The sequence below is a fragment of the Notolepis coatsorum genome (genome assembly GCF_963971535.1).
Source record: "Notolepis coatsorum genome assembly, chromosome: 18".
Taxonomy (NCBI): Eukaryota; Metazoa; Chordata; class Actinopteri; order Aulopiformes; family Paralepididae; genus Notolepis; species Notolepis coatsorum.
In genome coordinates this window covers 74,786,800-74,930,978 of record NC_140182.1, presented here as the reverse complement: position 1 = coordinate 74,930,978, position 144,179 = coordinate 74,786,800, and the positions used below count along the sequence as shown (strand labels likewise).

General features: G+C 42.9%; 3 protein-coding genes across 3 annotated transcripts in view; 1 reads left to right on the top strand and 2 right to left on the bottom strand.

The window, feature by feature from the left end:
- Window positions 1–5,050, top strand: part of sephs1 (selenophosphate synthetase 1) — a 43,718-nt gene extending 38,668 nt beyond the window's left edge. Inside the window, exon 10 of the mRNA XM_084335609.1 lies at window positions 2,850–5,050. Within this exon, the coding sequence (XP_084191735.1) occupies window positions 2,850–3,064 (215 nt within the window). The 3' untranslated portion in view covers window positions 3,065–5,050. The remainder of the gene's footprint in view (window positions 1–2,849) is intronic.
- Window positions 5,051–6,186: 1,136 nt separating this feature from the next.
- Window positions 6,187–38,275, bottom strand: cpt1b (carnitine palmitoyltransferase 1B (muscle)). The gene is made up of 19 exons (XM_084334344.1): window positions 38,120–38,275; window positions 33,846–34,004; window positions 33,044–33,183; window positions 32,373–32,544; window positions 31,313–31,414; window positions 30,049–30,186; window positions 29,292–29,369; window positions 26,626–26,733; window positions 24,905–24,989; window positions 23,419–23,614; window positions 22,108–22,293; window positions 21,707–21,812; window positions 18,742–18,858; window positions 18,099–18,263; window positions 17,108–17,242; window positions 13,918–14,070; window positions 11,645–11,758; window positions 7,313–7,405; window positions 6,187–6,639 (listed from the first exon to the last, which is right to left on the bottom strand). The coding sequence occupies exons 2-19, from the start codon at window positions 33,984–33,986 to the stop codon at window positions 6,523–6,525; spliced, it is 2,346 nt and encodes a 781-aa protein (XP_084190470.1). The 5' UTR covers window positions 33,987–34,004; window positions 38,120–38,275; the 3' UTR covers window positions 6,187–6,522.
- A 24,922-nt stretch (window positions 38,276–63,197) lies between these two features.
- Window positions 63,198–124,370, bottom strand: chkb (choline kinase beta). The gene is made up of 11 exons (XM_084334406.1): window positions 123,648–124,370; window positions 122,809–122,917; window positions 121,605–121,718; window positions 120,389–120,522; window positions 116,164–116,268; window positions 88,132–88,190; window positions 81,065–81,152; window positions 80,573–80,681; window positions 77,348–77,454; window positions 65,212–65,293; window positions 63,198–64,437 (listed from the first exon to the last, which is right to left on the bottom strand). The coding sequence occupies exons 1-11, from the start codon at window positions 124,175–124,177 to the stop codon at window positions 64,381–64,383; spliced, it is 1,494 nt and encodes a 497-aa protein (XP_084190532.1). The 5' UTR covers window positions 124,178–124,370; the 3' UTR covers window positions 63,198–64,380.
- Between the last annotated feature and the right edge of the window lie 19,809 nt (window positions 124,371–144,179).

The window sequence follows — 144,179 nt, the reverse complement described above, 5'->3', positions numbered from 1 at the left end:
ATACTAAAAAGCTATTTATAATTTTTGGCTAGTAAAAAATCTGCCCGGCTGGTACTTTTAAAAATCTACAAGCCAAATGGCTGGTAAGTCAAAAAGTTAAGTTTGTTCCCTGGATGCCACGCAGTTGAGCATCGTTTGTACTTACCACGCCAAGCTCTAAGTGATAGGAATAAGTGGCAGTGTTTGCAGGGCTATAATTATATTCTAGCCCATTTGACATCGACTATCTATAGTTCAATATGTGTTAAAGAAATAATTTTTTCATCCATACATTCCCATTTTATACCGTGGTGAATGAGTATAGTTTTAGAGTAATCCTGTCTAATCCCATAAAACTACGCTATGCAGCAATACATTTCTCGCCTGTACACGCTACTATTTCTAAATCAAATCTATATTATTGGTATTATGTTTGATCGTGAATGCATGAAAGGGTGGGGGGGGGGGTCGTTTTTTTATGCTTCGATCGTCACCAACGGCATACGTTGTGGAGTAACGTTACACACATGTTGTGATCGAGTTGAAGTCATGGTCGGATCACAGCAGGATTGATATCATTTAGCCCTTACCTTCACTAGGATGTACCCCAAAAAGAATATTCCAATTATCTGATCGCGAGTCCCAGTATTGGTGTCGATCGTGTCGCCAACATAATCCGCCACACATCATGCATCGGGAGCATTTCACGCTTCTCAATCCGATCGGGACAACCGCTCCACTTGCCTGACAAAGAAAAGTCCGACCGGAGACACTTTTTTTTTTTTCTTTTTTTTTGTCTTTTTCCCCCTCCATTTTTTCCTCCGATTTTCTCCCATCCCAATGTTAGTCGTATGCCCCAATCCCCTTCCTGGTCGCTGCGCACTTCAGCGTTTCCGTTAGCCGGTAATTACCGGTATTTTACCGGCAAAATCTGTTTAAGTCCGACATATTTTATCTCTCCGGTCTTAATGTCCGGTGAAAATAATTCCCTGAGTCTAAGCACAATTTGATTATTTGAATTGTATTAAAATAGGCTAAAATTAAATAGCCTATGCGATGAACGAAACGATCATTACATTTGTTTCCTCGTTGCTTCTAATGTGCGGACTTTTCTGAAGCTGTAGAGCCGCAGTACCAGCAGTACAATTCAATATTCCAGCAGTACTCCAATTCAGCCATTTTCAGCCAATGTTGGGTGGGGGGCGCTGTTGTGCGGTTCCCAGAAAAGAGCCAATAACAGCTGAACAGCTTCTCTGCAGCGCCATACTCTTTGCAAATAAGTCGTTGCGAGGTGGAGAGAGTCGTCACGCAAACCACGATAATGTTGCCGTCTCTCTGCTTTCTCAGTTCTTCGCTTGATATAATTAATACAAATGTCCAATATAACGGAATTCGTTAGCTCATAAAAATGTGATTATAACAGACTGCTGTTTAGTGTCGGACCGACTGCGTATCGGTCTATTTTATTTCAAGTCAGCAGCAGCACGGAGTATCGAGGGACTTATTTTATTTGGAATATATTAATGACTGTATACGTGAAGTTGAACATTATGATATGTGTGACGTGTCTGATACAACGAGGTGAAGCGATGTCGACTCGAGATTCATTTGGGGGTGTGTGTGACAGAGCTGCTGCAGCGGGATGCTGGTAGCGTATCGCACTAACTTGAGAGGCGAGAGATAGTAATTTGATTCTGCAAATCAATTTCTCATTCTTCGCTTGATGTAATTAATACACATGTCCAATTATAACGGAATTCGTTAGCTCATAAAAATGTGATTATAATAGACTGCTGTTTAAAACTCTGACCGGAATATCTCGAATATGTCCGGTGATAGAAATCTTGCAGGACACTCAGACCGGCACGAATATGTTCTAACGGAAACGCTGGCGCACTTACCCCCCACAGTCAGATCATCTGGGAGAGTGGAGGCTATCACGTGCTTCCTCCGACACACGTCCAGCCAATCAACCGCTTCTTTTCACCTGGCAGCGCGGATCCTCCCTGAGAGGGCGTAGCGTGTGGAAGGATCACACTATCCCACTCAGGTCCTATCGGCGCTTAGCAGGCGCCCCGACCGAACTGTAGGAGTCGCTGTTTACAACGACCCGGACCCACCCCGCCAGCTTCTCCCACCCTCTAATACAGCCAATTGTATTAGTGTGAGCGGCCAGCCAAGCTGGTGACAACCCCGGAGCTGTGAGCTGGATTCGAACAGGCGAATCCAGCTCACAGCTCCGGGGTTGGTGACGAACGCAATCTCCGCTACGCCACCTAACCGCCCTCCGACCGGAGACTTTTGATCGACACACAGGCCAAGATATAATGTTTCAAAGGGTGCTCAATACTGCCACCTGGGTGGATGCAGCCGGTATTGCACTTTGGCATTCTCAGGATGATTCCCCATGTTAACCCACCCAGAGTCCGTGTGCCTGTAATGAATGGAAATATCGATATATCGATATCTCGGGTCTGGCGCCGAATGTGTTAAGGTCCCCTGAGTTTGCTCGGAACAGGTTTATCTGCATTTTGCTATGATGCCCCCTAGCTCATGGAATGAACTCCAACAGTCCTTAAAGCTTGAGATTCTCGCCTCTGTTGCAGAGTTTAAAACCTTTGATCTCCAACCTTTATCAATCAAGTTGTATGTGTTTTAATTGATTTGTTATCCTTGCTTTTTGCCTCATCTTGTTGTCTTATTGTTATGATTTTATATGCTTTATTTTTTGCTAATTTCTGTATGGAACTGTACACTCGACGTGACTGTAAACGAGGGAAACCTCTGTTGCCTTTCGAGTTTAAATAAAGGTTTGAAATGAAAAATGAAAACCCCTCACTGACCCGTCTCTCCGCCCGTTCTGTCCACAGGGGGCCTGCTCATATGTCTGCCCCGTGAACAAGCCGCCCGCTTCTGTGCCGAGATCAAAGCACCAAAATACGGCGAGGGCTACCAGGCGTGGATCATCGGCATAGTGGAGAAGGGAAACCGCACCGCCCGCATCATCGACAAGCCCAGAATCATAGAGGTGGCCCCGCAGGCTTCCACCCAGAATGTCAACCCAACCCCCGGTGCAACGTCTTAATCGCCCCCCCCTCCCCCGCAGCCGCACCAGAGCGGAACTCAAGAGTTCCGTCTTCTTTTTTGGGACACGTAATCTAGAAAACCATCCTAGAGAGAGAGAGAGAGTTTCAACAACATGTACAGTACACAAACCGTATGTATACAGAAAGGACTGGGTTGGTGTGCATCCCAATGAAAAGCTGCCCCAGGACAGTGGCCTTCGAGGGCAGACGGACTCAAATCTATACATCTATCGAAACTATTGGCAAGAAGAGGAAGAAGAAGAGGAAGAAAAAAAGAAAGGAAAAATCAAAAGTAAAAATATCCATTTGCCTTTTGTGTCTGATGTATTCTGTTCTGTTAACTGAAATTGCGCTTGATCATGATGGCAGCCTCTGCCCGTAAGAATAAGATGATGATGATGATGATGATGATGATGATGAAGATAAACTGACACAGTTGATTCATTTTGAATCTTAGCAGGTCCGGTGTCTATTTGCCTCTTTGGCTCTTTTTAAAAGTTGCTGTCATCAAGCACGTGGTTTATGTGATGACGTTTCTGTTTGTCCCTTTCACTCTGTACAGTTCTATGCCTAGTTTTAGTTATTTGTTGTAACCGATGCCTTGAGAGACTTTTGACGAGTGTGAACAGAATGGGCTGCTTTTTTACTTTTCAGTTTTTGTATCGCCACACACCCACCTAAATAAATCATTTAAATAGAAACATGTTCCTTCCTGCCCACTGATTTGGGAGCTCTGAATTAATCGTTTAAATTAAAGAATGTTCCTTCCTGCCCACTGATTTGGGAGCTCTGAATTAATTGTTTGAATAGAACGATTTTCCTTCCTGCCCACTGATTTGGGAGTTCTGAATGAATCATTTGAATAGAAAGATTTTACTTCCTGCTCACTGATTTGGGAGCTCTGAATGAATCATTTGAATAGAAGAATGTTCCTTCCTGCCGACTGTTTTGGGAGCTTGGAATTAATCATTTAAATGGGAGAATGTTTCTTCCTGCCCACTGATTTGGGAGCTCTGAATTAATCATTTGAATAGAAAAACTTCCCTTCCTGCCCACTGATTTGGGAGCTCTGAATAAATCATTTAAACTGAAAAATGTCCCTTCCTGCCCACTGATTTGGGAGCGCTGAATAAATCATTTAAACTGAAAAGTTTTCCTTCCTGCCCATTGATTTGGGAGCTCTGAATGAATCATTTAAACAGAAAAATGTTCCTTCCTGCCCACTGATATAGGAGCTCTGAATTAATAATTTAAATAGAAAAAGGTTCTTTACTGCCCACTGATTTGGGAGCTCTGAATGAATCATTTAAATAGAAAAATATTCCTTTGTGCCCACTGATTTGGGAGCTCTGAATTAATCATTTAAATAGAAAAAGGTTCTTTCCTGCCCACTAAATCAAATCAAATGTGACACAGCTTGTACTGTGTACTGGCGCTCCAGAAATGTACCAGGTGGTTTCCCATAGAGCATCATTTAAGATAACTTAAATGTGACAATGCACAATAACAGAAGGCTTCCATCCACTGTTAGCACCTGTGCTCACAAAACCATCGTGTCAGTCACAGTTCAAGCAGGTGGCATGTATCACATTTGATTTCTACGTTCCCCTCGAGGCTCGCCTGAAGGAGTTCCGCCCTTGTGATGATTCCAGAGGATGTAGCCTACCTGTTGATATATGATTTATTGTTACGAAGCTTCAGACTGATGAGAGCCCAAAATATCACTTTTGTTATCACCGTGGCTGGGATGACAAACATAATTTATCTTCATGGAGCCACGTGTAATGGCCTTTGTCAATGTCTAGATGGATGGAAATAAAAGTGGTTTCTCACGGTGAAGGAGACATTCTTTTTGTTCGCTATGTTTGTATTGGGGGCCTGACCGGTGTATCAGGCACTGATCTTTTAGTTTTGGCCTCAAATCAGTATTGTTTCATATCCACAGATTTGTCATTGGTACATACAGATTAGCTAAATCCCTTCTATAAATAAATGTGGTAATTTGTGAAAAGAGTGTAGTTGTCTAAAGACGATTAATACCATAACTACTGGTTATCTCATTTCTTATTTGAAAGCTACAGTATATATACAGGAGCACAATACAGGAAATATCCTTTTTTAAATATTGGCAGTTATTGTTATCAGTAATCTGTCATTTTGTCCAAATATTGTGATCGGTATCAGTGCCAATAATTGGTCTGGCCCTAGTTTCTAAAGAAGATTAATACCATAACTACTGGTTATCTCATTTCTTATTTGAAAGCTACAGTAGGAGCACAATACAGGAAATATCCTTTTTAAATAGTCTTGGCAGTTATCAGTAATCTGTCATTTTGTCCTCCAAATATTGTGATCGGTATCAGTGCCAATAATCGGTCTGGCCCTAGTTTTTACTACGTGTAATACGGTAATTACTATGATTGTTTGGGTCAGTGTTTAATTATGACTGATGGTAAACATCCTGCCTTCTCCTGTGTGTGTGCAGGTGGTTGAAAGTAGTTTTCATTCTTCAGAATGATCAACACATTTTTAATATGAACAGCAAATTCAAAAATACATACATGTAACAGGATTGAGACATATACAGAACAGTCCTGAACACTTCAAATAGTGATATTTACAAGTTTACATATGCACATATGGACAAGGACCTCCGAAGGGTTTGCACAGGGGAACAGTTGTATCACTACTCTGTGATAAAAAAAAAACATTGACAACAGTTAGAAACAATGTAACCGTTTACGGAGTTTCTGAAATAAATACTTAAAACAATTCCGTTATAAATGTGTCTTCCTTCTATCAAAATGGACAGACAGCCCAATTCTTAAGGGTTCGGCCTACAGAAAAGTACTTGCGTCTATAACTTCAAGCTATTTTATAATAATTATTTATAATATAAAAATGTTATGTTATAATTATTATTATATATAAATACAAATATTACATTTTATTATATATAATCAAATGTAATATTTGTATTTATATATATTATAATAATAATAATGTATACAGTTGCATCTCAATAAATTGTAATATTGAGGAAATATATTGGTTGCCTCCCTGCCACGCTGCATTGATTGATGCAAAAGGAGCCCCAACCAAGTATTGAGTGCATATACTTTTCAGTAGGCCGACATTTCTGTAATATATATATATATATCTTTTTATTGGTCTTATGTAATAAAATGTTCTCAGATACAGAATTTTGGGTTTGCCATAATCATCAAAATTTAAAGAAATAAAGGCTTAAATATTTCACTCTGAATCTATATAATATATGATTTTCACTTTTTGAATTGAATGACTGAAATAAAAAAAAATGTTCCTCGATATTCGAATTTATTGAGATGCACCTAGTCATATAAACGTTCTGCTCGTCGTATAAATTATATATTATTATTAATGATGATAAAGCTGCGAGGAGAGGGCGATCTAGCCCTCCGTCCTGAAGGCCACGTCACGCCTCCTTCTTGTTGTTCTCCGGTTGTCTCTTCTTGTCGTTATTACCAGGTTTAAAAAGTGCTTGGATATCCAGCATGGCTTTCCGAATGTTCTGACCAAAACGGAATGAGTCCTGAGTGAGAGAGAGAGAGAGAGAGAGAGAGAGAGAGAGAGAGAGAGAGAGAGAGAGAGAGAGAGAGAGAGAGAGAGTCTTTGAAAACATGGCAAATAACTCAAAACTCCCATACTGGGAGAAATACAACAATGTGCAAACACAGCAGCAACATTTGTGAGCTGCTGTGACAAGAAAAGGACATCCAAAGGAATACAACCACCATAAAGACTGTCAATCACACAAAAATCCCTTCTGTACTGTACCGATTTCTTCTGATTTCTGTTTGACTGTTTTGCTTTGTTTGTTTTAACACTGGCTTTGGCAATGTAAACATATGTTTCCCATGTCAATAAAGCCCCTTTGAATTTAATTGAGAGAGAGAGAGAGAGAGAGAGAGAGAGAGAGAGAGAGAGAGAGAGAGAGAGAGAGAGAGAGAGAGAGAGAGAGAGAGAGAGAGAGAGAGAGAGAGAGAGAGAGAGAGAGAGAGAGAGAGAGAGAGAGAGAGAGAGAGAGAGAGAGAGAGAGAGAGAAATGTTGAGAGGGAGAGAAATGTTGAGAGGGAGAGTAGAGAGAGATTGAGAGAGAGAGAAGAGAGAGAGAGAAATAGACAAACAGAGGGGGAATGTTGAGTTTATGAATACATAATAAAAAGCTACGTTCATGTGCAGTCCTGACTTTAGTTTTTTCTTACAGTCTTGGAGCTGGAGAACTTGCTAGAGATGTGGAATGTGATGAGGTTCTCTCCGACGATGATATAAGACACGCCATACCCATCGTCGGCCACCTGGGGGCAGAGGAGAGCCGCCGTTATTATAGACCACTGCACTTCTGTTATTGATTGATTGAAAACTTTATTAACAGATTGCAGAATGGGTACAATACAGTACAGCTCAATACTAACAACTGCTAAGAGGATGAAGACCAGAAAAAGACTTTCGTCTTGTTTATATAAGGGTCCTCCATTTTCAATTCATCAAGACATTTAAGACATACAAATATACAGTACTGTGTAAGAAAAAGAGATCACAAAAAAAATAATATATACATCCGAAGGGGAAGAAACTGTACATTGGAGGGGGTTGGGTGGGTGGGGGCTGGATTTGGACATTTACCGGGGCCAGTTTCTAATTGCAGCCACCCGTAGGTGCTCTTTGAGAGCGGTTTTAAAGGATTCACATTCCTTTACGGCTGTGAGTAGGGCGTTCCACATTATTGTGGCATAATTGTGAAACGTGTTTAGTCCCTTGTTTGAGCCGAATCTGGGTTGAACGTGATTTGTGGAACTCCCTCTGGTGTTGTGGTCGTGGACTTCACTGACCTTATTTCTTATTTATAGTGGTGTAGTGTATCTTGTAGACCAGGCCCATTGCAAGTTGCTGTACTCTGTCATCCTAGGTTGTCAAAGTGGGCAGGGGTAAGGTGGGTTTTGGGAGTAAGGCCAAGCAGTAGCCTGACCAGTTTGTTTTGTGATGTTTGTAGCCTTGTTTTTAGGGCCTTTGGGGTGCTTTGGTACCATGAGGTGCAAGCATAGTCGTAGTACCCTTGAATGAGTGCTCCTGTTAGAATGAATGAATGAATGAAAACTTTATTTAACAGATTGCAGAATGGGTACAATACAGTACGGCTCAATACATACAATTGTTAAGGGGATGCAGACCTGAGAAAGACGTTTGTCTTGTTTCCATCACGGTCCCCCATTTTCAATTCATATAGACATTTATGACATACACAACATACATGACATTTATGGCATAGGGACATATAGGTATTTAGTACTGATACATTTGTGACATAAACGGTATTCCAATATACAGTACTGTTACCCCTAGATCCTGACAGAGTATATACATATGATGGGGAGGGGACTGTACATTAGGGGGGGGGGTGGGTGGGTGGGAGAGAAATATACATACGGCGGGGAGGGAATATATACATGCGGTGGGGAGGAGACTGTCTATTAGGAGGTGGTGGGGGTTTTGGGCATTTACGGTGGCCAGTTTCGAATTGCAGCCTCCCGTAGGTGCTCTTTAAGAGCGGTTTTGAATGTGGGCAGGGATTCACATTCCTTTACAGCTTTGGGTAGGGCGTTCCACATTGTTGTGGCATAATTGCGAAACGTGTTTAGTCCCTTGTTTGAGCCGAATCTGGGTTTAACATGATTTGTTGAGCTTCCTCTGGTGTAGTGGTTGTGGTATTCACTGACCTTTGGGAAGTATTTTGACATGTACATGGGCACTCCGGTCGTATAATGTATCTTGTAGACCAGGCCCATTGCAAGTTGCTGTACTCTGTCGTCTACTCTAAGCCATCCTAGGTTGTCAAAGTGGGCAGGGGTGAGGTGGGTTCTGGGGTTCAGGTCAAGTAGTAGTCTGACCAGTTTGTTTTGTGATGTTTGTAATTTTGTTTTAAGCGCCTTTGAGGTGCTTTGGTACCATGAGGTGCACGCATAGTCATAGTACCCTTGAATGAGTGCTCCTGCCAGAGTCTTCAGGGTATTCTTGTTTACCAGAGAGGAGATCCGGTACAGGAATCTAGTTCGTTGGTTGACTTTTTTTATTACATTGGATGCCATTTTGTCACAGGAAAGATTTGCCTCTAGGATGGAACCCAGGTAGGTAATTTCGTCTTTCCTTGTGACAATATTGTCACCCACTGTAACTGAGAAGCCGTCGGTCTTGTTGAGTTTGTTATTTGAACCGAAGAGAATGGACTCTGTTTTGCCCATGTGTAATGATAGTTTGTTATCAGCGAGCCATATGCAGATTTTGCCTAGTTCCGAGCTGAGGGTTTTTTCAACCTGCAACTTGTTCTTGTCAGAGACCAGCAGGGCTGAGTCGTCCGCAAACAGGAACAAGTTGCAGTCACAGGCTGACGACATGTAATTTGCATAAATTAGGAAGAGTAGCGGTCCTAGTATGCTTCCTTGTGGAACACCACAGCTCACTGTGAGGGGGGGGGGATAGAGTACCGTTTACCTCTACCATCTGTTCTCTCCCCTCCAGGTAGGATTGCATCCAGCTCACTGATAAGCTATCAAAACCAATTGCTTTTAGCTTGTCCATTAGAATGGAGTGATTGACAGTGTCGAAGGCCTTTTGTAGGTCCAGCATGACCATGCTGCAGTATTTGCCCGCGTCCACCTCTTGTTTGATGTGGTCGTACAAATAGAGGAGGCATGTGTCAGTGGAGTGGGACGTTCTGAAACCAGATTGGAATTCGTAGATTCGATTTTTTTCCGCCAGGTACTTTTCGACCTGTTCGTAGACTATTTTCTCCATGACTTTCGAGATGGAGGTAAGAATAGAAACAGGGCGGTAGTTGCCTGGGTCTAATTTGCTGCCCTTTTTGTGCAGAGGGGTCACTCTCGCAATTTTGAAGTCCTTGGGGACGTGCCCCTGTTTTATAGAGAGGTTTATTATGTGTGTGATGACTGGGGTGATGGCGGCTGCTGCGTCTGAGGAATTTGGAGGGGATGTTGTCATGGCCAGTGGCCTTGTTAGGTTGGAGGGCGCTCAATTTTTTGAGTACCTCATCGGTTGTTACCATTTCAAGTTTGAAGTCGTCTTTGTGGACCCCTAGGTTTTTGTAGTATGCTACTATGTGTTCTACCCCATAATGCCCTGAGTGGGAGGGTAGTTTGTTTACCAGTGTTGTGGCTATGTTTGTGAAGAAGATGTTTAAGTAATTGGCTACATCCAGCTTGTCTGTGATGAGCGTGTTGTCCGTCTTTATGTTTATGTTTGAGAATCTGGTTTTAAGTTTTTTACTGCAGCCTAGTTGATTATTGAGTAATTTCCAAAGTTCGCAGGGTTTGTTTTTGTTTTCCTCAGTTTTGTCGTTGATGAAATTTCTTTTTGCGGTTCTGATCATGGTGTTTACGTCATTTCTTAGTCTGTTTCTTTGAATTTTTAGTTCAACCACGTGGGCTTGGAGTTCACTGTTTGAGCTTTTGGAAAGCTTTGTCTGACTTTTATGAAGTTCAGAGCATTTTTTGTCTCTGGTTTTCATAGCGGCCAGTATTTCAGTGTGCATCCATGGCTCAGCGCGATTTTTAACCCTGGTGGTTCTTATGGGTGCCATGTTGTTGAGTATTGCTGTGAATTTGGTTTTGAATCCAAGCCATGTTTCTTCAACCTGTGTACCACTGAGTTCATCTGACCAGTCCAAGCTCCCCAGTTCTAGGTTAAAGGCCTCTCTAGAGTAAGTTTTGAGGTCTCTAGATGTGACTGTTTTGTGACAGCCGGCCTTCTGTTTTAGCTTTTTGCGGGTACAGAAAATCATATAATGATCACTTAACCCGCATGCTATCACCCCTTTATTGGAGATCATTGACTTGTCAGAGGTCAAAATGAGGTCAATGGTGGTTTGTGTCGAATCACATACCCTTGTGGGTTGGGTGATTAGCTGGCTGAAACCGTGCAGATCAGAAAATCTACTGAAGGCCTTGAAGACGCCTAGAGACGTCAAGGTATTCTTATTTACCAGAGAGGAGATCCGGTACAAAAATCTTGTTCGTTGGTTCACTTCTTTTAGTACATTGCTTGCCATTTTGTCACAGGAAAGATTTCCCTCTAGGATGGAACCCAGGTATGTAATTTCATCTTTCCTTGTGACAATATTGTCACCCACTGTAACTGAGAAGCCGTTGGCCTTGCTGAGTTTGATATTTGATCCAAAGAGAATGGATTCCGTAATATCCGTTTTACCATGTGCAGTCCTGACTTTAGTTTTTTCTTATTCTTGGAGCTTGTGAGGGGGAGGGGGAAGGGGGGGGAAGAGACCACGCGGGATAACATAAATGAATGTAGCCGTAGCTACAACCACTTACATCGAGGCTCTAATCAACATTACTTCACACGCTCTCCCCCCGCTCTCTCCCATGAGCTCAACATACCGGAAGTGTCGTGGTGGTATATTGTACTACACTTTCCCGGATACAGACGAGGGTGCTATAGGAATAGTTTGTCACATCAAGGTAGTCTCTCCCTCTGCTCTCTCACCGAGCGTAAAGCGGTAAACTCACCGGACCGAACCCCCCGCCGGCGCCGACGTATTTGGGGAACTTGTTGATGTCGACCAGGTTGAGTTGCTGCTGAGGAGTCTGGCTGGTGGACAACCTCCAGGGCTCTGACAGAACCTGGAGACACAGGAAGAGGATGAGAGCAGGGGGATGAATGAATAGAGAAAAGCAGAGGACGAAAGGTAAAGAGGACAACAATTGTTTTCTGGTTTCCCTGGTTTTCGGGGTCTCGGGAGTGTCATTGAGGCGTGGTGCTCTGGTTCCCTGGGATGCTGGATTCGGGGTTCTCGTGGGCTGGGAGCCGTGGCTGTCGGGGCTGAGGGCTTGGGATGCTCCGCTTTATGTGTGGTGGGCCTGTGATCTATGGGGGTCCTGTTTTTTGGGTTGGATAGCCGGGGTGGGTGGACGCTCTCGTGTTGTTCTGGTCTGCTGAGCTTCACCTGGATATAGATGTGTATATATAAAAAAAAATATATATATATATTTTTTTTTATATATTTAATTTATTATTACAACTAATTGATTAATTTAATTGTCTCGTCATTATTGTTGTTACTGTCCTGTGATGTCTTGTTTCATGTGAAAAAAATAAAAGTTTGATCACAAAAAAAAAATACATTGAAGTACCTAGCTGAACTTCTCCATGGTCGCACCGCAGTTAGAGCACCGAGGTCAGCGAATTAGGTACTTCTACAGTAGATGTCCCAAGGTCTAAGCCAGGGGTCGGCAACCTGCGGCTTTTAAAAAAAAAAAAATCTTATTTTGGAGATCGATGTCATACTGTGACACTGAAATGAAAAAATATTTCATCAACTAAAATATTTAGTCAACAAAAATATTTCATCAACTAAAATATACAGTACGCCTCTCCCTGCCATCTGCAAGTGGCTAATCTTGAGTTTCCGACCGCCCAGTAAGCTAACCATGGATAAATCCAAAAAAAAAAGGAAAGTCTGAGGAAAATAGAGGGTTTAATTCAGCGTGGACAGATTAATTAGCTTTCACGACTAACGATGCAGGCTTACCTGTATGCCTGATATGTGGTGCGAAATTTGCGAACAACGAAAAATTTACTTTTTATTTTATAGATTTTCCACAAATAAGGGAAGGACTCAAATAGAGCTGCATACTTCAGGGTTTTATTTCAAAGTAGGTCTACAGATGCCAGTGTTTTTTCTCCTTTTCTGTGTTTTATTTCAAAGTAGGTCTACACATGGTAGTCTTTTTTCAAAGTGGACTACTTTTTATTTTATAAATGTTCCACAAATAAGGGAAGGACTCAAATATACCTGAATAGTTCAGGGTTTTATTTCAAAGTCGCTACAGACACCAGTGTTTTGTCTCCTCTTGTGTTTTATTTAAAAATAGGTCTACACAGCCAGTCTTTTTTCTCCTCTTCATAAGAGTTTGAGGTTTTCCTTTGTTATAACAGGTAAAAACAGCAATAAAAAGTCAACATTTGTCTTTTTGTTGCTTTATAATTCCATTAATGCAACAAACTGTGTGCTATAAGTATAAAGTATAATAAATCGCAAATTACTTTGGGTATGCAATTGTCAGGCATTTTATGCTAAATGTGGGGTATGCTTGGGGATATATAAAACGTTATACATTGTTATCTTCATTTTAAGGCTAAATAGGTTGTGCGGCTCCCTGATCATTTTATTTTGTGGGAGGGAGGGAAAGTGGCTCTTTTGATAGTAAAGGTTGCTGACCCCTGGTCTAGGGCTAAAGAAAAGACTAAAGGCAACCAAGCTTTTTTTTTTGTTAAGCCATACATCCCTGGTCCTGTTAACTTGTGACTATTTAGTGTATTTATTGTATTGACTTGTGCATTTTATATTGTATTTTGAATTTGTCTGTTTCTCTGTACTGTGAAACACTTTGGTGCAACTTCTGTTCGTTATAAATGTGCTTCATGAATAAAAGTGACCTTGACCAAAGACAGAATTCTGCGTACACACTGTACACAGTGTGAAATTAAAGGGGGGAAAACAATAACCGTCTTACTGTCTTCTACTATCATGCACTCTTTCACTAAATAATCTCCCTTGCCTATATTACTACTATACTAATATGTCTCTACTAGTATGCACTCAACACTGCAGCAAGTTTCAACACTGTTTGATGAACATTGTTACTCAGCTGAAACTAAGAGTTGTACCCTTCCTGCTGACCTGTTGTACAGAACCTATAAGTCGCTCTGGATAAAAGCGTCAGCTAAATGACTAAATGTAAATAAGTATGTCACACACAGACACAGTCGATGAGCTGACCTGTTCGAGGAATGGTGAGTCGACTCCCAAGTATTTGGACATAATGTAGAGACAGAAGAGGTGACGGTCGATGCCTCCCCCAGTCATCGCCAGGCGGTACATGTTCTGGTGCTTATCTGCTGCGTTCCGGAACAGGCAGAGTTTCTGGGCAGTCTGATGGCAATAATAAATAACAGCAGGTCGATAATCGTATCCTTCCTTCGACCGGCAATACAGCCTCACGACCACACGTACTACGCAGCTCCTTCACATTAAAGGTGCTTTTGCTGTATTTTCTTTGTTAATAAAATAAGTGGTCTACATGTTAGAGTAATAGCTCTACACTCCGACATCCATCACTGGTATAGAGTGTTTGGTCAGTAACATGGGAGTAGTCCCTCCACTCTGCAGTAAACACAAAATTCATTTTCTGGAATCCCGTTCCCACTCAGGAGAAAGAGCTCCACACTGCAGAAATGGTCTGACAAAAATAAGAAATACAAGTTAGTATATTATACTTAGTTATAAGCAAATATGAGCTTGAAACTGGTAAAATTACCAAGCAAATTTGGCTGGGTAAGATTTCTTGAAATAAAAAGATATCTAGGGTTCTCTCTCCCGATAGGATAAAGTGGGAAGGGATACCAGAACATTTATTTTGTTACGGACCAAATACTCTATATCAATGAAAATCTATTTAAACCAAATTAAATACAAAAAAAAAGAAAAAAAACACTTACAGCGCCTTTAACCAGAATCACAATCACTTGTATTCACAAGGCACAAGGAATTTGACTAGGTCTAGTTTGTTCCGATACGTCACACGACACGTTACAGACTGGCACGCAAAGGCTACAAGCTACAGGATCTCATAGGAATTGCAGTAGACATACGTACATATAGACAATCATAAACTCTCCCAATACAATACGGGATAAGGGATACCATATGATAAATTCCAACTCTCATACTATGATTAACGCCATTTGTTGGTAGGATATAATTTGGTTGCGTGAGTTTAGGAGTAAAGTGAGAGTCCAGTCTTATATATTCGAATTTCATATGGATGGCAGGCTGTTCTTGTGAGTCAGATCACCTCTTCAGGTTCAGAGTCCAGGGTGTTGATATTGACAAAGCCAGGTCTGGGTCGTGGTCACCTCGTTCCAAGGGGACAGTGTCATGTGACATGTTGGCAGAGTGTCAAGCATAGTTTTATTGCCTAACAGGACGCAATGCTGAAATATCCAACGCATGACCGGCTCGACGACCAGAACCTGCAGATTCTTCCTGAGCGACGTGGGAAGGATCCGCCCCTTCCTGACAAAAGAAGCCACCCAACTCCTCGTCCAATCAACAGTCATGTCTCACCTCCACTATTGCAATGCACTGCTAGCTGGTTTACCGGCTCACGCCACCAAGGGGCTTAGACTCATACAGAACGTCTGATCTCCAACCTACCAAATGTCACCCCACTTCTCAGAGAGCTGCACTGGCTTCCCATTGCCACACAAATCCACTTCCTGACCTGACATTCTTGACCTGACATTCCATGCAACGAGGGGTCAATGGTCTCTAACTACACACCCTCAACACCCCTACACTCTGCATCTTCTGAGATCCACTCTTTTTCGGGCACCTGGGGGGGTCATGAAACCCGCCCAATATTTCTCGGTCAATTAAAAACACACTTGTTCAATCAATATCTGAATTTAAAAATAATTCTATTTTCTTTATTACTATGCTACTAAGTCTATACTACTATCTACAATGTACTATGCCTATACTACTACCTACTATGCTAATATGTCTATACAACTATGCACTCGAAGTGAAGCACTCAAATTTGGCACCGCTAGATGATCAATACCACCTACCCTTAGCCGCCAGAATTGTACCATTCCTGCTGACTTGTTGTACATAAGTTACAAGTCACCTTGGATAAAGTGTGAGCTAAATGTAAATGCTCAAAATCTGATTGCTGTAGAATCATTGTAGACCGTCTGCTCTCACTGAGGGATCCCTACCTGTTGTGGCTACATGTAGGCTGTCAAAATTAGCTGCGAGGGGCTAAACAGAGGTGTATATAACACTGACGTGCATCGTAAAATAAGTCCAGAATAAACGTTTCAACTATTTATTCTTTCACTTAATGAAACACGTAAATATAAACTGGTACCAGCGCTGTTGCAATACTGTTGCACTGTTGTGATCTTGCGGTTAATATATATATATATATATATACGCTCCCTGAGCGTCCCCCCTCTCCTTAAAATGTCAACACCAGTGAAAAAGTGAATGAAATCGCATATGAATACTACCATTGATGCCAAAACCCCAGTGAACACACCCACCACCTAAAGTGACAGTACAACTAACAATACAACACCATAGTAATAATAATAACTAATAATACCCCCCCCCCCCCCCCCCCCAAGGACTTTGGACTACTTAAAATAGACTCCCCCTTCCATCTGATGGACACATACTATGTACCTGTACTACTATTATTTATTATTTATATACATACAGAACTGCTCCACATGGTTTTTAATATATCATGCTTTAAGTACTGTAGTTTTAATGTAGTTGGTGTTTTTTTATATAGTGGTATTTTTATTGTAGTTTTAACGATTTTTTTTATATATAGTAGTGAGTGTCTATGTATTGTGACTGTATGTTTGTCTTTTAACCACTGCACAAATGAAGTTCCGAAAGGAAAATAAAGTAATTTGAAGTTTGAAGTTGAAACCATAGAGAATACTGAAACTTACATATATGGCTCCTACAACTAACAATACAACACCATGAACCATAGAGAATACTGAAACTTACATATATGGCTCCTACAACTAACAATACAACACCATGAACCATAGAGAATACTGAAACTTACATATATGGCTCCTACAACTAACAATACAACACCATGAACCATAGAGAATATTGAAACTTACATATATGGCTCATACAACTACCCGTGTAGAAGTAGTTGGTGGTGATGCTGTGCTCCTCTAACCTTTGATTGTGTGTGTGTGTGTGTGTGTGTGTGCGTGTGTGTGTTCGTGTGTGTGTGTTCGTGTGTGTGTGTGTGTGTGTGTGTGTGTGTGTGTATTCGTGTTCGTGTGTGTGTGTGTGTGTGTGTGTGTGTGTGTGTGTGTGTGTGTGTGTGTGTGTGTGTGTGTGTGTGTGTGTGTGTGTATGTACTGCTCACTGTAGCTTCCTCGTCCTCCATGGCTCTCACAAAGGCGACAGCCTCAGAGGTGCAGGAGCGCACCGTCTCTGTACGACCCTCCCGGAACATGCGAGTCATCGACGACTCGTAAGTCAGACAGAACACTCCCTGGTCCTATAAAGCAAGCAGATTCACACTTGTTTGGTTATCATATAACATACAATACGCTGTATATTGAAACATACAAAAGCCATGAACAGATGGTCATTTCAGAGGTGCTCATTAATGAAAATTATGCAAAGAAATATTCATTCATATTATGAAATGGTTGTTTCACTAAGTTCACACATTTCAAGCATCAGTGATGTAACGTTCAGAATGAATGCTTTTGTTCCGGGAAATACGCTAGCCTGTGTGACGGATCATACTGGGTCTGCGTTGTGTTGATGTTAAATGAGAATGTCCCGAGGGGGAGTCGAACAGGGGGCTCCTGCGTCCGCGGGCGACGACACAGGCCGCTGCACTAAGAAGTGAATTCACTCCTAACTACCGTACCTATGCGTCTGTTAACCCTGTTATGGGGAAGTGAGTTTAATTTACCAGCCCGCACTGCCACAGTCACTCGTCAACACACCTGTTTCCGTGACTGTGGACATACCCACGAGCTTCCCCGTTACACCTGGTCCACTAGCATTAGCTGTTAGCAATGACAGCAACCAGCTAAATGGTAAATGGTGCATTTATATAGTGATTTTATCCAAAGCGCTTTACAATTTTGTTCCTCACATTCACCCATTCACTCACACAATCACACACCAATGACAGGTGCCAACCTGCTCATCGGGAGCAGTTAGGGGTTAAGTAGTGTGTTGCTCAAGGACACTTCGACACGCTGCCGGGAGGAGCCGAAATCAAACCGAGAACCTTTCCGATTACTAGACAATTACTACTCTACCTCCTGAGCCACTGTCGTCCCCAATCCTGTTGTGCTTCCTGTGAGAGGACAGTGGGTGGTGGCCGGCAGTCTTACCCTGAACTGAGCCAGCTGCAGAGCCATCTGAATGAAGGCGTCGGGGCTGGACCTGCACGTCTTGATCAAGCCCTTCCCAAACTCATTGAACAGACAGCCATGAAAGTCCACGTCATCTGCTATCTGTTTGGCGAATCTGTATGAGCTCTCAATGGTCTCCTGGCACTAAGACAGGAAAAAACAAGATTTTCATGAGCAACCATGGCACCGTTAATATGTTCCATTCAGTTAAAGGAGCTGTAAGCGGTATTCCTTTGTTAAAATAAGTGGTCTACTTGTTAAAATAGCTCCACATTCCAACAGTCATCACTGATATAGAGTGTCTGGTCAGTAACATGGGTCTCCCAGTCCCTCCACTCTGCAGTAAACACAAAATAAATTTCCTGGTATTCCTTCCCACTGGTAGATTACCGGTATTTTACTTGTTTCAAGTACATATTTGTTTTTAATTCTTATTTTTGTCCGAGTTCTCTATCCTGATTGGATCAAGTGAGAACAGAATACCAGTCAATTTATTTTCTGTTAACTGTCGATCTTACTGACCAGACGCTCTATATCAGTGATGACTGTCAAGAGTCACTTATTTTAACAAGCAAAATCATCTACGATGGCACCAGAGAGGTAAGTGTAATACATGCATTACCTCCTTAGGGATCTGCCACTGTAGTCTGGTGGGGTGAGGGAGGCCCTTGTTGACGTCGCCTTTGCAATGACCCTCTTCTGTGTAGCCCAGCTGGAAGCAGTCTGTCGCCAAGACATACTGCAGGAAACAGACAGCAGTACAGCAAGTGAATCATACTGACATACTAAACTTTGGTATTATCATAGGCGGCGGGTGAGCTGGACATTAGGGTAGGCTATAGATGGGATGGGACTCCAAACTCTAACCTTAACCAACTTCGAAAGAGTCTCCTAAGCTTAACCAGTGATAAACTAGGCGTTAGGTCGTTTCCTATTTCTTTTTTGCTTGCACGCAAACGGTGCTGTCTAGGTTCTGATTTCATACAATACACACACCCACTAGGCTACTACAGCGAGCCCCACTCATTTCATATAATGCAAATTAATTGTTCAAATCAAGACATCCAATATGATTAACCATCGTCTTACCTTAATGCAACAAAAAAAAATGCAACGTTTCGCGCATCAATGATCTTTTCTGCTTTAAGTTTGTCTGTGAGATCACTTTCAATGTGAAGCTGCTTTGAAAACAATGTACATAGTAGCTCTAAAAAGTTTCCACGATTTGATTAACTCTGACTCAGTCTCATCATGCCCTCGTAGAGCAAGCCCTTGGCCTCAGGTGATCCGTGTTATGCCCAGGCGGCATGTAACTTGGAATGGAGTTCCAGGTCTTGGCAGCTCTCACGGAGAGGGCTGATTTGCTAAATGTACTTGTCCTTAATGGAACAGCCAAGTCACCCGGTACAACAGTTCTGGTGAACCTGGAGGTGAAAAATCGGAAAGTGGGGGTGGCGCTAGACCATGGAGGATTTTGAAGACTAGACTGGCATCGGTTAGTTTGATGATGCGGCGTGATTGGTTACTGTTGAAGTTAGATGTTATGTATGATTGCAAGTAACTGAGTAACTGTCTAACTGTGTATAACTGTTTCCACAAGAGGGCGCTATAGGCGGAGCTGCTAATGCTGCCGCCAGGTATAGAGGTATAAAATTAGATGTCGACTCCCCCTCTGTCTCTTCCACCGTCGCTCTCATAGGAGAAGGACTCTCATGTACTGCTGTGTACCAATGTGAAATAAACCACGCCGTTTAATGGCTAAAGATAGAAGCCATGCCTCATGAACATATTATTGTCGCCCCATAGCTGACTGTCACCACACCACACCTACTGCCATTGACACCACACAATATCGTAGCCTAGGCTGCCTATAATAATGCGCAGACTGGGGCTGCTGGTTTGAGTCGGCATAGCATCGCCTGGCCTTACATACCCGCCGCCTATGAGTATTATCCAGGCGTTTAGTCTTTTAACTCATTCGGGGCCATCCGCATAATATTACGTGTTTGCCCGACAACCGTTGGGTGCCAGCCACGTAATATTACGTTTTTGGTTAATTTTTCTTTTTTTCTCCGATATTAATATCCTATTCACTGTCACAGAGCTGTATTTTGGCTGGAGAAGGCATATTGGGAGTCCGAAGGTGCAGTACCGACCAGATCTTGGTAGTGGCGCTGTCTCAAGAATGCAGTAACCCCTGTTGGAGACCAGGTGTCACACTGTTTACGCTCCAAGCTGACTTTTCTGTTTGTCTGAAGCGAGGACTTCACTCGATCGCATGGAATACTCTTTGAGATGCCGAATTCATTATGCAGTAAAGGATTTATGGCATGGGCCAATGGACATATGATCTACCAGATGACTATCAAATAATTGGAAAATTATTTTTGGAATCCAACCGGCCAAAGGTAAGAGCAATTTGACGTCAATTTCAGCTTGATCGTGCAAGGATTTAATAGCCATACCCCAGATCAGCCTATGTTGTGGTACTAATGAATGCCGTTATTGGCAATCAATTAATCAGAGCGACTTCCCCCGCCCCCCCCCTTTTCATGCATTCATGACGGAACATAATACATAAAACATAATACCGATCATATGCATTTGGATTTTGAACTCTAGCGTGTGTAGGGACAAAACGCCAATGGATTTAACGTTATTAGCTTAGCGCCTTATAAATAGCCTTGCAGGAATGATCCCAGATCATTCCGATATAACACTAATATTCACCACGGTATAAAACGGGAATGTATTGATGGAAAAAATATTTCTTTATGGCATATTGAACGGAAGGTTCGTACTGTCAATTGACAATGATATTGGATACATAGCTATAATATAAAATATAGATTTTGCTCTACAAACAACGTGACACACAGTGAAAAGTTGTAATGGAAAGCTGGCCTAACTACAGTGTGGGCCAGTCTAATAGCTGGCACTGATTGCATTAATAGACAACTGGAAAAACACAAACAGTCTATTATTGTCACTGTTACACATTTGTGCTGTATTTGAGTTCCAAAATCACATTGTACCATTTCTTCTTTAGTTTTCACAACTACATGTCCTATGATGAGTTATTATTTATTTTGACATACTTCCCACATGTGTCCTATGATGAGTTATTATTTATTTTGACATACCTCCCACATGTGTCCTATGATGAGTTATTATTTATTTTGACATACCTCCCACATGTGTCCTATGATGAGTTATTATTTATTTTGACATACCTCCCACATGTGTCCTATGATGAGTTATTATTTAGTTTGACATACCTCCCACGTGTCCTATGATGAGTTATTATTTATTTTGACATACCTCCCACATGTGTCCTATGATGAGTTATTATTTAGTTTGACATACCTCCCACATGTCCTATGATGAGTTATTATTTAGTTTGACATACCTCCCACGTGTCCTATGATGAGTTATTATTTATTTTGACATACCTCCCACATGTGTCCTATGATGAGTTATTATTTATTTTGACATACCTCCCACATGTGTCCTATGATGAGTTATTATTTATTTTGACATACCTCCCACATGTGTCCTATGATGAGTTATTATTTATTTTGACATACCTCCCACATGTGTCCTATGATGGGTGCATCAGCCCAGGAGTGCTCTGTGTTCACACCCATCTTGCCATTTGGATAAGAGATTAGGTTGAAAGACTTGTCAAACCACCTAAAAGAGGGAAAAATTAAGTATAATTTAAATGGTAAATGGACTGCATTTATATAGCGCCTTTATCCAAAGCGCTTCACAACTTATGCCCCACATTCACCCACACCGATGGCGGAGGCAACCATGGGAGCAGTTAGGGGTTAAGTGTCTTGCTCAAGGACACTTCGACATGTTGCCGGGAGGAGCCGGAATCGAACCATGAACTTTCTGATTACCAGACAACAAAGGCTTTGGTACAATAGCACAGACCCAACAACTGAGTAATTCGTCGTCTCGCCTGTCGGTCCTACAGTACCTGTCGTAGCTCTTCCCGTGCAGCAGGGACTTGGCGTAGCTGTCCAGTGAGCGCGTCCTCGCGGCGTCATACCCCTGCACCTCGTCGTCCAGCGCCAGGAAGAAGGCGGCAGACTCAACAGCGTCCAGAGAAGCTCTGTTCACTCCCTGGCTGAAATACTTTATACGAGCCCGAGCCCACGGAACCCTAGACAGGGAGAGAACACATGAAACACTTCCTCGTCCGTCCGTCCGTCCGTCCGTCCGTCTGTCTGTGTTTATGTACTAGGGTTGAGGGCAAGTTATTACATTATCCAGTTTTATTACATTTTAAAGTCCTTCTAAAGGAAAAACGTTATTACATTTTGAAAGGTTATTAGATTACATTTCCTGGTGTTATTACATTTTAAAGTCTTTCTAGAGGAAAAGGTTATTACATTTCTTTTTTATTATTACATTTTGAAAAAGTATTACATTTTGAAAAGTTATTACATTTCCCAGTGTTACAAGGTGTAACAGAGTACATATATTGACATTACAGTAATCTGACTTGATCTTTAATCTGTTACACAGTAACAAGATAGTAAAACACATATAAAGTATAAAACCTAGATTGCAGTTACTTTTGAGAAAGATAAGTGATGTACTTTGGATTACTAAGGAACAGATGTGAAGGGAAAAGGCCTTTTAGACTATAACCTCAATCTAACATGGCCAGTCTTTAAACGGGAATCAAATCTTAATTTAATTATTCTATGGACTTTGGAGGCAAGGTAATCCAGAAGAAACAGAAGGTAATCACTTTACATTACAGTTTTAATATTTAGTAACATATATTTTGAAATAAGGTTGGGGTTAGGGTGACATACCTTGTGTTATTTCAACACGTCTAATTAGTTTTAGGTTTAGCAAAGAATTCACTCAGTCCTCCTAATATACTCCACATTGCAAACCGTTTAACGCATGTTTTGCTGTTAGCTAGCATTAGCGCTAACATCAGCTACCAAAAATGTGATCTAATGTCAGCTACTAAAATTGTTGCAGCTAACTAGCACTTGCCGTTTATAGTTTATAGTGTACGCCAGCATGTTGACATGACGTCAGATAACTGCATCTCGGAAAAGTCGGCGTCGAGAGATTGTGTCCTAGTTTCCTACAATTCCTTTGAGGGGCGTTCCATTGCATTTTTCAAACTAGGAGGTTGGATTTTTCCTAGTTTCAACTTTAATGGAATGCACCATAGACACTAGACACTTTGCATTGTGGGATAGATTGACCCCCAAGGTTGGGAGGAAACCTGGGGTGAATGTATTTGCATAACGTGCACGTATACCTGTTTCCCGCTGTCAGGGCAGCCAGTTTGAGTTCTCCAGGCTGCGGCTCTGTGGTATCGTTGAGGATCCTCTGGAACTGCGTCTCCAGCTCGCTGGGCAGGAGGTGGCGCCCCCCGGTGTACAGCCACAGCTGGAAGAAGCGGCCCTTGTGGTAGACCACCAGGTGCTTACGGTCCGACAGGTGCTGCACTATATCTGTGGCCGTGGAGAGGTAGAGAGGAGGAGGAGAGGACAGAGAGAGGTGGAGAGGAGGAGAGGACAGAGAGAGGTGGAGGAGGATAGGACAGAGAGAGGTAAAGAGGAGGATAGGACAGAGAGAGGTAGAGAGGAGGAGGGGATGGGACAGAGAGGAGGAGGAGAGGACAGAGAGAGGTAGTGAGGAGGAGGAGAGGGTAGAGAGGAGGAGGAGAGGACAGAGAGAAGGAGAGGACAGAGATGTTAAGGAGAGGACAGAGAGAGGTAGAGAGGACAGAGAGAGGTAGTGAGGAGGAGGAGAGAGGTAGAGAGGAGGAGAGGACAGATAGAGGTAGAGAGGAGGAGAGGACAGAGAGGAAGAGAGTGAGTGAGTGACTCAGTGACATTGCTGGTTATAGAGGCGTTTCACATCTACAAAAGACAGAGAATCCTAAGTCAACTAGGAAGCAGCCCAAACACACACACATACACTCAAATGCACACACACACACACACACAGGAGGGTGGGGGCGCAGGCAGGGAGGGTTGAACGGGCAAGAGACGGTGTGGCCACTAAGTCGGCAAGGTGGGTCGCTGAGGTGCCCCTTCCTACCCGTGTAGGTCAGGGCCAGGTGACGCGCGCCAGGGGGCACGTTAGCCCGCCAGGAATGGTATGTGCGCTCGGGAGCCCGGGGGTTCAAGGCAGCTCGGCTGTAACCCTAAACCAGAATAGACGTTTACCCTTTGAGTGCCTGATAGGCCAAGGGGGGGGGGGGGGGGGGGGGGGGTACGTGGACAAATAAACACTAAGGTAGGTGGCGGTGTCTTGCATAGTCCCTGGAGGCCACCAACACACTCTGCACCTGTCCCCCTGTTTGTGTGTGTGTGTGTGTGTGTGTGTGTGTGTGTGTGTGTGTGTGTGTGTGTGTGTGTGGTTGTGTCTTTATGCTTCCTTCCTTCTGCGAAACAGCCCTCTTGTGGTCACCCATACCCTCCTCTCCACATCTCAGGACACACACACACACACACACACACACACACACACACACACACACACACACACACACACACACACACACACACACACACACACACACACACACACACACACACACACACACACACACACACACACACACACACACACACACACACACACACACACACACACACACACACACACACACACACACACACACACACACACACACACACACACACACACACACACACACACACACACACACAGGAATGACCTAAAACACAGCCCTTACACAGGGTCACACACTATACACTCATGCGTGTGTTCACCTGTCTCAACCCCAGGGACGCGTGTCGTGTTGAACATCCTCTCCATCTGATAGGAGCACATGGGAACGATCCCTAAAGCCCTCAGCTGAGGGAGGAAAACAACATCTAAATCAAGACAAAATGACAAGATGAATCAGCATTGACCCTAATTCACACAGCCATTTTACTCTTAGGTCATGCTCAGGCTGCCGTGTCAAGCTAAATGGATGCCGTGTGAATATGGTCAATAATAGGGATGGGCATCGATTTTTTTTTTTATCTAATAGTTTATGGGAATAATAATATCACTTCGTCTCAAAAATACATGTTCCTTTGTTTTTACCGGCAACTACACTGTGAAGTGTATTGAGAGGGGACCCTATTAACTGTTACACCACTGTATTGAGAGGGGACCCTATTAACTGTTACACCGCTGTATTGAGAGGGGAATCTATTAACTTTTACACCGCTGTATTGAGAGGGGAATCTATTAACTTTTACACAGCTGTATTGAGAGGGGAATCTATTAACTTTTACACCGCTGTATTGAGAGGGGAATCTATTAACTTTTACACCGCTGTATTGAGAGGGGAATTTATTAACTTTTACACCGCTGTATTGAGAGGGGACTCTGTTACACTGCGGAACGGCATGCTGGGTACAGCTCGCTAGCTAGCCAGGTAGCATAACAGTCTCTTAGCAGCTGGGAGAACAGACTAGAAAGATGAAGAAAGAGAGACTGGAGGTGTTACATGGTAGCAACGTTTTGTACGTTTGCCATGTTGTTTCACTAAGTTCACACATTTCAAGCATCAGTGATGTAACATTTAGAATGAATGGTTTTGCTCCTGGAAATACGCTAGCCTGGTCCGCTAGCATTAGCTGTTAGGAATGCCAGCAGCCAGCTAGCTCGCTGCTTGGATTATCTAAGGTTTGCTATTAAGTAAAAACAAAACCATACATTAACGTGCAAGTTCAGACATTTCAAGCATCAACGATTTAAATCTCGGAATTAATCATTAATATTCCCAGAAATAACATTAGCCCACTGCGACTCGCAAATATCTATAAAAAGCAGCCAGCTAGCTTGCCTGTTGTCACATGCGCATAAATAGTTAATCATTATGTTAACGTGGGGGGGGGGGGGGGCTTGCCCATCCCTAGTCAATCCCAAAAATCCCAAAGAATACCTACGGGAGACTGCAATTCGAAACTGGCCCCTACAAATGTCCTAACCCAGTTGTACAGTAAGTTACCAAGTATGGCTTTGTCAGTATTCCAATGTACAGTGTACAGTGTCCCCTACCCAACCCCCCCACCTCCAATGTACAGTCGCCCCCCCCCCTCCCCACCCCACCCACCCAACCCCACCCCACCTACCCAACCTCCTCCAATGTACAGTTTCTACGTCAAATGTATATACACTCTTTTCTGGACACTTTTTGTATCACAAACAGTACTGTATTTGCAAATCTGGTATGTCATAAATGTATAGATGTAGCAGTACTGTCTATCTGTATGTCGTGTATGTCATATATGTTATGATGAATTGAAAATGGGGGACCCTGATGTAAACAAGACGAAAGTCTTTCTCTGGTCTGCATCCCCTTAACAATTGTATGTATTGAGCTGTACTGTATTGTACATATTCTGCAATCTGTTAATAAAGTTTTCAATCAATCAATCATAGGAGATGAAGGGACAGTGGGAAGATGAAGGGAGGACAGAAGAGAAGGCGTTACCGGTTCCTGCTCTCCTCGTTCCAGCTTGCGTCTGTACTGCAGCATGGCATGAACCACGTTGCCTGCCCGCGCCGCCTGCCTGTGTGTCGGGGTCACGTACAGAAGGTCCTACACAGAGAGTAGGGACAACACACACACACACACACACACACACACGATTAGATTAAAATGTATTGTCATCATCATACAGCACAACAGAAATAAGTTTGGTATCCAACCAGAGTGCAAATGTAACAATAAAGTGCAATAGTAATATACAGGAGATTAAGCTGGGTATAAAATATATAAATGAGTACTACTGAGTATAGTGCTAATCATATCAGATGTATGTACAGAGTTGTAGTGTTAATATGTACAGTGATACAGGTATAAAGACACTATGGTAGTAAGTCATACTGGCCAGCAGCGTAACTAGTTAGAGTAGATAAGGGATATGTACAGATATAGACATAGTATCTACAGATATGTAAAAAAGGATTTATGCAGGTTTGTACAGACAGATGTGGATATATATATATATATACGGTAAGAATGAGTATATACAGTATATACAGCATTATTATACATGCTATCATACAGAGCTATATGGGTTATATGCAGGTGTATATATAAATATAGAACATGACATCATACATACATCATACATCATAAATCAAACACAACTTGAATAATGTTCAGAAATAGCAGTCATAATTTCCTGTTATATCTTCATCTAGATGTGAGGCATGTTTTAATGGACGGGTTTCTTGTTTGTAAACACTATGTGCTCCAGCCAAGGAACAATACCCACTGAATCACGAGGCTCTCCGTGGAAACCATGACACTCCCCTGACTAAAAGACGTTTCAAACAAAAACCAAATCAGCATGGCTGTGAGTGTGAGTCTTTTTACATATCTAGCTTTGGCATCGATTGATTGTTGAGATCGCTAGCATGGCTAACAAATGCAAATATATTGTAGTCTGCCCTGTTGTTCTGACCAGGATTACGTTCCTTTTTGCCCCCTTGATGTGCGCACACTGAGTCTGACGTGGACGAGAAACCTGTGTATGAAATAGGTAGACGATGCAGAGGATTGAATGGATTGAATTTATTTTTATTATATGTATATATATAATACAATTATAATACTATAATACTCAGAAGAAGCTTATATCCCCAGGCCATCAGGCTGCTCAACGAACAATAAACACTATGCAACAACCATCAAATGCACACAGCACACACATACTCACTTTAAACAAACAACACACTGCAGCACCCACTCTCCACACTTTAGATCACCTAAACACACTTTATATTTATTGGTAAACAGGGGTGCAGTGCTGGGCATACGCGGTCAAACGACGTTTGGGCTTCGTCACTGAGGCTGAGGCAGAATTGCGCGCATCCTATTATTATGCAAAGTCTAGGTGATAAGTGCCGGCCGGCACTTATCACCTAGACTGTGTGTGTGTGTGTGTGTGTGTGTGTGTGTGTGTGTGTGTGTGTGTGTGTGTGTGTGTGTGTGTGTGTGTGTGTGTGTGTGTGTGTGTGTGTGTGTGTGTGTGTGTGTGTGTGTGTGTGTGTGTGTGTGTGTGTGTGTGTGTGTGTGTGTGTGTGTGTGTGTGTGTGTGTGTGTGTGTGTGTGTGTGTGCGCGCGCGTGCGTGTGGAGTGTTGGGCGTGTGTTATGTGACAAAAGACCGCCTGTCTCGTCCCCAGCTCCGACTCATGAAAGAGGAGAGATACATGTATGCGCGTGTGCGTGCGGGAGCTTGGCCGTGGCCCATATTACGACTGCACCACTGTTGGTAAAGGATTTGCACTACAACTCGTACACCTTACTGTAAATTGTACCTAAATTGTACCTCATCCCATTTCTGCTTTGCACTATATAGTATTGTATATTAGTATATTGCATAGTATATTGTATATTGTATGGTAACTCAGTTACTTCTAGTCTGCATCGAACATTGTACATATGTTGTCTATACTGAACACTGGGACCTCTATTTTTACTTCTTTTTACATGCTACTTTATTTTATTTCATACTTATCTTGTCTAGCACAGTCTCTGGAGCGTAACAGTAAGAAGCATTTTGTATAAAAGTATTCTGTACTTCTGTATGACAACTATTAAAGAAACTTGAAACTTGAGTCAAATGTATTATTCTAATTATGTCATATAATAAATATACAGTATTTAATCTAATATAAATTGGGAGATTTATATAGTCTTTGAATATATATGTAAAATTGCATCATTATTTCATAAGAAAACTTTCATGGAAGGACCCCCATGTCCCCCGCTCTAATATTGCTTCCATAACCCCGAGAGCCTCAACATTACATTAGCTGAGGATCATGGGTTTATGTGACCCAGACTGTGAAGTATTACTCAACATCCACCAAATTAATACATATTTCCAGAGTGATAACAGGAAGCATGTCCAGCAAATAAAGACCAGATTTATTATGATAATGCATTTGTAGAGCATGTGTCTATGATGCTTCACTGGATTTGCCTAAATAAAACAAAATGCTATGCATTATGCAATCTGTCATTTTTTACACAGATTTTTCATTGTTGAAATGCATTCTGGTCCATACATTGTTTGTGTTACCAATATGACAAAAAACACAACGTGTTATAGTGTTATCTCAACAATACAAAGAGTTTCTCTTACCATGACATAGAAGTTACTGTTGACCATGATAGGACTCCTGCCTCTGAGGTAGATAAACTCCTCCCACCAGTCGCTTACCTATAGGACAGGCAACACAATGGACCAATCTCAAACCATCTTTTCTTGATCCTCCAATCATAATTGTTGCTTCCTAACAGCCCACGCCCTCTTTTCTTGATCCTAACAGTTGTGATTGGAGGATCAACGAAAGAGGGCGGGGTCTGAGATAGATCAATTGGCATCATTCTGCTGGATATGAATCTTAAAGGTGCTATAAATAACATCTATCCAATCAGGTGCATTCCACATGGGGAAATGGGAAGTAGGGAGGGGATACGTGCATGCAACATGTAAACAACAACATTAATTTTGGACCAGCCAATCTTTTTGAAAATAATAATGTTTTGGAGGGAAAAGCAATACTTTTATTCTAAAAGCTCTGTGGGTGTATTATGATTACTCTACATACAAATGTTATCTATAGCACCTTTCATTTGGAACCAGTTACTCTTTAACCCTTTCACTACCAAAGGGTTAACCCTTTCACTGCGACAATACAGAAGGTTAACCCTTTCACTGCTACACAGCAAAGGGTTAACCCTTTCACAACCACACTACAGAAGGTTAACCTTTCACTACCACACTACAGACGGTTAACCCTTTCACTACCACACTACAGACGGTTAACCGTCTGTAGTGTGGTAGTGAAAGGGTTAACCGTCTGTAGTGTGGTAGTGAAAGGGTTAAGAATACTTACGTAATTTGCAGCCCACCAGGACTTGAGAATGAGGTACCTCTGGAGTTGGGGGGCTCTGGAATCTTTGAAGTCATTGGCCAAGATCTCCATCCGATTGTACTTCTCGTCGTCAAGCAGAGGACGGACCGACTCGAGATACTGCAGGGAGAGAAAGGGAGTGAGTGTTCAGCACAGAGGTGTTTGTCACACATACAGCAGTATGACGGCACACTGAACAATGCTGCTGACAGGGCAGCATACAAGATAATGTCATCTTACACCTTCTTCCTGAGTGGTCCTGTGTAGGTCGATGGGTAGAGAATTGCACTGTATAACGGTTTTATGTCTTTATGATTTACCTACTGTCTTTTGTAATGGTTATTATATTATAGTTAAATTGGAATTGTGGAACCTATCTCAGAGTACAGACTGAACTTGGCATTTTTTTACATTTAGTCATTTAGCTGAAGCTTTTATCCAAAGCGACTTATAAGTTCTGTACAACAAGTCAGCAGGAAGGGTACAACTCTGGCAGCTAAGGGTCAGTAAGATTTGTCAAACAGTGTTGAACTTAAGTGCTACAGTCTTGAGTGCAGGCTCCTCCCATTTGCTTGCACCCCACAGTTTGAGAATCACTGGTTTAGCCACTGTGTGTGTTTGTGAGGAGAGAGAGAGAGAGAGAGAGAGAGAGAGAGAGAGAGAGAGAGAGAGAGAGAGAGAGAGAGAGAGAGAGAGAGAGAGAGAGAGAGAGAGAGAGAGAGAGAGAGAGAGAGAGAGAGCAGAGTGCATACTAGTAAAAGATAGTACCAAGGTTCGTATTTAAACCTTTTATTTTCTTGGAATGATCTTCAGTTCACAGTCACACAAAAAAATCAATACTCCACTATCCTATAGACCGTTAGAAAACACGATTACAAATTTCCCCGCTTCAGTTTTTAATTGAGATCTTTCTTCGTTTTTTCCTTCATCTGTGTTTTTGTTGAGTTTATTCAACGTTTAATTATCTGCTTTTCTTTTCCTTTATTATATAATCTTTTAACCTGTTGATCGTAAACATTGACAACATTGCAAATGAGGGTAACCTCAATGTATTTTCAAGAGTAAATAAAGGTTTGAATGAATAGCGTGTCACATACTGTATGTTATTATGCGAATTGTCCTTTATTTACATTGACATGAAAACCCTTCGAGGGTTGTGTAACCCTTCGAGGGTCCACTGCGGACACCCACACTAAAAATGTACACAGTCAAAGTGTCTCTACTTCTACGTCCTCTCCAGCCTCACCCGGTGTATGGTGTCCTCCACGCTGGGCACGCGGAGTCTGGGCAAGGAGGCCTGGAAGCTGTAGAGGAGTGGCCTGCGTCCGGAGAACATCTTCACCAGGCACTGAGGACAAACAAACACCAAATGGTAAATGGACTGCAATTATACAGTATAGCAGCTTTTATTTATCCAAAGCACTTCACAATTTGTTCTTCACATTTGACCCATTCACTCACACACCGACGGCGGAGGCAACCATGCAAGGTGCCAACCTGCTCATTGGGAGCAGTTAGGGGGTTAAGTGTCTTGCTCAAGGACACTTCGACATACTGCCGGGAGGAGCAGGAATCAAACCGGGAACCTCCGGATTACCAGACGACTGTTCTACCTCCTGACCACTGTTGCCCCACCAAAAATGTGTCTATAATAATTATCCTTAAAGGTAATCATCTCTGTGTGTTAGGGTCTAGTTTAGTTTAGTGTATTTACTGAAGTTTAATTAATTCAACAGATTGCATGCATGTAAAAAACTAAGGAAAGTACATTCTTATGACTAAGGCTACATTCAGACTGCAGACCAAAGTGACCCAAAATCATCAATTTTGCTCATACAGTATGTGATTCAGATCTTTTTTTTTTCATGGCAGTGTGAACAGCAGAAATCACATGGAATCTGATCTTTTCAATTCTGATTTGGGCCACTTTCATATGTGGACCTAAAACAGACACAAGTCCGATTTTCTTTCCAATGCGACCTCAGTCATGCGACTTGCAGTGTGAACAAAGCCATAAAGAAGTCAAATGATTTGTTTCCATGGTGATCCATGCGGTATAAAAAAAAAGGCAGAAAGGTTCAACGGGTGTCATGGCAATGGACACCAACAATAACAAGACAAACAGACCACACATACACAGTACGTTCTATGTCTTACACGGACATTGTGGACTGAAGATTGCAAATCAAGACACAGGAAGTTAGGTGGCAGATAGATGATTGATACAAACAGACAGATAGTCAGACAGGCAGGTTTGCTTGCAGACAGACAAATGGACGGACGGACAAACAGACAGAGCGACATACCAGCCACACTTTGGTAGAAGAGCTCATCTTTCCATGGGATTCAAAGATCCATCCGTGGTAGGAGAGCAGGGCCTTGAGGATGTACCTCAGGAGGTAGATGAGGAAGAGCCACAGCCCGGTGGCAAACAGGATAGCACTGAACACGGTCCTGGTCTGCACCGACATGCAGTCTCTGCTCAGAGAGGAGGGTGTGACACTAAATTACATTAACAATCAACACATCCACAGCAACAACGCACAGACGGGCGACAAATGAAAGGAAAAACCGACACAATTTGGGCTAGATCCACAAAGAATGGATTGCACGGAGCAAGTTGCACCCTTACTTAAAATTCATTATGAATTGAAAATGGGGGACCCTGATGTAAACAAGACGAAAGTCTTTCTCTGGTCTGCATGCCCTTAACAATTGTGTGTATTGAGCCGTACTGTATTGTACCCCTTCTGCAATCTGTTAATAAAATTTTCATTCAATCAATCACCGTGCAGATTGATTGATTGAATTTCATTCGGAGCTGATCTGGCGGTCTGTATGGTCTACATGTCATTAACTATGCATTTTGCCTGGAAAATATGAGGAATTCTGTGGAATCTGTATGTATATATAAATAAAAAGTATAATATCAAATGAGATGAAGGTACTATTATACTATATATAAGAGCTTTCTGACCTTTGAGGTAAGTTTTCCTTGATGCGGTCGATCATGCCCAGCGAGGGGTCTATCCGACTGTACAAGGTGCTCATTATGGCGATCACGACTATGATCCAGCTGGAGGGACTGGCAGGGTAGACTCCAGCTAGCACGCCGTTCTGAGGAGGAGGAGAAACGCTGAATAAGGTGAGTCGGCAACTCGGCACTGAGCCACTGTGACATGCAGCATGCAGAAACCTAGAAACACCAACGCAGCGTGTTTTGAACAGATCGTATACCACTTAAAAGAATGTCACGCCATATTCATTGAGCATAAGGTTCCGGAGGCCCGTTTCAAGATCAAACTATCTCATCTTATATTAATAATCCCCCTCATGTACATTTACAGGAGAATGTAAAGCGGGCCTTGGACATAAACTGAAACATGCCTCTCAGGAAATGTTCTCTCTCTCTCATTATATTCTAATCTACCTCACCCAGAATCAGGAAGCCAATGAAAATTGTGATTTAGGCACATTTGCACATAATAATAATAATAATAATGGATTGGATTTATATAGCGCTCTTCTCTGACTGACTGTTGCTCTGACTCAGAGCGCTTCACAGAGTCCATTATTCGTTCATACACAGTCATACCGGTGGTGGTAAGCTACAATTGCAGCCAGAGCTGCCCTGAGGCAGACTCACGGAAGCGTGGCGAATAATCAACGCCTACGGCCCCTCCGACCACCACCACATAAGGTGGGAAGCTACTATTAGCTAAGGCCACCACCACCACCATGTCATTGAGGTTGCGTTGTTACATGTTGTCTTACTGTACCTTGAACTGTATGGCTTTCTTCCTCCATGCCGTCACTCCGGACAGGTAGATATTTTTGATGACTTCTTGGCTCAATTTAAGATCCAAACCGTCCGGGCGCACGGTGAACTGGAAGCCCACCGCCTGATGCGCCTCTGCCATCTCTGGGCAGGCCTAATGCTGGATGTGCAAGAGGATGTTTTATATTACCAAAGAGGGCATAATGAATATAAGCAACACCAAAAGTAATGATCCGTTTCCAAACAAGGCAGATCTGCAACAATGGATTGAGGGCCACCCAAGAAAAACGTAAGACAAAATAATAAAAGATTGCTAGATAACTTACCTGCAAACGATGACATAATCTGTCTCATACACAATTCATGAGATACCTAGTTGCCGTGCAACCAGTAGCCTAGCAAGCTTTCAACAACCAACCGTGTGACGTTGTAGGTTGGATTAAAACAAGTTAACAACTGATTGCCATTCGCCCGCAGGCCGCATTTTGAGGATGGTTGTGCTAGATGCACTGAACAGCTTACTTGCTGCACAAGGTTTAATGTAACTGGCTGAGAAAAAAGTTTATATTAATCATTCAAAATCTATCCATATCGAGCTTCATCCAGTAAAACGTTAAACCTATTGTTATTTAAAGATGCTATAGAGATAACATTCAGCCACTAGATGTCACAACTAGAGCACCAGCATATAATTTATTTATCCAAGCAGGTGCATTCCATGTGGGGAAATGGGAAGTAGAGAGGAGACCCTCTCTGCGCCGCCCCTGTGCCTCAAATAGATCAGCTCTATCTTTAATCTTTCAAAATGTTCAGTTGCTATCGCCATCAACTCTATCTTTAATTTTTCAAAATGTTCAGTTGCTATTGCATGCACTCATCTGTGTTTCACTACACACATGAGTGCACCAACTGTCAGTCTGCAACACTACTATCACCGACATCTAAGAAGGGAGATCCCCCCTTGAATGGCCCTTCTAAGGTTTCTCTCCTCCACACTGCCTGTGGTGCATTTTCCCCTATTGTTAGGTTTTAGTGAGTTTTTCCTTACCTTCGTGCGGGGTATGTCTGGGAGTGTTCGCATTGCATTCATTTATTTGCATTTATTTTAAATTTGTTGGACCTTATGGTGTTCTTGTTTTGTTCTTGACTTATTGTTATGTTTCTTCTTGACTTGTTTAAAGAAGACGTGTCTGGCCCATGGGGACATTAACGTGTGTTGTCGGGCCTTACAAATAAATTTGATTTGATTTGATACATGCACGCATGTAAACATTTTGGAACCGCCAACATTTTTGAGGGGAAAGCAATACATTTATTTGGCACCTTTTTAAAAGCTCTGTGAATGTATTATTTCTTTTTAAATAATCACTCCACATAGAAATGTCATCTATAGCACCGTTAACCTATAATCGTTTTTCCACAACACCATCTAACAACTTGTTGACCACCGTTTGCTTGAACATTATTTATTCTGTTTTGTATCCCTGCATGCTCCTCTGTACATCCTGTGTTCTGACGTTACAGTATGTTGCCAAGAACTCATCACTCCATCCACTTCCGACCTTCTCTCAACCTCTTATTAAAGTGCTACATATAGTTCTGTGTGGATTGTAGGTCAGGTGACTGAGCTTTTCAATCAGAATATCCAAACATCTTGTTACATATCGTGAAAGGGTCACATTTTCAGAATAAAAAAAAAAAAACATATTCAGATTGACCTCAATGTATTTTTGAAAGTATACATTTGGTTTTGAATGGAACTTTCTGACAACATAGAGAACCATGTAAACATTCAAAAGTAAAGATGCAAAAATCAACAAAAATGGACAGAATATTTTCACCTGACAGGAACGATATGCAAAATCTGGTCTGATATTGATATCATATCACATTATATCCCCCCCTCACAGTGAGCTGTGGTGTTCTACAAGGAAGCATACTAGGACCGCTACTGTTCCTAATTCATGCAAATGACATGTCGTCAGCTTGTGAGTGACTGCAACTTGTTCCTGTTTGCGGACGACTCAGCCCTACTGGTCTCTGACAAGAACAAGTTGCAGGTTGAAAAAACCCTCAGCTCGGAACTAGGCAAAATCTGCATATGGCTCGCTGATAACAAACTATCATTACACATGGGCAAAACAGAGTCCATTCTCTTCGGTTCAAATAACAAACTCAGCAAGACCGACGGCTTCTCAGTTACAGTGCTTGCACCTCATGGTACCAAAGCACCTCAAAGGCGCTAAAAACAAGATTACAAACATCACAAAACAAACTGGTCAGACTTCTACTTGACCTTACCCCTAGAACCCACCTCACCCCTGCCCACTTTGACAACCTAGGATGGCTTAGAGTAGACGACAGAGTACAGCAACTTGCAATGGGCCTGGTCTACAAGATACACTACACGGCACCCATGTACATGTCAAAATACTTCCCAAAGGTCAGTGAATACCACGACACCAGAGGAAGCTCAACAAATCATGTTAAACCCAGATTCGGCTCAAACAAGGGACTAAACACGTTTCGCAATTATGCCACATCAATGTGGAACGCCCTACCCAAAGCTGTAAAGGAATGTGAATCCCTACCCACATTCAAAACCGCTCTTAAAGAGCACCTACAGGAGGCTGCAATTCGAAACTGGCCACCGTAAATGTCCAAACCCCCACACCCCCTCCTAATAGACAGTCTCCTCCCCACCGCATGTATATATTAGTCCCCGCCGTATGTATATTTCTCTCCCACCCACCCACCCCCTCCAAATGTACAGTCTCCTCCCCACTGTATGTATATATTCTCTCCCCACCGTATGTATATTTCTCTCCCACCCACCCACCCCCTCCTAATGTACAGTCCCCTCCCCATCATATGTATATACTCTGTCAGGATCTATGGGTAACAGTACTGTATATTTGAATATCGTATATGTCACAAATGCAACAGTACTAAATACCTGTATGTCATGTATGTCCCTATGCCATAAATGTCATGCATGTTGTGTATGTCATAAATGTCACTATGAATTGAAAATGGGGGACCCTGATGAAAACAAGACAAACGTCTTTCTCTGGTCTGCATCCCCTTAACAATTGTGTGTATTGAGCCGTACTGTATTGTACCCATTCTGCAATTTGTTAAATAAAGTTTTCATTCATTCAGAGGTACACTATAATGGCACCGCATTATTCCTCACAACAAAAGAAGTCAAAATTCCAATCCACTTGCTTCATTTACTATTATATCACCACAATGGTAATCTAAAATGTTATGAGGCCAGCAGCCTGTTATACATCTAAACACATTCACCTCCTGCAACATCTGACGTAGTTTAGTCATTTAGAAAAATCTGAAAAATTATTCACGATACTTTCATTAATGAGTCTCATTTATGTTATTTTGATATGATAAATGAGACAAGTTAATGAAACCGATTGATTGTTTCTCCATCAATGTATAGATTAGACCTACTCATAGGATTTCGGGGGGAAACTACGCATGTAAGCTTTGATCTTATTTGTCATACAGCAAAACAAATAATTTAATACATTTTTTGAATGTATTTTTTACAATTCAGTTAACAATCCAATTGTCCAGTGTGACGCCCGTGCTGGCGTCATTAAATTCCTGGAACTAGTATTTGGAGGTCACACAAGTCACGGTATCTGCATTATGGGCCCTGGCTGACCAGTTGAGCTTGAGTTTCTTTTTCCATATCATATGACTGGACGCTCACCAAGTGGGGCAAAGTTGAAGAGCCAGATATAGCAGGTGCCCTGGCTGCTGCAGAATGTGCTCGGCCTCAGAATGGCCATTGAAAAGATAAACAGTGTGGCCAGCATGTGAGCCTTGCTTACATTACAAAACACCGGCAGATTCTACTAGAGAGCAGTTTCTAAAAGGAGTGCTGGCAGAGACCCAATGTGCCTTATTATTATTGAAACATTTCACAAAACCTGTGACTTGTTTTTCGTTTTTCCTTTTTTTTTAATCTTTTTTTTAATAATCATTTATCAGTCTTCTGCTTTGGCCCGAGGCCACGGCTTATATTTTTAACTAGTCGTGTGTTTTTTTCAACAGTTCTTCCGCCAAACCACACACACACAGAACGGGCGTTTCATTCTCACAGCTGTCATGCTTAAAGGTTATCAGGTCAAACGTGACGATTCCTAAAACGCTACACAATCCGCGTCCGGCAAAAGCTGTCTTTGTAAAGATACCAAAACTGCAGAACGACACACTAAGACATAATGGTATAATGGTGACACACCATACCTTTTTGCAACCAGATGGAGTATAATCAGCTTATGCAGATGAAGGCTGGGACTTGGGTCTCAAGCAACGGAATTCCTGTGGACTGCAGCTTTGAAAGCTCTGTGTGTGACTCCTGTGTCCTTGAAGTGGCTTTCCTCAGGTGCCGAGAGCAGGACTGTCTCCTGTGCTCTCTCTACCCCTCCCTCTCTCCCCCTAATTCTCTCTCTCTCTCTCTCTCTCTCTCTCTCTCTCTCACACACACACACACACACACACACACACACACACACACACACACACACACAAACACTCTCAATATCTTGCTCTCTCGCTCTCTCACACAAACACTCTCTCTCTCTCACAAACACTCTTCTCTCACACACACAAACACTCTCAATCTCTTCTCTCTCTCACACAAACACTCTCTCTCAATCTCTTCTCTCTCACACACACAAACTCTCTCTCTCAATATCTTCTCTCTCACACACACAAACACTCTCTCAATCTCTTCTCTCACACACACACACACACACTCTCAATATCTTGCTCTCTCACACACAAACACTCACTCTCTCCCTCTCTTTCAATCTCTCTTGCTCTTTCTCTCACTCTCCCCCTCTCTTTCAATCTATCTTGCTCTCTCTCTCTCCCCCTCTCTTTCATAGCAGGCTTTCTCTTTGTAATCAGACACCATGCATGGCCATACTGTAACCTCATGTGTCTGTCTGTCTCTCTCTCTCTCTGTCTCTCTCCTCTATGACGTACAGGTCAAGCCGGTAGCTCTGTGGGCAGAGCGTGGTGCTAATACTGTGCCAAGGGTCATGGGTCTGACTCCCACGTGTTTTTATTATGAATTATATTATAATGAGGTGAAACCGTCCTCTCCTGCATTTCAGTCTCTCGGCTCAGAGAGAACGTTGTGACCCTTCTCTTTAACTGGAATGGTATATGCTTCCATTAATTTGTACTAGGCTTGGATAGCTAGCAGCCGGATAGTAGATTATAAATGAATAAATAATACTGTAGTACACACAGAGTAAAAATAAATAAGTAAATAAATACATTAAAAAAATTATACAAATGAGGTATTCTCAAACTTGGTAAACGATCCTTTCAATGAGAACCTTATTCTTTTTCAGTTTTTGTAGGATCCCCTACAATACAACTGCTGTATGTAGGTGGGGAGACATGCTTCCATTTCAGCTATATTAAACATCTAGCTAAGAGAGGAGAAGAGAGGAGAATAAATGAGAAGTGAGGAGAAAGCAGAAGAGAGAAGGATATAGGAGAAGAGAGGAGGATAGAGGAGAAGAGAGGAGGAGAGATGAGAAGAGAGGAGAAGAGAAAGAGAGGAGAAGTGATGAGAAAGGAGAAGAGAGAAGGATATAGGAGAAGAGAGGAGGATAGAGGAGAAGAGATGAGGAGAGAGAAGGAGAGAGAAGGAGATAGGAGAAGCCACTACAGTTCTATCTCCCTGGATGTTCCCATTTCAGACAGAAGCCCAAGTTTCTATCAAATATTTCTTTGAATGTATTACAATAATTATTATTTTTAAACAAATCACCAGCCCTAAATATATCCAGGCTAATTGTTTCCATTTGAAAAAGTAAAAATAAACTTTTCCTTTTTTTTTACAATTTAATCCATCATCACACCATGATTGGACTTTTCTTTTTGGGTTATACTTTTTAACCTTATCCAGCCACATAATAATAATAATAATAATAATAATAATAATAATAATAATAATAATAATAATAATAATAATAATAAATACATAACCGGTATTATTAATATTTTGATAAATAAATATTTAGATTTAATATAATAAATGATAATAATATAATAATACCACATTATCACATGTCACTTGTGCCTTATAAGATTCTTTATTTTTTAGCATTAAACCCTATCTATGTTTAATTATAGTTTAAGTCTATATTTTGTGTGATTCTGTGTGAAGGGGGGACTAGCAGTAAGCAGGTGAGATGTTCATTGTACTGTGTAACTGTTCATATGGTAAATACATATCTTGAATCTTGAATTGCACTGAATTAAAAATGAAGATGGAAGACCGCCTCATACTGGGTGAAGATAGGACGAGGAGGGAAGACACTGAGAGAGAGGGTCTGGAGGTCCAGCCTCCTCACTCTGTTATGGTCCATGCCCGGCATGAACACATGGCCGTCTAAAACTGTCCCCTGGCCGGCGAAGGCCACCTTCTCAGCCCCACGCACCTAGAGGGAGACAGAAATGTAAGCCGCTTGTAACGTTTGTAATATAATTCAGGGTCACACTTTTACACTAAGGCTGGAGGCACAATAATGATTAAAGGTGTAGTATGTCGTTTTGGGGAAACGTTTTTAACTTGTGGAAAACATTAACTTTAAGAAACTTTAAGTAAAAGGTTGAAGATATATGAAAATATACATTACATAAAACTATGCTCAGGGAAAACCTGGGTCCCTGGGACACTGAAAAGTTACCATTTTACCGTTGTTTATGGCCAGAAAATCTGTTTACAAATATATTTACTATTCAATGAAGCATCTGCTTCATCATAATAACATTATAGTAGGAGGCTCTGTAAATGTAAACAATTATCTCTCTCAAAACTACATAGTGTACCTTTAAATGCCTACAAACTAACAAGGAACTATGTGAATGTTAGCAAACCATACTGATTAACCCTTTCTTGTGTATGATCTATCTAAATGCATATCGGTGACTCAGTGAAACCTACCTGCCCCCACTGCTGTGACTGCACACAGAATGATGTCACCACATTCTCAGAGTTGTTTCCTCGAATCACTAATAGCCTGTCATTGGCACCCAGGAAGTAGAGACTATGGAGGTTTGCGTCAGCTCTGGTCAGGGTGCGTGTAGCTTAATCCCAGCGGAAGAGTCGCAGAACGCTTCCGCATTCTTCGCCGCACGCCAGTACGGTAATGCGCATTTCCTTTTCCTTCGCCCAGGTGAATGAGATCCCCGCTTGGTTCGCCGCTTTGGTTCATATTAATCACATATTAACACGCTTTGGTTCATATTAATCACATATTAACACGCTTTGGTTCATACTAACGCGCCATATTAGCACACATATATACACGCGATGGACGCAGCAGGCGATCATATTAATCACATATTAACACGCTTTGGTTCATATTAATCACATATTAACGCTAACGCGCCATATTAGCACACATATATACACGCGATGGACGCAGCAGGCGATCATATTAATCACATATTAACACGCTTTGGTTCATATTAATCACATATTAACGCTAACGCGCCATATTAGCACACATATATACACGCGATGGACGCAGGCGATCACTGCTACTGTTATTCAGCCGCGCCGAGGTACATGATTGATTGATATGTACTTTACATATTATCCAAACGAGGACAACGCAGCTGTCAACTGTACTTTACATATTATGGAATACATGTATATTATCGCGACGCGATTCACTCGCTGTCAACTGTACTTTACATATTATGGAATACATGTATATTATCGCGACGCGATTCACTCGCTGTCAACTGTACTTTACATATTATCCAAACGAGGACAACGCAGCTGTCAACTGTACTTTACATATTATGGAATACATGTATATTATCGCGACACGATTCACTCGCAATGCCATAATGTTATTTCCCTGTACATTGTAACGATAACACAACGCAGCTGTCAACTTTACTTTGTAACATTGTTTTTTCGGTCATTCATAAAATTGATTGAATGAAAATAACAGATTGCAGAATGGGTACAATACAGTACGGCTCAATACACACAATTGTTAAGGGGATGCAGACCAGAGAAGTGAATTTCCTGTGAAAAAACATTTATTTTTTACAGTACGTTACACACACAAATGCTACATTATGACAAATTTTACAAAGAAAGTATATTTAGATTCAAAGACTATTTTAATAGCTTTCTTTGAATACACGGTTTCTCTCCTGTGACGTACAAATGCATGTACCTCGGCGCGGCTGAATAACAGTAGCAGTGATCGCCTGCTGCGTCCATCGCGTGTATGTGATTAATATGATTAATATGAACCAAAGAATATGAACCAAAGCGTGATTAATATGAACCAAAGCGTGTTAATATGTGTCGAACCAAGCGGGGATCTCATGCGCATGCGCGCGCAAGCACCTCGCGAGCACCTGGGCGAAGGAAAAGGAAATGCGCATTACCGTACTGGCGTGCGGCGAAGAATGCGGAAGCGTTCTGCGACTCTTCCGCTGGGATTAAGCTACACGCGGTCAGGGTGCGTTATTTTTTTCCGTAGCCGCATTTCTGGCAGACACTCTCTGATTGGCCACTGACTGACGCTCTCTGATTGGCCACTGACATGTTTGCCCAATCGCGTGACGAGCTGTGTCTTTGCCCATTTCCGCGTCGAACAGCCTGCAAACTACCTGGCATTCTATCGCCATGCTCTAAGACAAACTCTAACCTTAACCAACTTCTAAAGAGTGCCTAAAGCTTAACCGTCGAAAGAACTTGCCGTCACGCTCTAAGACTAACTCTAACCTCAACCAACTTCGAAAGAGTGCCTAAGCTTAACCAGTGTAGAAACAGGCGTCGGCCAATGAGAGAGCATCTTGCCAGAAATGCGGCTACGGAAAAAAATAACAAGATACAAGAGTTTTATTTGTCACGGCATACAGGTATACAGTGAAATGCGGGGGGTCTCGCCTGCAACGATGTGCATAATACAAGTAATAATAAGAGTCCAACCAATAGAGCGACATAGTGCAATAAACAAGTAAACAAAGTAGGCATATCGGTATCTGTACATGAGCTATTTACAGAGCATGGTAAGACATGCTAGGTCCTGTGGCAGTGCAGTACACTGTTCGCTACGGATGAGGCATTGGGTCTTTATGTACACTGCTATACAATGCTATATTCTACAATCTCAAGCTATACTATTCTTAAAGTGACCTTTCCTTCTGTAAAGTGTCCATAGTGTGAGCGTGTGTAGCATGAGTGTGTGTGTGCTCATGTTAAAGTGGCTGCTAGTGTGTGAGCGTGTACAGTGTGTGTGTTGTGTGTGTGCTCATGTGTGCTTGTGCGTGGAGAGTTCAGTGTTCAAGGCTCTGATGGCCTGGGGGAAGCAGCTGAGCCTACCCTAACGCGGTCAGGGTAGGCATCTCACACCAGGAATCTGGAAAGAGATAAACCTAATAGGCTATTACATACTGCCACTGCCATTTGATTCATTCATTCTAGAGCCAGGGTATACAAGCAGCGAATATCAGAGCCACAAGGAAGCTGATTTGTTAATTCTAGAGCCAGGGTATACAATGTAAAAATGTTTTTAAAACATTGTTTATTGTCCACAAGGGAAGTTCACTTACAGTCTTCTCCAGTCAGACAAGACGATAGACACCAGTTTCCTCTCTGTGCGTTTAGTAGAAAGCTATCCGGCTGCACGTTAGTCTAGCTTAGCACAATGAATGGAAGCAGACAGTACCGGTTAACCTAGGCATTGGCCAGCTAACACCTCTCTTGGAGTTTAAGCTAGGCTACCGGTACTGTCCACTTCCATTCATTGTGCTGTGCTAGGCTAGTGTGCAGCCAGATAGCTATAACGCACAGAGAGGAAACTGGTATCTATCTTCTTGTCTGACTCTGGAGAAGATGTTGGCGTGTTCCATTAATGCGTGTCTGTGAAATCAGCCAAAATTAGCACAAGTGAAAACAACCTGTAGCATCTAAAGGCAACATAAAGTGTATTGACCAAAAGCAGCACATGTCAAAAAGCAGCATACATATGTTAAAAGCAGCATGCATGTGAAACGCAGCACATGTCAAAAGCATTCTTGGTTGGAACTAAATAGTTTCATGTTCCTCAATTGTTCAGCGACCATGGGACCTGCATTTGGGACCAGAATTACATTTTATGCTGGTGCTGTGGAATGTTGGTTCCATGACAACCCCAGAGTTTGTGCACTTGCACAAATCACTAGGGGTGGGAATCACCAGTTTCATCATGATATGATACGATATAGATTCTTTGGACAATGATACAATATTTGCCGATATCACTGCCACGATACGATACATCACATTTACATTTTGTCATTTAGCTGATGCTTTTATCCAAAGTGACTTACAAGTTTTGTACAACAAGCCTGCGATTGATATGAGACAATATCATATGCCCATTTAACACAATCAGTAACATTTATATCAACAAAAAAAGGAAACGAAAATATCATTTGCCATTTTTATTCTTGAGCTCTTTCAGACATTTAAATGAAAAACGATACGCATCTATTGTTTTTAATACAAATAGACCGCCTGTTCACTGTAAAGTGCCACGTTTTGATATATTGAGCTTTAAAATGTTCACATCCTATTAAATAAACTTGAAATAACTTTTAAGTTCCATTTTTTGGAACTCACAACCTAAAACCCATCCCTACCTCTCTCTCCAAACCGTTCCTACAACAATTGTTTTATGTTGCATGATCATGTATACATTTATTATGTTTAAATATCAACATTATCTGGCCATCCTCAGTAAATACTATCAAACTCCTCAGAGAAAAGGATAATGGCTTATAGCAGACTTAATGATTTTTAATATTTCAGCTAATGAAGTTAAATGTTCATTATCATCAACTATCCAGTTCGTTTTTATAGTGTAACATTTTTCTACTTAAAATCATTGAACGTAGAGGGAGAGAGAGAGAGAGACTGGCTCAGCCTCCCCCCTTTCCCTCACTATTGGAACTCCGCTGTTTTCTCTGTGCCTGTGAGGGTTAGCTTAGCTTAGGTTAGGTTTTTACAGCGACGTAAGCATACAGGAATGGCGAGGATGCAAAGCATGTTAGACTCATTGGACCCGTTGCGAACAAAAAGGCAGGGACTTATTTCGGGTCGCAAAATGTGACCAAATAGGCGCACTCTAGAGCCCTGGTGTAACGTCTTCACACACAGGCATTTCACATGCTGTTGTTGCTGCCAGATGGTTTGTTTTCACATCTCACGTGATGATCTTACACGAATCCAGCTGCCGGAGCTGCGGTTGGGGCGTAAATGAAACTTGCCACAGGATTTTCAAAATAAGAGTATATATATGAATCTATCTATTTACGTTGCATCGATCCTATTGGATCATTGATAATTAGATCGATGTATCAATCTGGATCGATGTATCGTCCCACCCCTAGTAAACACACGTTAACTTTGTTCCTGAGTTGGTGCAGTTGGAGCTCTGCCGCGCTCGCTGTCCTGCCGTACCTCGTCTAATGTTGTGGAGTTTAAGCTAGGCTACTGGTACTGTCCACTTATTTTTTTAATTGATCTTTTTCCCCCTCCTTTTTCCTCCGATTTTCTCCCATCCCAATGTTAGTCGTTATGCCAATTCCCAATCCCCTTCCTGGTCGCTGCGCACTTACCCCCCACAGTCGGTCTGGGAGAGTGGAGGCTATCACGTGCTTCCTCCGACACACGTCTAGCCAATCAACCGCTTCTTTTTCACCTGGCAGCGCGGACTCTCACTGAGAGGGTGTAACGTGTGGAAGGATCACACTACCCCCCTTAGATCCTATCCGCGCTGAGCAGGCGCCCCGACCGAACTGTAGGAGTCGCCGTTTACAACGACCCGGACCCACCCCGCCAGCTTTCCCACCCTCTAATACTGCCAATTGTATTAGTGTGAACGGCCAGCCAAGCTGGTGACAACGCCAGGAGCTGGATTCGAACAGGCGAATCCAGCGTCTCCGGCGTTGGTGACGAACGCAATCTCCGCTACGCCACCTGACCGCAACAGGTACTGTCCACTTCTATTCATTGTGCTAAGCTAGGCTAGCGTGCAGCCGGCCTGGTGTTATACCTCGTCTGGTGTCGTACCTCGTCTGGTGTCGTACCTCGTCTGGTGTCGTACCTCATGTAGTGTCGTACCTCGTCTGGTGTCATACCTCGTCTGGTGTCGTACCTCGTCTGGTGTCATACCTGGTCTGGTGCCGTACCTGGTCTGGTGTCGTACCTGGTCTGGTGTCGTACCTGGTCTGGTGCCGTACCTCGTCTGGTGTCGTACCTCGTCTGGTGTCGTACCTCGTCTGGTGTCGTACCTCGTCTGGTGTCATACCTCGTCTGGTGTCATACCTCGTCTGGTGTCGTACCTCGTCTGGTGTCGTACCTCGTCTGGTGTCATACCTCGTCTAGTGTCGTACCTCGTCTGGTGTCGTACCTCGTCTAGTGTCGTACCTCGTCCCTCGTCTGGTGTCGTACCTCGTCTGGTGTCATACCTCGTCTGGTGTCATACCTCGTCTGGTGTCGTACCTCGTCTGGTGTCGTACCTCGTCTGGTGTCATACCTCGTCTAGTGTCGTACCTCGTCTGATGTCGTACCTCGTCTAGTGTCATACCTCGTCTGGTGTCGTACCTCGTCTGGTGTCGTACCTCGTCTAGTGTCATACCTCGTCTGGTGTCGTACCTCGTCTGGTGTCATACTGCGTCTGGTGTCGTACCTCGTCCCTCGTCTGGTGTCGTACCTCGTCTGGTGTCGTACTGCGTCTGGTGTCGTACCTCGTCCCTCGTCTGGTGTCGTACCTCGTCTGGTGTAGTCTGGTGTCGTACCTCGTCTAGTGTCATACCTCGTCTGGTGTCGTACCTCGTCTAGTGTCGTCCCTCGTCTGGTGTCATACCTCGTCTGGTGTCATACCTCGTCTGGTGTCGTACCTCGTCTAGTGTCGTCCCTCGTCTGGTGTCGTACCTCGTCTGGTGTCGTACCTCGTCTGGTGTCGTACCTCGTCTAGTGTCGTCCCTCGTCTGGTGTCGTACCTCGTCTGGTGTCGTACCTCGTCTAGTGTCGTCCCTCGTCTGGTGTCGTACCTCGTCTGGTGTCGTACCTCGTCTGGTGTCGTCCCTCGTCTAGTGTCGTACCTCGTCCCTCGTCTGGTGTCGTACCTGGTCTGGTGTCGTACCTGGTCTGGTGTCGTACCTCGTCTGGTGTCGTACCTGGTCTGGTGTCGTACCTGGTCTGGTGTCGTACCTGGTCTGGTGTCGTACCTGGTCTGGTGTCGTACCTGGTCTGGTGTCGTACCTGGTCTGGTGTCGTACCTGGTCTGGTGTCGTACCTGGTCTGGTGTCGTACCTGGTCTGGTGCCGTACCTGGTCTGGTGCCGTACCTGGTCTGGTGTCGTACCTCGTCTGGTGTCGTACCTCGTCTGGTGTCGTAGCGCAGCACCAGCTTCTCCCCGGTCCCCTGGACGTTCCCTAGGACATAGAAGCAGTGTCCCAGGCTGGCGGCCAGAGGGACGTCATGGGACAGGGGCACGGTGAAGTGGAAGTCTGTGAGTGGCAGCAAGGAGACAAACCTGGGGGAGATGGGACAGTCGTTAACTTGTATACACTTAAACACAACGCCACACAGTGCAGATCCTCTGAACATGAGTCACGGTGCCATACCTGTGAGCCGCCACTAGGGGAAGAGCCTGGCTCTGCACTATTGAAGAAGTCATATTGTCATGCAGATTAACACACACACATGTGAGATGGGCGACCCATAAGAACACACACACACATGCACTGAGTCACAGATGAAATGTCTCTCTGCAATTTTCCCATCCCGTCGTCCTTCCCCCCCAAGGGCAGCCGGGGACAGACATGGGCCGACAGCGTTAGCGATCTCTTCTGCATGTTTTTCCATTGGGTTTATATTCTGGAGAGCGAGCACATGGGAAACATGCAAACTCAACACAGAAAGGCCTGGGAGATACCCCATCTGGGTACCTGGCAACGCGGTAACCTGGTCCCCAAGCGGGAATTGAACCCAGGACCTTCTAGATGTGAGGCGACCGTTTTAAGCACTACACCACCGTGCTGCCACCGTATTGTATTATTTTACTCTGTCCATTCTATTTTACTAACTATTTTATTGCACTGCACTATTGCACTATTTAGCTCTGTCTACTCTATTTTGCTCTTTTATTACCGTCTATTTTGAAATTGATCAAACCGTAAAGAAATAGGCCTATTGGGATGTTAGATCCTAATGTGAAGAACTATATGATTTAATGTTCTATTTTGATGCTCGTTTTATACTTATTTTATGCCTGCACTTTATGCATTACTCTTGATCTGCCAAGTTTTTGCTCATTTTATGCTTTAGTCTTTTTTAGTAGCTGCAATTCTTGTATGAAAAAAAAAGTTTATTATTACGTTTATTGGCTAACTATGAGTGAGTGAGTGAGTGAGTGAGTGAGTGAGTGAGTGAGTGAGTGAGTGAGTGAGTGAGTGAGTGAGTGTGAGGTGATTTGCATTTTTCAAGTGTTAGTTACTTATCCTGTATTCCTTCAGGATAGACTCTGCGTTGTGTGTTGTTTGTATGTTGAAGTAAAGTCACTTGAATTAAATCTCCCCTTGCTATAATATAATCTCCCCTTGCTAGTCTTTTCTTAACACAGGTTTGTTGGCATAAACAGCTAAATAGTTACAGTTAGGTTTCTCTCAGGTTTTATCTGTGTGAGCTGAATACCAAAGAAGGAGACCAAAAAAGCCCTCTCTCCTCCAAGCTGAAATACCAGAGAACATACTCTCTCCTCCATCTGAATACTGAAGAACATACTCTCTCCTCCATCGGAATACCAAAGAACATACTCTCTCCTCCACCTGAATACTGAAGAACATACTCTCTCCACCTGAATACCAAAGAACATACTCTCTCCTCCACCTGAATACTGATGAACATACTCTCCTCCACCTGAATAACATACTCTCTCTTCCATCTGAATACCGAAGAACATACTCTCTCCTCCACCTGAATACCATACTCTCTCCTCCACCAGAATCAAAGAACATACTCTCTCCTCCACCTGAATACTGAATAACATACTCTCTCCTCCACCAGAATCAAAGAAGATACTCTCTCCATCTGAATACTGAAGAACATACTCTCTCCTCCACCAGAATCAAAGAACATACTCTCTCCTCCACCTGAATACTGAATAACATACTCTCTCCTCCACCAGAATCAAAGAAGATACTCTCTCCATCTGAATACTGAAGAACATACTCTCTCCTCCATCTGAATACTGAATAACATACTCTCTCCTCCACCAGAATCAAAGAAGATACTCTCTCCATCTGAATACTGAAGAACATACTCTCTCCTCCATCTGAATACTGAAGAACATACTCTCTCCTCCCTCTGAATACTGAAGAACATACTCTCTCCTCATCTGAATACTGAAGAACATACTCTCTCATCCATCTGAATACCAGAGTATACAGTACTCTCTCCTCATCTGAATACCGAAGAACATACTCTCTCCTCCATCTGAATACTGAAGAACATACTCTCTCCTCCATTTGAATACCGAAGAACCTACTCTCTCACTGGCATAATATGACCATTTGTTATCACCCTCTCCTTTGTTTATCTCCCTTTCTGGTGACTAAAATTCAACACAACCTTTGTTCTCCTAGATTTGTTCCCCCCGTGAGAGACGCCATCTGGATACCTATCTAGTCTAGCTAACTAAAATGTTGACACTTGACTTAAAATACAATACTGTACATACATAAAATACATGTTTAATATATTTCTTTATTTTACGTACGTATATATGTGTGTGTATATATATATATTGTATTTGGAGTGTATTTCATGACTGTTGGGAATTAGGCTACATGGAGGAACCTACTTCCAGTGAATGACTCTAAGCTAGGCTAACGGTGCGGGTGTTCCAATGCCTAATGCATGCACAGAGAAGAAAAGGGTATGTATCTGCTTGTCTAACTCCAGGGTAGATGGCAAATAAGCAAATTTCCCCAAAAGTTGGCGTGTTCCTTTAACTATGAACAAAATAATATCAGAAAATTGCGCAATAACCTAGTTTTTGCTAAATCCCCCATGGGTGAGAGTGGCTCCATAATGACCAGAGAAGGGTGTATCTTTGCCTGCCCACCTGGAGGTGAGCTTCTAACCCCTCCTGGGGAACATCAACCCGATCCCAGAAGGAACACTCCAGAAGGCAGTTCTTCTTAAATTCTTAAATTCTTAAATTTAAAAATACTTTTTAATCCCTTAAATTGAGATTTATGAATGTAATACTTTAATAGACCCCACATATACCCCGTTTCTTGATCCTCCAATCACAACTATTGTTTCCCTCGGAAGAGGGCGGGGCTTGAGATAGGCTATTCTCATGACATGTCATGCATTTCTTTTAATGACCTTTCATTTGAAAACAATCATCTGTTGTTTGCCAACTAGGACGTCTGCAATGACGATGTAATAATAACAGTCTACAATGGACACAGAGCAGTGTAATGTTCTTTACTTACACGAAATGCATGTGTACTGCCCTGGATGCGTCTACCTTAATGATAAGCAAGCAGTGCAAAAATGCGGAAGCATTCGTCACCGCACGCCACTACGGTAAAGCGCCTTTCTTTTCAGGCCCGCTTTGGGAGCTGTGCGTGGTGACCAGTGTTCGACTTCCATCTCCATCTAACCTCGTTCCCAGTTTTATCTCCTCCGTGAGATAAAGACTGGTAAAGCACTACGGCCGAAAGTGTGAATCGGGTAGAATTTCCGGTGTATGTACTTCCCCTGGAAGCTGCCTCCGAACGGACCAAACTTTTCCCGAATCCTGTCGGCAAACAAGCTAGAACGTCCCGGCATGTAGTAAATTCTTCAGGCAAAGCCATTGCAGTGGCTTAAACGAGGAAATCTTGTGCACTTCACACGTTTCTATAATTGTTTTGTCGAAACCGGAAAGCCTGTAGCCGGTACTTCCTGTACTTCCGTTTTCACACTTTAGGAGGCATAGCTTTACCAGCCTAATCTCCATGGCAATATAAGCACAGAGCCTCATTGGTTTTCCACTCCTCTGACTCTGTTTCGTGTGCTCCTTTAGCCCTGACACCTGATGATGTCACCCAAGTGTGGGCTGGGCTCCTATTGGACGAGCCCCCTAGAGTCTCTCAAAAGCATACTTCAACCTAGGGCTGACCCCCAGTGGCGTCGTTTCAGTAAAAGGCAAGGTATGGCGAGGAGGGGGGGGGGGGGGGGGGGTGATGTTATTTTTATTTTTTTGTCAAATCAGTTGTGCAATAGTCACTTTTGGTGAGTTGTTTCTATACAATTTTTTGTATAGAAATGTGTCAACAGACTAAAGCAGGGAACCACAATATTTTGCATACGAATTATGCAGAATGTAATATCATAACTGTCTATTACTTTTCTTGCAATTGAGCCAATTTTCCTTAGGTACGGTTTTGAGGTGTGTGTTTTGAGGTGTGTGTTCAACAGAATGTAGTATCAAAAACACATTCACAAAAAGTATGGGTTACTGAATGCTGAACTGCACTGTTATAATCACTAAGCCATTGTAAGACCTTACCTGTGTCCCTGTATCACATGTCTCTGCTGCCCTTTGATTAAAAAACGTCCCTATGTCCATTTTCCTTTTTTTTGTGGCATATTTCAGTTAGTCACAGTAAAAGTCACCTAGTAAAAGTGAGATAATTGACTATATCAAAACATGCTAGGGCTGTACGAATAGTTCGAAGCTTTGTTCATAATGTTGACATTCGAATTGTAAATCAACATACAAAATTGTATTAAAAAAAATAAAATAGAAATTGCGAGTGCCATACCTTGCCATACCAGAACGACGCCCCTACTGACCCCTATTAGTCGAATAGTCGACTAATCGGTCGAAAGGAGCCATAGTCGACTGCCAACCTCTTAGTAGAATAAAAAGAATATATATATATTTATAAAAAAAAGAAAATGTATTTAATATTTTTTTTGTATCCTTCTTTCCAAAAGAAAAGTGGCCTAGAAGCGTGGCTAACGCTAATGGCATGCATACCAGAGGCTAACTGCCTAAGAAAACAGGCACAGAGGCACTGAAAGAGGATTTCACCCATCTAATGAACACACTAGACTAGACAAATATCAAGATGTATCCATCAGTGGACCAATTGCATGCTTTTGCAGAGGACAAGAAGCCTTCAGTCGACTCATTCAGACATTAAGCACCCCCACAGCCCAAATGGAATGATAGAAAAAAAAAATATATATATATAATACTTTACTTTTTTTTTATTATTATTATAGTCGACTAATAGTCGACTAACGGCAAATTTCTGCCAATCATAGTCGACTATCCAAATCTTTAGTCGGAGACAGCCCAACGAGGAGCCTATCCACAGTAATAGTGCGATTGTGATTACATGCCGTCTGACAATATTCATCTCACCGAGTAAAGGCTCCTCGGATCAGTCACTGAATGAGTCACATTTATAGTCGGTTAATAGAATGATTTAAATTTAAATTCACCTGAATATGTGACTGAAATGGAAAAAAAGAACGAACCTTCTTACTGTCATTTTAATAGTATGTACTTACTATACTTACAGTATACTACTACCTATCATGCAAATATGTCTATACTACTATGCTGCACTCAGAATGCAACACTAAAATTCAACACTATTTGACGAACAATGCCACTGGCCCTTAGCTGCCAGAGTTGTACCCTTCCTGCTGACTTGTTGTTCACAATTTGTAAGTCGCTTTGGATGAAAGTGTTTTGTAATTGTAATTTTTTTTAAACTAAGTTAAAAGTTCTTAAACTCAAAAGATAATTCTCACTGATGTAAAACTAGAGGCCTGAATGTCTGTCCAGATGTCTTCTCAGTCACTCTAGTGTCTGTCCAGATGTCCTGTCACCCTAGCGCCTGACCAGATACCCTGTCACTCTAGCGCCTGACCAGATACCCTGTCACTCTAGCGCCTGACCAGATACCCTGTCACTCTAGCGCCTGACCAGATACCCTGTCACTCTAGCGCCTGACCAGATACCCTGTCACCCTAGCGCCTGACCAGATACCCTGTCACTCTAGCGCCTGACCAGATACCCTGTCACCCTAGCGCCTGACCAGATACCCTGTCACTCTAGCGCCTGACCAGATACCCTGTCACTCTAGCGCCTGACCAGATACCCTGTCACTCTAGCGCCTGACCAGATACCCTGTCACCCTAGCGCCTGACCAGATACCCTGTCACTCTAGCACCTCCAGATGTCCTCTCAGTGACTCTAGTCTGTCCAGATGTTCTCTCAGTCACTCTAGCTTCTGTCCAGATGTCCTCTCAGTCACTCTAGCTTCTGTCCAGATGTCCTCTCAGTCACTCTAGCTTCTGTCCAGATGTCCTCTCAGTCACTCTAGTGTCTGACCAGATGTCCTGTCACTCTAGTGTCTGTCCAGATGTTCTCAGTCACTCTAGCTTCTGTCCAGATGTTCTCTCAGTCACTCTAGCTTCTGTCCAGATGTCCTCTCAGTCACTCTAGCTTCTGTCCAGATGTCCTCTCAGTCACTCTAGTGTCTGACCAGATGTCCTGTCACTCTAGTGTCTGTCCAGATGTTCTCAGTCACTCTAGCTTCTGTCCAGATGTTCTCTCAGTCACTCTAGCTTCTGTCCAGATGTCCTCTCAGTCACTCTAGTGTCTGTCCAGATGTCCTCTGTCTCTAGCTTCTGTCCAGATGTTCTCTCAGTCACTCTAGTGTCTGACCAGATATCCTCGGTCACTCTAGCTTCTGTCCAGATGTCCTCGGTCACTCTAGCTTCTGTCCAGATGTCGTCGGTCACTCTAGTGTCTGACCAGATGTCCTCGGTCACTCTAGCTTCTGTCCAGATGTCCTCGGTCACTCTAGTGTCTGTCCAGATGTCCTCGGTCACTCTAGCGCCTGACCAGATGTCCTCAGTCACTCTAGTGTAGTCTGTCCAGATGTCCTCGGTCACTCTAGCGCCTGTCCAGATGTCCTCGGTCACTCTAGCGCCTGACCAGATGTCCTCAGTCACTCTAGTGTAGTCTGTCCAGATGTCCTCGGTCACTCTAGCGCCTGACCAGATGTCCTCGGTCACTCTAGTGTCTGACCAGATGTCCTCAGTCACATGTCTGGCCCATCCAGCAGCTGTGCCGGTAACCGCCCACATCAGTGGAAGATACCAAACACGAAACCAAAATAAAACAGTACAATGTACTCTTAACTCTACAGCTGAAAGACTCCCAGTCAGTTCTAAAGCGTGTAAAGTTGGTTCTGAAGTCTCTCTCTCCTCTGAAGCCAAGTCCAAACTGGGTTCACATGACTCTGAGCTGCATAATTCTTTTATACTGGTCTATTCTTGCCTCATGGGGGGGGGGGGGGGGGGCGTGACCACCTCTGCTCTGCTGTGACATCATCAGGGTGAACTCCAGTTGCTTTACTGTGCCAATCAGCTGAGAGTAGAGAATATCTGATATGAGAAAAAGATAGAAACCTTCATACTATCGTTAACTATTATGCACTCTGCTACTAAGGAATCTACCTTGTCTATATTACTACCTACTATGCTAATATGTCTATACTACTACCTACTATGCTAATATGTCTATACTACTACCTACTATGCTAATATGTCTATACTACCTACTATGCTATGTCTATACTACTACCTACTATGCTAATATGTCTTTACTACTACATACTATGCTAATGTCTATACTACTACCTACTATGCTAATATGTCTATACTACTACATACTATGCTAATATGTCTATACCACTACTACCTACTATGCTAATAGTAACACTCAAGTTTGACACTGTTTGACGAACAATGTCACTGACCCTTAGATGCCAGAGTTAGACCCTTCCTGCTGACTTGTTGTGCACAACTTGTAAGTCGCTTTGGATAAAAGCTAAACGACTAAATGTAAACGTAAAATGTCATCTGTGATGAGGTCATGCCCGTCTACCGTAGTTTATAGAAATGACAGTCATCTTTGTTCAGGTAAAAATCATGTATCTTTATTAAGAGCTTATATTATAATAGTCTATTAGTAGTGCAAGAGAGAAACACAAGATAAAGAGCATAGTTGAAAAACATTCTTTAGGCTACAGGTAGCTAAGGAGGCACTGTCCAGCGTATAACGCCATCCATTTGAATCTCAGGCAAAAACACGAGCCTCTGACGGGTAAACTGATGTACAAGGACGACGAGACGTCTAAATAAATAACACAATAGCCACGAACACAGAGGAAATAAAACACAGAAAACAAAGCAGAGGGGAAAAACATCCAAGACCCCATTGTCTTGTTCAGATTGCCACAGGGAAATAGTTCAATCACATTTTCTTGACTAAAAACATTATATGTTGTTTTCACAAAGCGTTAAACACATCTCTGTTACGCACCAAATCAACATCTTCACGAGACCACATGTATGTAAATGACTAAAGGCGCAAACACACCGAACGTGGGACGCGGGCGAGCGACTTTCGCTCCCATGTTAACGGGCGTCGCTGTTCACACCGGCCGCGGGCGGGAAGCTAATTTGTTCGCTTCGGTTGGAATTTGAGGAGTGCGCCGCGCGCATTTTCACAGAAATACACTCAATATCTGCATTATTACCAGACATATAGATGTTGTTCAACCAGCTAATGTGTCTGTATATTTCCCAATACAATTAACCATACTATACTTTTTCAGGAGTACAGTCACACTGATTTCATCATTCTAAAATTCATTCTAACTAACAATTTCACTGCCGCGACCGTCGGTTGTGCGATAGTAAAGGGTTAACCTTCTGTCGTGTGGCAGTGAAAGGGTTAATGAGATAATAACGGGTTATACATGCAAAATGGACAATTACAGAATAGAACACTGGAACTGGAAATCTTAAAAAAATATCTTCAAACGGGGACTGACTTCGCATTTACAGCTGTTCCAATGCAAATCCAAGTCGGACTCGGTGTGGACGCCCACGCGAGCTGTTCTCGCACGAAACCCGCACGTGCCCCTGGTGTGTTCCCGGCGTAACACTCACATGAACAGCGTCTAGATCTTGGTCCACGAAACGGACAGAAATGTTTTTTCTTTTCTTTTTTTTCTTGAATGACAAAATAACAGAATGACATGGTGTGAGAACGAGATCGCAACACAAGCGTTTCCAACACTAAGTACAATAGAACTAGGGATGTTCGATATTATCGGCCTACCGATATCGGCATTAAAATGTGATATCGGAAAATATCGGTATCGGTTTAAACAAAATAAAAAATATAAAATTTTCTTTTTTTTACATTTCTATAACCTTTATTTACCCAGGCAAGCAAGTAAGAACAAATTCTGATTTTATTTATTGTCAAAAGTATGCATAATGTTGTGTTAATTCCACAACAACAAGAGATATGTAATGTTAATCTCACCGAGTCCACAATTTTTTTTTACACAGTTATTGTTATGTTTGAAATCTCACGGTGTTCCATTAAAGATACCAATTGAACACCACAGATACCACAAATTCTTCTATGAAAGAGAGACATCGAGAGGTTTTGTTTCAGATTTTTATCATCAATTACTAACGTCCTCGTATGAAACCCTCCACCTAGACTCCGTCTGGAGGAGGGATATACCAGACCTGGAAAGCGATTTTGATTGGCAAGAAGCCTGGGCAAATGTTCGATTTACATCAAGGAACCCGGACCATCAACAAATAAATCTTAACTATATTCACAGGACATACTTGACTCCTATAAGACTGAAAAAAATGGGTCTTAAACAAGACTCCAAATGCTCCTCATGTACAAATGGGGACGAGGGGACATTTATGCACATGTACTGGGACTGCCCACCAGTTAAGATATTCTGGAAAGAGGTGACCCAGCAATTATCAAATCTCTTAACTCTGAATATACCTGTACACCCCTCTGTATTACTGCTGAATGATGTTTTTGAGTATGCAGTACATCCACAGCTAAAAAGATTGGTTTTATCGGGTATCACAGTGGCTAAAAAGCTGATAGCATCACGATGGTTCCAACCGGAAAAAATGTGCCGAAAGGTCTGGATTATTACATATCTCGATGTGATTTATCAAGAAATATCTACAGCAAGAATTTTGGGTCTCAATGAATCCAAAATGACAATGTGGTTAGAAGTGGTGGAGAAAATAAAAGCTAGCATATAATGGTAGTGTCTGGTTAGAAGTGAGGGATAATGGATGGATTATCCAATGGGGGGTCCGGGAGGGGGGGTACGAGCTAGAGCATATGTGTGTAGGGTATTAGATAGCAGGTATTGGGGGTATATCCTGTATAAGACATTTAACTATATGGTGATTTCATTGGATGTGCACTGTTAATAATGCTTGTATATCTTATCGTGTGTTGTCATGTTTGTTTAAAAAATAATAAAAAAATAAAACACAAAAAAAAGAGATATGTAATGTTAATTACCTGAAATTATAAAATTTTTGGGGGGAGGGGGGGGGGGAACCCTGCATATATCGGTATCGGTTGATATCGGTATCGGAAATTAAGAGTTGGACAATATCGGTATAGGTAAAAAAGCCAATATCGAGCATCCCTAAATAGAACTCATATACAAAGAGGTGGAGAAGTTCCAATATTGTTTATCTAAAATGAAACACCACGTTCTACCTGTTAAAAGTGGTCTGACTTAACAGTTTTTACACAGTACAGTTATACTGTATAAAATACCCCTTGGCTAAATGAAGGGAGGCATAACACAACTCAACCTTGCGTACTGCGTCGTTAAATTATAACTGTAGAGACATTGTGTTCTCAGGCTTTGCTATACGCAACAGAAGCAGTTCTGCAGTAGGTCAAATAGTTAGGCTATGCAGTAGTTATGCAAACAGATCGAACGGTTATCCTATAACCTAGTTATATGAATACTGGCAGAGCGTCTCGCTCCTGCCATTATGAGATAACTCTTATCTCCTAGCACCTACTGTGCTCATGAACAAACAATTTGCACCCATGCACCTGACCAGGCCACGCCCCAGCGTCCTCCTATATGGTCACACTCTACCTTCCTCGGAAAAAAAAAGTTTCCAACATTGAAAACCCAACCAAGGGACCTCAGGGCGCTGAGAGCGAGACGCTCTGCCAGTATTCATATAGGATAACCTTTCGTTATATATCATACTGGTCATCGCGTCTCACTCCTGCCATTATGAGATATGGGGCAGAGCAGACGCGTGACCCGACAAGTGTACCCCCTGAGGGCCCGTAAGCCCCACTACCAGGGAGGAGGGAACCAGGGACCCCTAAAAACACACAGTACAGGCTGGACCACGTGTGACACAGCACCCCGTGGCACACACCCACACACCCCTGCTAGCCCACCGACTGGCGGGACGCAGGGGAGGTCCCAGACCTCAGAACCGCCTGGGAGACCCCCCAGTCATGTCCATGAGGCAAAACTTAACAAAGGGACCCGGGGAGGACCAGGAGGCTGCAGCACAGATGTCCTCCACCGAGGCCCCCCCTAACAAGGCGGCAGAAGCCGCCACTCCACGAGTGGAGTGCGCCCTGACACCCCCAGAGGGGACCTGTCCAGCCAACGTGTAGCAAAGGGCAATGCCCTCGCACAACCAATGTGACAGGCGCTGCTTGGACAGAGGGCCACCGTAACAAACAACAGTTGATCGGCAGCCTTGAGATCCTGCGTCCGACTGAGGTAAACCCCCAAAGCACAGACAGGACACGACAGATGAAGGCTCGCCTCTAACCCACTAGCGTGAGGAGGTGGATGAAACGCCTGAATCACAATATCCCTGGAGCGAAAAGAGCTCCGGATATTCTTTGGCACGAAGACTGGATTAGGCCTCAGAGTCGCACCGCTATTGGCCCGAATAGACAGGCACGCAGGCGCACCAAGAGAGCACACAGCTCACCCACGCGTTTAGCAGAGGTGATGGCCAAAAAGAACGCGGTCTTCAAGACAGCAGATCCAATGGCGCCTGCTCAAGAGGCTCAAACGGGGCCTCCGACAACCGGCCCAAGACCAGTTGGAGGTCCCACTCGGAGACAGAGAATGTTCCACAGGCTTGAGACGCAGAGCGCCAAGCAGGAACGTCCCACGAGGGTGGCTGAACAACGTTCCGCTGCCACACTCGACCATACGCCACTCCCCAGCGTAAGCCGCGGTAGAGGACGGAGCGCGTGCGTACCGCATAGCGTTAACCACATAGTCAAGACGCATCCCCACCAGATTCACACTGTCAGCAGCCAAGCCTAGAGGCTGCCCCAGAACAGGAAGGCAGAACAGAGTTCCGCGTGCCTGAGAGAGGGCCCGCGGTGACCACGGAACAGGCCATGGCGGGGCCACCAAGAGCTGAATCAGGGCCGGGGACCACACAGCTGAGCCCCGGCCCAGCCAGGACCAAGTCCCGCGCTCCCGACGTACCCGCCCCAACAGCTGAGCTATCAGGTGTAAGGGGGGGAAAGCGTACAGAATCCCTGACGGCCACGGAATCGGTCCCAGACCTGCCCGACTATGTCTGGACACAGTCCCCACTCGTCAGGGTGAGGACCGCCCCGCGACATCACACCTGCACCCACATTCACCCTGTCTGGGATGTGGAGAGTCCTCAGGCAGAGCAGATGGAGAACGCCCATAGCCAGACCGCCGCCCGGTGCAGATGGGGGGAGCGCACTCCTCGCTGTCTGACAATATACGATGCTGACGTCGTGTTGTCCGTCCTGACCAAAACACGCTTACCCACCACAAGGTGGTCAAGCGGTTTGAGGACCAGAAGGACTGCCTTCAATCCCAACACATTGAATGTAGCGCAGACCGGGCAGCATGGCAGCTGCCCCCTACTGCGTTGGTTCGACACGTCCCCCCCCATCCCATGAGGGAGGCGTCGGTGAAGACCGTGGCGTGTGACAGCCTGCTGCCCAAGGGGACCCAGCAGGTGAGGGCACCAGACGCTCCCCAGAAGACGAGGTCCCCCAGTACTGACATGGGAACCTTCAGCCGCTTCCATATGTCTCACACCGGGTCCATTTCCATACTGGAAAAAACCACCTCTGCATCCTTCTCATGAAGAGGAGGCCAAGAGGGAGCCCAGCAGCAGGCGCATCACGGACAGCGTCATAACCGTCCTAGAACGGAACCTCCCGAGCGCGCCGAGAACCCAACCACTCGCCGCCGCTCCGAGAAGGATGCCCATATAGACCTTGAGCTTAGAAAAAGCCCAAGTACTCCACCCGTTGACTGGGAAGAGGAGAACTCTACTTCCAGTCTACAGCAAAACCCAGGCTGGTGAGACACCACCTGCCTGGTATGAGACCTGGCGATCTACCCTGACCGGCCAAGGACCAGAACGTCGTCCAGGGCAGAATACAATTCGTAACCCCCGACGACGCAGAGGCCCCAGCGCGGTCTCCACGCACTTGGTGAAGATGCGGGGAGCCAGAGAGTAGCCGAACGGCAGCCTCTGGTACCCGTACGCTAAGCCCTGCAAAGGAAGCGTAGGTAAGCCCTAAGGATGGAAGATCGGGATGCGAATACGCATCCTACAGGTCTATGGAGGTGAACCAGGCCCCCACCTGACAGCGTCAACATTCTGAACCTTCCATGGGACAGGTCCAGTATGGGTCTGACACCCCCCCCCCCCCGCCCCCCCCCCTTCGATTTCTTGGGCACCAGAGAATACCGGGAGGAAACGTCACGCATCGCGTCCTCCTTTGGGACCACGACGATGGCTTGCTTCGCCAACAAAGATTAGATCTCGTTGGCCAGAGCTGTCACTGCTGTTGACCCTGACAATAGTGTCTGCACCAAACCTGAAAACGGGTGGGGTTGTGCAAACACAAGTCCCCGCCTCAGCGTTCTCTCCATCCACCTCGACATATGGCACTGCTGTAGCCATATGTGATGATAATCCCAAGCGCACCCGCCACCACTTGGCGTTGGTCCGCCAGGAACCGTAGATAGGCTGCCCGGTCCAACCCGCTGTGCGTTGCCAACCACGCGAGCAGGGCGTCTCGTGGAGCTGGGATATCGCACCCTGACACTACCAACGAGGCAATCGCACCCAAGGGGGGATCCCGACAGAAAGGGCCGGTTTGATACGGGGGAAGCTGACATCACACTGGGTGACGAAAGCTCCCCCACTGAACACCTCCCCGGCATGGATTGCTACAGCCGGACATGCAAGGCGTGAGGTCCCCACATTGCCCGATAGGGTGGGTTCCTACACACCGTAGCCCTTCAGTGATATTACTACTACCCAAATCACACGCGCCTGCCTGACCACCGCCGGTCTTCCCGGCCTGGCGAGGGCGGGGCTGGGGGAACTCGCGCTGCGACCCCAAGGGCCTCGAGCTCCCCCGCTGACAACCTTTGTTGTTGACACACAACACCAGGCTCACCAACACAGATGCAGAACGTGTGGCGTGAGAGTCGCTTGACAGCACAACATTCTCACGGACAGACCCAGGCCTAGCCAGCAACTGGGTGTCAGCCCCTGTCCCCATGAGAAGCGAAACGTGGGGCCGATTGCGCTTCATTGAAGGCACGAGGCCCGCAGCCAAAGGAAACAAATCAGAGCCCTTATCCCGCTGGTGTTGGGGGGGGGGGGGGGGAGTGACCGGAGAGCAAGCTAGACACAGCTAGACGGCGACGTTTTTTTTGGGCGTGCTCATCTAATGTAGCCGATCCCTCGGCCGCCAAGGCTGTCGGCCTTGCGATCACCTGTTTTCTTTGTGTCCAGGGTACCTAAGGCGGGGGAAACATGGCCGCTGGTTGGGGGCCTCGCCACAGCCGCTGGCGAGGCTGCGCCCTCACCTCTGACTGCGTGGTGCGAGGCGGTGTGGGGCCTAGGTAAAATACCGCCCGCGCTCCTGCGGAAAGACCAATTCCCTCCGCGGAGAGGGGAGCCCTGAGGAGGGAAAACCCTTCTCTCCTCCTCAAGGGGAGACTGATCCAACCAAAGATGTCTGTAAACAAGCGTTGACAGCATCCTAGCCCTTCCTGCGGTTATAGCTTGCGGCTAGGTCAAAAGCTAATAACCTCAAAACCTTGCACAATGTTTCGACGTCGGCTGGCCCTAAGGCCCCACCACCAGACACCATTGTTGACAGAAAAAACAGCAATTCGAACAATGTTGCTAGTCGCTGCTAATTCTATACCGCGGCGGTATAGGCTTTAACAGCCCACCAGCCACCTGCCGGGCCGACTCGCCTCATGGCGTCGGCCGGGCGGGACACCGTTCCACCATGTCAGAGGCAAAGGACTGATGCCACCTGCTTCACAAGCACGGAGCACCAGTGGTGGCTGCAGACAAAAGACCACCACTAGTGAAGCACTGCCTCACTAGTAGGAATGCAGCAACCTCCACTGTGGTGTGCACCCATGAAGGGGTAAATTAATAAATGAACGAAAACTCCACTAACACACTGCAGAATGGGCTAGCCCATACACATAAATGTTAAGGGGATGGAGACCAGAGAAAAACACCAGTCCCGCACACAATTCATAGATTCACAAAAAGCACACCAGCCCTAGGCCTCAGCCCATCCACCCATGAAAATGGTAAACAAGCCCCCGCCAAACCCCCAACATTAGACACAGATTGACCGTCAGCATGAATGGTTAAGAGGAGGGAAGACCTTTTAGTAAAGACAGCCCTCGGCGGGGAACAAGAACGGAGACCCAGCATTGTAGCATTAGCCGCGCGCACTAGGATAGTTGGGAAAACACCCAAAACAGAGTCATGACGACCATGTTTACCCAGATATCCTGCCCCTCGCGCCAATACACAACTCGGCTGTCTCACGGGACAACGAGCAGTATCACAAATGCTAGCATTAATGCCTGGCAGCGCAGGCCCTACCTGTGCGTGACCTAGCCCGACAGCTAGCCGCCGTGCGACGTCCCTCGATCCGCGTCACGAGACGAGGAAACCCCAGGACAGGCCCGATGCGCTGTTAGGATGTGCCGAGAAGATTCCAGGGGCTGGTAAATCTCAGACGAAAACCCAACATTGTGTAATTTCTCTCTGCATTTCATAACTAGTTCATGGAGTGCACTGCAGCGTCCATGTTGGAAACAAAAAAAGAGGAAGGTAGAGTGTGACCATGTCCGGCGTCTTATAAGAGGACGCTGGGGCGTGGCCTGGTCAGGTGCATGGGTGCAAATTGTTTGTTCATGAGCACAGTAGGTGCTAGGAGATAAGAGTTCTCATAATGGCAGGAGCAAGACGCGATGACCAGTATGATATATAACCACATTTCATAACTGTCATCATTATGCGATCTATGAACCATACAATTGAGCCTCAGAAAAATAAGGTAGAATGACTAACTTCTAGTCTAGACTAGGAGAGACATATGTAAACAAGACATGCCCATCAAAAAAATATATATACATACAGTATATATTCAACATGGTGGACCTAATGTGATCTGCGGCTTTGAAATAGAAAAGGACCTGGTTGTGACTGTAGTATGACTTCAGTTCTGAGACGCTAAAAAACAACTCTGGCCGCGTTGCCGATTAATAATCAACCCTACGATGTGACACAGAACAATATACATACGTGAAATAATTCCTCTTTGGACCCTTGGAGCCAAAAGTGAGCTGAAGAAAATCAATCATCAAAACAATAGTTTTGGGACGATACAAATTAAATAAGCTGTTCCCGTTGCATTTAAAACACCAGACGTTAAGTGCGTTATACTGGATTGCCGACACACAAGGGATGCCACTTGTGTACAGTGTTGGAGTTGTCCGCCGTCATTCGGTCAGAAAACTGGTCTGCATGGTACAGTACTGGAAACTTGTAGAAGAAGTAGATGGTTGGAAAAAGGTCAAGCACTTTCCGGTCTTACACATTGAGCTAACTCTCAAACAACATACAGAAAGATGATAAGGATGGATAAGAACAATGTTACCGTACTTTTCGGACTATAAGCCGCAGCTTTTTCCCCTATTTTTCGACCCTGCGGCTTATATAACGGTGCGGCTTATATGTGGACAAAACCCGAAAATCGAAATATTGCTTTTTTTACTGCATTGAAATGTTATTTATCTGTTCCCTTATTTACTTAATACAACTTGTAAATGAGTTAATTCTTGTTATTTGTCCGACAGTATTGTGTCCCAATGGGAGTCATTCTCTGTAGAGGTGGGAGTCATTCTCTGTAGAGGTGGGAACTTAAAGCTCAATATAAGAACGGCCATGCACCACCACCCACAGAATCGAGAAAAAGCAATCAATCTGTCAATCCTTTCCGTGTCCGGGCCGGGTGAGGTTTCCCCGTGTTGAGTCAAATTAAGCCGCAGGCTCCACTCCTTACATATGGTAATTAAACATTAAAACACATGCAGCTTATAGTCCAGTGCGGCTTATATATGTACACATCATTCAATTTAGCTGCTGCGGCTTATAGTCAGGTGCGGCTTATAGTGCGAAAAGTACGGTACATTCTTTAGGAAAAGAGCTTTTTTTGCTTGAAGTAGGCGTCGAATCGACACAGGGCGTAATCCTGAAAGACAAAAAGACAAACGCTTTTACTTTCATGTGGAATGCGGCAGGATATGCTAAGACAATTTCAGCAGAGGTAGAATGAAAAAGCATAAAGTACAGTGAGGAAACCCTAACATGTAACGTATAATAATAATAAAAAAAAAAACGTCTTACTTCTACTATTATGCACTCTTCCACTAAATAATCACCCTTGCCTATATTACTACCTACTATACTAATATGTCAATACTACTATGCACTCAACACTGCAGCACCCAAGTTTCAACACTGTTTGAGTTGTACCCTTCCTGCTGACTTGTCGTACAGAACTTGTAAGTCGCTTTGGATACACAAAATATAAATGTAATATAACTGATGGGGCATACCCTCATATGCACCTTTGATCACACTTACTTGCTCATATTCTTATATTCAGAGTTAATTATATTGTTTACACTGCTTATCTTTAATATCATTTTAGTCTATATTTATGTCTTAAATGGTAAATGGTGCATTAAGTGTCTTGCTACAGGATACTTCGACACGCTGTCCGGGAATCGAACCGGGAACCTCTGGATTACCAGACGACTGCTCTACCACCCGAGCCACTGTCTTCTACCATTACCCTGACCATACCTGTACCTCCCCTCCCCCATGCTGCTACGACGCCTGGATTTCAATAAAGAATCAATAAAGGAATATCTTATCTTAATACAATATAACACTCAGAATGAGTGTTTCTACAATAAACATTCATTCATCATTACTAGCGCTATTAAACGGTTCCTCTTACCATATAGCCAAACTCAATCTTTGATATCCTGGCTTGGATGACGGACCACAGGCCCCAGAGGAAGTGTGATGCCAATGCATACCTACAAAGTCGAGGAAGGAATAAAGCATTCAACTAACAATGCCAACATACCATAATATACGTAACATGTGTTTAATATGGAGATAATCTTATACATTTTAGTTTGCATAAAAATAGAGCAAAACGCTTGCATTTAGACCAGTGACCATGTATAAAACATAATTTTTCTGCAGGAGACTCATCTTAAAACCTCACAACATTCCAGTCTTAGATGCAGATGGGTGGGTCAGAGTAATGCCAGGGGGGTGGCTATTCTAATTCACAGATCAGTGCCTTTTACATGTTCCAATGTGATTGCAGACCGCAATGGCAGATACATAATAGTCAGTGGTAGGTTATTTAACACATATGTACTCCTTGTCAATATCTATGCTCTTAACTGGGACAATGGGGATTTAAAAAAAATCTGTTTTCTCCACTCTCCCTGATATGTCTTCCCACATGTTGATAGTAGGAGGTGACTTTAACTGCTGGCTGGATCCACATTTGGACCGTTCCTCCACTAAACCTACTACTTTGACAACCTCAGCTAGGGTGGTCCGGACCTTTATGTCTGATTATGTGGTCACTGACCCTTGGAGATCTAACCCAGGGGTGCCCAACCTTTTTTGAACCAAGATCTACTTTTTAATTTGCCACCTAGCCGAGAGCTACCAGCCCAAATTTGACATACTCTCGGCTAGTATTAGTAGTAATAGTAGATTAATAATACCCATTCAATATGCACATGACAGAAAATATTATATGGCATATAATATTTTCTGTCATGTGCATATTGAATGGGTATATAATATAATATGATATTTTATATGTCATTGTAACAGTGTAGTGTAGGAATTACAAGAATGACAAGAATGTTATTAATGAAATGAATGAATATTACCAAACGGAATTGTTTCTGTATACACATTTATAAAACGATCAAGGCATATTTAGCAATTTTTTATGCGTTCACATGCGCTTTTCAAGAATAAACAAAAACGAGACTTAATGGGAAGGGTGTGCTTGTACATTTGAACATAGTTCCATGATACGTGGCTGCGTTGTGCTGAAAGAGGCGCAGATCCGCTTCTACTCTGATGCGAGATCTGCATTTATTTTTTATTAATGTCAGAGCCGAGAATCCCGCTTCACAGAGGTATGTTGATGCAAACAGGACAAGCTTTTTCAGCGCAGCATTACACAGCACTGGGTAGTCGTTCCAGACTGATATCCAAAACTTTGCGAGGGCCTGTCCAGTGAACTTGACTTTCAGTAGCTCGTCACATGAAAGATCGATCAACGCCTCCTGCTCAGACAGAGGGAGGCCTGTTGCGAGCGGCATGTGCAATGAACGGATCTTGGATCCAGTTGTTCAAATTGTCCGTGCTCTTTCTTTCGGGGAAATAATTCCAAAATTGATCAATGAGCCCTTCTATGTGGCTACAGATGATGGGCTTCAAATCACCGTTTTAAATTCAGGATGCTTAGTTTCCAAGTGCCGCTGTAATTTACTTGGTTTAAAGCTCTCGTTAGAAAGGATCTCGTAACACAAAACGCACTGTGGTCTCGGGTCATCTTCTTGGCCAGTCCAAGTAAATCCATATGCCAAGTATTTAGGATCATAACTTCTTTTACTCCGTTTCAGTAGTTCTGGTATCGCTACTACTAAATTCTGCCTTTCTCTTGCCAGCATTTGGAACACACGCACGTGACGCGCCGCTTCCGACAACAGACCTATCCATTGCGAGTGTCCAGGTTAGATGAATCAACTTTATCATCAGCTTTATATGCTTGGCCTGGAAAGCCCCCCTCCCCCCCTGGAAGTGCTTTAGTTACGAGACAGTGTCGATCACAAATATCTGAGTACACATTGACTAACAAAAGACCAGACGATATACCTGCGCAGGGCTGTCACGCACGCTCGCGCATGCACGTCGCAGCACTTTGCGCTCCTCTGACCAGACGTGGCCTCAGTGATTATACCTGGACAGGATGTATGATGTGTATTGGATACTGTGCCTCCGTTGATGCAGGGGCGAGACATGGCAAATACACACAGCGGCCAGGTGGATCTGCGTGATCTACCGGTCGATCGAGGTCGACTGGTTGGGCACCACTGATCTAACCCATCTGGTATAAAGTATACTCTTTTTTTCTCACCAGTCCACCACACCTTTACACGTATAGACTACTTCCTTGTAGACGACAGACTTCTTCATTCCGTATCTTCATGCTCGTATAATCCAATAATTATTTCTGATCATGCCCCTGTTACCCTAGTAGTAGTCTTTCAGGCTGCCATCAATCTACGACCACCTTGGCGTCTGAACACCCACCTGCTCAGTAAAGACAACTTTGTACATTGTGTCAAACCAAATCGATTTTTTTTAAGTACAAATAGAACCCCAAACATCTCTGCATCGACTCTCTGGGAAACTTTGAAAGCATATCTATAATTTCATATGCCGCATATGAGAGGAAACTAAAAAATACCAGACTATCTGTGCTGAAGCGCAGTATCGCTCAATTAGACAATATATATGCTGTGTCACCATCTCCAGATGCTTATAAGGAGCGTCTAGCTTTGCCAGCAGTACATGATATACTACTGACAGATCAGGTTACTGAACTGCTTGTCAAATCTAGAAGCACTTATTATGAACAAGGAGATAAAGCCAATAAATTACTGGCTCACAAGCTGCGCCAGGTCTCATCTTCACACCAGATTCCTAAAGTCTGCACATCGTCTGGGATATCCTCAGACCCCAAAGAGGTCAATAACGAGTTTAAGCGTTTCTACCAATCTTTATATACATCTGAAAACGAACCCGATATCTCATAATTGGATGACTTCTTCCACTCCCTCGATATACCTTTAATTAGCCAGGATCTGGTTGGAAAACTAGAACAGCCACTTACTACTGAACTATCTATGGCCATAAAATCTCTTCAATCTGGGAAAAGTCCAGGACCGGACGGCTACACAGTAGAGTTCTACAAGAAGTTTCTTCCTAAGATAGCCCCTATTCTAAACAAAATGTACAATGAAGCCGTTGTAAATGGCACTCTCCCACAGACTCTTACCTTAGCCACGATCTCTAATACAAAAAAAAAAAAAAAAAAACTCTGGAATGTGCTTCATATCGTCCAATCAGCCTACTAAATGTAGACTATAAAATCTTAGCCAAGCTCCTAGCAATACGTTTAGAATCAGTCCTTCTGTCAATTATGTCGCCTGATCAGGATTTATAAAAAATAGACATTCTTTAATCTCAGACATTTAGTTAATATCATACATAACCCCTCTATGACCAACACTTCTGAGGCTGTCATATCCCTAGATGCAGAGAAGGCATTCGACAGGGTGGAATGGAAATACCTTTTCTACACCCTAAATAAATTTGGCTTTGGCTCTAAATTCACTACTTGGATACAACTTTTGTATTCATCCCCTCAAGCCTCAGTCAGGACTAATGACACACAATCCAGTTGGTTTCCCCTACAGCGCTCAACACGTCAAGGTTGCCCTTTAAGTCCTTTATTATTTGCCCTTGCCATATAACCCCTTGCAATAGCACTCCGCCTTAACCCTCTCATCAAAGGTATAGTTAGATATGGCCATGAACATAAGGTATCATTGTATGCGGACGGTTTATTGTTGTATACATCTGATCTCTCCGTCTCTCCCCGCTGCCCTTATCACTATTGAATCCTTGGGTAGCTTATCAGGGTATAAATTGAACCTTAACAAGTCAATGGGCCACGCTTTAAAAGATAGGCATTTTCACGATACGTCACTATACGTCACAATGTTTGCAGAGCTATATCTATATTCTATATTATAGCTATGGAGACAATACTATGGCTCATTTGACAGTCACCATCTCTCGTCCAACATGTAAAAAAAAAAATAGTAAATTTTTTCATGTATACTTTTGCGTGTTATCCCGTGGTGAATATTGTATAGTTTCGAGTGATCCGGGCTAATTCCTGGAAGCTGAGTTATGGAGCACTATGTGCATTTTGCGAAAGTCGTTTGCGTTGCTCACCTGGACACGATACTATTTCCAAATCAAAGGTATATAATAGGTATTATGTTTCATCATGAAGGCATCAAAGGGGGGGGGGTCGTTTTGTGATGCTCTGATCGTCAGCAACGGCATACGTTTTGGAGTACGTAACATATGATCATTGCGATCGATGTGAAATCATTGTCGGATCAAAGTAGGATTGATGTCATATAGTCCTTACCTTTGCTAGGGGGTATTGCAAAAAGAACATTCCAATTGTCTGATCGTGATTTCCAGTATTGATGTCCATCGGGTCCCTGACATGAAATGGAACAAACTATGCATGAAGTGTGCTAGACGCATTCCAAGTGGCTCGAATGAAGCCTTTCACTTGCCCGGGTACCGTGCCTTTTCCCCCCATTTTTCGACCCTGCGGCTTATATAACGGTGCGGCTAATCTATGGATTTTTACAGCTAACGGCCACTAGGGGACCTCCTAAATCTATGGATTTTACAGGTTACAGTCCACCACCTTTAACTCTCACTTGCTCTTCTCTCACAGGCACACAGCTGCTGCAAGTTAATAAATGGGAGCTTCCTCAAACAGCCATCTCTTTCCTGACAATCCCCTCTGTGCACAAATATGGTAATTAAACATTAAACACCTGCGGCTTATAGTCCAGTGCGGCTTATATATGTACACATCATTCAATTTAGCTGCTGCGGCTTATATTCAGGTGCGGCTTATAGTGCAAAAATTACGGTACACTTCTCTCTAGCTGCAAGAATTAACTGTTAAAAATGAACACGCTCCCAAGATTTTTGTATCTCTTTCAGTGCTTACCTATTTTTCTCCCCAATGCATTTTTTAAGAAAATTGATGGACTGATTTTGTCTTTTATATGGGATAAGAACCCTCCCAGGATAAGAAAGCAGCTCTTACTAGGGCTGTCTTAAATACTTCGAAGCTTCGTTCGATGGCACAAGCTTCGAACATAAAAGAAAATCAAAGTTTAAAAAAAATAATTAATTAATTGTGTGTGTGTGTGTGTGTGTGTGTGTGTGTGTGTGTGTGTGTGTGTGTGTGTGTGTGTGTGTGTGTGTGTGTGTGTGTGTGTGTGTGTGTGTGTGTGTGTGTGTGTGTGTGTGTGTGTGTGTGTGTGTGTGTGTGTGTGTGTGTGTGTGTGTGTGTGTGTGTGTGTGTGTGTGTGTGTGTGTGTGCATGGGGCCATTGGGTGGGGCCGGGGGACAAATACACTGGAGGAAAGTAACCCAGCTTAGCACTGCCCAAATTATATCATCACTATTGCCTGTTTGAAGGATATCATCCTCAAACACATATACACCTACATGCCTTGTAGAATTCCACACATAAGAAAGAAAGATACTGGGATGAATAAACAAAATAGAAAATAAAATGTAGAAATGCATGCAATACATAAATAAATATGAATCTCCATATATGAAATAGAACATTTAGATAAGGTGCTACTGAGATGTTTTGGTGAGTTCTTAGTTTTTTTGTGGAAGTAGCCCTTCTTAAAAATGCATGAACATTCACTGATAATTGGTCTGTAGTGGAGTCTACAAGGTCTACATTGCCGGACCATGTCGACTCCGGACCTTGTAGACTGACATAATTCTGTGCATAGTTTAGTCTACACAGGCCATATTTCAAATAATCAAAATCTTACTTCATTCATCTTAAACATTCTTGATTTGGGGGATTGGTAGTTCCCATGAAATCTGAAGTTGTTCAAACGACAACAGCGATCCACCTTGAATTAAATCACACAGCCGAGTAAACCTTGTTGGCTGCGTCAGTCACGAAAGGGGCTACTTAATTCATTAATCCAATCCACTTTATTTATAGAGCACATTTAAAAACAACAACGTTTACCAAAGTGCTGTACAAGTCCCACAACATAAGATAAAAAAATTAATAAAAAAAGTAAAAAAAATAAAATAAAATTGATTTTTTTTCCGAAGCTTCGAATTAAAATCGAAGCTCGGCCCCGAAGCTTCGATTGCCAAAAAAAGTTTCGAAGGTCAGCCCTAGCTCTTACAGAGGCCTAAATCAGACGGAGGCCTCGGGCTACCGGATTTCAGGTTCTATTACTGGGCTGCTAACTTTAGGACCGTTCAGTTTTGGCTGCAGTGTGGAGGGATGTCCTAACCTCCAGTCTGGCTGGAGATGGAGGCAGCCTCGTCCGTACCGGCATCACTGTCCTCTCTCGCCCACGCCACTAGTTTAGGCCCTTATATCCCCTTTACAAAAAAATGTATGTGTCAAATCAACAATGAAGATTTGGAACCAATCTAGACACCACTTTGGCTTGCACACAACTTCTTTTGCTGCTCCGGTGGCCTCAAATCCGGCTTTCCCCCCCTTCTATGATTGATGGCGCTTTCTCAACATGGACTAGTCTCGGTATTAGAACATTTAAGGATCTCTATATCGATAATATACCTTTGCTACGTTCGAACAACTATCGGTTAAGTACGGTCTCCTCCGAAGTAATTTCTTTAGGTTTTTACAGATCCGGAGCTATGTCCGCAGTTTAGATACCCAGTTCCCCACCCTTCCTGGTGAAACACAACTCGACATTTTTCTTACCCCTCTTCCCACTCTAAAGGGCTCCCTGTCAAGAATTTATAGGCAGCTATGCTCATTACAGTCCACCTCCTTAAACATATTAAGTCCTCATGGGAGGAGGAATTGGGGGTTGAGATATCTGACGACATGTGGGAAAAAGCACTCAAAAAGGTTCGGTACAAAATAGTTACACGCCCACCGCCATTGGCTTGTAGATTTATTCTTTGGCGATTAGAATTTAAGGTCTGCCCGCCACCTGGCGGCTAACAAAATACACTGCATCTACCGCGGCCAGCAGGTAATGGGTCGTCTGTGCTCGGTGTCAATATGATGCGGCGGTGGTGAGTTGAAACTGTGTGTGTGTGTCAGTGCATGTGAGCGGATCGGAGCGTGAGCGGCGCGGCCGGTTTTGACGTGAGCGAGGAGTGGGTTTTAAAATGAGTCGGCGCGACGTCCGGAGCGAGAGTTCTCCTCCGCTCCAATCCACTCCAGGCCGCTCACAGTGGTTTAACACTGATGTAATAATATACATGCAGTACAATGCCAAAGCAACAGATGGCGATGTACAAACATGAAGGCCATTTTCAACCAATGAGAAGGGTGAACCTGTGATATCATGTTCAGGCTTCACTCCTCCTCCGTCACTCACTCCTGTTAGAAAAAGTATCGACGCCATTGTTGTTGACGTTAGCTTACATGCTAACGTTAATGGCAGCGACCATAGCATTGTGGCTCGGCTAGCCTATCATCGCTTAGTAGAGCTAGTGAATGGATAAACAACGTTATTTAACATTGCAGAATGGGTACAATTACAATGCGGCTCAATACAAACAATTGTTAAGGGGCCCAGGGGGTGTAGACTGTTGTAGTTTGAGCTAATTTACACCATGCTCCAAAAAAAAAAAAAAAAAAACTGCCGAGCGATCTGGCGCGGGGAGCGCTCGATTCAAGGTGAGCGGGGAGCGAGCGGAGAGCGACTTGGGGGCGGGGTCAACATGAGCGATTAGCAGAGCGGACCAAGCTTTAAAGAGCGAAGAGCGGATTTCTCGGCCGCGCCGATCCGCTCACGTGGCCTGGTGTGTGTGTGTGTGTGTGTGTCACGTGTCCGTTCTAATGTTTACAAACAATGAACCTTTAAATGTAAATGAGATGCGCTCTGCTCACAAGGTCAAGTTTGTAACATGAGACGCACATGAGGTCTTACATCACCCGTTCTTTAGCCTACAAGAAAACCCTGCAATCGCGTTTTTGATTGTGCTCTGATATTTTACTATTTCGCATTTGATTTGACCAAATATGTGGAGGCATATTCCCTGCAACAGGTTCAAAGATAACTTCACATTTATTGGCAATTCGTTTCCTTATATCGCTTCCTCCAGGGTTCCAACTTGTGTTGACAAAATGCAACCCTGCTCAGCTACAGGGAATCAGCGCTCTCTCTCTAGACTAGAAAGGTGCACTTAGTAGAGCACAGATGTCCGCCAGGGCGGCAGCCACACATAATAATAATAATAATAATAATAATAATAATAATAATAATAATAATAATAATAATAATAATAATAATAATAATAATAATAATAATAAATTGGATTTGTAATGCACTTTTTGTTCACTGGGATCCCAAAGTGCAGTTAAAAAAATTGAAATAAAATAGTTATTAGTAAAACAAATAAAATAAAATACAGAATAAAAATAAGATAAAAATAGAACATAGTTAATTAAAAACATAGTATAAACAGACAATTTAAAAACAAAAGCGCAATAAAATTAAAAAGCTAACAGTCAAAGGCCTTTTTGAACAGGTAGGTTTTCAGGCCTGCCTTCTCTCTCTCTCTCTCTCTCTCTCTCTCTCTCTCTATCTCTCTATCTCTCTATCTCTCTATCTCTCTATCTATCTACCTACCTCTCTCTCTCTCTGTTCAATGATTTAAAGTGGCCAAACGTTACAATATAAATACTAATTGGATTTTTGGCTGGTAAAAAATCTGCCCGGCTGGTAGTTTTTAAAATCTACCAGCCAAATGGCTGGTAAGTCAAAAAGTTAAGTTTGTTCCCAGTACACCTCTTCCATCTGTGCTCGGCATGGTCTCATCCAATGCAAAAGCATCCACCAAGCTCACTGGACTCCAATGAGATTATCCAGAATTTACAAAAATGTGAAACCTAACTGTCCACGATGTAATCGGTCCCCAGCAAAGTGCACATGTTTTGGAGTTTTTGGAAAAATATCTTCGATACACTCTCTGAAATATGCAGTACCCAGGTTGAACCAGACCCTTTGACTGCGTTATTTGGTGTTTCCCCACCCTTATTACAACTGACAGTTTTGGCTTTTATTACTTTGTTAGCAAGCCGGTTAATCCTACTTCAGTGGAAATCCTCCATACCCCCTTCTCATGCCCTTTGAATTAAATCTATTCTAACTGTATCAAACTAGAAAAAATCTGACACACACTACGAGGGTCTTTCTCTATGTGGGCTCCCTTCTTTTCCTATGTTGAGAGGATCCACCTCCCTGTAGTTCCAGACTGATATTTACCCACACAATATCCGTGGTACACTATTCACTCCTCCCTCCCCTTCAAACGTTCTCCCTGTCAATGCAATAGATTTGGTATGAGCACGACATCTCAAACAACACCAGAGTTGGTTGACCTATGAATCGCTGTACTCACTTTTTTTTTTTTTTTTTTTATGTATCTCCTTATTTAATTTTTTTTTATGTCTTATTTTTTTTATTTATTTTCATTAAAAAAAATGTATTACTACTATTACAATTTATTTCCGAAACTGTTTGTTTGTCTGTCTGTCACTTTGTTTTGATGTCTGTTGTCCCTTGTATTCCGTTTTGTGTTTCTAATGGAAAACTTTCAAGCACATACAGTATAATTTGTAAATGTTGGTTGCACTGAAAAAACTCAATAAACAGATATATATATAAAAAATAATAAAAACATGGCCAGTGGATAAAACAGCAATCTCCACCCTGTCAACTTTCATTACTACCGTAACTGTATCACTCACTCCTATACAGAACACCTTAAATTCACAACATTTTCTAAAATATACATTTTAACTTCCAACTTGAGGCCACCTCCCCCCTTCCACATCCAGGAGGAAGAGGTGAGGACCACCTTCAAAAGGCTAAAGAAAAATAAAGCAGCAGGCCCAGATAACATCAGCCCATCTGTCCTCCATCACTGTGCTGCAGAACTGGCCCCCGTCTTCACCAACATTTTTAACACCTCCCTCCGTAATTGTTCAGTCCCTCAGTGTTTCAAACAGTCCAGCATCATCCCTGTGCCAAAATCCAACAATATCTCCTGCCTCAACGACTACAGACCAATTTCCCTCACATCCGTAGCAATGAAATCATTTGAACGCATCATTCTCACCCACCTCAAAACCAGCACCACCCCCCTCATGGACCCACATCAATTTGCTTACAGAACCAACAGGACTGTGGAAGACAGTCAACACAGCCACCTGCTGCAACACCTGGAAACCCGCAACTCCTAATACGCCCACATTCTGGTCATGGACTTCAGTTCCGCATTCAACACAATCATCCCAGCCAAACTCATCAATAAACTACTGGACATGAACATTGACCCCTGCATCCGTCACTGGATCCACAGCTTCCTCTCTAACAGACAACAGAAGGCTGCGTCCTTTCACCCTGGCTTTTCTCCCTATACACCAACCTGGTCATATCCCTCCACAACTCCGTCAAAATCTACAAATATGCAGACGACACAACCATCATAGGCCTCATCAGACAACAATAAAACAGAATACCGTACACAGATCAACCATACAGTCACCTGGTGCACAGACAATAACCTCCTCCTCAACTCATCAAAAACCCAAGAACTCATCATCGACTTCAGACGCCAGCCAAACCCCAAAACCCCCATATCCATCTCCGGCAAACCCATAAATAATCACCACAGACTCCTTCAAATTTCTTGGCACCCACATAAGCAACAACCTCAAATGGAAAACCAACACAGACCACATCCACAAAAAAGCCAATCAAAGACTCTTCTTCCTCGGCCAGCTAAAAAAATACAGAATCAGAAAACATCTCCTGCTCCGTTTTTACCAGGCCATCATTCAAAGCATCCTCACCTTCTCCATAACAGTTTGGTACAGCAGTCTGGACATTCACTCCAAAAACAAACTGCAAAGAATAATCAATAAATCCTCCAAAATAATCCGCACCCCCCTTCCATCACTCAAATCACTCCACCGCCAAAGCACAATAAGAAGAGCAAGAAAAATGATCTCTGACCCCACTCACCCAGCACACCATATCTTCCAGCTGCTGCCCTCCGGGAGGCGCTACAGATCCCTGACCACCAAAACATCCCGCTTTAAAAACAGCTTCTTCCCCACTGCCATACGGACACTGAACTCCCTGTAGCACCCCCCCCCTACCACTGTTGCTATGGACATAATTATGTATTTATGTATTTAACTGCATGTAGTATGTATGTATTGTAAGTGATGTTATATGTTCTGTGTCAGAACAATGCTGTAACTGCACTGAAAACAAATTCCACCAGCCTGGCTGGGTGGTCATTAAATAATCGAATCTAAATTTGCTTTAAGGTTGTGTTAAAGGTCCCCTGTCTTCTAAATAGCCTTTTCCAGTGTTTATCATTGTTTTCTAGCAATGGGGGTTTGTATCAATGGGGTCTGTGTCTCTAATTCTCATTTTGGCAGATTGCTCCAATTCAGTTGAGACAATATCCTCCCCCAGTGAACTAAGCCATTCTGATTTGACTCGCTCCCTGACGTCAGTAGGTGCTGCTGATCTGCATAACTAACTATGGTTGTAGCGCACTCAACAACAGAGCGAGTGGAAATACTGACACTTCCTCAAACGGGTTGACGTGGCGTGGGTGCCGACAGAGAGAACGAGCGAGAGAGATCGCGCGGGGCAGGAGCTTCTCTCGGGGAAACACGCACACAGTCGGGAGCACTCGCATATAAATCACTGTCAACCTGATGCAAAATATCATTGCACACGCTCCCACGCCCGTATTCCAATCCGTGCAATAATATTCACAGGGGTATATATTGTCATTTGAAACAAGTTACCAATGCATTGTCCCATGAGATTATGCCCCCCCGCGGCAAAATGTATTAGTATCCCCCTCAATCTCTCTATGTCTCTCTTTGTCTGCCAGTGCAGACTGTAGGTGACTGTCACTCAAAGCGCTTATGGGCGGAGCCCAGCCCAAAACAGCTTGAAATCTTGAAGTGGAAAAATGCTGCTTTAGAGTACTTGATTAGAAATACAAAACAATGCATTTTTTTGAAAGATGTGTTCCATAGACTCACAGGAAGTGTGTAACATTGCCCAAATAGTGAAAGGAATAGCAATACACAGGACCTTTAAGGTTGTCTAGTTAGCAAAGAGAGGATGGATCTGAATATACTTAAAAACATCTCTTACCTGTTAGCTTCGATTAGCATCTCCTCTTCGATACGTGCCTGGTCCTCATGCATGGTATGCTCAGAGTAATCCCCCTTCTCTGCCATATAACTACGGAGGAAGTGAAGCTGCAATACAGAACAAGAAGTTAACAAAGTCTTGTTCATTATCAACCTATAAATAACAACCATCATCAACCTACAACAACAACCATCATCAACCGATAAAAACCATAATCAACCTATAGCAACCATCATCAACCTACAGCAACCATCATCAACCTACAGCAACCATCATCAACCTATAACAACCATCATCAAACTATAACAACCATCATCAACCTACAGCAACCATCATCAACCTATAACAACCATCATCAAACTATAACAACCATCACCAACCTACAACAACCATCATCAACCTACAGCAACCATCATCAACCTATAACAACCATCATCAAACTATAACAACCATCACCAACCATCATCAACCTACAACCATCATCAACCTACAACCATCATCAACCTACAACAACAATCATCAACCTATAACAACCATCATCAACCTACAGCAACCATCATCAACCTATAACAACCATCATCAACCTACAACAACCATCATCAACCTACAACCATCATCAACCTATACTAACCATCATCAACCTACAACAACAACAATCATCAACCTATAACAACCATCATCAACCTACAACCATCATCAACCTACAACAATCAACCTATAACAACCATCATCAACCTACAACCATCATCAAACTATAACAACCATCATCAAACTATAACAACCATCATCAACCTACAACCATCATCAACCTACAACCATCATCAACCTACAACCATCATCAACCTATAATAACCATCATCAACCTACAGCAACAATCATCAACCTACAGCAACCATCATCAACCTACAGCAACCATAATCAACCTACAGCAACCATCATCAACCTACAGCAACAATCATCAACCTATAACAACCATCATCAAACTATAACAACCATCACCAACCTACAACAACCATCATCAACCTACAACCATCATCAACCTACAACAACAACAATCATCAACCTACAACAACAACAACCATCATCAACCTATAACAACCATCATCAACCTATAACAACCATGATCAACCTATAACAACCATCACCAACCTATAACAACCATCACCAACCTATAACAACCATCATCAACCGTCCTACAGCAACCATCATCAACCTACAGCAACCATCATCAACCTACAACAACCATCAACCTACAACAACCATCAACCTACAACAACCATCAACATTTACATTTAGTCATTTAGCTGACGCTTTTATCCAAAGCGACTTACAAGTTCTGTACGACAAGTCATCAGGAAGGGTACAACTCTATCAGCTGAGTAACAATGTTCATCAAAGTGTTGCGTGTTACAGTGTAGGTTAGTTTATTAGGACAAGTGCATGACAGTAAGGTTAGATTTTTTTTATTTTTTATTTGTTTTCATTATTTCAGATAATGGTTGAAGAAGTGCGTCTTTAGTCGACGGCGAAAGATTGGACGGGTTTCGGCTGTCCTAACTGGGGTGGGTATGGGTAGTTCATTCCATCAACCTAAAACAACAACAACAACCATCATCAACCTACAGCAACCATCATCAACCTACAGCAACCATCATCAACCTAGAACAACCATTACACATCAAAGAAGCCCCATCCGTAGAAACATTTAAGTCCCACCTCAAAACCCACCTGTTCAATCTTGCATACCCTCACTCCTGACCCCCCAACCCCTGCATCACTTACATTTTCACATCTGTACACACCTATATTTTAGTATTATTATTAGTGATGCACGATATATCGGCCACCGATATAATATCGGCCAATATGGCCGTATCAGTCCGATATCAAGATAGGGCTGATATTAAAAATATATATATATATATATAAATACAATTTTTTACTTGTTTTGGCCTTAAATAGTTAAAAAATATCAGTCATTTCTGAAAATAAGTTACAAAAGTAAAAAAATAAAAAAATAAAATGCGTTTTGGAAAATAGCTTTTTATTTGATTATCATAAAAAAGTGTTTTCTATACAGAGATATCGACATCGGTAAATATCGGTATCGGCCAGAACAGCAATATTAATATCGGTTATCGGTCACAATTTTCACATTGGTGAATCACTAATTATTATTTATTAAAAAAATGTCTCTCTGTCTTGTCTCTAAGCTGTCTCCCTCTCTCTGTATTATCCCCACCATGTCGTCATTGTGAAAGTCCATGTACTGTGTTTGTCCATATACTGTGTTTGTCCGTATGCTATAATGCCATGTATGTAAAGTGCTTTGAGATGCCTAATGTAAGGCGCTATATAAAATAAATGTATTATTATCACCAACCTACAACAACCATCATCAACCTACAACAACCATCATCATCAACCTACAACAACTATCATCAACCTATAACAACAAAGTCTTGTTCATTATCAACCTATAACAACCAACCATCATCATCCTATAACAACCATCATCAACCTATAACAGAAATGTTTGTTGTGTGCCTGCATTTCTCCATTATAGATCTAGTCTAGTTTCAATGCTACAGTATTCAGTTCAAGTCTAAATGTGTATGCACATCTGTTTATCCACTAGGTGGCACTGTGTGGACATAAAAAAACAAAAAAAACAAACGCAGTACAGTGGTGTATCATGTTTTTTTTTACATCATCAAGATAATGAGGGTAATGTGAACTTATAGAGCACTGTTTTTGTTTGTTTTTGCTGTTTGTTCTGTGGTGTTTCTCCCCTCGGCTGCCTGCTCTAAAGGCATCAACTGAAGGGACTCTTGATGGCCTGATGGTACTTTAGTTTGTACAAGTATTTTATTTGGACTATGTGGACTGAATGGACTGTGAAGCTGTCTCTTACACAAAGCCATGTAAAAAGACTTGATAGGTCTAACACTGGTAGGAGGCACAAAAGAGTGACTGGTTGTCTTGTTTCTTTTTTTCCTTTCTGTTGAGGGGGGGGGGGGGGGGGGGTATATATATATATATAATTTTTCTTTGTCGTTGTTGTGCATATCTGATGTGTTGATTTGGTCTGTTCCGTCTGTTCTGTTTGTATATGTGTTAAAACATTAAATACAAAATAATATCAAGAAGATAATGAGGGTACTATTTAGATATTCTTAGTGTATACAGGAGGAGGGTGACATATACGCCCCTAGTGCTGCTGACCTGCTGCTCTCTGGTGGGGTAGTTCTCCGGCGTGGCCTTGTAGAAGGGCCACTGGTTGTAGGTGTAATCATACACCCACTCACAGAAGTGGTTCCCAAAGTCAAAGCCCCTGAAAGGAAGAAAAGTAGAAAACACATAAAAGCAGCTTGTACATGTTGTACTTTTGAGGAAAAATCGGCATTCAAGTTCAAGTTCATTTTGTTTGCCAAACAGAGCTTAAAAACAGAGCTTAAAAACAGAGGAGGAACATAAACAAACCGTACAGACATATTACAAGGACACAGACGTTACTACACATAAACATAGAGTAGACCATTTCAGACAGAAGCAGCAGCCACAACAACAACATAGCAGCAGTCTTGTGTGCCAAATCAAGCCGCATGTCTTACATTGCTATCACACAAAGAAAGAGGCGTAGTTTGACTTTGTAAACAACTCAAATAACCCGCCAATATAGCCTCTCTCCAGTCTATATACAGTGTCATACTTTACCTGTAGTTATAACTGCTGTACTCAAAGTCTATGAGCATGAGTCTGTCAGTTGAGGTGGGGTCCCTGCCATCCAGCATCAGAATGTTTCCTGTGGTGATCAAACAAGTCAAGATATTACTCCACCCTGTTACCGGCAATTGACCTGCCTCAAACCCCGCCCTCTTTTCTTAATCCTCCAATCACAACTGTGTTAAGGTTACACAATTACACACAAGCATTCACGCGTGGTTTAGTAACCATTGCTAGCACCTCATCCACTATAGGCCTGAGGCGGGAGTCTTTAAAAACGTGCTGTAAGTGGTATTTTCTTGTTAAAATAAGAGCTACACTCCAACAACTGTTGTTTTTTTCATCGGTACATTTCCGTTTTATAGCCTTTTGAATATGAGTATAACTTTGGGTCCCTCCGAGTAATTCCAGAGAAAGACGGATAATAGCGTTTTAGTGGAATACACTAAACACATTGTAATTTTTCGCCTGATTATCGTATCTTCCTGAAATCCACGCTAGATTATCATTATTATCCTTCCTCGTGCATACATGAAAAGAGCATTGGACCGCGGTGCTCCGCCGCAGCCTCCTCAAACTCAACTGCACACATCCACACACAGCCGCGATCGCGGTAGAAAGACATATCAGATCAACGATCAAATTTATATATAGTGTTCTTACCTTGTATCTGATGTAATGCAAAAGAAATAATCCAATTATCTCATCGCCATTTGAAGTACTGGGCGCGGAGGTCCATGCCACGTTCAACAGCATTGCATATTGAGGGGGGGGGGCCTCGCAGATGCATCGGTGTATCTGCCTACCTCGCCTGAGTATTTAAACCACGCCTGCACGGCTTGGATTGTCCCAAAAAATAAACTAGACCATTCCCAATGGGGTGCAATACCAACTGGAAGGCGTAGACGGCGGTATTTGCCCTTTTGCGAGCTCAGACCCATTCCCAACGATAACATCAGGCTGGATGGATGAAAATGAATGGATATCGCTAATAAAAGAAATAGCGATTAAAACCCGACTAAACTCGGGTCTGGCGCTCAAGCGATGGCGAGTTAACCCGACTATCATCGTGACTGGCGCTGAATGAGTTCAAGTTGTTTGAAAGTTACTAGGCGCCTTTTACTTCAATCAACACTCTAACAAGCCCCGCATTTTCAACTACCGCATTCAGTCGGGTGCACTTGTTATAAAGTCCTGTGCGCCCCCGGTTGACACGTAAATTTGAATGGCTTGGAGTAGAGTAATAATAGTAACATTAGCCAAAGTTAAAAAAAAATAAAAAGGGTGAATGACCTACGCCAAGTGACTTTTTGACGTTTCACAGAGTGCGTTTCCACCCCTTTTCAACATCAATAAATGAATGGATAGTGTTAACAACTGGTTAATTCATAGCGTATTATCGATCGATTGATATGATGCGATATGACGCGTAGCGCAGGTCGATTGTGATTAGGGCTGACCTTCGAAGCTTTTTTTGGCAATCGAAGCTTCGGGGCCGAGCTTCGCTTTTAATTCGAAGCTTCCAAAAAAAAAAAAAAAAAAAATATATATATTTTTTAATATATATATATATTTTTTTTTATTATCTTATGTTGTGGGACTTGTACAGCACTTTCGTAAACGTTGTTGTTTTTAAATGTGCTCTATAAATAAAGTGGGTTGGATTCATTAATTAAGTAGCCCCTTTCGTGACTGACGCATCCAACAAGGTTTCACTCGGCTGTGTGATTTAATTCAAGGTGGATCGCTGTTGTCGTTTGAACAACTTCAGATTTCATGGGAACTACCAATCCCCCAAATCAAGAATGTTTAAGATGAATGAAGTAAGATTTTGATTATTTGAAATATGGCCTGTGTAGACTAAACTATGCACAGAATTATGTCAGTCTACAAGGTCCGGATTCTACATGGTCCGGCAATGTAGACCTTGTAGACTCCGCTACAGACCAATTATCAGTGAATGTTCATGCATTTTTAAGAAGGGCAACTTCCACAAAAAAACAAAGAACTCACCAAAACATCTCAGTAGCACCTTATCTAAATGTTATATTTCATATATGGAGATTCATATTTATTTATGTATTGCATGCATTTCTACATTTTATTTCCTATTTTGTTTATTCATCCCAGTATCTTTCTTTCTTATGTGTGGAATTCTACAAGGTGCGCGCACACACACACACACTTACATTTAGTCATTTAGCTGACGCTTTTATCCAAAGCGACTTACAAGTTCTGTACGACAAGACAGCAAGAAGGGTACAACTCTATCAGCTGAGTAACAATGTTCATCAAAGTGTTGCGTGTTACAGTGTAGGTTAGTTTATTAGGACAAGTGCATGACAGTAAGGTTAGTCACGGTTAGACACACACACACACACACACACACACACACACACACACACACACACACACACACACACACACACACACACACACACACACACACACACACACACACACACACACACACACACACACACACACACACACACACACACACACACACACACACACACACACACACACACACACACAAATATATATATATTTTTTTAAACTTCGATTTTTTTGTTCGAAGCTTGTGCCATCGAATCGAACGTTCGAAGCTTCGAAGCATTTAAGACAGCCCTAATTGTGATAACGTGTGAATTAGGGATGGGTACCGAATTCGGTACTTTTGAGGTACCGAACCGAAACACGTCGGTACTACCGAGTATCGAATCAAGTGAGATAGAGATTTTTTTTATTTTTTTTTTTAACTTTTTTCTTTTCATGTCAACGTTCACACGCACAATATATGCTTACCTAGGATTTGACTTGATTCAACAACAAAGCAGTCGGAGCAATGACAAGCCGAAAACTGTCGAAATTGTAGTTATTTGAAGTTTGGATTTTTTTTTTACGACTGAGGTAGGTAAATAAAATTTCTTGAGACTAAAGTACCGAAAAAAGGTACCGTTGGGTACCGGTATCAATTCACAGGTACCGGTATCGGTTCAAATGTGAAAGGTACCCATCCCTAGTGTGAATGCATGTTGTCTATTTTATGATTAATGTCTATTTTATACTCATTTTATGTCTGCACTTTATGCAGACATAAAATGAGGGGGGGGCAGTGGCTCAGGTGGTAGAGCAGACGTCAGGTAATCGGAAGGTTCCAGGTTCGATTCCCACTCGTCCGGGGCAACGGGATGAAGTGTCCTTGAGCAAGACACTTAACCTCCTAACTGCTCCCGATGAGCAGATTGGCACCTTGCATGGTCGCCTCCACCGTCGGTGTGTGAATATCTGAGTGAATGGGTGAATGTGAGGCATAAATTGTAAAGCACTTTGGATAAGCGTATGAATGCACCATTTACCATTGCTTTTATTTAGTCAATTCTCTGCTAATTCTCTGCTAATTTTATGCATGCCTATCTATATATGTGCACATTTTATGGTAATGTTATGCCTATATTTGTGTCCATGACATCTACATTACTGCTGTGAAGCACTATGAGCTGCAATTCATGTATGAAAGAGTTAAACTATACAAATAAAGTTTTTCATTATTATTATTATTATTATCAATGGCAAAAGAAACACTTTATACACTTATGAATAGGGATGGGTACCTTTCACATTTGAACCGATACCGGTACCTGTGAATCGATACCGGTACCCAACGGTACCTTTTTTCTGTACTTTAGTCTCAAGAAATTTAATTTACCTACCTCAGTCGTAAAAAAAAAATCCAAACTTCAAATAACTACAATTTCGACAGTTTTCGGCTTGTCATTGCTCCGACTGCTTTGTTGTTGAATCAAGTCAAATCCTAGGTAAGCATCAGTGGAGGTTTCTCTATGACAACACGTGAAATACAAATTCACTCATAATTCATAATTATTATTAATTTACATATACCTATATATATATATATTTTTTTTTTTATTATTATTTTTTTATTATAAATGTTTTCCTCTGTAAAAAAATGTCAGTGAATTTTTTTTTCTTCAAAAATTGCCAAAATTGACAGCTCTGAGCAGGCCTGCACTGCAGTATTGCCTGCAGTAATTATTCGTGAAGAAAACTTCACAGGTGTGACCCATTGTTAATAAATAATAAATAACAGCGAATCAAAATAGGCTATTAACTTCATCTAAGCACGGTCTGTGCAGTTAAACTCTTGCCATTGAATGGATAACAAGGCTGTCAATCATTCAATCCACCAATCAGCTAATGGTTTCTTTTTGGCTGTTCTGTGGCTCTGCAGCTAGCATGATTGACAGCCTTGTGGCCCAATCAGATAATGGTTTCTCTTGTGCCGTACTGTGGCTCTGCAGCGAGCTTGTTTTCAAAATAATTTTTATCTCGTTACGCAAGTCTTGTGAATGTCTAAACAGGGCTGATGACATTGATGAAGATGATATCAATAACAACAATGCCTCTCCATTGTGCATCGTTTGATGATATATATTTTTTTTATCTCAGTCGTTGTAAAACGAAAGCCTGCAGTGCTTAGCCTGGACGCAGCCGAAGTGTAGTAGTTCTAACGTCACTCGGGAGACAAAAGCCAAACATCAATTTGATGCAACAAGCTAGCTCGCGATGCACTATTGTTTACATTTTCCATGGGATTAATGCAAGCGGCTCAAGTCGGACTCGTCACATGGAGAAGCTGCACTATTCAACGATATGGGTAAGTCGTGTCTTCTTGGCTTTAGAATGTCAGTTTGTGTAACGTTACTGTAACCGAATTGAAACCGCATCATAACTCCTACATCGACCATGTCACTTTTCAAAAGGCATGAATGAATGAAAACTTTATTTAACAGATTGCAGAATGGGTACAATATACAGTACGGCTCAATACACATAATTATTAAGGAGATGCAGACCAGATAAAGACTTTCGTCTTGTTTACATCAGGGTCCCCCATTTTCAATTCATAGTGAAATGTATCTTGTGTTATTAGGAGCCCTGCTAAAGTTGGTAGCTAACGTTATATTGATAATGTTTCAATATTATCAGGTTGATATTATTAGGTTGATAATGGTGTCAGTGTTTCAGATAGCAAGGTGGAGATCTTTGTTAACTAGTAGAGCTTTGGTTGAGAGATTACAGTGCTGTCTCTTAAAACTCATAAACAAGTATTGAGCAAGACGAGTTAGTCTGTTGTGTTGTGCGTATTGTATGGGAGGGATAATGATGACTGTGTGTAACTAGGAGGGATATGAGGACTGTGTGTATGTGGCACTGAATTGATGTAAACAAGACGAAAGTCTTTCTCTGGTCTGCATCCCCTTAACAATTGTGTGTATTGAGCCGTACTGTATTGTACCCATTCTGCAATCTGTTAAATAAAGTTTTCATTCATCATTCATTCATTCATTCATTCATTCATTTATTCATTCATTGTCCTTGTGTTACATAAAACCCATCTGTGGCCTCGTGCAGAGGAAGGTGGTAAATACATGTTAAGATATTCGAAATCGTCACAGCAGTATACGGTAGTTTGTTTATACTTCAGAAGTATGATATTTAAACATGGTCCCCAAAATGAATGGAAGCGAATGAGGAGCCTGACACCTGGGAGGAATGGGGGTGTTGCAGCGTTGGGGATGTTTAAAAAATATAATTTAATATATAATATAATATAATAATTTGTGCTTCACCTAAAAATTTGGTCAGCAGCCTCCACTGGTAAGCATATATTGTGCGTGTGAACGTTGACATGAAAAGAAAAAAGTTTAAAAAAAAAGGGTAAAAAAAAAAAGTTTTTTTTTTTTTTTTTTTCTCACTTGATTCGATACTCGGTAGTACCGACGTGTTTCGGTTCGGTGCCTCAAAAGTACCGAATTCGGTACCCATCCCTACTTATGAACACAAAATATGTTAAAAGACCAGGACAATCTCTGGTTATGATAAGGAGTCATAATTACACTAGTTTGCTCCTTTAAAGATTAACTGTGTCGTTTTGGCAGAACATTTTGAAACTGTCCTCAGAGGAACATTTGGACCCTGGAACAAATGTTACTGTTTCACTGTTTACAATGTCAGGGCTCGCACTTTTGTCTACAATCATGTTACTATCCAAAAGAAGTATCTTCTAGGCTTACATTTGGTTCACAAAGTGCTTCAAACTGATTTTGTTTCGATTTATGATGACATAAGATAGAATAATGCTAATTACATGTATAGTAAATATGTTTTTCAAACTGCAGACTCTGCAAATGTAAAATAATTTCTCTCCCAAAACTGCATAGTGCACCTTTAAGATACAAACCTTTTCCCTTTTCCCCCTGTACATATTTACCCGGGGGGGGGGGTAAATAACAGGCGCTCATTTATTAAATAAATAATAATCGGCTGGACTAGAGGATCATGGGAGCAAGCATTCATGTGAGAGATTTTCTCTTTACTGTAAACATTATAAACCGATATTCCATCAGCCCTATAACACCTGTAAATGAGCCATTAATCTTTGACTGCCAACTCGTCTATTTTATTGGCTGACTTGATTGACTGAGTGTACTGTATGTGAGCACAGGAATATGAGCCCCACACCCAACCCTTCCTCAAGACTTATGCAATATTATCTTCTTCTAGGAACTGTGACAGTGGAGATAGGGGTGGATCAATCAGTGCAAAGTATGAGGTGTGAGGAAGAGGGGCGAGGAGGGAGAGCTGATAGGAGAGAGATTGAGAGAGAAAGCGAGAGAGAGCAAGAGAGAGATTGATAGAAAGTGAGATAGATTGAAAGAGATTGAGAGGAGAGAGCAAGAGAGATTGAAAGAGAGCGAGAGAGAGATTGAAAGAGGGATTGAGAGGGCGCCAGGGTGGCACACCACGTAACGCACTTCAGTGCAACGCGGCCGTCCCGGGTTCGACTCCTGGACCCGGCGACATTTGCCGAATGTCTCCTCCCCATATCTTCTCCCATCCTTCCTCTCTGTCTATCCAATTAAAGCAATAAAATGCCAAAAAAATTACATACAAAAAAAGAAAGAGGGATTGAGAGAGGGCGAGAGAGATTGAGAGAGAGAAAGAGAGATTTGAGAGAGAGGCACTCCCACCTTCCTGGACATCATTGTGACAGAAGACCACCGGTGACGGAGTCGCTGCCAGCAACTCTCTGACATGCAGAGCGGGGAGACGGTCCGAGAACAGAGAGAGAGAGAGGGAGAGAATGTCAGCACCACTGTATTCCTGGATACAATTTAGACCATTATTCAGTGAGAATAATGCCCAAACACAACGGTTACTAATTAAAGCCCTTCTCTCCAAGGTCGCCAGAAAGTACATGTCATTAGAAAGAAGTATTGGGTGGACTTATCAAGTGTTCTCCCTCTGTTCCAGGCTGTTGAGCCATACAGAGGCCCCGGTACACAACACACATTCTACCGAGTGTCAAAGACAGACATTTTATTAGTTTCATTCCACAAACACAACTCTTTCAACGCTTTTATAATTAGCCTACTATTGTCAAATTGTGACCGTTGTGAAAATAATTTGAGATATGGCAAACTGATAATATTGGATACTTTCTTGTTTTCAACCTCCCCCCCCCCAGATATGCGGGGAAAGATGGTGTCATCCCACCTGCGTCGGACACGAGGGGAGGAGGAGGAAAAGGAAGGAGGAGAGGAGGATGAAAGGGAAGGAGGAGAGGCGACGCCCCACCTCCATATTTACTGCAGGGGTATCAGACCTAATGCCACCCAATAGATTAGATTAGATTAAAATATATTGTCATCATACAGCACAAGTACAGTACAACAAAAAGAGGTTTGGCATCCAACCAGAATGCAAATGTAACAGTAAAGTGCAATAGTAATATACAATGTACAGGTGATTAAACTGGGTATAATCACTGCTGACTTGTTGTACAAAACAAAAACAAATGACTAAATGTAAATGTAATAAGAATATATGAATTAGTACTACCGAGTATAGTGCTAATCAGATGTATGTACAGAGTTGTAGTATTAACATGTACAGTGATACAGGTATAAAGACACTATGGTAGTAAGTCATACTGGCCAGCAGCGTAACTAGTTAGAGTAGGTAAGGGATATTAGGGCTGACCTTCGAAGCTTTTTTTGGCAATCGAAGCTTCGGGGCCGAGCTTCGATTTTAATTCGAAGCTTCGAGAAAAAAAATAATAATTAATATTTTTTAATAATAATCTTTTTGTATCTTATGTTGTGAGACTTGTACAGTACTTTGGTAAACTTTGTTGTTTTTAAATGTGCTCTATAAATAAAGTGGATTGGATTAATTAATTAAGTAGCCCCTTTCGTGACTGTGACGCAGCCAACAAGGTTTCACTCGGCTGCCCTGCCTGGGTGCAGTGGGGCTGCTCTCACAGCCAACGACATGACATTACATAATTGTTGCAACCTTCGTCTATCAAGCAAACAATTATATAAATATTTATATGTAGTTGATAGAGACAAAGGCAGAATTCGACTTAATTAAGCACGTTTTATTAAGACATATTTTTATATGGGTCGGGACACTTTAAAAAAGCAGCACAATGAACACAAATCTGTCCGACATAGTCTTAAATAACAAACGGCATTGCTTCGCTTCTTCGTCGACATGTCTGCTGCACATGTCCTTGTTGTTTTCAACACAGATAATCTCCACGTGCTTGTAGAGAGGTGGAGTCGAGGCGCCGCTTACTTTCGTTTAATTGGAATGGAGGCGGGAAGGTGCCGCTTACTTTCGTTTCATTGGAATGGAGGCGCAAGATTTGAGGGAAAAAAATAAAATATTTTTACTTCGATTTTCTTTTTATGTTCGAAGCTTGTGCCATCGAACGAAGCTTCAAAGTATTTAAGACAGCCCTAAGGGATATGTACAGATATACAGTAGATAGTAGTAGGATCTACAGATATGTAAAAAATATTATATACAGCAGGGCTATTCAACTGGCGGCCCGCGGGCCAGATCCGGCCCGCGGGATGATTCTGACCGGCCCGCCAAAGATTACATGATAATAAAAAAATTAAAAAAAATTTTTTTTAAATATTTTTTTATTATTTTTTATTTTTTTAACTTTTTTTTTTCATGTCAACGTTAACACGCACAATTGAGCCAAAAGTCACTCAATTAATGACAGATTTCATTGATAAATTGAGGGAAAACTTTGCAAGTTGATTTGATGAATTTGACATGTCCAGATAATTGATGCATTTTGTGAGCAACCCATTTGCCAATGTAGCTGCTATTTCCACAAAAGGACAAGAGTTCCTTGCATCACTTCACATTGATGAAGGTCTCCTGCAACTTGAAATAATTGACATGCAAGCATCATCTGCTCTGAAGCAGGCACTTGAGAATGAATCCACCACAACATTTTGGATAAAGTGTATTCATGTCAAGACATTCCCCAAAATAAAAACGCTGGCAATATCTGTGCTAACAATGTTTGGCTCAACATACACCTGTGAATCCAGTTTCTCTCACATGAATGCCATTAAAACAAGCAACCATGCCTCCTTGACAAATGAGCATTTGCATCACTGTTTGCGGGTAGCCCTCACTTCCTATGAACCCTCTTTCTCTGCCATTTCCCAGTCAAAGAAGTGCAATCGCTCTCATTAGATGTGTGTATGTAGGCTAGGCCTGTCTGCCCCCCACCCCCCTGATGTTTGAGAGTTAAGAGTCGACAATAAGTGCTAATAAGATGCTGTGATTTGCTGTTGTTGCACAGACATGAAGCACTTTTTCATAAGCTCAGCTGCACTATAAATGTGTTTTTTTGTTCAAGTGTTGATGTTAGAATGTTCATATGCACATCATGCACTTGTTTGTTTTTTATTTTATTTTTATATTGAAATGTTGAAGAGGAGATGTTGCAGTTGTTGCACATAAATGAAGCACTTTTTTTGAAAAGTATACTACTTTTGCAATGTAGTTAAAGGGGATCTTATAAATGGCATTTTTCAGTGTTTAGCATTGTTTCCTAGATATGTGAACTTATATGAATATGATCTATGTCTCTAATTCTCATATTGGCGCATTCTTCCAATTCTCCTCTCACAATATTCACCCTCACTGAACTGAGTCATCTGAAAATGTGCTGATTTGTGATGTCAGAGAGACACTGCTGCATGATAATCAGCTGAGTTTCCACACAGTTCCCACAGTGGTTGGAGCCCAGGCTCAAAACGTGTTTTTGAGTACTTGATTAGAAATACAAAACAATGAATTAAAAAAAAATAATATTACAGAGGTGTTCCATAAACCCACAGGAATTGTGTAAAAGTGCCCAAATAGTGAAAGAAATAGTAAAATAGTTCCCCTTTAAATAAAAGTTGTGAAAATGTGGTTGCGTGTTGTGTCAAGTGTACATATATTCATAGCACGGGGAGGCGCCGTGGCAGTCCGGCCCCTGGCCCCTTGGGTTTCTGACAATGTGGCCCCCTGAACAATTTAGTTGAATAGCCCTGATATACAGGTATGTACATACTAGGGCTGACCTTCAAAGCTTTTTTTGGCAATCGAAGCTTCGGGGCCGAGCTTCGATTTTAATTCGAAGCTTTGAAAAAAAAATAAAAAAAATAATTTCTTTTTATAATTTCTTTTTTTTTATAATTTTTTTATTTATTTTTTTATCTTATGTTGTGGGACTTGTACAGCACTTTGGTAAACGTTGTTGTTTTTAAATGTGCTCTATAAATAAAGTGGATTGGATTAATGAATTAAGTAGCCCCTTTCGTGACTGTGACGCAGCCAACAAGGTTTCACTCGGCTGTGTGATTTAATTCAAGGTGGATCGCTGTTGTCGTTTGAACAACTTCAGATTTCATGGGAACTACCAATCCCCCAAATCAAGAATGTTTAAGATGAATGAAGTAAGATTTAGATTATTTGAAATATGGCCTGTGTAGACTAAACTATGCACAGAATTATGTCAGTCTACAAGGTCCGGATTCTACATGGTCCGGCAATGTAGACCTTGTAGACTCCACTACAGACCAATTATCAGTGAATGTTCATGCATTTTTAAGAAGGGCTACTACCACAAAAAAACTAAGAACTCACCAAAACATCTCAGTAGCACCTTATCTAAATGTTCTATTTCATATATGGAGATTCATATTTATTTATGTATTGCATGCATTTCTACATTTTATTTCCCATTTTGTTTATTCATCCCAGTATCTTTCTTTCTTATGTGTGGAATTCTACAAGACATTTACATTTACATTTAGTCATTTAGCTGACGCTTTTATCCAAAGCGACTTACAAGTTCTGTACGACAGGTCATCAGGAAGGATACAACTCTATCAGCTGAGTAACAATATTCATCAAAGTGTTGCGTGTTACAGTGTAGGTTAGTTTATTAGGACAAGTGCATGACAGTAAGGTTAGTTAGGGTTAGATTTTTTTTTTCTTTTTTTCTTCAGATAATGGTTGAAGAAGTGCGTCTTTAGTTGATGGCGAAAGATTGGACGGGATTCGGCTGTCCTAACTGGGGTGGGTAGTTAATTCCACCATTGTGGGGCAAGGACTGAGAATAGGCGTGTAGGTGGTGTATATGTGTTTGAGGATGATATCCTTCAAACAGGCAATAGTGATGATATAATTTGGGCAGTGCTGAGGTGGGTTACTTTCCTCCAGTGCATTTGTCCCCCGGCCCCACCCAATGGCCCCCCACACACACACACACTCTGGGCCCTGATATTGATGTTAATCATGCAAACCAGTTCTTTGCTAGGCTCAGCCTAGTCCTGTGGACAGTTGTCATCTATCTATTGTCATCTATACTGAAGAGGTTCGCATAAATGTAAACAAGGGCCCCAGGCCTGGTGGGATTTATCCATACACCCTCAAGGTTGTTAGTGCTGACCAGTTGTGCCGTGTTTTTCATTCTCTTTTTTCTCTATCCCTGTCTTCATCTGCTCTTCCTGTAATGTGGTTAACATCATGTCTTGTCCCTATTCCTAAAAAGAACAATGTGCGTAATAGCCTCACTAACCTGAGACCTATTGCTCTGACATGCCACATCATGAAATGTTTTGAAAGGGTTGTGCTGGGCCACCTCAGGCAGGTGGCACCTTATTTAGACCCCTTGCAATTTGCATATAGGAAGAGTGTAGGAGTCGACGATGCACTGATTTTTATGTTGCACCAAATGTATAGCCACTTTGAATCGCCTGCCAGCTCTGTTAGGGAAATGTTCTTTGATTTTTCTAGCGCCTTCAATACAATTCAGCCACATATCCTAGCAAACAAAATTATTCAGTTTAAACTGCACAACTCAACCATCTCTTGGTGCACGAAATATCTTGTTCCTCTGCCTCAGTTTGTCAGGCTGGATGGCATAGTATCGGATGTCATCTGGACAAAAACTGGAGCCCCCCAGGGATCAGTTTTGGCTCCCTTCCTCTTTGTGCTCTATACTGCGGACTGCAGACACAGCGAGGCCATGTGCAAAGATTTTCTGATGATACTGCTCTTATCGGTCTCATCAACAAAGGTGATGGCCAGGCCTATAAAAAGGAGATAAGACTAATTTGTCCATTGGTGCGATGCCAATTTCTTGGAACTAAACATCGAAAAAACCAAGGAGTTGCTCATCAACTTCAGTAGGAAAAAAGTGAATGTCTCTTCTGTCATCATTAGGGGGCAGGAGGTTGAAATAGTCCAGTCCTATAAATATCTTGGCGTTCACCTGGACAGTAAGCTGGACTGGAAGCAGAACACAGATTCTGTGTTAAAAAAATGCCCAGTCTGCTTTTTCATTTGAGGAAACTTAGATCCTTCGACATCAGCAGGTCACTTCTCTATGTCTTCTATCAAGGTATCCTGGCTAGTGTCCTGTTTAATGCTGTTCTCTGCTGGGGGGGCAGCATCACGGTTACTGACAAAAACCGTATAAATAAAATCATTAAAAAGGCTGGCTCAGTGATTGGCCTCCCTCCTAATTCCCTGGAGATCATCATAGCGAAGCGAACCAGAACTAAACTGAACACCATTTTATCTTTTGAAGGCCACCCACTGTTAATAATTTTTGATGCTCTGCGAAGCTCATTTAGTGATAGATTGCTGATGCCTCAATTAGGGCTGGGTGATAACGATAAGTATTGCGATATATTTTAATAATCGATAGATAATAAAAAAACATCAATAATTTTTTTTTTTTAGCTGCAACAGGGTAGTTTTAAAACCGGAGACAGTGGACAGACTCGTCTTTCTTGCCTGCAACTTAAAGTAATGGCTTTGCTTGTCCAAATGACAATACTGACCAAATTGAGATTTATTTTTCTCTTGTCCATTTATTTTGTTTGCTTTCTAATTTAAAATACAGTTTGAAACCGTCTGTACACAGTAGGCTATGTGTGCTAGCAGAGCTAGTCTCCAGTCGCGAGTCACGGTTTGTCCACCAAAAAAGCGCCAAAAGATAGAAAAGAAAGCAGAGCCAGAACTATTCAACTCCCCTGGAGCCACAGCCAGCAGAGAAGCCCGTTTACTTTAGCTTTCAAACCAGCTGCAGCCTGATAACTGGAGTCACGTGGAGTGTGAGGGGCTGTAACAATAAAGATGGCGGCAACGACAAATAATTGCTGCAAAATAAACATACATCGGTTTAAAATTTTTTTAAATATATATATAATTTTTTTTTAAATACTTATAACAATATCGATAATTATCGATATCGAGTGATATAACATTATCATATCGTTATCGTGATATCATTTTTGGCCATATCGCCCAGCCCTAGCCTCAATGCTCTACTGAGCGATTGAGAAGGTCCTTTGTTCCTGCTGCGGTTAAATTTTTTAACGAACACCGTTAGCACTGTGTTGAGAGGCTCTCCCATTGTGTTGTGTATCCTGTATTGTATCATGTTACTGTTTCTTTCATGTTTGTATTCGCTCTGGTGGCAAACCATGTTTCCTCTCAGGGATTAAGAAATAAACCAAACCATACCATACCAAATACAAACAAATTTGAATGTCCACACAAGAGCAATATCAATCAATAAGAATATTTATTGAATAACGGCGGAATTCAGTTCGATGGTCAAAAACACAAAACAGGCTCTCGTACACAAAAAAGGATTGTTCAATACTCAGGGTAGTCGTCCAGTCCAGGGTCAGTACACAAGGGGTTTCTCAGCCAGTCTAGGGTCCAGTACACAATGAACACCTTCTTGCCTTCACCTCTCCTCTCACTACCTCTCACCTTACACACAACTCCGAATATCTCAATCTCTCTCTCTCTCTCTATGTCACAACTCCAACCTCACCTCCACTCAACTTACTTCGTTCTGACTAACCTAGGGCGGGATCCACTTAAGGGTTTGCACGGCTTTTTCCGACGCAAAGCCGGTGCATATCGCTCTGAAACTGTTTGGTATCCTCAAAGGACGTGCAGCGGGTGAAATGAGGTGGCTCATGCGTTCCGTCAGCCTTGCATCAGGTGCAATTGGCGCATATTTAAATGAGGTAATATAGGCTGGACCCCTTTTTATGTAAATGAGCCTCTTCACAGGTGATCATGGCAGCAGTAATTGTTGCCAGGCAGACAGGCATGACGGTGAAATAATATTTCGAAGGAGAATATCAAATCAAGGATGATATTGAGCAGCCACACAGAGATCCCATGCAATCATATTTATTATTTAAATATCGTTATTTAACGTTGTGGGCTTTGGTGTTATGCTCCAGAGTCCTGTACAGACAGAATCTATGGACGGATTTTGTTCATTGAGGTTTCGTTGGAACACCAGAAAATAAATCTTATGAACAGAATCTAATTTGTTCTGCAAATATAGAGCCACATGCGGATAGCCTTTGCAAAGTGGCGCGATGGCACCTTACATTTCCTCCTGTACAGCCAGAATCTATGGACGGATTTTGTTCATTGGGTTTCGTTGGAACACCAGAAAATAGATATTATAAACAGTATCTAATTTGTTCCACTTTAGTTTGAAAGTTGTGTCCATTTGTTATTTTAGTCCCCTATATAACAATTAAATGGGATATAAACAAAATTAAATATAGCTAAATAAAATATAGTACAATTATAAGTGACACATGTAATTGGAATAGGACATTACAAACATATGCAATGAAGATATGCGACAAAAACACAGGACGCAGGTTCTATTATCCTAACTGTTACAAAGGATCAGATTAAACCGAATATATATATTTATTGATTGATATATATTGCATAGTATTTGTATATCGTTTGATATCCCTTGTATATTCCTTGTACATATACACGGAATATCCCTTTAGCCCAGACCATAATATTTCATTCTCCTATTGGACAGCGGTCCACAGGCGCCAGAGCCATGCCTCCGGAGTCAGGTTCAAAGTCACCGTCAAGACATGTCTGGACATGCCCGGCCTTGCCCAGGGCTACGAGACAGAAATGAGGCTGGCACTAGATTGTTCGCCGTGCATATAAATATGGCGCAGGTGAATACAGAAGCACTTAGTCAGAAGTCCAGAGTTACCCAATAAGTTGAAGCCTCACCCACGATACTCCGTGCGGTGAAGTATGGCCTGTTTGGCCCCAGAATAGAGCATTGAGACCGCGTGCGAATTAATAACTGAATTGTCAGAGTTTGGCGCTATACCGTCGAGTGCGACATATTTCTATCTATTAAGTCAGTAATAGTCTATTTGTGTAGTGTATCGTGCGGCTAAAGTTCTACAGTGACCAGCATCACCAACGCTTCCTCGTACCAGCTAGAGTGCTTATCCAGGCTGGGCTGCTTTCATGGCGCTTTCACCCGAGGAGACCTAGACGAGAACCGTGTGGACATGTACACTGGATTAATCTACCCGACGACTACATAGCCCTTTGCGGCTGGATTATATTTGTTTTGGTCCTGTGATTTATGGAGCGGAGAATCGCCGACGCCTACACGTGTTGGATTTACCCTGTGAGGAGCCAAGTCGAGTCCGCGCCTCAGAGAGTCTGAGGCCGGCTAGCTTTCTTCACTGTGGAGCTACAGTCTACGGAGAACAGCTGTATTCGTCTGTGGATCAAGAGACTATTGCACCGTCTCCTGTACTTGGAGTCTCCTTAGTCATCGTTGACCAGACTCTCTACTACCGACAGATCCTCTACCCCTGCTGGCTTACAACCAGGGGGACCCTTCCAGTATCTCCTGCTATATATTACTAGTGTACCATAGATATAATTCCCTAAGATTCAGGTTGTATAATTACCTCCTGCGTAACCAGAGAATGGACATTCATTATTGATTTGCCTACGCATATTCCTTTGCCTTATAAGCGCATCCAAAGTAAATAGAAAAGTATATTATGTACCTTTTGCTGCAATAAATACTTAATTACCATTTGGTGTGGAACCGATTCATTGTGGGAAGTGTTCATCATATTTATATATCATGTACTGTATGGCCAGTAATTAAAGTACATAAAGCGGTAGTGGTTTAATGATACCATACTTATCAATACAGTCAGGGAATTGTACCCCTCAGTTACACTAACTAAACATTAAATACAACTTGCTCCCTCAAAATATTCGGTAATTAGAAAATATCTTCACTGGCACAGTGCCTAAGTAAATTCTGTATAAATATTCTGCAATATGGACAGGTCTGCTCAAAATATTTTATTCGTGATGACAAACAAATGCAATGACGAAATAAACGAAATACAATACGGAATAAACTAAATAAACACATTTGGCATCTGGTAACGAAATAAACTAAATACAATACGGAATAAACTGCGGGTTCTGGCAGGTGGCTCTGGAATAGCCCAGTCGTCAATCAGCAGGGAGATGTGGGACATTGGAGACAAAGCTGTTTTTTTTTTTTTTTTTTTTTCGATTGACTGCACTCACATTGCAATTGTACCACCCGGGGAAAATTAGCACGTTTTCTGAAATAGGAAACATACATATTCCGTCAATGTCCAGGTGGTGTGTAACGCCATAGCCCCTTTCGTGACGTTGATGCACGCCAATATGCTTTGGCCAGTGAATACAACAGTCACTTGCTCGTCATTACTAACCCAGGGAATGTTCACCATGAAGCACTGGTTTTGGACGAACAGTTCATTAAACAAGTATCACAGAGACATTTTAAAGGTACTCACAGTTGCACGAGGGTTTCACACAAAAAAGCGGGATGGTTTGAAAGCTCTGCGTTGCTAATAAACATTTTAAATAATTTTTATAAACGTGTAAACATCACCGCGATCAGTGTTGCATCAAAATGGCTTACTCTTTTTCTTCGTCGATCTGCATCCCGGGGAGCACGGTGATGAAGACCCCGACCAGGAGCCACCTGCCCACCTGCCTCATGGGCAAGCAGATGAGGGCAGACATGTCAGGCAAAACCTAGTCAACAATTACTTCACCTGATGGGCTTTGTTTTGTCTGCATGCATAAAGTTGTCTGGACTATACGCAGATTCAATCAACCCCACCCTCATCCACCTCCACTGGCTCCCCGTCAAATCCCGCATCACCTACAAAAAAGTGGGAAATTAGGGGTTAAAGGCCAAGTTGAAACCCACCTCTTCAACTTGGCCTTAAACCCCTAATTTCCCACTTTTAAAGTTGTGTCCGTTTGTTATTTCTATTGTCTTCCCCTATAAGCGACCTTGGGTTTTATGAAAGGCGCTATATAAAACAAATGTATTATTATTAAATGAAAAATAACTCCTCTCCTTCACTAGAATATAATTATGAAATCAAATATAAGCCAGGGATTTACAACTTAATAAAGAGATTGAATACAATTAAATGGGATATCAACTAAATTAAATATAGCACAATAGAATATAGCACTATTAATTTAGTTTATATCCCATTTATATTCAATCTCTTTATATATATTTTTTTAAAGATTTCTTTTTTAGCGTTCATCGCTTTTCCTGGTCAGACATGACCGACAGATGAGGTGAGGATGAAACGGGAGGAGACGGGGAGGACATGGCAAATGGGAGTCACCGGGAGTGGGAAACGAACCCGGGACGGCCGCTTCGCGACGCAGCGCGATACATGGTGTGCTACTGGAGCGCCCCATTCAATCTCTTTATTAAGTTGTAAAGCCCTGGTCGGGCCCTCATGCATCAACGTGTTCTACGCACAGATCTGTGCGTAACCCGTGCGTACGATCATTTCTAAGCAAAGAGTGGGATTCATCAATTTCGATTTGAACTTGACTTCGTGCGTACATCTACGCACATTTCAGACCTGGCGTACCTAGCTCCCAGTGGTAGAATATCGTTACTACGCATAAGCACTCCTCAGTCCTGCATTAGTTCCAAGGCGGAAATAAAGTCACTGGCGCGTGTTCTGTATGACCCCCGTGATTCATCATAGTTCATTGTGAAACAGCGATATTAGTGTAATTATGGTCAAAACCCTATAAATAGCATTTGGAATAATAGATCTTTCTCTCAGAATGAATGCAGCATGGTTTATATAGCGTTATCGGAATATACGGGGTGTAGGCTACTGACTGACTGCGCTCCGCGTAGCTTGATTGATTGATTGATTGAAAAGTTTATTAACAGATTGCAGAATGGGTACAGTACAGTACAGCTCAGTACATACAATTGTTAATTGGGGATGCAGACCAACTTTCGTCTTGTTTACATCAGGGTCCCCCATTTTCAATTCATCATAAAGCTCAACTCGTTATTATTCTGCGCAGACCGCAGAAACACGGGAACGTTTTGATTATATTTAAAAGGCTTTACGTTAAACGAAACAAGTGGAACTTCGAAGCTGTAAGCAGAATACAAGTCATATTAATATAGTGTTCTTCCCCTTTTACTGTATAAGAAAGAATAGAAAACGCATTGCAATGACACTATAGTGGACAGACTATGTATATGATGGGATTCAAGTTCATGTATTGAAAGGCAGGCTATCACACATGCAGTGAGATTCATTGTTCTTGTATATGCTCTCGTATTATATTGTTTATATAGGCTACCCAATACTGACATCAAAATAGATTGTAGTATGCCTCTAGAAATCATATGCAGCAGGTAGAAAATTGACGGGAGATCCATCGCGATTTGGAATAAAATTGAGGAGAACTTTAATCCCTGGGGTATTAATCAAACAACACGGGAAAAGGCAGTCATATTCCAGCGCGGTCTTTATTAGCCGACAACAAAATAGATGCATCTAAAAATCATATAGCCAATCGAACACAACTAATAAAGGCATTCATATTACAAGCACGGTTATAATGACACACAACCAACGCCAAACAGTGGTCAACGAACGGTCTTTATTAGTATTTTGAGCTGTCCAGGCAGAATTGCAGCAATGGTCTTAGGGAGCCGTTGATATCTGACATCACCGTTTACAAATCCGCCTTTTATTTATCCCACAATACGCGATAGTGTCTTCTTGGTTCGACAGCAGTGAATTCTCCGTGGAGTTTCTCAGGGTTCCGCTCGGGTCCGTCCATTATTTCACATCCCATGGGGGGTGTTTCCTCATTTTCATGACCATATATGGATAATCATGCACGAGCATTGACGGTAGAACAAAGTGGTATTCATCAACACGGAGGACCATAGAGCCTGCGTACGCACGTGTGATGAATACCAACTTTCGTCTTGTTTACATCAGGGTCCCCCATTTTCAATTCATCATAAAGCTCAACTCGTTATTATTCTGCGCAGACCGCAGAAACACGGGAACGTTTTGATTATATTTAAAAGGCTTTACGTTAAACGAAACAAGTGGAACTTCGAAGCTGTAAGCAGAATACAAGTCATATTAATATAGTGTTCTTCCCCTTTTACTGTATAAGAAAGAATAGAAAACGCATTGCAATGACACTATAGTGGACAGACTATGTATATGATGGGATTCAAGTTCATGTATTGAAAGGCAGGCTATCACACATGCAGTGAGATTCATTGTTCTTGTATATGCTCTCGTATTATATTGTTTATATAGGCTACCCAATACTGACATCAAAATAGATTGTAGTATGCCTCTAGAAATCATATGCAGCAGGTAGAAAATTGACGGGAGATCCATCGCGATTTGGAATAAAATTGAGGAGAACTTTAATCCCTGGGGTATTAATCAAACAACACGGGAAAAGGCAGTCATATTCCAGCGCGGTCTTTATTAGCCGACAACAAAATAGATGCATCTAAAAATCATATAGCCAATCGAACACAACTAATAAAGGCATTCATATTACAAGCACGGTTATAATGACACACAACCAACGCCAAACAGTGGTCAACGAACGGTCTTTATTAGTATTTTGAGCTGTCCAGGCAGAATTGCAGCAATGGTCTTAGGGAGCCGTTGATATCTGACATCACCGTTTACAAATCCGCCTTTTATTTATCCCACAATACGCGATAGTGTCTTCTTGGTTCGACAGCAGTGAATTCTCCGTGGAGTTTCTCAGGGTTCCGCTCGGGTCCGTCCATTATTTCACATCCCATGGGGGGTGTTTCCTCATTTTCATGACCATATATGGATAATCATGCACGAGCATTGACGGTAGAACAAAGTGGTATTCATCAACACGGAGGACCATAGAGCCTGCGTACGCACGTGTGATGAATGCCGACTTCCCTGTGCGTACGCTAGTTCTACATTCCGTGCTTACGTGTGGAAGTAGGTCAAGTTCAAAGTCCACGTTGATGCATGAGGGCCCTGGTCTATATTTGATTTCATAATTATATTATATACTAGTGAATGAGATGAGTTATATTTCATTTAATAATAATAATAAATAATAATAATAATAATAATAATAGGGCTGGGCGATATGGCCTAAAAATTAAATCCCTGATTATTTCTTTTTTAATCCGATTTACATCGATTTTTTTTCTCTTGAAATCTAGAAACGCCAATGAAATCATTCAAATAACTTTTGTTTTTATTTGACACAAAAAAAGTATCAAACCAAGATGAATGTCCCTATTGGGATTGAAGTGCAAACCTAACTTTCACCAATCTTCACTTAAAAAAAAATATATATAATAATAATTATAATATATAATATAAAAGGTTACTCTTGATCAAACAAAGATGAATGTCCCTATTGGGGTTAATAGTGCAATAACTTGCTTTTTCACCAAACTTCACTTAAAACAAATAAAAGGTGCCTATTGATCATCAAACAAGAATGAATTTCCCTATTGGGATTAATAAAGTGCAAATCTAACTTTCACCAAACATCACTTTTTGTAAAATAAAAGGTGACTCTTAAAAAAAAAATCGTATTTTTTTTTGAAAATCGTCCTAAATCATTAATTTTTTTTTTTTTTTTACCGCTTCTTTTCACCTGGCAGCGCGGATTCTCATTGAGAGGGCGTAGCGTGTGGGAGGACCACACTATCCCCCTCACGTCCAATCCGCGCTTAGCAGGCGCCCCGACCGAACTGTAGGAGTCGCTGTTTACAACGACCCGGACCCACCCCGCCAGCTTCTCCCACCCTCTGATACAGCCAATTGTATCAGTGCAGACGGCCAGCCAAGCTGGTGACAACCCCGGAGCTGTGAGCTGGATTCGAACAGGCGAACCAAGCTCACAGCTCCGGGGCTGGTGACGAACGCAATCTCCGCTCGACCACCTAACCGCCCTCTAAATCATTCATTCTAATTAATTGATAATATCGATTAATCGCCCAGCCCTACTTCATAATAATACTAATAATCATGACGTTGCATTACTGCTGATCAGCACGCCTATCAGAAATAAATGTTTACTGTATTGATAATCTCAGAACCAAGTATTTTAAATTACCTTTAGTGCTTAGCCTTTTGTTATTTCTATATATTTTATTTCTAAATCACACCACGTTGCGAAGGCTATCGTCATGTGGCTTTATATTTCTCGAACCAATTAGATACTGTTCATAAGATCTATTTTCTTTACTATTCCGTTAATTTCGTATTGTATTTCGTTTACTTCGTAATGTATAGAGCTTGCTTATAATTGTGTTAAATGGGCTTATGATATCATCTCATATCGATTGCAGGCACCTGCATTGTATCGTATCGTGGCAGATATCGGCAAATATCGTATCGTTGTCCAAAGAATCGATATCGTATCGTGATGAAACTGGTGATTCCCACCCCTAGTAGAGTCCATACACCCAACACCAAATCCCATAATTCCTTACACGTAACGTGTCTGGCTGTGTGACGTCAACTTGTCAGCATGAAAATGACAGCCAAACATGGCACTGCAACTAAACAACACAATTACAATAGGCACATTTGTGACTGATACAAATATAACACGTTTTATACTTGTGCTACAAGATTTTGGCCTGTGCTACAAAACTATCAACCTCTGTAGCACCAGTGCTATTTGCAAAAAAAGTTAACATACAGCCCTGCAACTATTTAACTAAACAAATAGTCTATCTAGTGCTTCATGTGTATACAATAATTTCCTAATCTAATAACATGAACTAAAAAAGAAATCGATCACACGTTTCGTAAAGTTATTATAGAAACGTCACCAACTTAACGTCCGCGGCAGGCGTCATTACTTTTACCAACAGATTTTCCAACGCATTTCCAGAGCAGTCGCATTCGTGTGACCTCACGGGTCCTATGTCCGTTATCAAGGAAATGCAAAGCAGCTATCGCAATCGTCGTTGTGATAATAATCACTAAATGCATTCAGTGCTGGATCTAATCAAATGGATTTATCGAGACACGTTATGGAAAGTTCAAGACCGGACCACACAGCTTCTGAAAAGTGCTAATTACATGCTTCCGACGGCGATGGTCTACTCGCAGAACAAGTGAGTGTATCAGCCGCTGTGTTGATTATTATGATACAAAATGTAAATTAATGAATGAAAACTGTATTTAACAGATAAACAGTAAAAGGCACTCTGCAGGGATGTGATGTCATAATCAATCGTCACCTCACTAGAATAATATTTCCAACGTGAACCGCAAAGCTGAATTTTCACACAAAATGGACACGTTTTTAACTCGTCCATCGAAACAGGTTACAGTTACCAATACCAATTCAGTACCTTCCAGTACCAATTCGACCGCTGAGATTGCCCCAGTCAAACAGTGCAGCTGCAATGTTGTGTTCTCATGCTAAACCAGACTGTTATCATGTTGTGTTCTCATGCTAAACCAGACTGTTATCATGTTGTGTTCTCATGCTAAACCAGACTGTTATCATGTTGTGTTATCCTTTTCTGTATTTAAAAAAATTATTTTCTGTTTGAGAAATGGTCACACTATGGCTATATTTATTTATACATTTAGACCTGAAACACCTGCTAATAATGCATTATATAGCCTGCATATACACACAAATGTGTTTCCCGGTTTCAATGGGTTAAATAAACGTTATTTTGAAAGCAAGCACTTTTGTCATAATTGTAGCAAAAAAGACAGGACCGGAAAAGTCTTTATCGTATGTAGGGGTGCCCTGGAATATTTTATTGGACACAGGGGTGCCTTGGCAGCAGAAAGGTTGAGAACCCCTGCTTTAATGGATAGCTCACAAAGACGGAGCAGAATCCGCGTGCAAACCCTGCGCGGGTAAGGGTACAATTAGCACCGTGCAATCCATTCTTTGTGGATCCCGCCCCTAGTGTCTTTGTAGTGTGTGTGTCTGGGGTGTGTGCATGTGAGATGTGGGTGAACTAATGATGCACGGGTGTGTTCTATCAGTACTAATCAGCTACCGAATTGTTTCTACTCCTTCCGTGGCAATAATATCTCTGGTCTAGGGCTGTCCCTGACTAAGGATTTGGATGGTCGACTATGATAGGCCAAAATTTGCCATTGGTCGACAAAAAAAAAAAAAAAAAAAAGGTATAATCTTTTTAATATATATATATTTTTTGTATCATTCCATTTGGGCTGTGGGGGGTGCTTAATGTCTGAAGGAGTCGACTGAAGGCTTCTTGTCCTCTGCAAAAGCATGCAATTGGTCCACTGATGGATACATCTTGATATTTGTCTCTAGTGTGTTCATTAGATGGGTGAAATCCTCTTTCAGTGCCTCTGTGCCTGTTTTCGTAGGCAGTTAGCTTCTGGTATGCGTGGCATGATAAAATATAAAAATTAAATTATTATAATCTTTTTTTTTTCTTTTTACTAAGAGGTTGGCTGGTCGACTACGGCTCCTTTCGACCGATTAGTCGACTAATAGGGGTCAGCCCTATATATCCATGAGAGGGGGGATGATATCTGCCACAATATATATATATATATATATATATATATATATATATATTAAGGCTGTCAAATATATCGCGTTAATATCGCGTTAACTCCCGCTTCTATTAATGCCACTAATTTTTTTAACTCAAGATTAACTAAAAAAAAAAAAAAAAAAAATGTTTTACTAGACTTCACTCAGGTGTATTATTGATGCTCTCATTGATACTATGTTTGTTTCTGAAGTGTGTGTGTGTGTGTGTGTGTGTGTGTGTGTGTGTGTGTGTGTGTGTGTGTGTGTGTGTGTGTGAGATATAGAGAGAGAGGGGGGTGAGAGAGATGAGGAAGGGGCAAAAGAGAAAAAGATCTGGGAGAGTGTGTGTGTGAGGGAGAGAGGGGGGTGTGTGATTAATCAGCCCTTGTGTGTGTGAATGTAACAAGTTCCTAACGTTTTCTTTCCCCTATTATTTCATGCACACTTTATTCATTGTTTTAAATTATTATTTTCTTTTAAGTTATTTTGTGCATCACTCTGTTTTGAATTTGATGCAAATTTGCAATGCATGAGGGTCATCCTTTTGTGTTAAATGGCTGCACAAAGCAAGCATTTGTTGACTCGCATGTTGATAAGAGTATTAAAACTTGGAACTTGAAAAAGATCTGTTTAAGGTAAAAAAATAAAATAAAAAATAAATGCGATTAATTTGCGATTAATCGCGAGTTAACTATGGACAATCATGCGATTAATAGAGTTAAATATTTTAATCGTTTGACAGCACTAATATATATATATATATATAGCGAGAGAGAGTTAAATGGGTTGTATGCAGGTGTATATGTGGTAAATATAATGTGCATGCTATCATACAGAGTTATATGGGTAGACTAGTATGAGGTAGGTAGTTGTGATTATTATTATTATGATTTATATGATTACAGTGTAGACAGTGAAAGTAGTAGGTAGGTATATACCTAGAGTTGTTCCGATACCGATACCAGTATCGGAAATGTCTTTGATACAGCCTAAAATGCTGGTATCGGTATCGTAGGCAGTTAGCTTCTGGTATGCGTGGTATTAGCGTTAGCCACGCTTCTAGGCCTCTTTTCTTTTGGAAAGAATGATAAAAATAAATTTATTATAATCTTTTTTTTTTTTTTACTAAGAGGTTGGCTGGTCGACTACGGTTCCTTTCGATAACGTGAAATCTATGCTCCGATCCCATATGACGTAATTTATCAACAACTGCTGTATCCTCCTGCTGAGAGTGAGCATTATAAAACAAACATGTTTTTAATCGACAGTGAATTAAAGTATCAATGCCGTTTGTCATTTTAACAGCAGATACTTTCTTAAATGCCATCGTCCCGACAGAGCAGTGTGACGGGGAGCTCTGATGTGTTCGCTTGCTGGTGTTATTAGCATTAGCTGAAGAGCTAAGTTAGCTGAAAAGCTAGTTTTAGCTTTAACGTTACCTTGGCTAAAGTAAAGGTAAGGCTATTCATAATCCAGCAATAATGGCTGCAGACCTGCAAGCAAAGTACAGCAAGTTGGCAAAGGAGTATTCCAAGGTAAATCACTTTTCACCAGTAACGTTACATTGTCTTTCCATCTTACCACGTCATTCCTCGCCATGCTCATTCTGCCAAAGACGCCGTACCACCAATCTACTGTTGATCCCCTCTCAACTCTCCAACGGTTCAAGAGCGCCATCTGGTGGCCGATCGGCGGATCGCCCAGACAGGAAACAGGAAACTGGTGCTCATTCCAATTCGGTCCGATCACTCACTAATAGTCCCAGGACTCGAGCTAGACGCAATGGATAGCAATCCGTTACCAATAACTCGATAAACAACATGATTTGGACGTATATACTATTATAAAACCTGGAGATGGATCGCATATTTCTACATCCCATAATAATAGGAATATTTCTGCTCCACGCTCATCGCTCAATGGCCCGAGGAGACTGGGGTAAGATTCAGCGTTATTTTTTAACGTGTTCGATATAAACTGCTCTGATGATCATATCACCCACACTAGATGAATCATCTAACGTTGGCCACGGCAGGGTTTCCGTTAGAAAAAATGGTTGCCGGCCTCAGTGTCCGGTAGATTTCAATCTACCGGTCAAATGAGAGAAATTCCGGTCAGAGTTTATCGAGCTTAAAAACAATTGATAGGCAAAAGAATGACAACAAAACAAAAGAATGACATCATCAAGGCATGTAGATTTATAATATTTCTACTTAAAACTAGGCTACTTTTGCGTATAAAGTCATTATATTCCAAATAAAATAAGTCCCGAGACTCGTGCTGCTGCCGACTTTAAATCAAATAGGTGTCTGTGGGCAGTCGCCCGACATTAATAAACAACAGTCTGTTATAATCACATTTTTATGAGCTAACGAATTCCGTTATATTGGACATTTGTATTAATTATATCAAGCGAAGAACTGAGAAATTTGACAGAGAGAGACGGCAACATTATCGTGGGTTTGCGTGACGACTCTCTCTCTCACCACCTCCCAATGACTTATTTGCGAGAGTATGTTGATGCAGAGCAGCAGATTCAGCTGTTATTGGCTCTTTTCTGGGGACCGCACAGCAGCGCCCCCCACCCAACATTGAATTGAAAATGGCTGAATTGGAGTACTGCTGGAGTACTGCATTGTGCTGCTGCTGCTCCGGCTCTGCAGCTTCACAAAAGTTCGCACACCCAGCACTAAGCTCTCGCTGACAACGTCGTTGTCATTATTAGAAGCAACGATGAAACAAATGTAATGATTGTTTCGTTCATCGCATAGGCTATTTAATTTTAGCCTATTTTAATACAATTCAAATAATCAAATTGTGCTTAGACTCACCGGACATTAAGACCGGAGAGATTAAATATGTCGGACTTCAACAGATTTTGCCGGTCAAATACCGGTAATTACAACGCTGGGCCACGGAATTATAAACGACCCCCCCCCCCCCCATCCGGTCGACATCAGATGATAAGTAGTAACTTCTAGAAGCACGTCCATTTGAAAAAATTTATCTCGCGCCGATTGCTATCAAACTGTATACAATCAATATAATGCATTTGGGGCTATAAATCACGTTCTGGAGAAAGCTGCAGAAAACGATAAAAACATACTTATACTTTAGACCGTATTTTAGTATGAATATGTGAATGAAAAAGTATAACGTTGCTACACCCTGAACAATAGATACTTGATGTTGAATGGGCCATAGTAATGTCAATTTAGCAATACAATTTAAAAAGTTATAGCCCTGCAAAGAAGGGGAACTTCTCCATAGACAAATAGAGCTGGCGTGGGATGGTTTATTAAGAATATAAGCCTGGCGACCAAAGTGTTAATGACATGTTGCGGAGAGCCATACCGGTGACAATGTTTAGCTTTTAGTGCCTAAGGATAAGAGTCTGAGGCGGAGTCTCAAAAGAGAATGTTGAATATTTATTGTCCATCGAAAATCACAACATACACGTTACTACTAGCTAACTGAACCGGAGCCGACTGGATAGCAAGTGCAACAACGTATAACGTCCGTGCGGAACCAATGTCCCAACACCAACAACAGTTCTGTGGGTGAACTCGTTGTGCATAGTTGTCAATTAATGATACTAATCTATACAATCACCTGTTGTTGAATAAATACCATTACTTTTTAGTTATTACTAAAAAACAGTATATATAAAACAGTATATGTAGCTGTAAAAAAAGAAAGAAAAAGAAAAGTTTTATAATTTATATAATATACCTTTTCTTTTTTTTAATCTATGCACTGGTATCGGATCAGTACTCTGTATCGGCCGATACCCAAAGCTTAGGTATCGGAATCGGATCGGGAAGGAAAAAATGGTATCGGAACATCTCTATACCCCCCCCCCCCCCCCTTCCCTTGTGTCCAACACAGGTGGACGACACCATCTTTCCTTATCTATGGAGGAAAACAAGAAAGTGTCAGATTACATAACTCACTCGCATGGTAGGTTTTAGAAGCAGTGTTTTAGGCCGCTCACACAATATTTCTCAATCATCGTCTCTTGTATTGCTCAACCAAAACAGGGCAGAGGCCAGGTTCAAATCCAGGACCAAAAATGCAACGTAGACATTTGCTTTCTTCATTAACTGAATAGCAACTGCAAACTATGAAAGTTCAGATCTAAAATGGATAGCTTAGAAAGAACCTAGGGTTGGGTACCGAACTGGGTACTTTTAAGGGTACCGACCGAATTACTACAGAGTACCGATTCACTCTAGATCAATCTGTACCAGATTTCGGTACCTTTACATGTGTAATATACTAGACAAGAGGGAGCCTTTTCCACAAATATATATATTACTGTCCCGTCTTTTGAGTCTTTGGAAAGACCAGACGAGGCAGAGGAGTTTGATAATATTTACTGATGATGGCAAGATTTAAAAACAAAAACAATTGAAAAACAATTAAAAACAAAATCTTGATGTGACTACACTCCCGTGTGTGAGAAGGACGAGGTTTCCCTTCTGACAAACGTTATCGCCTAGGGCATGTTCATGTTCAGTCACTCCCCGCATAGGGCTAAATCTGTGCATGCATAGTGATAGATATATACGCTATTTATACACCAATTTAAACACCCTGGAATCTCCCATCTCACATAACCTTGTGTACAGCAGATAACAGGGAAATAGAACGCACACAAGTCGCGTTACCGTCACAGAATGAGAAGGGTCCACTTATCAGTCCACTTATCATGAAGATAAGTACTCTGTGATCACAGATAAACAAAAACTAATCGACAACTCGACTGTATGTGTTGGTTAGCGAGGTCAGAGTCCTGGGAAAGCACAGGGTTGTTGTCGTGGAGGTACTGGTTCAAAGGTCAGCCATTCTGACGTAAACAAAGACAGTGTACAGGGTCTTTGGTGGTATCGATCGAATTGCTTCAATACTATAGTGTCGGAAAAAGGCTGTGTCATTCTGTATCAAATTTCAATACCCAAGTAGTTAATCTCATCAGCGTCAGTGAGCTAATAAGCATGTTTGTCTCCAAGATATAATCTGCCTAGGGAATTAACGTCTACTGTTGTAACTGCAGCATACCTCCCATGCTAATACTTAAGCTAGCAAGCAACATACCTCATATCCAGAGGCAGTAGGGGTGGGAATCACCAGTTTCATCACGATACGATATCGATATCGATTCTTTGGACAACGATACGATATTTTCCGATATCACAAAGTCTGCCACGATACGATACGATTCGATTCAGGTGCCTGCGATCGATATGAGACGATATTATATGCCCATTTAACACAATCAGTAACATTTAAATCAAAAAAATAAATGCAATGGAAATATCATTTGACATTTTTATTTTTGAGCTCTTCCAGACATTTAAATGAAAAACAATCTATTGTTTTTTAATACAAATAGACCTCCTGTTCACTGTTTTTGGTTAGTTTTTCTTTTTTTTCGATATTAATATCCTATTTATTCACTGTCACAGAGCTGTATTTTGGCTGGAAAGGGCTTATTGGGAGTCCGAAGGTGCAGTACCAACCAGATCCTGTTAGTGGCGCTGTCTTGAGAATGCACCCTCCTTCCCAGTCCCCACTTCTCTCTGCCTATGGCTCTGGGTTAGCTTATGCTAACGTAACGTTATTTTCGATCTTTAACGCGACGTGGGCATAATGGAATGGCGAGAATTGCAAAGCCGGTTAGATGCATTTGACCCGTTGCGGAATAAAACAGCAGGGACATGTTTTGGGTCACAGAATAGGCATACTAGCCTTGCTCTAGTGACGCTCTAGACGCTACTGCTGTGTGCTGTTGATCCGAGCCGAGCGGATACGACACGCCATGGGATTTTCAAAATAAGAGTATCGCAATATGAATCGATCTTTTTACGTTGCATCGATCCTATTTGATTATTGATAATAGATCGATATATCGATCTGGATCGATGTATCGTCCCACCCCTAAGAGGCAGCCTTTATTATTGCGGGAGATTTCAACCACTCCAACCTAAAGACCTCCCCTAATTCCACCAGCATTTTTCCAGGAGACAATATATTAAACCATGTTTACACCAATATAGCCGATGTATACAAAACCTCCCCCACCTGGGACAATCTGACCATTTCTCTTTGTTCCTACTCCCCAAGTGCACTCCACTTATCAAATGTGTAGAATTACATTGGTACTACATTTACATTTTACATTTTGTCATTTAGCTGACGCTTTTATCCAAAGCAAATTACAAGTTCTTTACGACAAGTCAGCAGTAAGGGTACAACTCTTACAACTGAGTAACAATGTTCATCAAACAGTGCTGAAACTTGGGTGCTGCAGTGTTGAGTGCATAGTAGTAAAGACATATTAGTATAGTAGGTAGAGTGCATGATAATATGAGACAGTAAGAAGGTTAGTTATTATAATTTCTTTATTCGTTTTCTTTTTTTTAAATTAATTTCAGATATTGATTGAAGAAGTGTGTTTTTAGTCGATGGCGAAAGATTGGTTGGGTTTCAGCTGTTCTGACTGTGGTGGATAGTTCGTTCCACCATTGTGGAGCAAGGACTGAGAATAGGCGGCTTCTCTTTGACCCTGCCAGAGCTCGGATAGGAGTGGGTCTGAGGCGGCCAGAAGACGGAGCGGAGGGGTCTTGAGGGTATGTAGTTAGAGACCATTGACCGGAGGTAGGCGGGAGCCGTTCCCTGCGATATGCCAGGTCGAGGACCTTGTACTACCAAGTACCGAGTCATGCTAGATCAATCTATCGGTACCAAATTTCAGTACCTTTACATGTTTAGTATAAGAGCGTAATTTACTAGACAAGAGGGAGCTTTCCCCACAAATATATATATTACTGTCTCGTCTCTTGGGTCTTTGGAAAGACCAGACGAGGTCAGAGGAGTTTGATCATATTTACTGAGGATGGCCAGATAATGTTGATATTTAAACATCTAAAAACACAATACACGATCATCATTTATTGTGTGTGTTGTGTTACAACGATAAATAACAAAATGTTGAAATTGAGAGGTTTGGAGCCGGTATCGCCTCAAATGTGAACGGTACCCAACCCTAATGAACGGAGAGGTCCGTCTACTGCTAATGGCCCGCGACATCGCTTTTAGATCCAGTGACGTGCAGCAGGCCTGCGGTTCAGCCAGGGCCCAGCTGAAAAGGACAACAAGCGGGCCGAGCACAGCCAGGAGCTAAGGATCGAGGAGCACTTCAACAATTCCAGACCCCCCCCGACGTATGCGGCAGGGCATCCAAGCTGTTACAGACTATAAACCCCCCCCCCCCCCCCCCCCCCCCCAACCAGTGACACCTACCTCCCGACAAGCTCAATAACTCTTAAGCCCGCTTTGACAAGAGACAACCAGGCTGTACTCCCTGCTGACCACCAGCCCCTTTACTCTCCCCTAACCGACACATGTGCCACACTGATCAGGAATGCGCGTTAAGGCCGCTGGCCCGATGGCATCCCCCGGTCGTGTGCTGAGCAGCTGACTGATATCTTCAACCCGTCCTTGACCCAAGCAGCTGTCCCCACGTGCTTCAACACCACCACCACCACCACCCATCCCCCCACGACAGCAACACCTATGTAAGAATGCTGTTCATCAACTTTAGTTCAGCATTCAACACCATCATCCCCTCCAAACTGATCACCAAACTTGGTGACCTTGTGAAAACCAAGAATTACAATTACAACATCAACCCCCATCTGCAACTGGATACTTGACTTCCTAACTAACAGACCCCACCAAGTTTGCAGACGACGCAACGGTGGTGCGTCTCATCAAAAACAACGATGAGTCGGCCTATAGGGAGGAGGTCCAGCCCCTGGCGGTGTGGTGCGACGACACCTGGCCCTCAACACCAAGAAAACCAAGGAGCTCATCATGGACTTGAGAAAAACCAACGCAGGCTGCATCTACATATCATGGCATATGCATATCAACAGGATGGAGGTTGAGTGTGTCTCCAGCTTCAAGTGTCCACATCTCTGATGACCTTTCTTGGGACCTCAACACCTCGACCGTGGTCAAGAAAGCTCATCCGTCTCCTCAGATTCTGGTGAACCTTTACCAATGTGCCATAGAAAGCATCCTCACTAACAGCATGGTTGTACTACACAATTGTCACTTTGGACAAAAGCTAAATGACTAAAATGTAAATGTATGGCAACTGCTCTTGCCGTGGACCAGAAAAGAGTCTTGAGGAAGGCACACAGCATCGCTAAGGACACCGCTCACCCCAACCACAGACTGGTTGCCCCCCGCTGGGAGGCGTTACATGAGGACACCGCTCACCCCAACCACAGACTGGTTGCCCCCCGCTGGGAGGTGTTACATGAGGACACCGCTCACTGGTTGCCCCCCGCTGGGAGGCGTTACAGGAAGACACCGCTCACCCCAACCACAGACTGGTTGCCCCCCGCTGGGAGGTGTTACATGAGGACACTGCTCACCCCAGACAGACTGGTTGCCCCCTGCTGGGAGGCGTTACAGGAAGACACTGCTCACCCCAAACAGACTGGTTGCCCCCCGCTGGGAGGCGTTACAGGAAGACACCGCTCACCCCAACCACAGACTGGTTGCCCCCCGCTGGGAGGTGTTACATGAGGACACTGCTCACCCCAGACAGACTGGTTGCCCCCTGCTGGGAGGCGTTACAGGAAGACACTGCTCACCCCAAACAGATTGGTTGCCCCCCGCTGGGAGGCGTTACAGGAAGACACTGCTCACCCCAAACAGACTGGTTGCCCCCCGCTGGGAGGCGTTACAGGAAGACACTGCTCACCCCAAACAGACTGGTTGCCCCCCGCTGGGAGGCGTTACATGAGGACACCGCTCACCCCAACCACAGACTGGTTGCCCCCCGCTGGGAGGCGTTACAGGAAGACACCGCTCACCCCAACCAGACTGATTGCCCCCCGCTGGGAGGCGTTACAGGAAACTCAGATCCAGGACCTGCAGGCTCGGGAACAGCTTCTCCTCAGCTGTAACCTTGCTGACCTCTGCACCATGGCGACAGGCCACACCCCCCAGATATCTTCTACAATAGATTCTAATTTATTACCACTGTCTAATGTCTATAGTGTTTATATTCACTGTTCATACTGTTAAACCCCTAGCTTGTTCCATCTTCTATATACATTTCATATCTACTCATTATTTACACCACTGGCTACATTGGTTGTATTATCCAGTGTATTCATATTTATACTACCGTCTATAGTGTTAATAGCGACTCACTCAGTTAATACTGAACATCAATACTGTTGATTTTTTACATAATCTACATTCTATACACATGTTATACATACCAAGTACATTACAATGCACTTTGCACTGGTTGGATGTTGATTTCGATGTACTTGTACTAGAGCTGGGCCGTTAACGCCGTTACCTGGCTAAGTTAACGCCGGACTGTTATCGCGCGATAAAGAAATTGGCGCCGTTAATCTATTCTCGAAGTTGGGTCTCCTCTCCTCTCTCTGTCTGCACGAGAAGCGAGCCACACACACACTCACACATACGGGTACTTAATAAGGGCGGGGCCTGTCTGTAGCTCAGTGTTGAACCGCGGAGGACACAGACCGAGCTCTGCGCTCATCATGGCGGAGAGAACAAAACAAAAGTCTGGGTACACTTTAGGAAAGTCGATGCCGACAACGCACGTTGCCACAAGTGCAATAAAACATTTGCAAGTAAGGGTGGCAATACATACAAGCAATTTGTCAAAACATCTGTTGTCAAAACATAACATTAGTCTGCAGAAATGCGCCGCTTTCGAGTGCTTTGCTCGCAGTGTTCCATCTCCATCCACGTCCACTGCAGGTAAGCCAAGATACAGAGTTAGCTAGGCTAATAACGAATTATTACGAATAGGCTAATAAATAAAATATAATTGCTTAGCTACAAATATATTTGAAAGATGACAAATTTTTATAGATCGTCATTAGTCAGGCTGAGGCTGCAGCCACCATGTCCCAGCCCACCCCTCCTTCCTCTACCACCACCGGTCCCAGCCAAGTCGCTTCACCCTAGCAGCTAGGAAGGATGACAGAGGATAGGGGGAACAGGGCTGTGACCCAGTTTGTTGTCAAAGGCCTGCACCCCTTCTCTACAGTGGAGCCCAAGGGCTTTAGGTAACAACTAATCATTCAGTGTATATAGTTTTTTTTATCTTACATTTGTTGTTTATTATAAAAAGTCTATAATTCAGACACATTTAAAACATTGTTGCTGCTGTTGAAGAAATAATATTTATTTATTATATTTATTTATAAAGTTATATAAAAGGACATTGCTGCTGCTGTTGCTGAAGAAATAATATTTATTTATAAAGTTATAAATAATAAAGCAATGTCGATAAAGTACCGAACCGTTAAGCAGTATCGATAAGAGTAGTAGTATCGATAAAATCCTAACGATACCTATCCCTAGGTAGAACACACATATTTTGAATGCCTTCGGCAGACTTCAAATGAGCCATTTGAATCTAGATTAACTCCAGGATTGCAGATAGATTAATCTAGATAAATTTTTTTTTATCTATGCCCACCTCTAACTTGTACACTGTGCAATGACAATAAAGTTGAATCTAATCTAATCAGGAAAATAAACATGGCTGTTTTCTGCTCAACCAATCCAAAATGTAACAAATAGGGATGCCCCGATAACATATTCTGCTGCTAATACCGACCGCCCAGGAGCCATGTCGTTTCACTACGAGGTTGCCTAGCTATCCACAAATGTCATTGTCCACAAATTAAGAACAAATGTTTCACACTGGCGACAATGTCTTCTGCTGTGAATATGAAAATATGTCCTTGTGAATCAATATCAATAAAAGGCTGAACAAGCAAATCTTTCCACTTAAACTTAAACATTTCTGCACTGTGTTCAAGTCTGTCCCCTCGCCGCCGCCCCCCACTCACCGGAGACTGTCCAGCTCTGCCGGCAGATCATACTTCATCAGCTTCTTGAACTTCTTCACATGGGCCTCTCGCACAAACTTCAACTTCATCACCTGATCCATATATCTGCGTGGAAAAAAGGAGATAAGTTGTGTTGTTATTAGGGATGTCCGATATTATCGGCCGATATTGGCATTAAAATGTGATATCGGAAAATATCGGTATCGGTTTTAAAAAAAATTTATTTAATTTTTTTTGTATAATTTCTATAACCTTTATTTACCCAGGCAAGCAAGTAAGAACAAATTCTGATTTTATTTATTGTCAAAAGTATGCATAATGTTGTGTTTCCACAACAAGAGATATGTAATGTTAATTACCTGAAATTATTCTGTTTTTAGGGGGGTGAAACCCTGCATATATCGGTATCGGTTGATATCGGTATCGGAAATTAAGAGTTGGACAATATCGGTATATCGGTAAAAAAGCCAATATTGAGCATCCCTAGTTGTTATGTAACGCAAGAGTGAAAGGAGGAGGTAATCACTGTGACGGTATATATAATGGTGAAGTATTCTAACATTATAAAAACAATGACAGCAGGGGGGGGGGGGGTGTATATAAGATGAAGTACAGCAGGGGGTGTATATAAGATGAAGTACAGCAGGGGGTGTATATAAGATGAAAGACAGCAGGGGTGTGTATATAAGATGAAAGACAGCAGGGGTGTGTATAAGATGAAGGACAGCAGGGGTGTGTATATAAGATGAAAGACAGCAGGGGTGTATATAAGATGAAGGACAGCAGGGGTGTGTATATAAGATGAAGGACAGCAGGGGTGTGTATATAAGATGAAGGACAGCAGGGAGATGAAGGACAGCATGGGGTGTAGATAAGATGAAGGACAGCAGGGGGTGTAGACAGTGGCGGCTCGTGGATGCTTCGCCACTAGGGGCGCTATACCAAACATTTTGCAAACATGTACAGTACCACGCAACAGACTCATGGCAAGACGTGAGCGATTCGACTCACGCTCACGGCAATGAATCGGCTCTTATGAACGAGTCGCTCAGCTGTTACTACAACAACACACAACCAGTCAAATAAAGTATAGTCTAATTCACAACTTGAAACAATATATAAATAGAAAAGTTAGAAACAAAACTCGCTCCGTCTCCAAACACACGCAGATCTCTCCCTCTCTCCTTCTCTCTCTCACACACAGCGCGACGTGGAATCGATTCGTTACACAATCAGACCTATTATATACCAAGAATAACTTCAGTATGAGTACAGGGCTGTACACATATTTTGCATATTGTTAAACGAGCCAAGGCTAGCTATTAAACTATCGATATGAATCGAAAATCTGGGACCCTGATATAAACAAGACAAACGTCTTTCTCTGGTCTGCATCCCCTTAACAATTGTGTGTATTGAGCCGTACTGTATTGTACCCATTCTGCAATCTGTTAATAAAGTTTTCATTCATTCATTCATTCAAACATAGACGATATTGAACAAGCCATAATCCGCGTATTTTCAATCCGAGAGAGAGAGAGAGAGAGAGAGAGAGAGAGAGACTCACTGTTTAGTTGACACGTCCAGGGCTTGCCTTGATAAAGTGTATAATCCACTGTTGATGTATTCCAGACCACTGTCCACTGTGTCCAGACTGCATCCGCCATATAGCTTGTTAGCCAAGTGTTAGCTTGTTAGCAGTTGGTCACACAACACAAGTACTTCATTCCTTTGTCCATATCCGCGTCGAACAGACTGCAAACTACCTGGCGTTCTATCGCCATGCTCTAAGACAAACTCTAACCTTAACCAACTTTGAAAGAGTGCCTAAGCTTAACAGTCTAAAGAACTTGCAGTCACGGCACGCTCAGCTGCATGCATCTCACAACAACACAAATCTCTACCACCAACGGAGGACCAACCTAGGAATAAGCTAGAATTGGAACATTAGAAATTGGATTCGGCCAATCAGAGATCGTCTCTGTGAAATTCTGCTACGGAAAAAAATACTGGCGTCGGCCAATCAGAGAGCGTCTCCGCGAAATGCGGCTACAGAAATTCTTGACGCTACTGGCTAGACCGCTTCAAATCGCGCCCGGATTCCAACATAATAGTCATATTTCAACGCACAACGCGTTACGCACTGATTGGCTGCGCGTGATACAGCGATCAAACCGTGACGCGCACTCAGAGCGCTATCGCGTCTAGCCCGGGCCGAGAAATACAAAAAAAGAATAAAAAAAAAGAAAGGCGAGTCACTTCCTGTTCAAGAAAACTAGTATTTTTTTTTTTAATATAATAACGTTATATTGTGCATTGGAAACACAAACATACTTAAAATTAGTAAATATTATTAATTTTAAACATGTTTATATTATTTATAGGGCTTTAAAACAAAAAAGTAAAAACTTATTTTTCTTGTTCTCTCATATAACCAGGGTAGGAGCTAAGGGGGGGCGGCGCCCGAGCGCCCCTAGTGGTAGAGCCGCCACTGGGTGTAGATAAGATGAAGGACAGCAGGGGTGTGTATATAAGATGAAGGACAGCAGGGGGTGTATATATGAATAAGGACAGCAGGGGGTGTATATAAGATGAAGGACAGCAGGGGGTGTATATAAGATGAAGGACAGCAGGGGGTGTATATAAGATGAAGGACAGCAGGGGTGTGTATATAAGATGAAGGACAGCAGGGGGTGTATATATGAATAAGGACAGCAGGGGGTGTATATAAGATGAAGGACAGCAGGGGGTGTATATAAGATGAAGGACAGCAGGGGGTGTATATAAGATGAAGGACAGCAGGGGGTGTATATAAGATGAAGGACAGCAGGGGGTGTATATATGAATAAGGACAGCAGGGGGTGTATATAAAATGAAGGACAGCAGGGGGTGTATATAAGATGAAGGACAGCAGGGGGTGTATATAAGATGAAGGACAGCAGGGGGTGTATATAAGATGAAGGACAGCAGGGGGTGTATATATGAATAAGGACAGCAGGGGGTGTATATATGAATAAGGACAGCAGGGGGTGTATATAAGATGAAGGACAGCAGGGGGTGTATATATGAATAAGGACAGCAGGGGGTGTATATAAGATGAAGGACAGCAGGGGGTGTATATATGAAGAAGGACAGCAGGGGTGTATATATGAATAAGGACAGCAGGGGGTGTAGATAAGATGAAGGACAGCAGGGGTGTGTATATAAGATGAAGTACAGCAGGGGGTGTATATAAGATGAAGGACAGAAGGGGGTGTATATAAGATGAAGGACAGCAGGGGGTGTATATAAGATGAAGGACAGCAGGGGGTGTATATAAGATGAAGGACAGCAGGGGTGTGTATATAAGATGAAGGACAGCAGGGGGTGTATATAAGATGAAGGACAGCAGGGGGTGTATATATAAGATGAAGGACAGCAGGGGGTGTATATAAGAAGTACAGCAGGGGGGGTGTATATATGAAGAAGGACAGCAGGGGGTGTGTATAAGATGAAGGACAGCAGGGGGTGTGTATAAGATGAAGGACAGCAGGGGGTGTATATATAAGATGAAGGACAGCAGGGGGTGTATATAAGAAGGACAGCAGGGGGTGTATATATGAAGGACAGCAGGGGGGTGTATATAAGAAGGACAGCAGGGGGTGTATATATGAAGGACAGCAGGGGGTGTATATAAGATGAAGTACAGCAGGGGGGTGTATATAAGATGAAGTACAGCAGGGGGGTGTATATAAGATGAAGTACAGCAGGGGGGTGTATATAAGATGAAGTACAGCAGGGGGTGTATATAAGATGAAGGACAGCAGGGGGTGTATATAAGATGAAGGACAGCAGGGGGTGTGTATAAGATGAAGGACAGCAGGGGTGTATATAAGATGAAGTACAGCAGGGGGTGTATATAAGATGAAGGACAGCAGGGGGTGTATATATGAAGAAGGACAGCAGGGGGTGTATATAAGATGAAGGACAGCAGGGGGTGTATATAAGAAGGACAGCAGGGGTGTGTATATAAGAAGGACAGCAGGGGTGTGTATATAAGATGAAGGACAGCAGGGGTGTGTATATAAGATGAAGTACAGCAGGGGGTGTATATAAGAAGGACAGCAGGGGTGTGTATATAAGATGAAGTACAGCAGGGGGTGTATATAAGAAGGACAGCAGGGGGGTGTATATAAGAAGGAAGACAGCAGGGAGTGTGAAGAAACACAGTGTGTGGTGTCCTCACTTGTCAATGGTCCCAAACAGCCACATGGGCTCTTTGTTAAAGGGCATCACCATTCCGTGGAACCGTGCCAACTTGGTGGCGATTTCAGCCGAGATGGACTGGTCTGAAAGCTGCTCTGTGCGCATACGATTATTCTGGGGGAGGGGGTAAAAAAACAGATCATCGTCATCAATATTATAAACTTCATTAATCCACTTATCTAAAAGAAAACACAGAAAACCATAAAAAAAGAGATTATTGCAAATCTCATTTAAAACTAATTAAATTAGTTAAGTAAATAGACAGAGCATAAGTAGGAAGGCAAGCGCCTATAAAAACAAAGAACAATAGTAATACACATTAAAAGAACAGAACATTACAAATTCATAACCTTTCGCCAAACGTGGTTTATGTAGTCTACCATGACCTCAGTATGCAGCTGTGACTGCAGTCTCTAATTCTTCATAAATATAATAATACTCTAAAAGCCAACTTAAAAACCATGTTGTGTTATGGTTCCAAACGTAAGCAATGCATCTCCTTAAAGGGAATCACTGCATACAGAGCCTGTTTTAATTGGACATTGATGGATTCTTTGGTATACTCACACATCTTACCACACACAGGTGAAGAAAATTATCATAGAAGCATGACTTACTGAGAGGCACTGTATTGCATACAATCCTTTTTACATATCTGTAAATACTATATCTATATCTGTACATATCCCTTACCTACTCTTAATAGTTACGCTGCTTACCAGTACGACTTACTACCAGTGTCTTTATACCGGTATCACTGTACATATTAATACTACAACTCTGTACATGCATGCATCTGATTAGCACTATTATATAGCACTGTACAATGTCAATAAATGTGAATCTAATCAAATCTATTGTATTGCATTGGTGTGTGTGTGTTAGGGTTGCATGATACACCAATAATAGAAAGGTATCGCGATACCCAGCCATTAAAAGAGGTCCAATACTCCATTTTATTAGTATTCATACTTTTAGAATATCTTTGAGCTGCTCAGCAGAGTCTGGGTAGAGTTGAGTTGTTTTCCAAAAGTGAGGAATGGGAGAGGGTGAGCCCAAAACCCTCTCTCTCCCACTATATATATATTTCTTTGCCGTGGTATCATTTTAGAACCGGTATCGTGATACTTAGGCTGGTATCGGTATCAAAGTCAAATTGTTGGTATCGTGACAACATTGTGTCTGTGTGTTCATACAGGTAAATACTGCTCCAATCGTCCGTCAGGGAAGATGCCGTACAGCTTTGGGCCAAGACCTTGCTCGGCCAGGATGGCAAACATCACGCTCTCCAGCACCAGGGAGTCCACTCCCTGTTAAACACACACACACACATCATTTGAGACCACATATTATATAAAATACATACAGGATTGAAATACTCAAGAAAGGTCCAATATGGACAGAAAACACCGACTGCATCACACTGCCTGCCTGGGTACCCATACGCCGTTAATTCACAGTGGTCATTTTGACGTTTCATACTATAGTAGAGTAAACATGTGTAACTAATAATATTAAAAGGTATGCAATGGAGTTGTTGACCACTAGTTGATGGAATTGGTGCTATAGAGCACAGTGGGAGAAAACTTAAAAGGGGCCTCTGAAAAAATGTTATCCACATTTTTGGACACAGGCATGCCAAGAGCATGGGGGACAAAGACAAAATTGTGCTTCAATTTGATTTGATATCCCTCGAAATCTAACAAGCTACATTTAGTAATTTAGCCGACGCTTTTATCCAAAACGACTTACAAGTTGTGTACAACAAGTCAGTAGGAAGGGTACAACTCTGGCAGCTAAGGGTCAGTAATATTGTTCATCAAACAGTGTTGAACTTGAATGCTACAGTCTTGAATGCATAGTAGTATAGACATATTAGCAGAGTAGGTAGTAATATAGACAAGGTAGATTACTTAATTAGCAAAGTGCATGATAGTAAAAGACAGTATGAAGGTTAGTAATTTTTTTTGTGCCCGTCAATCAAATAGGTAAATAGGGAAATATGGTTGGCTTGTCTGTGGTGCTGAAATAGGGTTGGCTTGTCTGTGGTGCTGAAATAGGGTTGGCTTGTCTGTGGTGCTGAAATAGGGTTGGCTTGTCTGTGGTGCTGAAATAGGGTTGGCTTGTCTGTGGTGCTGATATATGGTTGGCTCGTCTGTGGTGCTGAAATAGGGTTGGCTTGTCTGTGGTGCCGATATAGGGTTGGCTCGTCTGTGGTGCTGACAGGGTTGGCTTGTCTGTGGTGCTGATATAGGGTTGGCTTGTCTGTGGTGCTGACAGGGTTGGCTTGTCTGTGGTGCTGATATAGGGTTGGCTTGTCTGGTGATGAAATAGGGTTGGCCGTCTCTCTGTGGTGCTGAATGTGTGAATATATTTCCCTGAACAGCTAAATGGGCAAACCTGTAGAATGGCTCCATAGACACGCAGCAGTACATTGCGAGGCTCCTCCTCCATTGGGCTAATGTTCTCGGGTAAACTGCACATGTACAGCAGGTTACTCAGTCCACCACTGCAGAGAAAATGAGAGCAACCCGCATCTGAACAAAGGTGGCCCGACTAGACAGCCAGTTACTTGTTAAAAAGTTGTGTCAGAAATGTAGTATCCCAACTTTCAGTACTGTATTTGCAAATCTGGTATGTCATAAATGTATAGATGTAGCAGTACTGTCTATCTGTATGTCGTGTATGTCATATTTGTTATGATTAATTTAAAATGGGGGACCCTGATCAGCCTGATGTAAACAAGACGAACGTCTCTCTGGTCTGCATCCCCTTAACAATTGTATGTGCTGTACTGTACTGTACCCATTCTGCAATCTGTTAATAAAGTTAGTTTTCAATCAATCAATCAATTAGCTGCATCCATGACATCAGTTCCTATTAATGCTATGTGGATAACAGCAATGTCTTATTTAGGTGACGTTAGTTGGCCTGGCTAAATTCAAGTTATGTTTTATTTGTCATATAATATAATATAAAGTACATGTACATTACAGCGAAATGCTTGGTTCTTCTGTATGAGTCCCCTTAGATTGTGCTTCATAAGAGTAAAAAAAAAAGTTAAAAGAATGCATACAATGCAAAAATGAGGTAGGGATGTAGTGCAAATTATTGAGAATATTGACATGCCAATAAGGTAGCCCACTACTACTACGTAGGCACGAAGACATATATAATGGCGTGCAGATCTCTCATGAACGTTAGCCACATCTTCAAGGTGATATATCTTTGTTTTCTACCTGACGATGCTGATCTGAAAGTCCTCTTCGGGAATGGTCTTCCAGGAGCCAGAGAGGAAGTCTCGGCACCACGCGAACGCTCTTCCCCTCGTCTCCCGGTCGACCTCCTCGCTCCGTCCATCCCGGTACGACTCTGCCTCCGAGTCGTCATCCCCCTCGCCCCCCCGGGGACTCGGAGCCCTCAAGGTGTCCTGGTTCACGGCGACAAGAGAGCCGTTCACGCTTTTCGTCTCCATTGTTGGTGGTGGTGGGCCAGTACCCGGTTTCGTGAGAGTGACATTAGGAATGTTTCCGAATACCCCCCGGTCTTTGTCAGATTCGCCAGAATCCGCCCCGGTGGTGGGGCTCGTCACAAAATTAGTGTGGTCCGTCTGCATCGTCGTGGTCGTCCTGGCGAACGTTAAAAGACGAGCGGCCTGACTTGTCGTCGTCTGTACGAGACAGTTGACGTGTGCTGCTGCCGGGCGCAGTTCTCTGGTCAAGCTCGCTAAGCGGAGGAGTCGGACACAGCGAGACGGTCTGAATTGCATGGGAACTGTCGGGGCAGCGGATAGACTACTGCACTTCCGCGTTCAAAGGGTCCCTCTGGGCAATCTGCGCACGCGCCCGTTGGGGAGTAGGTGCTGAAAAGTGACGGTTGGTCTCTCCGTGTCCAGGAAAAAAGTATATTGACCCCCACACAGCCGTAGCTACAATCACTTACGTCAAGGCTCTAATAATCCACATGCATTGTTCCCCTCTCCCCCCGGCGCTCTCCCATAAACTCAAAATACCGGAGTGTTGCGGTGGTGGTCTATTAGTCTGACAGGCGTGCTTTGAAGCAGAGAATATATATGTCAAGGCGGAAGAGACCCTTCGGCGCTAAACCAATCAGAGAGGGTCTTCGCTGTACGCAGCTAGCCAATCAGAGAGCGTCTTCACAAATATAGGCTACGAATGAATGAATGAAAACTTTATTTAACAGATTGCAGAATGGGTACAATACAGTACGGCTCAATACATACAATTGTTAAGGGGATGCAGTCCTGAGAAAGACGTTTGTCTTGTTTCCATCAGGGTCCCCCATTTTCAATTCATATAGACATTTATGACATACACAACATACATGACATTTATGGCATAGGGACATATAGGTATTTAGTACTGATACATTTGTGACATAAACGGTATTCAAATATACAGTACTGTTACCCCTAGATCCTGACAGAGTATATACATATGATGGGGAGGGGACTGTACATTAGGAGGGGGTGGGTGGGTGGGAGAGAAATATACATACGGCGGGGAGGGAATATATACATGCGGTGGGGAGGAGACTGTCTATTAGGAGGTGGTGGGGGTTTTGGGCATTTACGGTGGCCAGTTTCGAATTGCAGCCTCCCGTAGGTGCTCTTTAAGAGCGGTTTTGAATGAGGGCAGGGATTCACATTCCTTTACAGCTTTGGGTAGGGCGTTCCACATTGTTGTGGCATAATTGCGAAACGTGTTTAGTCCCTTGTTTGATCCGAATCTGGGTTTAACATGATTTGTTGAGCTTCCTCTGGTGTAGTGGTTGTGGTATTCACTGACCTTTGGGAAGTATTTTGACATGTACATGGGCACCCCGGTCGTATAGTGTATCTTGTAGACCAGGCCCATTGCAAGTTGCTGTACTCTGTCGTCTACTCTAAGCCATCCTAGGTTGTCAAAGTGGGCAGGGGTGAGGTGGGTTCTGGGGTTCAGGTCAAGTAGTAGTCTGACCAGTTTGTTTTGTGATGTTTGTAATTTTGTTTTAAGCGCCTTTGAGGTGCTTTGGTACCATGAGGTGCATGCATAGTCATAGTACCCTTGAATGAGTGCTCCTGCCAGAGTCTTCAGGGTATTCTTGTTTACCAGAGAGGAGATCCGGTACAAGAATCTAGTTCGTTGGTTGACTTTTTTTATTACATTGGATGCCATTTTGTCACAGGAAAGATTTGCCTCTAGGATGGACCCCAGGTAGGTAATTTCGTCTTTCCTTGTGACAATATTGTCACCCACTGTGACTGAGAAGCCGTCGGTCTTGCTGAGTTTGTTATTTGAACCGAAGAGAATGGACTCTGTTTTGCCCATGTGTAATGATAGTTTGTTATCAGCGAGCCATATGCAGATTTTGCCTAGTTCCGAGCTGAGGGTTTTTTCAATCTGCAACTTGTTCTTGTCAGAGACCAGCAGGGCTGAGTCGTCCGCAAACAGGAACAAGTTGCAGTCACAGGCTGACGACATGTCATTTGCATAAATTAGGAAGAGTAGCGGTCCTAGTATGCTTCCTTGTGGAACACCACAGCTCACTGTGAGGGGGGGGGGGGGTAGAGTACCGTTTACCTCTACCATCTGTTCTCTCCCCTCCAGGTAGGATTGCATCCAGCTCACTGATAAGCTATCAAAACCAATTGCTTTTAGCTTGTCCATTAGAATGGAGTGATTGACAGTGTCGAAGGCCTTTTGTAGGTCCAGCATGACCATGCCGCAGTATTTGCCCGCGTCCACCTCTTGTTTGATGTGGTCGTTCAAATAGAGGAGGCATGTGTCAGTGGAGTGGGACGTTCTGAAGCCAGATTGGAATTCGTAGATTCGATTTTTTTCCGCCAGGTACTTTTCGACCTGTTCGTAGACTATTTTCTCCATGACTTTCGAGATGGAGGTAAGAATAGAAACAGGGCGGTAGTTGCCTGGGTCTAATTTGCTGCCCTTTTTGTGCAGAGGGGTCACTCTCGCAATTTTGAAGTCCTTGGGGACGTGCCCCTGTTTTATAGAGAGGTTTATTATGTGTGTGATGACTGGGGTGATGGCGGCTGCTGCGTCTCTGAGGAATTTGGAGGGGATGTTGTCATGGCCAGTGGCCTTGTTAGGTTGGAGGGCGCTAAATTTTTTGAGTACCTCATCGGTTGTTACCATTTCAAGTTTGAAGTCGTCTTTGTGGACCCCTAGGTTTTTGTAGTATGCTACTATGTGTTCTACCCCATAATGCCCTGAGTGGGAGGGTAATTTGTTTACCAGTGTTGTGGCTATGTTTGTGAAGAATATGTTTAAGTAATTGGCTACATCCAGCTTGTCTGTGATGAGCGTGTTGTCCGTCTTTATGTTTATGTTTGAGAATCTGTTTTAAGTTTTTTACTGCAGCCTAGTTGATTATTGAGTAATTTCCAAAGTTCGCAGGGTTTGTTTTTGTTTTCCTCAGTTTTGTCGTTGATGAAATTTCTTTTTGCGGTTCTGATCATGGTGTTTACGTCATTTCTTAGTCTGTTTCTTTGAATTTTTTGTTCAACCACGTGGGCTTGGAGTTCACTGTTTGAGCTTTTGGAAAGCTTTGTCTGACTCTTATGAAGTTCGGAAATAAATCACGCGTCTGGCGTGTGATTGATTGATTGATTGATTGAAAACTTTATTAACAGATTGCAGAATGGGTACAGTACAGTACAGCTCAATAAGGGGATGCAGACCAGAGAAAGACTTTCGTCTTGTTTACATCAGAGTCCCCCATTTTCAATTCATCATAACATATATGACATACATGACATACAGATAGACAGTAGGGAGACCGGGGCACAGTGGATCAGAAATCTTATATTTCAGTATTTTTCCTGGCTTGATGACAGCATGGTTCTGGTCTATTGTGGAATTGATAGCAGAATATGTTCTCTATAAAACATGTCTATCATATCCTGCCAACTGCCAAATATGAGATGCTGAGATGGGGTTGAATGTAAAAATATATTTGATCCACTGTGCCCCAGTAACGGGGTACAGTGGATCGCTACCTGGGGCACTGTGAATCAGTCCAGATATTATACATTATTTTTTCACAAACAGCATCTTTATTGTGTGAACAAAGCAAAACTTTCATGTACAAATAAGACATGTCAACAATAGACATATCAACCAGACCAACAGTTGAAAATACTGAAACAATATGAAATGCTTTGCTATACTAGTAGCCTATGTAAAACCCAGCGTAGTGCTGGGAACTTTCGCACACGCATCTGACACATCCTGTACATTTGGGGAAATGAATGTGAATGATACATCATGGTCTCTGACTTCACAAGTCTGTCCAGGTTTACTGATGTACAAAGGACCCCTCCTGGCTACATTCCTATCTGTGAACAAGATAATCACGGCAACACCTAACATTGTATTATTTTCATGGTTATAATGAATAAAATGCATCGCAAACTAAACACACTTCATTCACAACATTGCTTCAACATATTATTCAATATTGAAAACCCTCAGTTGCAGATGCTGAATTGTTTTACAATACCTAGTGCAGCATATTTGAATACAAGGAGAAATTGACTGGAAATATCATATGGCGTGCAACACGTGCTGTGCCACCATGTTGAATGGGGTTGGGCAGCTTTGCTACAACATCTTCAAACAAAACTTCTGATATGTCTTCGATATTTGGGAAAATGAACGTGAATGACTTTGGTTTTTCACATCGCATAAACTTCACTTCAAATGTGGTTTCATCAGCATCCACAATGCGGCTTTGGACCTGCCCTACATACATTGCATTGGTTTTCTTTGTTGCAAACTTTGTCAACACAAAATCTGTTGCATTCAGAGCATTGCAAACCGCCAACTCTAAGTCCTCTAGTTGGCCATCATCAAGGTCATCATAATCTGATGCGTCATCACAAAGTCTTCTCGCATCAGCATCCGCGTCAGAGTTTGACGTGTCTCCCTCCATATCATCATCGAATTGCAGCTTCCGCTCTTTCTTTTTAGCTACTTTTGGCTTTTTAGACTGTTGACTGCCTTGTTTATTCTTCTTCCTTTTGCTCTGCTCGTTGGCTGCCCTGATTTGTTCTTTGATTGGAGTGTCTGTCAGAACAAGGGGTTTTCCCTTCTTTTTTCCACCTTTGTTTTTGCGTGGTGGTGCCTTTGGAAAAGGGCTGATTTCTTCTGGTGTGATGATAGGCCTACTCAATTCTGTTGAAGTTGAACCAACTGCTTTGAGTGCCTTTGAAGATGTTGCGGTGTCATCTGGGGCTTCATGTGAAATTTATGGTGCAGGTCGATGAAGTTCTTTGGCTGGTTGTGGAGGTTCTGGATCTGGGTCTGAAAGCTCTGGTGCTCTCTGTTGAGGCTGTTCAGCTGGATGAGGTGGTTCTGTGGCTGTGCCTGAAAGCTCTGGTGCTCTCTGTGGAGGCTGTTCAGCTGGATGAGGTGGTTCTGGGACTTCAGCGATTGGCTCTGCAGATTATACTGCAACAGGTCGATCTGTTACATATGAACTGAGGAAATCATCATCGCTGAAGATATTGAGGTTGAATGGATAGATGCCAGATACTCGAAAACCGGATGTGATATTCTTTGGAGTGAAGGCTAACGGGTAAGCATTGCCCACTATCTGAGCGATATCATGGATTGTGATAGGTTGACCGGGGTGGTTGAGCATGAAAGCATTTGCTGCCTGGTTGAAGAATGCCTTGAAGGGTCCGTACACAGATCGATCCAATGGTTGCATTTTGTGGCTGCAGTGTGGTGGCAGAGTTAGCATAACCACACACCGTTGTCCTTGGCAAGATCAATGGTTTCAATCGATAGATGGGTGTCATGGTTATCCAGTATTAGCAAAACTGGACACTCCTTGGAACACTTGGTTGACTGGATCAAGTGTCGCATGAATGCTGTGAAGTTCTCAGTAGTCATCCATCCTGTATTATGGGCAGCTATATACTACTATAGCTACTATATATATATAGTTATATTTAGAATAAAAAATTGTTAAATTGAGGAGTTAATATTGCCGTTAGTCAACAAACAAAGCGACCTCCTTTTACTGGGGCACAGTGAATCACTTGAAAAATGTATCCACTGTGCCCCGATTCACTGTGCCCCGCATGCACTATGTGCAATCATGTGACATTTTTTCATTCATGGCCATTAGCAGCAGAGAGGACACATGCTCATAAAACTTCATTAAATATCCCTCAAATTACCAACATGTGCTTGGTTTCTTATTCCTGGATGATCTATACTAAATCACAAAAACAAAAGAAACCCGAAATTTTACATTTGATGGTACAAAACAGGGATTACCTTTCAATTCTTCACAAAAGTGTGTTGCCTGGACATTAAGCACATTTTCAGATATGGATTAACCAGAGGCACACACTGATGACATCATCAGGCATTCCTGTTTACAAGTTTCTATAAATAGCCACTGATTCACTGTGCCCCTTGATCCACTGTGCCCCGGTCTCCCCGCTACATCTATATACATTTATGACATATCAGATTTGCAAATACAGTACTGTTTGTGATACCAAAAGAGTCCAGAAAAGAGAGTATATACATTTGACATAGAAACTGTACATTGGAGGGTAGGTGGGGGGGGGGGGGGCTGTACATTGCAGGAGGTTGGGTGGGTGGGGTGGGACACTGTAGTGTACACCTGTACAAGCAAAAAGGACATTTACAGGGGCCAGTTTCGAATTGCAGTCTCCCGTAGGTGTTCTTTGAGAGTGTTTTTGAAAGTGGGTAGTGATTCACATTCCTTTACAGCTTTGGATAGGGCGTTCCACATTGAACGTGTTTAGTCCCTTGTTTGAGCCGAATCTGGGTTTAACATGATTTGTGGAGCTCCCTCTGGTGTTGTGATCGTGGTATTCACTGACCTTTGGGAAGTATTTTGACATGTACAAACATGGGTACCTTGGTCGTGTAGTGAATCTTGTAGACCAGGCCCATTGCAAGTTTCTGTACTCTGTCGTCTACTCTAAGCCATCCTAGTTTGTCAAAGTGGGCATGCAGGGGTGAGGTGGGTTCTAGGAGTAAGGTCAAGCAGTAGTCTGACCAGTTTGTTTTGAGATGTTTGTAATTTTGTTTTTAGCGCCTTTGAGGTGCTTTGGTACCATGAGGTGCAAGCATAGTCGTAGTACCCTTGAATGAGTGCTCCTGCCAGAGTCTTCAGGGTATTCTTGTTTACCAGTGAGGAGATCCGGTACAAGAATCGAGTTTGTTGGTTGACTTTTTTTATTACATTGGATGCCATTTTGTCACAGGAGAGATTAGCCTCTAGGATGGAACCCAGGTAGGTAATTTCATCTTTCCTTGTGACAATATTGTCACCCACTGTAACTGAGAAGCCGTCGGTCTTGCTGAGTTTGTTATTTGAACCGAAGAGAATGGACTCTGTTTTGCCCATGTGTAATGATAGTTTGTTATCAGCGTGAGCCATATGCAGATTCTGCCTAGTTCCGAGCTGAGGGTTTTTTCAACCTGTAACTTGTTCCTGTCAGAGACCAGCAGGGCTGAGTCGTCAGCAAACAGGAACAAGTTGCAGTCACAAGATGACATGTCATTTGCATAAATTAGGAACAGTAGCGGTCCTAGTATGCTGCCTTGTGGAACACCACAGCTCACTGTGAGGGGGGGGGGATAGGGTACCATTTACCTCCACCATCTGTTCCCTCCCCTCAAGGTAGGATTGCATCCAGCTCACTGATAGACTATCAAAACCAATTGCTTTTAGCTTGTCAATCAGAATGGAGTGATTGACAGTGTCAATCAGAATCACACACGCAGTCCCTCTTCTCTTGCGCGTACGATAAACGAGTCGTCTTGTCAGTTGTCACCCTATGGACTTAGCCAAGGGTGTGTAAGTGTAGAGCAGGTGGAGAAGGCTAGGAAGATGAGGAGCATTGGTGGAGTTAGTATAAGTAAAGTAGTGAGAGTAGGGGAGAAGAGGGAGGGGGGGTGTAAGTGGGTGATAGCTGGGATACCGGTCGAGGTTAGCATAGAGCAGCTGGTGGGAGAGTTAGGGAGAAACGTGCGTAATAGGAAAGTTAAGAGTGCAGAAAGGATGAAGAGAGGAGCAGATAGGATAGAGACGGAGACAGTAGTGATTCAGTTTGAAGGTGAGATTGTTCCTAGTGAGGTAGGGTATATGGTGTAGGGTTAGGGAGTTTGTTCAGAGTCCACTGAGGTGTTATAGGTGCCAGGAGTTTGGGCATATAGCCATTACGTGTAGGAAGGAACAGAGGTGTGCAAGGTGTGGCGGGGAACATGACTATGGGAAGTGTGGAGAGGGAGTGAAGCTGAAGTGTTGTAGTTGTGGTGGGGAGCATAGTGTAGCGTTTAGGGGTTGTGAGGTGATGAAAAGGGAGGTAGTGTCGCGGGTGGGGGTATAGGGGTATCTGTATGGGGGGTGTATATACCTGCGGGAGCCAAAGAGGAGGATGTGTCCCGGGATGGTCTGGAAGAGGACCTAAAGGCATACCTGGCTGATGGAAAAGGCAAGTGAATATCAGCTGATAATGATATGTGAAGTACCGTCGCTGTACTGCACCATGCTGTCCCTGTTGTTTTGTTTAGACGGAGTGGAGTCCAAGAGGTCCTGACGGGAGCGGAGAGAGCCATCTTGGGAGGATGGTGATTTTGTGCAGACGACAGCTACAGCAGGCGAGTGCAGGACCACCAGGGGAGGGTAGCGTATGTAAACATTATACAGGCTACACATGTGTGCCCTCTTCTTCTTGCGCAGCTGGGGAGCGTCGTTGGAGGGAGCGCGAGGTGATTGGCTGGCTGGCGTGACGGGGGCGGTGCCCGGAAGTGCTGGCGCTACTGAAAGGAGAATCAACGGACTTCCGGTATGAGAGCAGACGGGTAACACACGTGCGAAAGAGCTCCTGGTCAAATGAGTGAAAAAACGGATAAAAAAAGACCCGAAAAGTAATTAAAAAGGAAAATGCTCACGAGAAGTAAGGAAGAGACAACGATTGTGAAGGAAATAGAAATGGAGAACATACGAGAAGGAGAGAATCCGAAGAAACAGAATCCCCGGAGCGAAGCCGAGAAAAGCCAGGCGAAAGAAGGGGGAGGTACCGCCGAGGCAGACACGGGAATGCCAGGATGGGCCATGAACATGCAGGCCGGGATACTGGAGAACATAACAGCGGCGATAAAACTGAACACGGACACGATAAGGAATGATATTGGGAAGCTACGGGAGGAATTGAGGAAGGAACAGGAGGACTTCAGAGGTGAAATGAATACAGAAATCAAAAGGGTGGAGGAGAAGATGGCGGGACAGGACAGAAACGTGACCGAGTTACAGACTAGGACGGCTCACGCGGAGGAATGGAACACGGAGATACACGAGGTATTAACATGTGTGATTCAGAAACAAGAACAGATGGAGACAAAGATGTCGGACATGGAGGGGAGGTCACGGAGAAATAACATCAGAATATGGGGACTGAAAGAAGGAGTCGAAGGGGAATCGGTGACCCTATATGTGGAAAAGCTTATCAAAGAACAAATGAAGGAAACGGGACTCGAAAAAATGGAGATACAGAGGGCCCACAGGGCGTTGGCTCCGAGACCACAACCGGACAGACCTCCGAGGGCGGTGATTATTAACTTTCTGAGATTCGAGGTTAAGGAATTGGTACTCAGAACCGCGTGGACCAAGAAGATTGAAATCGAAGGGAAAAGACTATCATTTGATCACGACTACTCGACAGCGGTAGCGATAACACGCAGGTCCTACGCGGGACTGAAGAAAACCCTGAAAGAAAACGGAATGAGATTCCAGTCACCCATGACCTCGCTAAGGATTCACTGGGAGGAAGGAGCGGCGATGTACGCGACGGCACGAGAAGCGGAGCGAGAGATGAGACGGCGAGGGATGAGGATGGCGGAGGACGGAGAAGGAAGGAGGCGGGAGGAACAGACGCGGAGCCTGCAGCAGAGATTGGAAGGAGCCCGCAGATGGATCAGAGTGGAAGACCAAAACCGGAGGGAGGAGAGAGGAGAAGGCGGAGGTGAAACGTGACGGAGCGAGGACGGAGACGGATGAGGAGGCCAGACGGAGAGGAGGCGGGAGGAGACGAACGGATGAGTACACGCACAAGAGATTGAAAAAACTATTCAGATAGAGACAAAGTATAGAAACTGAAATAACATATGCATAAGCACACATTCCCAGGTAGAGGCAGGATATAGAAATGAACGTAACGTATACATGGCCACATAATACACAAGCTGATGGAGGAAATAAATGGAAATATAACTAGGTTTGATAGGCGAGACACAGACCATACTGAAACAGATACATAGAAACACGCTGTGAGTAACACAGTTGGGAGGGATTAAGGGGATAAATGGACATCACATAGAAAATAGAGGAGAGGAAAAGAAAATAATAAGGGGTACACGGGACAATGAAACATATGAGTCACATTGAGAGGGACCAAGAAAAGAGGGTCTTTGATCAAAAGGAAGGACAGAGCGCTTTTGACCAGGAGCTCGAAAGCAAAAAAAAAAACAGTAAGAAAGCTGGACAAATATGACGAGCGATTGGGGGCAAGGGTTTCAAACCCCCAAGCCGTCAGGAGGGGGCCCCTCGCTAGGAGGGCAATTACCCCTCACCCACCAGCAGGGGACAGGGGGGGACACAGGGACCCCCCGAACGCCTGGGGAGCACTTTATGTAAAGTTTATGTTTTTTATTTATGTTAATCATTATATGTATTCGGTGAAGAGAGCGGAGGCTCCAACCGGAGGGGGGAATGAGTGTGACATGGGGGGGACTGACAGACGAAAGAAGAAGAAAGATGACAAGGGTTAAAGGTATAAAAATGATGTCGTTAAACGTTAATGGAATGAATAATGCGATAAAAAGGGGCAAAGTGATGTTGAAATGTAAAAAAAGTGAGATGGAAGTGATTTTTCTGCAGGAGACACATTTGGTAGCACAGGGTCATGAGAAACTGAAGAGATTTGGATATGAAAATGCATACTATAGTTCCTTTGAACAAAACCCGAGGAGAGGAGTAATCACGTTAATCAAAAACACAGTCAAATTTGAATTGATCAAGGAAGTAAGAGACAAGGAGGGAAGGTTTGTTTTGGTGAAGGGGAAAATGGAGGGCCAAATGGTTACGTTAGTAAATGTTTATGCACCCCCAGAGAGTGAGAGGGATTTATATGAGACCATTTTTGACATGATAGTGATGGAACTAGAAGGGATATTGATATGTACGGGAGATTTTAACGTAGTACTGAATCACGACCTAGACACCACGAGTACTAGAAAAGGACGGGCGCCCATCAGTAGATATATGAATATTCAGATGACGGAAATGGGAATTACAGACGTTTGGAGGGAGATGCACGCCATGGACAGGGAATACACACATTACTCACACCCACACGTGACGTATGCGAGAATAGACTACTTTTTGATGACGACGGGGGACAGTTACAGGGCACGGGAGAGCAGTATAGGAGTGGCGGACATATCAGATCACAGTGCCATATATCTGACAGTAGATCTAGAAGGGAGACGGAGGAACACGATTTGGAGACTAAATGTAGGAATATTAAATAACAAAGGGGTGGTGAGTCAGATCAAGGAGGAGATAGCCAGATATAAGGAAGAAAATGACAACGGGGCGGTAGACCCGAACATTCTATGGGACACACTGAAGGTAGTGATAAGGGGGAAATTGATGGAAAAAACAGCAATGCTGAAGAAGGCCAGAACGGAGACATATCACAATCTGATAGGGAAGCTAAAGAAGCTAGAGGGGAGACACCAGATATCAAAAGAACAGGAAACGCTCGGAGAAATCAAAGAAGTAAAGGCCAGGATAAATAGGGAATTATTGACGGAAATAGAAAAGAAAGCGAGGTTCATGAAACAAACGTACTATGAAGGGGGACCAAAAGCGACCAGACTGTTGGCTAGGAGAATTAGAACGCAACAGAAGTTGAACACGATACACACAATAAGGGATACAAAGACTAATGAAATATTGAGGGACCCAGCTGAAATAGAGAGGACATTTAGAGAATACTATGAGAAATTATACACACAGCCAAAAGCAGCGGGAGAAGAGGAAATAGAAACATATTTGGAGAAGCTAGAGTTACCATCGATAGGGAAAGAACAGAATGAAGAGTTAAATAAAATAATTACGGAACAAGAACTGGAAGATGCAATTAGTAGAGCTAAAAACAACAAGTCTCCGGGGAGCGACGGATTCCCATCGGAATTCTACAAGACATTTAGAACTGAATTAGCACCCATGTTAGGGGCGGCGTTCAGACACACGATGGAAGAGGGGAAAATGCCCCCCTCGTGGAAGGAAGCCATAATCACCACGATATTGAAGGAAGGGAAGGATAGGGAATTATGTAGTAGTTTCAGACCTGTGTCATATACATATACAGTATACATGAGGCAACCAGAAAAGAGCTTCCCGGCACTGATGGATCTACTGAAGGAATATGGCCACTACTCAGGATACAAACTAAACGTGACAAAGACACAGACCTTAGCATGGAACTATTCTCCAACGACGGAAATTAGAGAACAGTACGGGATAAGATGGGACATGGACAAGATTAAATACTTAGGGGTGAACATCACGAGAGGGGTGGAGAAACTGGCGAATTATACACAGATAAATCAGAACATCAAAAGAGACCTAGAGAGATGGACAGTAATGCCCTTGGACTTCAATTCAAGAATAGAGGTCATTAAAATGAACATACTATCAAGGTTACTGTACCTATTCCAGTCACTACCGATACAAATACCACAGAATCAATTCAGGGAGTGGGACAGACTGATATCGAGGTTCATATGGGCGGGGAGAAGACCACGGGTCAGATATAAAACACCACGATACCGAAGGAAGGGAAGGATAGGGAATTATGTAGTAGTTTCAGACCTGTGTCCATACTCAACGTAGATTACAAGATGTATACATCGATAATATCAAAAAGATTTGAGACGTTTATGCCAGACATTATAGATGAAGATCAAACTGGATTTATTAAAGGGAGACAGACACAGGACAACGTGAGAAAGACATTACACATAGTAGAGGAGATACAAAAACAAGGGGGTAGCGCGGTACTGATTAGCCTAGATGCAGAAAAAGCGTTCGACAGTGTGAGCTGGACATTTTTATATAAAACATTGATGAGGTTCGGACTGAACGGGAGGGCGATGAAGATGATCAAGGCGCTATATCAAGAGCCGACAGCGAGGGTTAAGGTGAATGGCAGCTTGACGGATAGAATCAGATTAGAGAGGGCTACCAGACAGGGATGTTGTCTCTCACCGACGCTCTTCGCCGTTTTCATAGAACCACTGGCACAACTGATCAGGCAGACCGAGGACATCAAGGGAGTAAGGATAAAGGGAACAGAATATAAACTAGGCTTATTTGCAGACGACGTGATAGTATACATGAGGCAACCAGAAAAGAGCTTCCCGGCACTGATGGATCTACTGAAGGAATATGGCCACTACTCAGGATACAAACTAAACGTGACAAAGACACAGACCTTAGCATGGAACTATTCTCCAACGACGGAAATTAGAGAACAGTACGGGATAAGATGGGACATGGACAAGATTAAATACTTAGGGGTGAACATCACGAGAGGGGTGGAGAAACTGGCGAATTATACACAGATAAATCAGAACATCAAAAGAGACCTAGAGAGATGGACAGTAATGCCCTTGGACTTCAATTCAAGAATAGAGGTCATTAAAATGAACATACTATCAAGGTTACTGTACCTATTCCAGTCACTACCGATACAAATACCACAGAATCAATTCAGGGAGTGGGACAGACTGATATCGAGGTTCATATGGGCGGGGAGAAGACCACGGGTCAGATATAAAACACTACAACTACCAAAGGAAGAGGGAGGGATGGCAGTACCCAGCCTACAAGATTATTACTATGCAGCACAACTGAGAGCAGTGACGTGCTGGTGTAACGACAGATATGAGGCAAGATGGAAAGACATTGAAAAAGAAGGGGAGGGATACAAGGTACAAGCTCTGGTGGGGGATAGGGAACTATTTAAAGAAAAAGAGGGACTATTAGATCCAATCACCAAATGCACCTTGACCATATGGAACAGAGTAGTAAAAACACACAAATTGGAGAAGCAGTCAGGGGTCCTGAGATGGGTAGCACATGACAAGAGATTCAAACCAGGGAGGTTAGACCATGGATTCAGAAGGTGGGAGAGGGGGGGGGCAACAGCAATATGCAAAATGATAGAGAAGGGAGAAATGCAGACACTACAAAAATTAAAGGAGAAATTTGGACTAGAAAACAGGGACCACTTCAGATATCTACAGGTTAGAGACTACTACAACAAAGAAATAAGGGGGGCCAAAGACGAGGAACGGTATGGAATAATAAAGATGATAGTATGGGCATACGAAGGGGGGCAAGGAAGAGTAATATCAGCAATATACCGGGCTATAATGACCAGCAAGGGACACACGACAGATTACATAAGGGAGAAATGGGAGAGAGAGCTAGAGATAGAAATAACAGGGAAGGAATGGGGGAACATATGCGAGGTACAACATTCAACAACAGGATCGAGAATATGGAAAGAATTTGGATGGAAAAACATAATCAGATTCTTTATAACCCCAGAGCTGAAGGGAAAATATGCACCAACACAAAAAGCATGCTGGAGGATGTGTGGGAAGGAGGGGGCAAATCACACGCACATATTCTGGGGATGTCAGAAGCTGAAGGGGTATTGGGAGGAGATAGGGGAAGCAATGATCAGAATATTAGGATACGGGATACCACAAACAGGACTGGTGCTTTACTTAGGAGACCTGACACACGAGGGAATACAAGGGGGGGACAAATATTTAATAAAGATAATGTTGATAGCGGCCAGAAAAGCAATAACGAGACTGTGGTATAAGGAAGACCCGCCGACAATAGCAAAATGGGTAGGAATAGTGGAAGAAATACCGGATATGGAAAGGATAACACACATGCTGAGGTTACAGGAAGAGAAATTTGGGGAAAGATGGGGAAAGTGGGAGGATTATAAAAGGAACGAGAACGACATCACAGAGGAAGAACCAAATGCAACACAAGAGAGCGAAGGGTAAAGGAGGAAAGATGTTCAAGCAGGGTCTATGAACCCATGTCACACACCTGTACTTTAGTTAATATTTTCTATTTTGTTTTTGGGATATTACAAGTGCTGAATGCTTTTATACCTTATTATTTATGTCTGTTTAACGGTGTGATATTAAATATTCAGGGATGATGTGGTTTGTGTATGGGTGAAACAAAAGGCAAAGTGAAAGTTAATAAACAAGAGAAAAAAAAAGAAAGGACGAAGGAGAAGGGAAGAAAGAAACTCAAGGAGGGTCTCTGGACCCAGATCACACATACAAACCTTAGTCAGCATTTATTGTCTTTGAGTAGGAATTACCTGTTTATGCCTGTTTAAGGGAGATACACAATCAGCCTTTGTATCAAATACCTAGAAAACAACAGTAGGGGAACCAGACAACTAACCATGTGATACCCATGTAAATATTTATGTGCACTGTTTTTTCTTTTCGTTTTTATTGTGATACTAGTCTCTTCATTTTTTATTATTTATTTTTTGTAAGTGCTGTCTGTCTAAATAACTGTTAATAAAAAATTTAAGTTTAAAAAAAAAAAAAAGGAGAATCAACGACGGACAATGGGAGAACGAAAACGGGAGTCGAGAGGACGGTAGCAGAGGACGCAGGGCTGCGAGGACACACGGCTCTTTTTGTGTTTTTACCTTTCCTCCAGTGGAACCAGTTCATAGCGGCGACTGCGGTGTTTCCTCCAGAGTGGAAACGAGTGGAGCTTCAGACCGGAGGGACATTATCGCCATACCGGGCGCCGTGAGTAAAGAACGCAAGACAGGAGAATACGTGCCTAAACAAACGAACTATTTTCCCGAGTGGTAAATGAAGACATAGACGAACGGTGACTGCATTTGAATTAGGAATATTATTAGTGGCGTGAAGCTGAAGATTATCGGAACGGCATACAGTAAAGCCAGTAATACTGTCGAAGACTGGAACCTAGTATTGTGGATTCTCCATCCTCTGTGAACTACCTTTTGTCTCTTTTCTAAATCATATGGAGGATATCTAATCCATTGTGCATTGTGACGAACCCGTGAACGGGGGGAACCTTGCTCTTACTGACTGTGCCTTTCATTACAGGCGGAAGGACATTATTGCACGCCTGGTGCTTGGAGGGCCTAAAACACCCCAGTACAGACCGAACAGTTTTTAGCCTGAAGCCGAGAGGGGCTACGGGAGCGGAAGGAGGTGGCGTCCTTCCGGCCCTCAGCTTCGGGCCCCGGTTATCATTAACCTTTTTTTTGTATTGTTTGTAACTCAGCGCTTCCACTGCCCCAGACCTAGGTTAGGATATGGGAGGAGTATTCTAGGCCTGGTCACAACCCCTAGCGGTGAACAACACCCACTATCCTATCCAAACCCCCTTAATTTACCGTGTGAACACTTAGTGTGTATTTATCTACCTATATTCTCCCTAAATCATTTGCTGTGGCTCCCCGAGGGATAGTGTGATATCGATGCTTATTTCAGGATGTTTTGCAGTGAACCGTGTGTTATAGTGTGATTCTAAGTTGACGTTTGATAGTCATAGACCCGTGTGCAGGGCAGACTCTTTTTCCTTCACGTGTGTAGTGTCTCAGGGGCGGGGATAGGTGACGTGGGTGGGAGTAACAGTCTGGGGGTGGGTTTACATGGGCATGGAGCACTTCCTCCTTTTAAACTACCTTAGGCTTAAGAGGCGTGGGTCTTTTAAATAGGCTAACCGACCAGTTATTTATATCAAAATATAACCTTGTATTAAACTATCTATTTTTATGCAATAAAAGCTTTCTTACTGTTTCTCTGCGCATTCTCCCGTGTCTGTTTGTGGTCCTGGGGAAATTCATGGTGGTAGGTCGGCTGGCCCCTTTGGGAAGAGTATCCGTGCATGTGCACACCTTAGCCTTAGACCTGGATGCTTCCCGTGGGGGTCAGGTGACAGTAGTGGTTCAGAAAGTGAGAAGGGAGGGTAAGTTGTCATATGCAGAGGCGGCTAGGAGGGTAGGACAGGGAAGTGGAGATAAGGTACAGGGGTTTAGAGAAGGGCAGTTGGCAGGAAGAGTAGGACAGGAGGATAGAGAGAGGGTGTGGGAGGAGAAGTTTAGTATAGTGGCTTTTGTGGCAGGAGTAGTTAATGCTACAGCGATGGTTAAGGGCAGAACGGAGAGGATAAAGATGTTATTGTTAGGGTAGCGGTTCAACACTTGGGCATGGAAGGTTTGAAATGGGAGGATGTGGTTAAGGAATTAGAGGAGGGGATTGTGAATATTCACGAAGTCCAGAGTCAACCCAGTGGAGGCAAGGAGTGTATCACAGAGGGGGGCTCAGTTAGGGAGGAGCAGCATTAGCTGCACTTCATGAGGGGGAGGAGAGAATGGACACTGTAGGGGATTAAGGATTCCAGAAGATGGCGGTAAATGCCTCAATCATGGTGGCCGTCCGCCGTAAAACACAAATAAGAAGAAGAAGAGAAGAAGATGGACTTAGCCAAATTGACACACGAGCCGCCCAATCGTAGCTCACGTCTTTGCTAGTAGGAAACGGTTATTTTGTTGGTCTTTGCCTAGACCCCACCTACAGATTCAGAACCACCTCACACACCGAAGGTCTATGGGTAATTGAGGGTTTTGGGGGTTGGCAGAGGGAGGTGGGTAGCCCTGTAGCAAGTTGCAACTAATTCCACTTTCAATATAGTTTAGTTTATTAGGATCCCCAATTAGCTACAGCATTGCAGTAGCTATTCTTCCTGGTGTCCACAAAAAACGTACATTGTGACAGTGCAACATATACTTACATCATAACATTACAAGTACATTACAAGTAAACATGACAAAGGACTAGCACACATACAGCCATAACTTACATCATAACATGACATTACAAGTAAACTGGACAAAGGACTAGTAGCCTACTACACACACACACAGACATAATACTTACATCATAATTAACATTACAAGTAAACAGGACAAAGGACTAGTGACTTGGACTAGTACACACACACACACACACACACACACAAAACAAGCTCTATTGAAGATATAATGTTTGTTCGCAATGTTTTCTGGAGCCACCTCATCCAGACGGCACACCCCGGTCAGAGAGCGGACACAGAGAACAGTCCTTTGTAGTTTGATTTAGGATTCTGTTGTTGAATGAGATGGTGTTTCAGAGTGAATCTAGCCAATTATTGAGTGAGTGGTTTTCATCCAGTTTGTAAGGCTGGATGAACAGTGAGGAATTGAGTGAGTGATTTCCATCCAGGTTGTAAGGCTGGATGAAGTAGTGAGATATTGAGTGAGTGGTAGAGTGGTTTCTGCAACACATAAGCAGAAAACAAGGAATTATAATACATAGTACATAATACATAATTAGCAGAGGTAAAGGTCATATGCATCATGCACTATACACTGCCTGCATTAGGCCGCTAGGTGACCCATATGCATGACCACGGCTAGTCGCTACCCCGTGCCATGCCCGGCCCATGCGGCCAACCGAGCCAACGCCAGTGTTGACATGCCAATGGAAATTATGCCATATAGCATAGCCAGCTGGCTAGCATTAGCTCAATTAGCGGCACGGACCAAACACAACACAAAGCAGCAAACCCCAAGCCATAATCATACACATAAATCACAGCATCCCAACAACACACAATGCAGGCTACATATGACCTTTAACTAGCATAAACCACAGGCATTACATTGGAGGCTGGTGATAACTTACTTCCTCAAGGACACACTCTCAGTCTGCAAATGGAAACACAGGTGCCGGCAATTCACCACCTGTATTTAATTACCAGACTAAGGACCCTTGGGCTGTCTGGAGAGATGCCTTACTAGGAACAAGAATACCCCCTGGGCTGTCCAAAGTAATGCCTGAATAGAAATAATAATACACAGTATGGCAAAATAGTGGGGAATTTACAACAGCCGCCCCCAGGATAGCATAGCTATTATTATTATTATTATTATGTAAACACGTTAGTTCCCTAAGTGGCTACCGAGGACTATGGATTGTCGACATCGTGTGCCACAGTCGGCAACTGGACAAGGTGTGCTACCGGTCGTAGGTATGTCTTGTCTCCAACTCGGACCTCAGCCGACCGGATGCATCCATCTGCACTTGCATTTAGTCTGACAACCTTCCCAACGGGCCAGTGAGCACGTGGCAGCTGAGGGTCTACAATCATCACGACGGTGTCCTGGAGGAGACCATCAGTGTGCTGTCGCCACTTCTGGCGGACTTGAAGGGATGGTAAGTAGCCTCTGAGGAATTGCACCCAGAAGTGGTCCACCATCATTTGGCAATGCCGCCACCGTCTCCTGGTGAGTAGGTCCGGAGCGTAGGACACTTGTGGCAGGGAGGCGTCCCGCCGCCCCATCAGCAACATGTTTGGTGTCACAGGGTCCGGATCCGCGATGTCTGATGACACGTATCCTAAAGGTTTGGCGTTGAGCATGCCTTCCACTTCGACCAAAACAGTGAGCAGGACTTCTTCTTGGAGAGGCTGAGTACCAATCACCACCTGCAGAGCCTTCTTGACAGATTGTATCTCGCGTTCCCAGGCACCACCAAAGTGGGGAGCTGCTGGTGGGTTGAACTGAAACTTGATCCTTTTCTTGGGAAGTATCTCCTGCAGCTGTGGCTCCATCGAGGCGAATGCCTCCCTCAGTTCCCTCTCTGCACCTCGGAAGTTCGTCCCCTGATCCGAGAGAATCTCAAAGGGGGTGCCTCTCTGGGCGATGAATCGTCTCAAAGCCAAGAGGAAGGCATCGGTGTCGATGCTACTCAGCAGATCTAAGTGGACACAGCAAGTGGTCAGGCATTTAAAGATGACTCCCCAGCATTTTCTGGTGCCCCGCCCGACCTTGATGGTATATGGCCCTGAAGCAGTCGATTCCTGTTGAGAAGAATGACGGCTTAGGGATCCGCAAACGGGCAGGAGGTAAGTCGGCCATCATTGGAACCACCGGCTTCCCTCTCCACTTCCTACATTCTGGGCAGGTCCTTTGATGATGTTTGATGGCCTGTCTCCCTTGGAGGACCCAGTACTGGCGCCTGATTTCTGCAAAGACCCGATCGGGCCCTGGGTGGAGTAGGCGTGCATCCACATCCTTGATGAGGAGTTTTGTCACTGCATGGCCAGGGTCGAGAACTATGGGGTGGATGTCGGTAGAGGAGGAGATGTCCAGGTGGCGAAACCGTCCACCAACTCGGAGAAGACCCATTGTATGATCCATCTCTGGTGAGAGCGTACCGAGCTTACTACTGGGCAGTAATGGGTTTCCGGCTCTGAGACACTTAAGTTCCTTGGGGAAGCAGTCCGCCTGGCTGGCCTTCAACAGGAAGACTTCAGTGTCGTGCAGGTCAGGTTGAGGTAGAGAGGAGTCAGCCGCCGCCCCGTGAAGAAACTGCTGGGTGGCTTTGACCAGGTCCATCCAGCTGCTGAACTGTGAGACATCGGGTGTTTGGGATGCCGGATTAATCTGTGTGAGGCCACAGAAGATACTCTGCTTGAGCTCGGCATCTTCTGGTTCTGTAGAGGTGGGAAGCAATGGCCATCTGTCAGGTGGACCACGGAGGAATGATGGATGA

Bases quoted from the DNA above. Each gene is read 5' to 3' on its own strand.
- cpt1b (XM_084334344.1), bottom strand. From the start codon at position 33,986: ATGGCAGAGGCGCATCAGGCGGTGGGCTTCCAGTTCACCGTGCGCCCG. The intron at 32,545-33,043 runs GTCAGAAAGCTC...CTCTCTGAGCAG, and splicing joins AAGGAAAACTTACCTCAAAG to AGACTGCATGTCGGTGCAGA. The intron at 17,243-18,098 runs GTAAGACTGCCG...CTTGCTTTATAG, and splicing joins TGCAGCTGGCTCAGTTCAGG to GACCAGGGAGTGTTCTGTCT.
- chkb (XM_084334406.1), bottom strand. From the start codon at position 124,177: ATGCAATTCAGACCGTCTCGCTGTGTCCGACTCCTCCGCTTAGCGAGC. The intron at 120,523-121,604 runs GTATGAACACAC...CCCCTCCCCCAG, and splicing joins GATTGGAGCAGTATTTACCT to AATAATCGTATGCGCACAGA. The intron at 81,153-88,131 runs GTGGGAGTGCCT...TGATCACCACAG, and splicing joins TCACAATGATGTCCAGGAAG to GAAACATTCTGATGCTGGAT.